The 131,319-nt window shown below is 41.0% G+C and overlaps 2 protein-coding genes, 1 non-coding gene and 3 pseudogenes across 9 annotated transcripts; 3 read left to right on the top strand and 3 right to left on the bottom strand.

Moving 5' to 3' along the window:
• Positions 1–10,137: 10,137 nt before the first annotated feature.
• EIF2S3 (eukaryotic translation initiation factor 2 subunit gamma) lies at positions 10,138–23,521 on the top strand. Of its 2 annotated transcripts, XM_087813665.1 has the most exons (13): positions 10,138–10,221; positions 10,707–10,770; positions 12,178–12,305; positions 12,391–12,512; positions 13,026–13,120; positions 14,338–14,496; positions 15,704–15,838; positions 17,257–17,351; positions 19,147–19,291; positions 20,692–20,861; positions 21,184–21,356; positions 22,805–22,882; positions 23,354–23,521. In XM_087813665.1, the coding sequence occupies exons 1-12, from the start codon at positions 10,153–10,155 to the stop codon at positions 22,866–22,868; spliced, it is 1,419 nt and encodes a 472-aa protein (XP_087669791.1). In that variant the 5' UTR covers positions 10,138–10,152; the 3' UTR covers positions 22,869–22,882; positions 23,354–23,521. The 2 variants fall into 2 exon arrangements, with proteins under 2 accessions (XP_087669791.1, XP_016064775.1); XM_016209289.2 differs by lacking the exon at positions 23,354–23,521 and having other exon boundaries at positions 22,805–23,180.
• A 7,222-nt stretch (positions 23,522–30,743) lies between these two features.
• On the top strand, positions 30,744–105,925 carry ZFX (zinc finger protein X-linked). Of its 6 annotated transcripts, XM_016209294.2 has the most exons (9): positions 30,744–31,330; positions 82,215–82,303; positions 85,506–85,850; positions 85,953–86,072; positions 97,887–98,036; positions 98,247–98,390; positions 98,791–98,943; positions 99,472–99,612; positions 100,405–105,925. In XM_016209294.2, the coding sequence occupies exons 2-9, from the start codon at positions 82,243–82,245 to the stop codon at positions 101,586–101,588; spliced, it is 2,298 nt and encodes a 765-aa protein (XP_016064780.2). In that variant the 5' UTR covers positions 30,744–31,330; positions 82,215–82,242; the 3' UTR covers positions 101,589–105,925. The 6 variants fall into 6 exon arrangements, with proteins under 6 accessions (XP_016064780.2, XP_016064776.2, XP_016064781.2 ...); XM_016209290.2 differs by having other exon boundaries at positions 30,750–31,330; positions 85,506–86,072; XM_087829433.1 differs by lacking the exon at positions 30,744–31,330 and adding an exon at positions 71,735–71,800 and having other exon boundaries at positions 85,506–86,072.
• Positions 30,748–31,279, bottom strand: LOC148090627 (phosphatidylethanolamine-binding protein 1 pseudogene; annotated as a pseudogene).
• LOC107534249 (histone-arginine methyltransferase CARM1 pseudogene) lies at positions 31,525–33,318 on the top strand (annotated as a pseudogene).
• LOC148090626 (U6 spliceosomal RNA) lies at positions 50,763–50,868 on the bottom strand. The gene has a single exon (XR_015713817.1). It is a non-coding gene; the product is annotated as a U6 spliceosomal RNA (small nuclear RNA).
• A 16,384-nt stretch (positions 105,926–122,309) lies between the features above and the next one.
• LOC107534250 (FUN14 domain-containing protein 1 pseudogene) lies at positions 122,310–129,879 on the bottom strand (annotated as a pseudogene).
• Between the last annotated feature and the right edge of the window lie 1,440 nt (positions 129,880–131,319).

Genomic DNA, 131,319 nt, shown 5'->3' with positions numbered 1-131,319 from the left:
TAAATTTTAAAATGGCATACATTCAACCTTGAACATTTGCGTTTTCATACATTATTCCTGAATGTCTAAAAGCGCTGAATTTTTATTTTTGTACGTTAGCTAACAGACATACACTTTGAGCTATACATTACATAGTGTGGCACTAAACTGTCTAGAAAGAGGCCTCTGTGCTTGATTCAGTCAGGAACTGGTATGTGTCTGTTTTGTGCAGCAGGGATATACCTACAGTGATGTCATGAGTCTTATTATGACATTACACCATCTCCTGTGGTATTTCATTATGTCCAAATGTACTTTTTGAATATACTTTACTGTTTCTGAAACCGGGCTGCGTCTTTCCACCAATCTATATATTTACTATGTAGGGCCCACCCCTGAAAAAATAGTGACCTTTAATCGATGATGCCTCTCTCATTTTTTATAAAAAGGAATGTTTTATAGCAGGGTCTGGTGCAATAAGAAGCATTGTGCTTCTCCAACGCCAAGCAAAGTAAAACCAAGTCATGTAAATAAACGAACTCATCCAGGTAATTCAATTACTTTCCCTACCAATTACTGGAACAATGGGAGCACCTAAGTACCTTGAGTACATTTTTTTCACACTGGTAGAGCTCCCCATAGGGCAGATAGAAGCTGTCTCTTCCTAGCCCTCTAACTTAAGTATACAGTCCTGAAATCCGGTATCTAGCAGTCCCAGATGTCCGGAGGCAGGTTAGAGACGTGGTAGTGGAGTTGGAAGGAAGTTCCTACCCAGGAGTTCTGAGGATTTAGGATACTGTGTACCTTCCCCCACTTTTCAAAAAAAGAAGTTGAGGCTTTTCAGAAATCCAGTCTGTGGTAATTATCTTGGTAATCAGGTTTCATGTAACTAGCCCCCACCACAGTCTCTGGGAATCTAACAGTTGTATCTTCAGCAAACTCTAATAAAGCTGCATATGCATTCTTTCCTCTCTTGAAAACTGTTTGCCAAGTGCTCTATAGCTTGAGGGTTTTTATGGCATCTTGTGGAGTCTAGGCTATCTCAGTCCCTCAGGGTCTAACTTCTGTGGATCCACACCAAGATCTGCACACTGACACATTCCAACAGGATGGTGGCTGTTGTCCTAAGCATTATTTTCTCGTCCCTAACCCAGATGGAGCCTTCAAAATGCAATCTGAGCCCTAGCTGGTTTGCTCAGTGGTTAGAGTGTCAGCCTGCAGACTGAAGAGTGCTGGGTTCGATTCCAGTCAAAGGGCAGGTACCTGGGTTGCAGGCTCAATCCCTAGCCCTGGTTGGGGTGTGTGCGGGAGGTGGCAAATCGATGTGTCTCTCACATCGATGTTTCTCTCTCTCCACTCTCTCTGAAGAGCAATGGAAAAAATATTCTTGGGTCAAGATTTAATAAATAAATAAAAACAAAATGCAATCTGAGGGTCCCCAAATTTTCCAGGCTTTCAAGTTTGTTTTAACAGCCAGATAGAATAACTTGATTTTTTAAAATTTTATTTATTGGTTTTAGAGAGAGAGAAACACCGATTCGTTGCCCCCCTTATCCCTGCATTCATTGGTTGATTCTTATATGTGCCCTGACTGGGAATCAAACCCGCAACCTTGGTGTATCCAGATGATGCTCTAACGAACTGAGCTACACAGCCAAGGCAACTTGAACTTTTATGTTGCATGACTAATAGGAAATCGGTGTCTTCATGAATGTTGGGGAATTCCTGGCTAATAATGCACACATCTTGGTCATTGCTGGTCAACTGTCACTTGTAGTGGATCCTCTTAGCTGGCCTCATTACCTCTGGCTGTCTTGTCTGCCACCACCTCTCCACATTTCTCCAGCTCTCTCTCTCTCTCTCTGCACTTCCTGACCAACAACCTTGACTCTCCACTTCCCTAGCAAAGCAAAAACCTAAAGCTATCACAAGGAAACTTCCATCTCTTTAAACAGGTCATGGCTTCTAGAGATCCCTACACAGGGGTGTCCTCTCCCATTATCTCTAAGTCAGATCTGTGGTCATTTGGTGGGAACCCTTACCTGAGCATACCACTTGTTTCTCTCTACCCCAAGGACATGAACTCTCAAACCCAACCCTGGGCCCTGCTAGAAGAATACCAAATCCCTAAATATATAAAAGCGATGTAAGTGCAAAATAAACAAAAACCCTTCAAAGGGCACCCCCCCACCCCCGCCCATGAAACAGCACGTCTGAAGTATTTACATTTGTGTTATTTCACTAATGTGCAAAGTTACCTCAAGGAAAATGAATTGATAACATGACATATCCACAAGGCCAAGAGGACTCAGCTATGTGATTCTTTCTGGCACCAAATGTTTTTTCCCATTTCTTTTCCATCCTTAAAGCCCAAACAATTCTCTGCTGGCCATTGTTAGAATAACTGCTTTGACCTGGGGCCAGTCAACAAGGATTCAGAAACATTCAGGTTCCACTCAGAGTTCCTAATAAATTGTGATAGGATTAGACAGTATGGGGGGGCCATGTGAGCAAGTACAAAGGCGGGATGTAGCCGGAGCTTGGGAGGGTCAAGCACGGCTTCTCAGAGGCATTCTTCTCTATGTTCAGTCCAAAGGGCAGGAGGCAAGGAAGAGAGTAAAAGGTACCCACAGGGCGGTGCTTTCCAGGCCTGGAAGAGGCAGGAAGGCACCTCTGTTTAGAGAACCACTGAGAGTTTAGTAGGGTTACAGTGTAGGACACAAGAAGGGAAGAGGGAAAAGCAGCAGAAAATTAGGAAGGCTGTGGGATATAGACAGTGGCAGTCAAGGCTTCTCCCCTCCTCTGTTGCTCTCACCCCATGCTCTTTCTGCTGTACCATGTTATACTGATTAACAGCAAATGATCTTCACACTGTTGCGTTTCTCACTCCCACTTAATTCCATAAATTTTTCATTTGTAATCTACTATACTAATATACTTTCTCATGCCATAAATATTTACGAGTGCCTACTATGTGCCAAATCCTGTTCTAAGCACTGGGAATCTTATCAGCGACCATACATTAAAAAATTCATGCCTTCTTAAAATTTACATAAATCAGGCAATAATGAAAATAAATAAACAAATTATATGGCCTGTTAGAATGTGACAAATGCTATGGGAAATAATAGAGCAGGATGGTAAAGGGGATTGGGAGTGTCAAGGGGGAGGGTTGTTCCAATGCTGACTGGGAAGACTTGGGTAGGAGGTATCCTCTGAGCCTTGACTTAAAGGAGATGAGGGGCCACACTGTGTAAAGACTTGTAGGCTATTGTAAAGTCTTTGGCCCCTGAGAAATTGGAACCATTGAAGGTTTTGAGAAGAGGAGCAGTTTGATTAACACTCAGGCTGCTGTGTAAATAATAGAATTTAGGCATAATGTAATGTACATGATGACTGTAGTTAACACTGCTGTGTGGTATATTTGAAAGTTGCTAAGGTAGTAGATCCTAGAAGTTCTCATCACAAGAAAAAAAACCTTTTTTTTCTTGTATCTGTATGAGATGACAGATGTTAACTAGACTTACTATGGCAATCATTTCACAATATATGTAAGTCAAATTATGCTGTACACCTTAAATTATACAGTGCTGTATGTCAATTATATCTCAATAAAACTGAAAGAAAAAAACACTGGAAAGATTACACAAAAAATATAGGCTGTTAAGAAAGGAATTTAGGCAGATGTGGGGAAGCAGGGTGCTAGGTAAGGAGACTATTCCACCAGTGGAGTGGAATGGAGGCTACAGTGGAGGCTGGGACAAGTGGCCAGACTCTGAAAATATTTTCAAGGAAGAGCCAACAGGACTTCCTGAATGTAGGGAGAAAGGAAACAGAGGTGTCAAGGATGTCACCCAGGTTTCTGGCCTGAGCGACTGGAAGGCCAGTCACTTCCTGTGATCTGGAAGACTTCAAGAGGAGCAGGTTTGAAGGGGTGGGGGGAAAGGAGAAGATGCAACGACTGGGCCCTGGGCTGTGCCAAGGGTAGGAAGCCATCCAGGAGAACATAGGGGACTAGTATAGGAGACCAGAGTGCCATGTACTGTATCCTGGAGAGGCAGGTACTAAATATCCATCATCAATAAAATATGCATGAATGTCACCATTTTAACTAAATATACTTACATTGAAATACAGTGTAGACAAAGCCCCCTTGAAAGTGAAAACACTAAAAAGAACAAAAATTTTTAATCTTCACCAGAGGATATTTTTTCTACTGCTTTTCAGAGAGAGCGGAAAGGAGAGAGAGAAACGGGGGCCAGGGATCGAGCCTGCAACTGAGGTATGTGCCCTTGGCTGGAATGGAACCCCGGATCTTCAGTCTGCGACTGACTCTCTAACCACTGGGAAAAACTGGCCAAGGCCAAATTTTAAAAGTTTTTTATTGAATTTATTGGGGCGACATGGGTTAATAAAATTATATAAGTTTCAAATGTACAGTTCCATAATATCTCATCTGTATATTGTATTGTGTGTTCACCACCCAAGTCCAGTCTCCTTCCCTCACCATTTATCCCCCTTTACCCTCTTCTACCTGCCCCACCCCCCTTTCCCTCTGGCAGTCACCATACTGCTGTGTCTATGAGTTTATTTTCCTTTGCTTAATCCCTTCACCTGTTTAACCCATCCCCCCAGCCCCCGCCCCTCTAACAGCTGTCAGTCTGTCCTCTGTATCTATGAACACATTTTTTAAAAAGTTAATCCTTTTTGTGCTCCTTATGAACCAATGAAAAATAATACTATGCTTCAGAAACCTCAACATGCAAGCCACATATCCATGAGGTGCTGATGAGAATTCCAAGAGGCTGAGTGTAAGTAGAGGGAGGACTGGGAACTGGGGCACACCAAACTTCGGGAGTCACCCGGGAGAAGGTGGGAACTGTCCGGGAGACAGGAGTGGCCAGTGAGATAAGAGTAAAACAAAGAGTGCGGTATGCTAAGCCAGATAGAACAGTACAGTAAGTTGTTCAGCACCTACTATCAATCAAACATGAAATTAATATCACTATTGTAATGAAATGTATTTACTTTGAAACACGAGGTGGACAATGCCCCCTTGTAAATGAAAATGCTAAAAAGAACACTTTCCCACAGAGTTAATCATTTTTATGTTCTTTCTGAACAAGTAAAAAGCAACATTATACTTTAGAAGCCTCAAGATACAAGCCACATATTCATAAGTACTGCATCTCAGTAGATGTGCGTGCAAACACACACATCCTAAGTGTGAGCGCCAGAGCTGAGGTGAGTGGGAGCAGTGAAGAGCTACTATATGGTGTTTGCACCATGAAGGAAGTGGGCGAGGGGGGAGGCCTCCGGTAATTAGCGTTGCCAGAAGCATAGCTTTAGGGCTTGGGGACTGTGGCTAAGGATAGAGACGGGATTGAATCTAGGCTCTGAAGTTATTTATTAGTTCTAAAACGAAATTCTTTTAAAAAAGTGATCGCATAGCTCTCAGGACAAAATGTCTTTGTCCTGATACAGGGCAGAGAGGGACTTTAGGTAAGTCAGTTCTGGCAGCCTCAGCTTGGGGCTGGTGGCTTTAGTGGAAGCAGGGGAAGTGCACGTGAACAGCGGGGGGCCCAGGCTTGGCTTCAAGGCCGGCTGAACTCCACTCTGTCCAGAGACTTGGGAGAAGAGCTGCACTGTCATGGTGAGGGGCGTTGCAATGCTAAGCACAGGTGAGGCAAAAAGCCTTCTGGGACTAGAAGTGTCAACACTGTCAAGATGGTGATTCTCCTCAAATTGATCTATAGATTCAAAACAATCCCAAGCAAAAACCCAGTAGGCTTTTATGCAGAAATTCATAAGCCGATCCTAAAGTTTATACGGAAATGCAAAGGTTCTAGAAAAGCCAAAACAATTTTGAAAAAGAACATCGTTAAAGGACTTACACTTTCCAATTTCAAAATGTACTATATAAAACTACAGAAATCAAGACAGTGTGGTACTGGCATAAGGATAGACATATAGATCAGTGGAACTGAGAGTCCAGAAATAAACCCTTTTATGGTCAAGTTATTTTCAAGAAAGTACTAAGGCAATTCAATAGGGAAGGGATTGTCTTTTCAACAAATAGTGCTGGGACAATTGGATATCCACATGCAAAAAGATGGAGTTAAACCCTTACCTTATGCTATGTACAAAAATTAACTCAAAATAGATCATAGGCCCAAATACAAGAGGTAAAACTAGAAACCTTTCAGAAGAAAACACGAATAAATCTTTGTGACCTTGGGTTAGGCAAAGTGTTCCTTTTTTTTAAAAATTATATATTTATTAATTTCAGGGAGAGGAAGAGGGAGGGGGAGAGAGAGAGAGATCAGTGATGAGAGAGTCATTGATCTGCCTTCTGCACGCCCCCCACTGGGGATGGAGCCCACAACCCAGGCATGTGCCCTGACCGGGAATCGAACCAAGATCTCCTGGATCCTAAGTCGATGCTGAACCGCTGAGTCACTTGCCAGCTGGGTGGGCAAAGTGTTCTTAAATACAAGGTGTCCCAAACAAATGTATACACCCTGTAACAGCTCATAGCTCAATTTTGAAAATGAAATGTATTTTAATAAACACTGCCTTTATAATTATTCAATGTGTGTGTATACATTTTGGGGGGACACCCTTTGTGATACCAAAAGCACGATTCATAGCCCTGACCCATGTGGCTCAGTTGGTTGAGCATTGTTCCATGCTAGTTCAATTCCCATTCAGGGCACATACCTAGGTTGTAGTTTCGGTCTATAGTCGGGGTACGTACTGGAGGCACCCAATTGATGTTTCTTACTCACATCTATGTTTCCCTCTCCCTTCCTCTGTCTCTAGAGTCCATAAAAATATATTTTTTAAAGAAAGCACAATTCGCCTTGGCTGGTGTGGATCAGTGGTTAGAATGTTGGCCTGTGTACCCAAGGGTTGCTGTTTCGATTCCCGGTCAAGGGCATGTACCTGGGTTGCAGGTTTGATACTGGCCCTGGTCAGGGTGCATGTGGGAGGCAACCAATTGATGTTTCTCTATCCCTCCCTCCTTCCCTGCCACTCTCTCTAAAAATTAATGAAAACAATATCCTCAGGTGAGGATTAACAACAACATAGAAAGCACGATTCATAAAAGAAGAAATCAATTGGACTTCAAAGTTTAAGACTTTTGCCCTTTCTTCAAAGACACCGTTAAGAAAATGAAAAAACAAGCTACAGACTGGGAGAAAACATTTACAAATCATGTATCTGAAAAAGACTTGTGTCCAGAATATTTAAAAACTCTTGCACCTCAATGAGATAACCCAATTTAAAAATGGGTTTGAATAGATATTTTACCAAAGAAGAGAGATGAATGACTGACGAGTGCATGAAAAGATGCTCAACAATATTAGTCACTGGAGAAATGCAAATGAAAACCACATCTACTAGAATATCTGTAGTAAAAAGATGAGGCGATATCGAGCTGTGGTATTGTGATAGTGTGATATCAAGTTGGTGAGGATGTGGAGCAGCTGCAGCCCTCATACATTGCTGGTGGGAATGCAAAAGTTTGGCTGTTCCTTAAAATGTCACAGATTTATCATAGGACTCAGCAGTTGCACAACTAGATACGTACCAAGATAAATGAAAACATGTTTTCATAAAAACTTGTACACAAAGATTCATAGCAGCACCAAAAAGTGGAAACGATCCAACTATTCATCAACTGGTGAATGGGTCAACCACATGTGGTATGTCCATAAAATGGAATTATAGTCAACAGTAAAAAGGAATGAACTACTACTGATAGATGCTACAATGTTGATGAACCTCCAAACCATTACGCTGAGAGAAGCCAGAAGCAAAACACCACATATTGTATGATCCCATTTATATAAAATGTCCAGAAAAGGCAAATGTATAGAAACAAAAAGACCATTAATGGTTGCCTGGGGCCAGAGATAGAAATGGGGATTGACTGCAAGTGGATACTTGGGATCTCTTTGGGAATAATGGAAATGTTCAAAATCTGGATTGTGATGATAGTTGCACAACTCTGTAAATTTACTAAAACTCATTTAATTGTATCCTTAAAATGGGTGAATTTTATGGTATGCAAAATTTACCTCAATAAAGCCCATTTTCTAAAAAAAGCATGCTCGTCATTAATTGCCTATGAATTTCGGCTCTGCTACTTACTAGCTGTGGAATCATGGGGCTGTTATCTAATCTTTTTAGGACTCAAGTTTCCTCACCTGTCAAATGGTAATAATAGTATATATCTCAAAAAAAAAGTATATACCTCATCAGATTGTTGTAAGAATTAAATAAAGGCAATACTTGTTAAGTCAGTGCCAATGTTTGTTAACTACTATTATTCTTATTTTTTAAAAAAAATATAGCTTTATTGATTTGAGAGAGAGGAAGGAAGAGGGAGAGAGAGAAAGATCAATGATGAGAGAGTCATTCATCAGCTGCCTCCTGCATGCCCCCCACTGAAACCCGGGCATGTGCTCTGACCAGGAATTGAACCTCGATCTCCTGGATCATAGGTTGATGCTCAACCGCTGAGCCACACCGGCCTGGCTATTATTCTTATTAATGACATTATTTCCTGTGACATTTCTACTTCCAAAAGTTTCTGACAATGAAGCATATATTTTATTATCAATGCATTATATATATATATGTTTTAAATGTTTTTATTGATTTTTAGAGAGAGGAAGGGAGAGGGAGAGAGAAACATCCATGTGATCAATCAGTTGCCTCCTACATGCACCCCAACCAGGGATGGAACTTGCAGCCTGGCTATGTGCCCTGACCTGGAATCAAACTGACAACCTTTCAGTACACGGTACAATGCTCAACCAACTGAGCCACACCCACCAGGGCATGAATTTTATATGTTTATTGATATAATTCACATACCATAAGATTCACCCTTTAAACTGTATAATTCACCGGTTTTTAGTATATTCACAAAGTAGTGTAACCATCACCACTAATTCCACATTTGTATCACCTCAGTGGGTTTTCTGAATTGGCTGGTACAACTATTTACAGTGTAAGATAAATTCTAAATTTATAAACTTATAAGTCCCTAAATTCAGAACTAAATGCCGCCACCTAAATACAATATGTTGTACAGTTTCTACCATCACTTAACCAAATGAATGCACTTATTGAAATATATCTTCCTATTTCAGGTAAACCGTTGTACCTAAAATTTATGAAAACATATTCATTATAATCTTCCTTAAGTATTCAATGAACACAGGTACCTAAATTCTTATTCATCTCTTCTTACATATTTTCTGACTAGAAATGAATACCTGTTCATGACAGAAAATTTGTAAAGCATAGAAATGCGTGGGGGAGAAACAAAATTTGCATTATTTTTAACACTGGATGAGAAAAGGGTTAAGTCTCAACAATCTTTAACTTTTTAAATATCGGTTTATTGGTAATCTGCCCATTAAAGAAGTGGGTTTTCTTGGAGCAGCTTTTTAAAACAGCTCTTTGGGCGGTCTTACTGACCCCCGGCTTCCATCCCGGCTAGCTCCATTCTAGCGCCACCCCGACCACCTCCCTAAGAACGAGTTCACTTCGCTTTTCCCGTCCCTGAGCCGAACCTCCGCGCGAGGGCGCCCGCCCCGCCGTCTGCCGGGTGACGCGCGGCGCCGCGAACGTGGCCAACTCTGCGCACGGCCTCCTCCGGGCCAACAGCTCCGTCACGGGTGGGCGGGACCTCAAGCCGACCCCGCCTTGTTAAATTACGGAAATGGGCAAAAAAGTCCGTTCCCACAGTCTGTGCTCACACCCTAGCTAAGGTTCCCAGGTCCTGGGAACCCCTTCCGGTCGTCCCCCACGGGAAACCGGAAATGGTTTCTCCCAAGCCAGGGCGCGCATTGTCAGTTTCACCCGCCTAGCAAGGGTCCTTTTCTGGGGCTGCCCTCAGCGTTGCCTGCACAAATAACCAACATGTCTGCCACGACTAGATCCCCAGACTCCGCCTCGTGTTTTCTAGTCATCCTGCTGGCAGGTACTACGTGAACCCAAGCAAAAAGAAGTCCAAACAGTGAGGCCCTGCGGCACTGATCGTCCTCCTTTCCAGGCTCGGGCCCAAGCTTGCCTTCCGGCCAGCGCTCCGCCTCCTCCCCCGCCTTGCGAGCAGTCAGGGGGTTGCTGGGGCGACTTCCTTCCTCTCCCAACAAGATGGCGGGGGGCGAGGGTGGCGTGACTCTCGGGCAGCCGCATCTTTCTCGGCAGGATCTCGCTACCTTGGTAAGGTTTGGATCTGGGGGGATGCGGAGTGAACTCGGGAGCGGGGGAGACAGGGCCTCCCGGGTGGCGTTGAGAAGAGGCAGTGAGTGCTGGGCTGTCAGCGTGGTTAGCTCCGGAGCCGGACGTTCTAAGCTGCGCTGGCGCCGCCGCCGGCATCTGGGCAAGTCCACGAGCTGGACGCGGGGAGTGAGATCGGGGGACCTAAATGTCATTAAGGTTTTCACCTTTGAAAGTTTGTCCTCCGTTCTAATGCTGTCAAGGTTGGGCCGCCTCTGGCTTCTACATCTCCTCTTTTGAATGGAGGTATATAGTCTCGTGTAACGATGGACTTTTAGAGCTTCCCAGTCATCAGGAAAAGGGCTTCAGAAGTAGGAAAGAGCTATTCACGTGGTGGCGAGCTGTAGGTCAGATGGAGAGCCAAGGGAAAAGTTGTGATTTGCCTTATGTATAGTGATTAAAAATAAAAGTAAAATGTTTGTTTCCAGGATGTTACCAAATTGACACCACTTTCTCACGAAGTTATCAGCAGACAAGCCACAATTAATATAGGTAAGATAAGAATAACTTCTTGGAGACCTGAGTTGCTTGATCTCTGGCAGGTGATTTTACCCTCTCTCTTTGTGTGATTACCTGAGTTATATGAGGATGCAGATATTCAAATAGATGTTCAGTGCTTGTGAGCAAAGCACCTCTTAGGTTTCTTTGGGAAACACGTGTTGCCCCTGCCTAGCTTACAGACTAGATGAGAAAAGATACAGCCATATGAGAAGTTAAATAGCATGAGGCCATATGTAGTTATGTAGCACTTTAAGGAAGAAGTAAAAATGCGGCTGTGCTTGCCACACAGGCTTATTGCAAGGGCAGAGTTTTTGAAAGTTTTATTTGATATATAGGCTATTATTAAATAGAGGTGTGTTTTTTTTCTTAATTGACGCCTAGAACTTTAGAGGAGAAGTTATGTCGACTGAGTGTAAATTTGGGGTATTTGAGTCTGTACAAACAGCACAGTAAAACCTAGTTAAAAGTAAGGCTCTACAGTCAGGCTATTAAAGAGTTATAACATGTATGCCACCCTTGACATCATTACTGTAATTAAACCTGGGTGGTTTTCTCATTTTTGTGGATTCCTTTTGGTTAAGCTCATCATACCTATTTATTTCACTCTGGGAATGCTGAAAAGTTTCTGAATATACAAGGTATTATGTATTTTTTATTGAGTGTTTGTTTTATTTTTAAATTTTTATTTACTGATTTGAGAGAGAGAGAAACATCGATTTATTATTTTACTTACTTATGCATTCATTGGTTGCTTCCTGTATGTGCCCTGACCAGGATCAAACCCACAACCTTGGCGTGTTAGGATGATGCTCCAACCAACTGAGCTACCCATTGAGGGCCTTGCCTTGAGTGTTTATTTTAAATGAAGGCAGTCTTTTCTGTGATTAAAAGCATGAGATGAATAGTTTTTAGTATCTTGAGTATAGCTTTTTTTTTTTTTTTTTTTTTTTTAATCATCCTCACTCGATATTTTTTCCATTGATTTTTAAAGAGAGTGGAGTGGGGGGAGAAAGACACACATCGATTGGTTGCCTCCTGCACACACCCTGACAGGAGCTGGAGATCAAACCTGCAACCCAGGTTCGTGCGCTTGACCAGGAATCAAATCCAAGACCCTTTGGCAAGTGGGCTCACGCTCTAGCCACTAAGCTGCATCGGCCAGGCCTGAGTATGGTTTTTTAGTAAGGTTATCAGTTACATGGAAAGCTCTTTTCAGTCCTGTCTCAGAATAAGTTTTTAGTAGAAAAGAATACGTAGGAGAAAAAATTGAAGTCACTGTTGGTTGTATGTTGATATTTTATGAGTTATGCCTTTGGGTTTTCTACTCTAACACTGTGTGAAAAAAATATTTGGTGCAATTGAGTGCACGGGAATTAATTTTTTGAATTTTGTTTGTAGGTACAATTGGTCATGTAGCTCATGGGAAATCCACAGTTGTAAAAGCTATTTCTGGAGTTCACACTGTCAGGTTCAAAAATGAACTGGAAAGAAATATTACAATCAAGCTTGGATATGCTAATGCTAAGGTGAGCTATGTACTGTGTAACTAGAGATTAACTTTAATTGGAATGTGCAGATAACAAATCTAAATCTTTTCATTGAAACTTTTAGATCTATAAACTTGATGATCCCAGTTGTCCTCGGCCAGAATGTTATAGATCCTGTGGAAGTAGTACACCTGATGAGTTTCCTACAGATATTCCGGGGACCAAAGGAAACTTCAAATTAGTCAGGTGACCTCTTTGGTGCTAAAAATACTTATACTTCATATTTTATTGTCTTGTGGTTGGTGCTTTTTGAAATGTGTAACTGGGATATTAAACATTGAACCTAATTGTTAAATAGTTTCATTATTATTATTTTTTTAATCCTTCCCCAAGGATATATTTTCCATTGATGTTTTTAGGGAGGGGAGGGAGGAAGGAAAGGAAGGAGGGAGGGATAGAGGGAAAGAGAAAGAGAACACTGGTGTGAGAGAGACACATTGATTGGTTGCCTGACAGGGCTGGGGTTCGAGTCTACAACCGATGTACGTGCCCTTGGCTGGGAATTGAACCCAAGACCCTTCTGTCTTGGGCTGACACTCTAACCACTGAGCATTGGCCAGGGCAGTAATATTTTTATTACCTATTCATATGTAATATTCATATTCCACATTTAAAGTGACTTAATTTTGGGAATACTATAACTTGCCTCTTGGAAGTATTGATTGATCTTAGGACTGATTGTTACTTCTCCGTTGTTAGACATGTTTCCTTTGTTGATTGTCCTGGCCATGATATTTTGATGGCTACTATGCTGAACGGTGCAGCAGTGATGGATGCAGCTCTTCTGTTGATAGGTAAATATCAGAATTGGTTTGGACAAGTCAATGTGGAACAAATCCAAGATGAAATATTTAAAGGGCAGCTAAGGCCTTTAAGGGCCATATCTATTACCTAAGGGTGACATGAATGGAACCTAACATGAAATCCTGGGTGACATCCCTGCCTACCAGCTATCACAAAATACTAAACAAGTTAGACCTAGGGCTGATGTCTTGTGAGAATTCATATGGTAGTATATATTTTTAAAAGTCAGTAGTTATTTTCCCTACTCACATCACATGAAGTGATTTATTTTAATTTTAAATTTACATGTAAAAGTACATGTATTTTTTAATTTTTTTTTGTCTCTGAGTTGTCCACTGCAACACTGATGTATAATATTTTAAATCTCATTCTTGGTAAGTATTGAAGTCTAGACCTGAATTGAGGTTTTCAAGGCTAGGGTTGTACTATCTTCCGTATGTGAGCTGTTGAGATATTTGAAAGTATGCCAAGCGGATATAGTATAGGACACCTGAACGTCACTGCATAGAGAAGATGATCATTGGAGTGCCCAACAAAACATGCCTATTTCTTTATAATATACTGTTGGTTATTATCACAATTAGCATTCTTCCCTCCCTTTGTGGGGAGTAGCCTCTGATAGTTGAAATTCATAGACTGTATTAAATGTCTTTCCCTCTTAATCACTCTGCCTCTCAGGAGCTTGACTAGGCCGGAACATTTCTAATACTAGATAGAGCCTTATGCCTGAGCAAAAGCTGAGGGCAGACTCGGAGGTGCCAAACTTGCTGATTCCAAACTCATTGCTTAGGATCAGCAATGGGAGCAAAAGGATGTGATATCCAGGACTTTTGCCTTGAATTGGGCTGGGGCATTCAAATGTTTCCTTTATTAGATACCAGCCAATTTTTTTTTGGTAAAATACACATAAAATTTATCATCTTAGCCATTGGAAGTGTACAGTTCAGTGACAGTAAGTACACTGACAGTGTTGTACAAGCATCACCACTATCTAGTTCCAGAACATCTTCATTACCCCAGAAGGAAACCCTAAGCCCATTAGGCAGTCACTCTATTCCCCCTTCGCCCAGCCCAGCCCAGCCCAGCCCAGCCCAGCCCAGCCCAGCCCAGCCCCTGGCAACCACTAATCTCCTTTCTCTTACGGATTTGTCTCTTCTGGCAAGTATTTCTACTTAATTCTCATGCATTTTTTTTCTTCTTCTTTTAGCTGGTAATGAGTCTTGTCCTCAGCCCCAGACTTCTGAACACCTGGCTGCTATAGAAATCATGAAACTGAAGCATATTTTGATTCTACAAAATAAAATTGATTTGGTAAAAGAAAGCCAGGCTAAAGAACAGTACGAACAGATCCTTGCATTTGTACAAGGTAAGAAGCCATAATATCTAGTAACATCCATGGATCACTTTGAGAGCCATTTAATCCAGCTACCAGATGTTAAATTAACTCTTAATATAACAGATTATCTAAAACAGAGTAAACTTAGGGGTCTTAAGCCTACCTACCACTAGTGAAATCTATATTTCTAAGTTTGATAGACTAAAGTATATTTTTGCTGGTTGAAAGTTAGAAGTAAAATTGTATTCTGGAAATAATCAGTTTAAAACAAATCCTCCTCAGGGATAATAAAATGAATGAAAGCATTTTTAAAAATAGGTCTTAAATTATTCTTACTGAGTAGCTACTTTGAGGATTGGAAATGACATTTATTTAATCTTCATGGTCCCTTTCTCAGCGTAGTGGTTTTCATTTCAGGGAAGACGTGATGCATCTTATTATTATTTTAAATATATCTTTATTGATTTCAGAGAGGAAGGGAGAGGGAGAGAGATGGAAACATCAGTGATGAGACAGTCATTGATCGGCTGCCTCCTGCACGCCCCCTACTGGGGATCGAACCCGCAACCCGAGCATGTGCTGTGACTGGGAATCGAACTGCGATCTCCTGGATCCTTAGGCCGATGCTCAACCGCTGAGCCACACTGGCCGGGCAGTACATCTTATTGTTGACATTGGCTTCTCTCTCAGCCTTGTTTTTCTTGTTAGAAAGGTTGGCTTCCCATGAACCCAGTTCTATCATAATGAAAAAGAATAAGTCATATTGATTAAAATCTATTTCTGTTTGTTCCATTTCTTTGACCAGCCTGTTTGACATATAATTAATAAGGAGCAAATATTATATGTGCAGCAGTCTTTGATTAGCAAAGAGTCTGTAATTTTATCTTGACGTTTATTAGAAGGTTAATTACATGTTACTAGAAATCTTTCAACTAGTAAAATGCTCTTTCCCAGGAGTGTTAGTATTTTATTCCTTTAAACAGTTTTAGCATTTTAGTATATTAAATATATTTTAACATATTTTTCCCTTAAAGGGAATAGTATTCATTTTCAGGAGTAAAAGCAAACAGATTATTGCCACCTTTCTAAACAGAATTATCCCTTTCAACTGGTTGCTAGCATTGGTGTGGGGATGTATAAGCATCTGTTTTAGTCATCTTAACAGTTTTCTGTAACATGTATAGAGCAAGTTGTGTAACATTGAAGAATTCTGATTTTTCTGAATTTTGTCATGAAGGTACAGTAGCAGAAGGTGCTCCTATTATTCCAATTTCTGCTCAGCTGAAATACAATATTGAAGTTGTCTGTGAGTACATAGTAAAGAAGATCCCAGTACCCCCAAGAGATTTTACTTCAGAACCCCGACTTATTGGTAAGTAATAGAATTTGTCTTTAACTCTTTTTTAAAATACATTTTTATTAATTTCAGAGAGAGGAAGGGAGAGGGAGAGAGAGATAGAAACATCAATGATGAGAGAGAAATTGCCTCCTGCACGCCCCCTGCTGGGGATCAAGCCTGAAAGTCTGGCATGTGCCCTGACTGGGAATCGAACCGCTATCTCCTGGATCCTAGGTTGATGCTCAACCGATGAGCCACGCCGGCTGGGCTGTCTTTTAACTCTTAATTGGATGTTTTCTACAATGCTGATTCCCCCTTCAGAGTGTTTATTACTGTTTCCTCTTTCTGCAGCGGTAATAAAATTATAATGGCCATAAAATTTTTGGGGGGTTTTTTTTTTTGGAAATTGATCAATTTTGAGACTGTATTGACAATGCTAGATTGCATTACTGAATCAGAGACAGAGTTCTGAATACGGAAGGAACTTTTAACCTTTTTGTGCTCAGTACGTGGTATGTTATGTGATCAAGATGGAATAACACAGTATTCTCTCTGGAATTATGTTGTCAAGAACAGGATGTTAGAACTCATACAAATGATTTCATTGTACCCTTAATGAAGATTTTCATGTCCCTTTCACTTTTACTTAAGTTTATAATATCAATATTGATATAATCTGATCATCTAAGCTTGTGTTTCCACACAGAGATCTAGGAGCCTTTTCAGAACAGACATTTGAGCCCTTTTGGGCCTTCACCCAGGACCCACCTGTGTGTTGTGGGAAGTGTTCTCTTGGGTGATTGTGATGCGTGCCCGTTAAGGGACTGCTTTCAGGACCTAGTTGCAGGTCGTGTAGTTCTAGAGTTGTTTTGTAGTTTTAAAACTTAATTTTTATTTCCGAAGTCATATAGAGGTATGTAAAGAAAAAGAAAGGCCATAATCTCCTTGTCTCCCACTTCTAGCCCCTTAGCCCTGCAGTAACCAAAGTTAACAGTTGGTGAATGATCTCCCATACCTCTCTTTGTTCATATCATCACGTATAAACATACACATGTTTTTTGTTTTAGTTTTTCTTTGTGGAAGTGGGATCATACTGTATGTGTTATTTTAGTAACTAGTTTTTCCCCCCCTAATAGTATATGAGAGTTATCCTTCCAGATCATTACATATGGTTCTACATTCTTTAAGAGTTGCATGACATTCCATAGAATTGATGTACCCTAAAATGCCTCCCATCAATGAACTTTTACGTTATTTCTACTTTTCAGTCCTAAGTAAGGCTACAGTAAATTTAGTTGGAGTAATATGAGATTTTGTCACAAAGTCACCCCTATAGTCTAAATCTTATGTGTCTACTATTTTAGGAAAGTTAACTTAGAAAATAATATTTCATCTAAAGTTAAAATGTACAGAATTGGGGCTTTAATTTGTTTTTTTGTTTTTTTTTTAAGTCATTAGGTCCTTTGATGTCAACAAACCTGGCTGCGAAGTTGATGACCTTAAGGGGGGTGTAGCTGGTGGTAGTATTCTCAAAGGAGTGCTAAAGGTAAATTGGATTTTGGTTATTGTGTTTTGTTTTTTAATTGGGGTAACATTGGTTAGTAACACTAAATTTCAGGTTTTTAGAACTTTATAATACAACGTCTGTATACTCCATATATAATTCATTGGTGTGCTCACCACCCAACATCTACTGGTTGTTGTGTTTTTGTTTTGTTTGTTTTTTCCTGGTCTTTTTTTCTTAGTAGGTTTTTGTTTATTTCAATTACAGTTAACATTCAGGTATTATTCTGTTTTAGTTTCGGGTGTACAGCATAGTGGTTAGGACATCATGTACTTTGCCCAGCTGGTGTGGCTCAGTGGTTGAGCATTGACCCATGAACCAGGAGGTCACTGTTCGAATCTGGTCGGGGCACATGCCTGGGTTGCGGGCTTGATCCTCAGTAGGGGTTGTGGAAAAGGCAGCTGATTGATGATTGTCTCTCATCATTGATGTTTCTATTTCTCTATCCCTCTCCCTTCATCTCTCTGAAATCAATAAAAAAACCAAACCATATTTAAAACAATAAATCTTTGCAGTAAACAAAATTGTTTTTAAATAAAAGAAAATTGCCCTAGCTGGTTTGGCTCAGTGGTTAGAGTGTCGGCCCAGACTGAAGGGTCTCATGTTCTCTTCTGGCCAAGGGCATGTACCTGGGTTGCAGACTTGATCCCGGCCCCGGTTGGGACGTGTGCAGGAGGCTACCAATCAGTGTGAGAGAGACATATCGATTGGTTGCGTCCTGCACTGGCCCGGACCGGGGCCGGGGATCAAGCCTGCAACCCAGGTACGTGCTCTTCGCTGGAATCAAACCCAGGATCCTTCAGTCTGAGGGCCAACACTCGAACCCCTGAGCCAAGCTGTCTAGGGATACTTCCCTGATCTTAATCACGAAAAGAGTACGAATCTTTCAAATTGAAAAATGAAAGTTCTGAAGACATGAAACTTTTTTAAAAATGTACTTATTGATTTTAGAGAGAGAAAGGGAATGAGAGACATCAGTTTGTTGTTCCACTTATCCCTGCATTCATTGGTTGATTCTTATATGTGCCCTGACTGAGATCAAACCCTCAGTCTTGGTGTATGTGGACAATGTTCCAACCAACTGAACTGCATAGCCGGGGCAAAAGTTTTTTTCCTTGGTGTCTAGTACTTGAAATAGATGTCTTTTTATACTATTATGTTTTTTGGATGTGTCTGATCTCTAACTTTATAGGTTGCTGGTGAGTATGGAGCCTATGGGGATAGGCTTATGTGGTAGGTGGTTAGAAACAGTTGGATGGTTCTGGTTTGGAAGATCTCTTTCACATTTTTTTAATAAAGAAGTTTATTGATTTTTAGAGAGAGAAGAAGGTAAAGGGAGAGAAGCGTCGATGTGAGAGTGCAGCATCCATTGGCTGCCTCCTGCACAGCCCCTACTGGGGATCAAGCCCACAACCGGGCATGTGCCCTTGACCCGGAATTGAACCAGCAACCTCTTGGTGCATAGATTGACGCCCAACCAACTCAGCCACACTGGCCAGGGTGATTTTTTTTTATTATGACCTTTGAAATAGAGAAAGGATTGCCTTTTCAGTTTTTTGGTCTTCCTGTTAGGACTTTTTAAGTTTATTTATTTTTAAATTAGTTAACTTATTTTTGTTGTTGTTGAAAGTTAACAAATGTCCCTGTTTTTCCCCCTGTTGATTCCCTCCACCTGGCATCCACCCCTGCCCCCCAGGACTTTTTATGTGTAAATAGGAATTATGTTGTCCCTAACTCTAATTGCAGTAATTCTAATTACTAATTTATATTTTTACAGGTGGGCCAGGAGATAGAAGTCAGACCTGGCATTGTTTCCAAAGACAGTGAAGGAAAACTCATGTGTAAACCAATCTTTTCCAAAATTGTGTCACTGTTTGCGGAACATAATGATCTTCAGTATGCTGCTCCAGGAGGTCTTATTGGTAGGATTTTCCTGTCATCCCTATGCTTTTCATTTGTGGGTGTTCATGGTACTTTTCATGGGAAATGGGTTACCCAAACAGATATGTTACAGATTTTTTTTTTTTTAATCCTCACTGAGGATACGTTCTTCATTAATTCTAGAGAGAGAGAGAGGGGGGAAGGGAGAGGCAGAGAGAGAGAAACATTGATCGGTTGTCTCCTGTACACGCCCCAACTGGATTGAACCTGAAACCTACACGTGGTTAAACTGTTGATTTCAGGTCATAAGATGATTTCATGTGTTTTTCAAAAAATTATTTTTAAGCATAAAAAAGAATACTTTTTGTCTTAGTATATTAAGCAGTTCCTTTTTAGCAGTAATAATAAGTTTTATGACCTAGTATGTAAAAACAACTAACTGTACCTGGGCTGGTAGTGCATCTACATAGTTTGGGGAGTAGACAGTGGTTGGTTTTATGTATGTTTTGCAAATGGGACGTTACCCACAAATGTCAGTTGAATCATGTCAGATCATATTTACACTGAGGTGGAAATGAAAGAAGGTAACTTCCATTGTATACTAACTACTGAGGTAATTTATGGATTTTCTGGTCCCTTACAATTTGGTGTATTACCAGGTATCCATAAAAAAGCAAGGCTAAGTGAGAATTAGTCAGAGGTATTGTCCCTTTGGATTAAAGAAGAAATGGTGAAGGAATTTGACTTTTGGTTCCATGGATTTTGGTTATATAATTCATTTTTCTGCTTTATCCTGTAACTAAGGCTTTACTGTAAATGATTTTTTTTTTTTTAATAAACAAGGAAGCTCCAGAAAAGTTTTAAAAAATTTAACATAAAGATAGAGAGAATGATATAATGATAACTCCCATGTAGCCACCATCCAGCTTCAACAATTACCAATACTTTCCCAATCTTGCTTCCTCTTTATCTCTCTTTCCCTCTCCTTGAAAGACACACTGCTAAAATATTTTGAAGTGGATCCTAGGAATCATGTATGAAATCTTTAAGCTATTTTTTTGATCAGCCTCCCAGGCGAAAAATGACAGGCAGATACTCTGCACGCTGCCCATGAATTTTGAATCAGCCTTCGTTAAGGATAGACTCATTTTTGAGTTAGGCTATTATCTCTTTGCCCTTTGTTTAGAATTTAAATCAAGAGAATCTTTTTGTTTTCAAATGCCCAGATAACCTGTGAGTTTACAATTCTATTTCTTTGGCTAAAACGGGTATTTTGTCACCCCTATGTAGCTATTACATGACTGAAAATATAAGTGTACTAAAATGTATAGGTATGTGCTGCACTTGTTTGGGTACGTTTTGGGGTAAACAGCTTTGTAGGGAAAAAAGTTGGAATATATATACACACACACATACATATTTATATCTCATTTTATATCAGGAGTTGGAACAAAAATCGACCCCACTTTGTGCCGGGCTGACAGAATGGTGGGGCAGGTGCTTGGTGCAGTTGGAGCTTTACCTGAGATCTTCACCGAATTGGAAATCTCCTATTTCCTGCTTCGACGGCTTCTGGGCGTCCGCACTGAAGGAGACAAAAAGGCAGCAAAAGTAAGTGCTTTCCGCAATTCCTGTTTCCAGAACAGTGACAGTGACACGGGGTTCAAAAAAGAAGAAGCGAATAAATTTGACTTCTTGAAAATTGAGAATTTCGGTATCGCAGTCAGTTTAAAGTGAAACCAAGCAAAACAGGGAAAAGTATGTCACATACGACAGTGATATAGTCATCCACTTGATTTTTTTAAAAAGTCTCAGCAAGATTACATTGGCAGAAATGGAAAGTTGTTGGCAAGGATTTAAGAAAATAAGCAGTAATTTTTGGAAAGCATTTTATCTATTTTGGGGCTTATTTCCCCCCAATTTATTTCCCTAGGTGCAAAAGTTGTCTAAGAATGAAGTGCTCATGGTGAACATAGGATCCCTGTCGACTGGAGGAAGAGTGAGTGCAGTCAAGGCCGATTTGGGCAAAATCGTTTTGACTAATCCTGTGTGCACAGAAGTAGGAGAAAAAATTGCCCTTAGCCGAAGAGTTGAGAAACACTGGCGGTAAGTTATTAGCCTTTGTTGCTGACACAATCAATTTCCTTAAGTTCTTGGTACTGTACATGCACACTTTTCCTTGAACACAACAATTACTGTGTCTTTAACTCTCAACTATTTATTTGGATGACTTTCAAATCTGTATTTCTAGCCCTGGTTTGTGATAGACACCTGTGTAAAACCAATGAATTTGGTTCAATATTTTCCTTGTCTTTTTAAAACTTTCATTTGGAAATCAATTCAAACTTAACAGGAAAATTACAAGAGTTGAACACAGAACTCCTATATTCCCCTCTCCCAAATGCACAATTTATTTGCGTGTGTGTGTGTGTGTGTGTGTGTATACACATATATATAAATATTTTTCTGAACCGTTTGAGTAGGTTGTATATAATCATGCCCCTTGATCTCTTAATACTTCAGTGTATATTTCCTGAAAACAAAGATATTCTATTATATAACCAACTTAAAGAAGTTAACATTGATGAGGTACTGAAATCTACAGTCCATATTCCAGTTTTATTGCTTGTCCCAATAATGTCCTCTATGTCCCTCCAGCCTGGGGTCTAAAAATTAGACTGCATTTCATTTAGTTTTCATGTTTCTTTGATCTCTAATCTGAATTTCCTCAGCCTTTCTTTGTCTTGACATTGACAGCTTTGAAGAATACAAGCTAGTTACTTTATAAACTATTCCTTAATTTAGGTTTATCTGATGTTTCCTAAGATTAGATTCAGGTTTTGTACTCTTGGCTGGAATACTTATATAGGTGGTGATGTCTCCTCGGGGAATCGCTAAAATTGTTCAAAGAAATGAGAGCATCTGAATGATTCTTACATTCTTTGGAATTAGCCCATGTGGTTTTAACCCGTGTATAGGTGGGTTTTGTGCTAGAAGTTACAGTTGAGTTAGCAATCCAGCCTGGGTATTGATTAGAGCAGACATTGGAAGAGGGAGCAGAGGTCCCTCTGCTGTTGAGAGTAATCTGCCAATAGACTAGCTAGTCCTTTAGTTGTTCTTGTAATTTCCTTTAGCTAAAGCCATTGTGATGTGCTGAGGTGCTTGAATGGTTAAAAAAAAAAAAAAGGCATAGAGAATGGGATTTTAAGAAAATAATCAGACTGGGGGTTCTGTATCAGCACGGTTCCTTAGGTGGATGGGAAGGTTCTTGGCGGTTCTGAAGGAGCAGGTATATTTTGATAGAGTGAAGATGAGGATATTTTTAGTAGCAACTTTTTTTTCTTTTTCTGTCATTCATTCATTCAGACTAGAGCCCATCTCTGGGCCTAAGAATCTGAGACGATAGTGTGAGCTTTCTTTGTGGAGGAGCAGGTTTTGGAAACATTCAGATTGAGCAGATAGGCAAGTAAAACCAGTTATGTCAAATGATTGTGTGGTGATGATAATGAAATAGACAAAACCTCACAGCTTCTAATTTTGTTTTCATTTTGCAGTTTAATTGGTTGGGGTCAAATAAGAAGAGGAGTGACAATCAAGCCAACAGTAGATGATGACTGAAGAATTTGGATCAAGTGGGATTTTCTATTACTAAATTAGCGCTATATTTTCAAAGCAGTGCCGCAGAGTGAATTTCACCTTGATAGCAGTCATTCGCACTTTTTTGGTGATGCAAATGTAACATCTGGTACTGAAATAGGGTTTACAAAAAATGCAGAAATTATTGGATTGAATCTACCAGAAATGAATCATTCCCAAATAATGTCTCAAGTATATATTACTGATAGTTTGAAATGAAACTACTTGCTGCAGTTAGCTTTTGCTGTAGCATGTGTACAACCGAATGTGTTTGAAATAAAATTTTTCTTCTTATTTTCATGATTCATCTTTGAGTAGCTCCAGACTTGAAAGGATTGTTGCATCACTAAAAACACAGATACAAATTCTTGAAGACCAGCTTCCCCTTGCCTCATATTTTATGTTGCTTTATCTTTGAAATTTTGAGTAAAAAGAAATGAATAGGTTCAAATAAAATTATCCTTCAGAGCATGAGTGCTGTTTCCGTGGACACACCTTTCTCTCCTCTCTCTTCCTGGACTGGAACGCAGGAAACTAGAGCCAGAAGTTCTCAGCCTCTTCCTATGAAACCCCACAATTGTTTCTGTTGGTTGACACCTGAAATCCAACAGCCTTCTTCTGCTGGGAAATACTGTTACACCAGGTGATTCTAGATGAGTAACTAAGATCTTCCCAGGCCTTATTTTATGAGATTCTAATACTAGTAATTGCTTTTTGGTGTTTTTGTTTTTTTTAAAAAATGTTTTTATTGATTTCAGAGGGAGAGGGAGAGGGAGAGACGTAGAAACATCAGTGATGATAGAGTCATTGATTGGCTGCCTCCTGCATGTCCCCTACCAGGGACTGAGCCCACAACCCGGGCATGTGCCCTGCCTGGGAATCGTACTGTGACCTCCTGGTTCATGGGTCGATGCTTAACCACAGAGCCAGGTTGGCTGGGCTTGTGTGTGTTTTATTTAATCTTAGTAATCTTTGGAACTTTAAAGAGATAAAGTATGTTAGAAAGCAAGGAGTGGGCCCTTTGATTTTTAACTTACTCTCCATGTTCCTGCACTTTTCCTGTGCTGTGCTTTTTAATTTTTACTTAATTTTTGTTCATAAGATTCTGTTAGAGCAGTGGTTCTCAACTCTGACGTTAGAATTGCTAGAGAAACTTTAAAAAAGATAGATGCCCCACAGAGATTCTGATTTAATTGGCTTGGGGTGGAGCCCAGGCATTGATGTTTTTAAAAACTCCCCAGTGTTGAGAAACAAGTTTAGAGAGTTGAGAAGTAGATGTATCAGATAACACACAATCTTACTGAGTTTTGGTAGTCTGATAACACTCTTGTTTTTCTTAAATTTGCATTTAATGTGGGATTTGATAGTATGCTTTTCGGGGCACTGAAGTTGCTGCCTCAGAAGTTTAGAAGCAGCGGCTAAGTTATATAAATTATAAGGTTTGTTTTATTTTTTAATCCTTAAGGATATTTTTTCATTGCTTTTCAGTGGAAAAAATATGCTCGGGTGAGAATTAACCAAAATATATATATATATCTTGGGAATGGAAGCAGCAACATTTACAAGGTCTAAGACTGTTACCTAAAAATACAACCCAGAAACTGAAAAACTTGAACTGCTAAGAGAATTCAGTGAGGTGACAGAGTTCAAGATAAACTTGCAGCCCGGCCGGGCGTGGCTCAGCGGTTGAGCACCGACCTAGGATCCAGGACATCGTGGTTCGATTCCCGGTCAGGGCACGTGCCCGGGTTGTGGGCAGATCCCCAGCAGGGGGTGTGCAGGAGGCTGCCGATCAGTGACTCTCTCATCATTGATGTTTCTCTCTCTCTCCCTCTCCCTTCCTCTCTGAAATCAATAAAGATACTGTTTAAAAAAAAAAACATGAAAAATTACATTTATAAATAATTTACTAATTAGTTTACAACACACACAAATACACAAATAAGTATCAATGGGTATAAACTATGCAGGTATAAATTGAACAAGAATATGTAAGGTGTATATGAACACAACATTTGCTGAAGGACAAAAAAGGAGGCATGCATGGTGAGAAAATAGGCACTATTCTAAGATGGGAGTAAATATAGTACAGGTGATTGCCATTTCTCTAAACTCACTGCAATCTGAATAAAAATTTCAATAAGACTTAAAGAACTTGTTCAGCTGATATGAAAGATTTGGAAAGGTAAATTCACAAGAATAGTAAACTTTGAAAAGGGATTATGATGGGAGAGTTGACATACATTTTCGAACATGTAAAGCGGCAATATAAGAAGTATGGTATTAATGCAGAAATAGATCAATTATTTGAATAAACTATAACCAGATATAACATTTTATTTCTTAAAATACATTTTTTGATTATTAGGAAGGGAGAGAGAGAAACATCAATCACTTGCCTCCTGCATGAACCCCAACCTGGGACTGAACCCACAACCTGGGTTTGCACCCTCACCAGGAATTGAACTGGCGACCTTTTGGTGCACAGGACGGTGCTCAACCAACTGAGCCACACCAGCCAGGGCACCAGACATAAAATTTTAAAAATACTATCAGCATTTTTTTTAAGCAAAAGCCAACATTTGTTGAAGGAGAGACCAAAGCTCCTGCCACAGTGAGTGGGGTCCTGAACAGGCAGCCATATCAGTGGCTTTTTATGTGAGTGAGGAAAAAGATTTCTCTAGTCCAAATGGCTAGCCATTTGGGGATAAAGATATTTTATTGAAAATCTTAGTAAGATTTCATTGAGACAAAATTAAGAACGAAGGTGTAGATTATTTTAGTAACTCGGATGGACAAAGCAAAACAAACCAAAAAGTCAAAGGAAAAGTTGGCAGATCCGATACACAAAAGTTCAGAACTTAAGGCCAAAGATGGTACAGATTTAAAAGATGACAGGTTGAGAGAAAATACTGAAAACTTACCTGACGTGAAAACCTAATATTCCTAATACAAATCAGTAGAATAAAAATAGAATAGAGCCCTAGCCAGTTGGGCTCAGTGGTTAGAGCGTTGACCCGAAGACTGAAGGGTCTCGGGTTCGATTCCCGCCAAGGGCATGTACCTCGGTTGGAGGCTCGATCCCCGGGTGCGTGTGGGAGGCAACCAATCGGTGTGTCTCTGTCACATCGATGTTTCTCTCTGCCCCTTCCACTCTCTCGGAAAGGCAATGGAAAAAATATCCTCAGGTGAGGATTTAAAAAATAAAATAAAATAAAAATAGAATAGAAATGGAACAATATATATTGCATCACTTTAGGTGGCTGAAGACTAGCAGCAAGAGGACTCGTGTGGACTCCTGCGACACTGGTTGGATTTGGGCAAACAGAGAAGTTAGTGGCAGTGAAGTGGTCCCACAGGCAGGAGCAGCATCTCACCTCCGTGGAGTTTTCTTAGTGCCTCAGACTCCACAGCAGGTAAGGGCTGTGCTGCTGCCAGTGACTTGCAGGAGGGTTTATTGGATCAAGAAAATGAGTGTCGTGCTGGGCCATTGTACTTTCATCCTCAGAGATCATATCATCGTTCAGGAAGAACTTAGACAAATACTCCTCTCAATGCTTCCATTTAAGGGAACGTTTGCAAGCATTTGGCATCCGGGTGATCACACAAGGCACCGTTATTGAATGATGTGTCTGACTGCAGCTTTTTGGCAGCAGAGAAAATCCATCTCACAAATACGTACACGCTAGTTATAGAAGAAATACAAATGCCCAGTACACATTTGTGAAGTGCTCGGCCTGTCTAGTAATAAGGACCGTGAAAACTAACAATGCGATTCAGTTTCACCCGTTCAAATTGGTGAAGCGTAAAACGATTCATAGCAATCAGTGTTGGTGAGTATATATTGATTGGTGAGAAGTATAAACTGGTACGTTCCTTAAAGAGGACAGTTTGATTATATCAAGACTTAAAATACCTCACCCTTGAACCCAGAATCCCATATCTGGGAATGTATCATAAAGAAATATTTGCTCATAATATGTATTCCAGCATCGCTTATTATAGCAACAATTTAAAGACACTTAATGTTAGTCAAAAGGGAATGATTAAGTATATTTTGTGATCTATTTATTCTATTATGAAATAAGCCACCTTTGATTCCGCCCTGGTTAAAATTGAAGGTGAAAATACTGGTCCCAAAAGTATTTTATGAAAATCACTGGAGAGAAAATGATCTCTTTGACTTCAAGTGCTTTGAGAATTCATACTGCAGTATTTGTTGCTCTGTTAGAGTCACAAGTTTATTTTCTCAAACAAGTTTATAGGAAAAAAGCTAAGACCAGCCAGTGAATTCATGCCTCCTACATAGTAGTGAAGTTACACATTAAAGTTTATCACTATTGGGCTGGTATATCCATTACTATCTATATTCCTACAGTAAATACTTTCTATCCATCCAATATAATTTCCTATTACAAACATACAGTGAGTAATGTATTTCCCACAACAAACATGTAAGAGTTAGCAGGAATCATAACTTTAGGTATTATACTCCCAAGGAGTTAACAGTAAATCCTTTATAATTAATATTTATGTCAAGAATATTATTATAGGAGGTTCAACTAACCAGGAAAACATTCTAGTGATGGAAAGATACAGACTATGTATAGCTCAAACTTAAACAAGACCTTTAGCCTTTGCAAATTCTCTTGACTCTTGGGGACCTTGTGATTTATAAATCATCCTTAACCTTCTCCAAAGGGTTGTAAAAATACAACAAAACCTGTTAGTCCAGTGGTTTGCATCCTCAAAAGCACCAAGTCAGCAAGCTTCAGTTTGCCTCAAAAAGTTTCTCATCAGCTGCTATTATGACTCATGGGCTATTTTTTCAAAAATTTATTACCTTTTCAAAAGACCAATTTTTGGCTTTGTTGAGTCTCTATTGTACTTTGTATTTCATTGATTTCCTATCATTATTTCCTTCTCCTTCCTTTGGGTTTATTGTGCTAATTTTTACTAAGTAATTAATTAATTTTCTTTTAGCTTTTCTCCTTTCTAATATAAACACTGAAGGCCAAGTATTTCCCACTTGGGACTTTTATGCAGAATCCAACAAGGTTTTATTTATTTATTTAGGTGTAATCTATATTCAATAAAATTCACAAATCTCAAGTGCTCAGTTTGTCGAGTTTCGATTATTTCATACACCCATGTCTCCATTAGCTCAACCAAGAGATAGAATATTTCCATCACCCCAGAAAATTTCCTCATGCTCCTACAATATGTAGTGTTTTGGCATCTGAATTCTTCCACATAGGATGTTTTTGAGATTCATCCATGTTGTAGCATGTATTAATACAGTGGTACCTCAGTTTTTGAATGTCTCCGTGGACGAACATTTTGGGTTACAAACGCTGTAAACCGGGCAGGAAATGCTTCAGTTTTCGAACCCGCCTCGGGAGTCAAACATGCCCCGCAGCCTCTGCTGAGGGCAGAACATTTCAGAACTCGAATGGTCTCCGGAACGGATCACGTTAGAAAACCGAGGCACCACTGTAGGTTTTTTTTTTTTTTTATTGCTGAATAGTATTCCACTGTAAAGACATACCACATTTTGTTTATCCGTTCACCAACTGGTGGACACTAGGATTGTTTCCACTTTTTTGGCTATTAAGAATAATGCTGCTATGAGCATTAGCATTCAAGTCTGTGTAGACATGTTTTCATTTCTCTTTGAGTAGATTCCTAGGACTGGAATGTTAGGTTGCATGGCAAGTCTGTGTTCTACTTTTTAAGAAACTGCTAACCTGTTTTCCAAAGTGGCTGTACCATTTTATATCCCCATCAGTAATGTGTAAGAGTTCCAGTTTCTCCACATCCTTTCTGAAACTTGGTATTGTCTGTTTTCTTTTATAATACTAATTTTAGTGGATATGTAGTGGTATCTCATTGCGGTTTTAATTTGCTTTTTCCTAATGACTAATGATGTTGAGCATCTTTTTCGTGGGCTTATTAGCCATTCATATTTCTTTGGCGAAATGTGCATTCAAATCTTTTGCCCATTTCTAACTGGGTTCTTTGTTTTATTGTTGGGTTGTAAGAGTTCTTTATGTATTCTCAAAAGTCCCTTATCCAGATATATGATTTGCAGATATTTTCTCCTGTCTGTGGCTTGGCTTCTCGTTTTCTCAATGGTATCTTTTGAAGTGCAGTTTTTAATTTTGATGAAGTCTAACTTATCTTTTTTCTTTTATGGATAATGCTTTTGGTGCTGTATCTAAGAACTCTCTACCTACCCCAAAGAAGATTTTCCTCCTATGTTTTCTTCTAGATGTTTTATTTTACTTATTTATTTACTTTTTAATTCTCACTTGAGGATATATTTTTTCCCCCATAGCTTTTCAGAGAGAGTAGAAGGGAGAGAGAGGGGAGTGGAGAGAGAGAGAGAGAGAGAAACATCGATGTGAGAGAGACATGATTGGTTGCCTCCCGCACGAGCCCCACAGGGCTGGGGACTGAGCCCGCAACTGCAGTGCATGCCCTTGGCCGGAATTGAACCCCGACTCTTCAATCTCCCAGCCAACGCTCTAACCACTGAGCCAAACCGGCTAGGGCTAGATGTTTTTTAATTTTAACTCTTACATTTAGTCTATGAACTATTTTGAGTTGATTTTTTTATGGTGTGAGGCAAAGGTCTAAGTTGATTTTTTTAATGTATGGATATCCAATTTACCCAAGCTAATCATTGGAAAGACTATCCTTTCTTCAGTGGATTGTTTTGGCACCTTTATCGAAAATCAATTGAAATAGATGTAAAGGTCAATTTCTTGAAATCTTTGCTACTGATCTGTATGCCACATTGTCTTGGCTTTAAAATATGATTTTATTGATTTTGGAGAGGAAGGGGGCGGGAGAGAGAGATATCAGCTGCCTCTTGCACGCCCCTCGCTGGGGACTGAGCCTGAAACCCGTGTATGTGCCCTGACTGGAACAGTGCAGGGGACCTCCTGGTGTATGGGTCCATGCTCAACCGCTGAGCCACACCGGTGGGGCTACTGTGGCTTTAAAGTAAGACTTTATTTATTTATTTATTTGTCCACACAATGTTTTTATTTTTATTTAACTATAAGCAAACAGCAGAATTAACAACATTCAGCAACTCCAGACCAGCTTTTCTTACACCAGTGAACAGTGATCAATCCACAGGCACACACTTGGGGATTTCTGATCACCTCTCACCCAGCCCTGCAGCTCATCTAGACAGCTGCGCCTCACCAGGAAAGTGACTCTCCCTATTGCTTTTTCCGGTACTGATCTTTAAAGGAGCCAGAGCAGGATTCTGACACCAAGTAACCAATCCAAGATGTACCATATATTGGGGGTTAGTGGACATGCCAGCCTCTGGCTGTCTGGTGAGAAACAGGGTGGTGAAAACACATCTCAGAATATGCCACCATGCACAATTCTGGACTCCGTCTCACAAAGGCAGAGGCAATGAATCTATTTTCTTTTTTTTTTTTTTTTTGTCTCTCTTAAAGGGTTTTTTGATGCTCTGCTCTTACTTTAGACCTATTTTTCTTACCTAATTTTTTTATCCTTTAAATTTTGGGTTGCCATTCTTATATTGACAATCTGATGACCCCATCATAGTACCAAAATATCTCCCAAAATGGAGTTCAGATTTGATCAGAATATAAACCAGGGCGTGTGACCCTTTCCAATTATAAAGGATAGGCAGAAGGAAAAGTCACCCTAAACCGCTATCTGCTCAGGTCTCGCCTCTGAGACTGGGAACAGGGAAGCAGAGAAATCTACATGCATCGCTGAACTTGAGAACACTGCTTGGGGCCCCCAGGGCGATTTCCGTTTCCTGGCTCTCCCCTACTTCCCAGACAGCTGCTCCTAGAGCTTGGGCACATAATCATCCCATTCCGCCTGGTAACACGTGCCGGCCACTGGGGACTGGGCTCGTACTTTTTGCGGACAGATGCCCCCTTGAATTTGCCAGGGTGGCCTCCAGATCGGTTGCTCAGAATGGGCTCGTCACACTTCAGCGGACTGTCCTGCTCATAAACCAGCCAGAAGTAGCTGTGAAGCCCTGTGTGCCCTTTTGGAGGCCCAGAGCCCACATAATCAGAGAGGACTGTGCCACTGCTGATGTCCTCGCCCTTCATGCTGACCACCAGAAAGTGCTGCCATTGCCTATATTTGGGGTCCTTTCTGCCGGGAGCATCCGGGTCTGTGAAGACCACGGAGTAGAGTTTGCCTAGATCAAGGCCACCCCTCGCAACACTGGTGGGCCGGTTCTTAACCCGGGTGGGCGTCAGCAGTTTCCCCAGCTAGCTCGTCGACTTCCACTCCGGCGTATTTGACCTGCAGCGGTGCTGCGGCGGCTCATCCACCTCCTGCAGGCTCAAGGGCCGGGACCACTTCCCGAAGGCCACCGGCACACGGGGCGGAGCGGGCGGCCGCCGGCAGAGCCGCGGGAGACCAGGCGCCGGAAAGTAAGATTTTATATCGGGTACTAGAAATCCTCCGACTTTTCTTTTCTCAACATTGTTTTTCCTACTCTAAGTCCTTTGAATTGCCATAGAAATGTGAGGTTCGGCTTGGGAGTTTCGCGCAAAAGAGCCTGCTGGGCTGTGGATGGGGCTCGCGTTAGATCTGTAGATCCAGGCGGCGGCCTGGGCCTGGGCCGGGCGCGGCGGCGGCGGCGGCGGCGGCGGCGGCGGCGGGCCCCGAGCGGATCTAAGATGGCAGCGGCGGCGGGGCGGGCGCGGGCGCGGGCGCGGGCTTGTGGGGGTGGCGGGCCCGGGCGGCGCGGGGCCCTGCGCGGCCGGGTCGGGGTTCCCTGGCGCCGGCCTCCCCGCCATCGAGGCCGCGAACGGCGGGATCCGGGGCCCGGGGAGCTGCAGGCACTGCCCTTGGAGGGGCCCCGGCCGCGGCAGGCATCGCCCTCTGCAGCCATGAAGAGAGGTGTGTGTGTGTGTGTGTGTGTGTGTGTGTGCGTGCGCGCGCGCGCGCGCACGAGTGCTCGGTGTCCCGCGTGACGGGGTGCAGCCGCGTGGGCAAGCGGCCCTTCACCCTGGGCTGCAACGGCGTCCGCGCCCGCTTCGCCACACCCGGCGATCTGTCCCTTCCGTATCCCCCCCGGAGACCTGCCGGGGCCATAGCCCCGAGCGGCCGGTGCGCCGCGAGTCAGGGAGGAGTCGTCCTCCGGGCAGGATTTCCAGGTTCATGGGCCCCTGTGCCAGCAGCAGGGCAGGGTGCAGGACTCCGTGCGGGTGGGCACCTACCGGCGTGCCAGGCTGCGGCACCACACGGACCACAGCGTCCTGCATGTGGGCCGTGGCTCTGCCATCCGGTCGCTCTAAACGGCCCGGGGCTGGAGCAGGGAAGATCTGCGCAGTGGCACCGCGGCCCAGCTCGCTGAGGGCTGGGCGAAGAGCCATAGCCTCGCCGACCGCACGGTGGGCAGCCCGGGAAGGTGGAAGAGGCCTCGCTCCCTGGTCCGATGGACGTCATCATCTCGGAGCCCGTGGGCTATGTGCTCTTCAAGAGCACGTGCTCCAGAGCCACCAACACGCCAACAAGTACCGAGGCCTGGTGGAAGCATGTTCCCTACCCTTGACGATGTCCACGGATGAACAGCTCTGTGGAGCAGTTCCCTAAGGCCAACTTCTGGTACCAGCCATCCTTCCATGGACTGGACCTGAGGGCCCTCCAAGGCGCCTCCAAGATGAATATTTCTGGAAGCCTGTACTGGACACATTTGGCATCCGGATCCTGATGGCCAAGTCTGTCAAGTACACTGTGAACTTCTTAGAAGCCGAAGATGGGGATTTGCACAGGATAGAAATCCCGTGCAGATTCCACATGCTGCATTCTGGGTTGGTTCACCCTCTGGCTTCCTGGTTTGACGTTTTGTTCACTGGCTCCATAATGAGTGTGTGGCTTGTCCATGGCCCTGACGGAGCCCCTGACCCACTGGCACCAGGTCCGCTGCCTGTTCCAGTCACCACTGTTCACCAAGGCTGGGAACACAGTCTCAGGGACATGTCCATTTGTTGCCTCCAGAAGACTAAGCTATGACATCAGCATTGTGGCCCAGGTAGACCAGATGGGTTCCAAATCCAGTAACCTACTGGATCTTAAAAACCCCTTCTTTAGATACACGGACAGGTCACCCTCACCCCCTCCTGGCTCCCACCATACATCCCCCACTCAGAGAATGCTTACAACCTCAGCAGTGGGCTGGCCCGGGGTGGGGTGCTGACTGCCTGCCACCTGAGCAGTGTTATGGCAGGCAGCTCCAGTGTGGGCCACAACAACCTGACTCCTTTAGGTCCTCAGCACCCAGGGCAGCAGTGACCGCGCCGCCGCTCCAGTGCTCACTAGGGCAGTCAACAGCCAGTTCACCATGGGCAGCCCTGCCATCTTGATGGCTTCGCCTATGTCCGTCCCAACCAACACCATGCACTAAGGAAGTTAGGCCCCTCCAAGAAACCAAGTGAAGACTCTGCCCACTCACCCCTCCGCCCAGGCTGCTTTCACCTGTGTATTGGAGAAGCTCAAACACTGGTCAAGGTCTTCTTTGCCTATGGAAACTTGGACACTTTTTTACACAGTGTTGCTGCTGCTTCCTCCCCCCCCCCACCTCCCACCCACATCTCGGCTCTGAGTGTGCTCACTGCCATGTTTTACACAAGATCATGCCGTGGGAGCCCTGTTCCCCCCTCCTGCCCTCTCCACCCTGACCTGGGCCTGACATCTAACAAAACAGACGTGTCCAGGCCTGACAGCTGCAGGCCCTGTGGGTGTGTGGCAGGGAGCAACTGTGGCCCTGCCCATTTCCCGGCGCCGCCCCCCCTTGCCTGTCTCCAGTGGGAAGGCAGTCCTAGCCAGGCAGGGCCTCCCCAGGCGTTGGTCACAATGGGCGTGACATGCTGCTTATTTTATTTTTTTACAAAACGAACCAGTGTCAATCCACAGGCCCTCTGAGAAACCAGGCCAGCTGGGCTGAGCCAGCAGCCCCTCTCCCCCAACTCAGAGGCTTCAGTGGTCAGGGGTGGCCCTGCCAGGACTTCAGGACAGGGTGGGGCCAGGCCTGTGCAGCCCCATAGCCCCCTCCCACAGAAGGCTTCACCTCACACTTAAATGTACAGCCCACCCCAGCTGTTGGGCAGGCCTTGCCTCTTGCTGCTGTCCTCTCCCTGAAGCCCTCTGGACCCTCCTCCCCAACCCCTGCCAAGGAGGCCCTGGGGCCGGGAGGGGAGTAGGGTCAGTGTCAGCCGCTGGGGGCAGACGCAGAGAAACCTCAAGGGTCTGTCGTGAAAGGCATCCCTTTTCCTTACAGCTGACATTAGGCCTGTGTATTTCCCTCAGTATTTATATTCCCAGAATAAACCCCATTCGGTCATGGCGTATGATTCTTTTTATATGTTGCTTAATTCAGTTGGTTTATGTTTTGTTAAAGATTCTTGCATTTATGTTAATGAGGGATGTTGAGTTTTAGTTTTCTTATGATGGTTTTGCTTGGTATTGGTAAGGGGTAACGCTTGCCTCACAGAATTAACTGGGCAGTGTTCTGTTGTCCGCGATTTTCTGAGTTTGTGAAGGACTGGTAATATTTCTTCTTTATTTGATAGACTTCCCCAGTTTTCCAGTGAAGCCACCTGGACTTGAGCTATTTTTTAGGGCAAGATTTCAAATTAGTAATTCGATGTCTTGCTATAGGTGTACTCGGATTTTCTGTTGCTTTTGGGGTTCATTTTGATAACTGTGTCTTTTCAGGAATTTGTCCATTTCATCTAAGTTGTCTAATGTGTGGGCATGAAATTGTTCACACAAACCCTTTTTAATCCCTTTAACTTCTGTAGTGTGGGTTGTGATGTGCCCTCTTTCATTCCTGATTTTGGTAATTTGTGTCTTCTCTCTCTCTTTTTTTTTTTTTTTGTCTTTTCAAAGAACTGACTTTTCCTTTTTTGTATTTTCTTTTTTGTTTTTCCGTTTTCTGTTTCATTGTTTTCAGTTCTAATCTTTATTATGTCTTATCTTGCTTTGGGAGTAGTTTGCTCTCCTTTTGCTAGTTTCCTAAAGCAGAAGCACAGGTTATTGATTGGACATTTTCTTTTTTCATAAAGATATTTAAAGCTATAAATGTCCCTCTAAGCACCATTTTCTCTGTATTCCATCTGATTTTAAAAATTAAACTTTTTATTATGAGATAATTGTGAACTCACATGCTGTTCTAAGAAATCATATGGAGAGGTCCCATGTACCCTTTACACAGTCTCCCCCAATGGTAATATCTTACAAAACTGTGATACTGTGTCACAACCAGCCAAGATACTGACATTGACACAGTCAAGATGCAGGACTTTTCCATCACCAAGGATTCCTTGTGTTGCCCTCATGTAGCCACGCCTGCTTTCCTCCTGCTTCCCTTCCCCCCTCAGTCCTTAACCCCAGACAACCACTAATATGTTTTTCATTTCTATGATTTTGTCATTTCAAGAATGTTATATAAATGGAATCTTACCTTTTGGGACTGGCTCTTTTTTTTTTTCTTTCCCCACTCAGCATAGTACTCTGGAGATTCATCCAAGTTGTTTTATGTATCAATAGTTCAATAGTTTGCCCAGCAGTCGTGGCTCAGCGGTTGAGCATAGACTTAGGATCCAGGAGATCCCTGGTTCAATTCCCAGTCAGGGGGTGTGCAGGAGGCAGCCAATCCATGACTCTCTCATCATTGATGTTTCTCTCTCTCTCTCCCTCTCCCTTCCTCTCTCTGAAATCAATAAAGATATATTTTTAAAAAATAGTTCAATAGTTCATTCCCTTTTATTACTGAATAGTATTCCTTGGCATGGATATATCATACTTTGTTTAACCGTTCACCCATTGAAGGACATCTTGGTTGTTTCCAGTTATTGCCTATTACAGTTAAAGCTGCTGTAACCATTTATGTACAAGCTTTTGAGTGAACTTAAGTTTTCATTTCACCAGAATAAATGCCTAGGAGTGCAAATGCTGAGTCGTGTGGCGATTGCATGTTTAGTTTTTCAAGAAACTGCCAAAGTGTTTTTCAGAATGGCTGTACTATTTTACATTCCACCAGCAATGTATCAGTTTTTCCATATCGTTGCCAGCATTTGATGTTGGCATTGTTTTTTTTTTATTTTAGCCATTGTGATAGGTGTGTGGTGATATCTCATTGTGTGTGTTATTTTAAAAATACATCTTTATTGATTTCAGAGAAAGGGAGAGAGAGAGAAACATCAATGATGAGAGAGTCATTGATCGGCTGCCTCCTGCACGCCCCCGCAGCCCCCACTGGGGATGGAGCCCGCAGCCTGGGCCTGTGCCCGGACTGGGAATTGAACCACCATCTCCTAGATCCTACCTAGGTCGATGCTCAACCGCTGAGCCACGGCGGTCCAGCTGTCATTGTGGTTTTAATTTGCATCTCTAATGACTAATGATATACGTGGGCTTTTTGCCATCTGTATAGCCTCGTTGGTAAAATGTCTTTTCCTCATTTTGTAACTGGATTATTTGCAGTTGAGTGTTGAGATACTAAATCTTTGTCAGATATGTGATTTGCAAGGATTTTCTCCCTGTCTATAGCTTGACTTTTCTTCCTCTAAATAAGGTATCTCACAGAGCAAAATTTCACATTTTGATGGAGTTCAACTTACCGATTTTTCCTTTTATGGTACTTTTCATGTTAAGTCTAAGAACACTTCCTGGCCCTAGGTCCTTCCTAAAGATTTTATCCAATTGTTTTTTCCCCTAAAAGTTTTATAGCTTTATCTTTTACATTTAAGTCCACAATCCATTTTGAGTTCATTTTTGTATCAGGTGTGAGGTTCAGGTTGAGGTTCATTTTTTTTGCCTCATGGATGTTCAATTGATCCTGCACCATTTGGTGAAAAGGCTCTCCTTCCTCCATTGAGTTACTTTTTGCATCTTTGTAAAAAATCAGTTGTGTGTATTTGTGTGGGTCTATTTCTGGTTTCTCTGTTCTGTTCGTTGATCTGTGTCTATACCTCTGCAAAAATTACACAATCTGGAATTACCGTAGCTATGTAATAAATCATGAAATCAGGTAGACTGATTTTTTTTACTTTTTTCAAAATTAATTTTACTATTCTAGTTCCTTTTCCTTTCTATGTAAGTTTTAGGATAAGCTTGTCTACATCTATAAAAATATTGCTGAGATTTTGATAGGAATTGCATTAAACCAGTTTAGGAATTTGGGGAGAACTGACATCTTTTCCATGTTGAGTCTCCCAATCCACAAACACAGAAAGTCCCTCCATTTATTTAGATCTTGTTATATTTCTTTCATCAGTGTTTTATAGTTTTTAAGCATACAAGTCCTATACATGTTTTGTTAAATTTATGCCTAAGTATTTTATTTATTTGACTGCTTTATAAGTGGTATTGTATTTTAAATTTTGGTGTCCATGTGTTCATTGCTAATATATAGAAATAGACCCCAGCTGACGTGGCTCAGCGATTGAGAGTCCACCCATGAACCAGGAGATCACCATTTGATTCCTGGTCAGGGCACATGCCCCGGTTGTGGGCTCGATCCCCAGTGGGGGGCGTGCAGGAGGCAGCCGATCAATGACTCTCTCATCATTGATGTTTCTATCCCTCTCTCCCTCTCCTTTCCTCTCTCTGAAATCAACAAAAACATATTTTAAAAAAAGAAATACAGTGATTTTATCCACTTACCTTGTATTCTGTAACATTGTCAAAATTATTAGTTCTAGGAGTTATTTTATAGATTTTTTTACATAGACATTCATGTCATCTGCAAATAGAGACAGTCTTATTTCTTTTCAGTCAAGATTCATTTTATTTTATTATTTCATTTCATTTCGTTTTGTTTCATTTTGTTTTGTTTCATTTCATTTCATTTCATTTCATTTCATTTCATTTCATTTCATTTCATTTCATTTCATTTCATTTCATATTTCTTTGCCTTGTTGCACGGGCAAGGACTTTCGGTACTATATTGAATAAGGTTGTGAAAGTAGATATCCTTGCCTTTTTCCTGTTCCTTGGGGGAAAACAGTCAGTTTTTCACCAATAAGTATAAGGTAAGCTGTAAGCATTTTTTTGTAGTTTTTATTTATCAAGTTCAAGTTACCATCTATCCCTAGTTTTCTGAGAATTTTTATTGGGAATCAGTGTTGAATTTTGTCAAATGCTTTTTTTGCATCAATTGAAATAATTATGTAATTTTTCTTCTTTAATTTGTTGATAGGATGCTTGAATATTGAACTAGATTTGCATCCAGGGAATAAACCTCACTTGATCATGGTGTATGACTCTTAAAATTTTTTTTTATTGTGATCAAATGCACATAGCATAAAACTTACTATTTTAGCCCTTTAAGAGTGTACAGTTGTCACTAAGCGTATTCACAGTGTTGTGCAATCATCACCACTATCTAATTCCAGAGCATTTCGTCACTCCAGAGGAAACCTCATACTCATTAAGCAACCACTCCTCATTCCCTCTCTCCCCGAGCTCTGGCGACTGCTAATCTGCTTTTCGTTTCTATGGATTTGCCAACTCTGCATATTTCATATAAATGGAATTATACAGTGTGTGGTCTTTTGCGTCTGGTTTCTTTCACTTAGCACAATGTTTCTGAGGTTCATCCATGTCATAGCATGTGTCAGTACTCCATGCCTTTCTATGCCTGAATAATATGCCATATTTTGTTTATCCGTTCATCTGTTGATGAACGTTTGGGTTATTTCCATCTTTTGGCTGTTGTGAGCAGTGGTGCTCTGAACATTCATGTACAAATTTTTGTTTCACCACCTGGTTTCAATTCTTTTGGGTATATACCTGGAAGTGGAATTACTGGGTCATATGGTAATTCAATGTTTTAGCTTTTTGAGGTACAGCCAAACTCTTCTAAAGTGGCTACACCCTTTTACATTCCCACCAGGAATGTGTGAGGGTTCCAGTTTTTCATACCCTCACCAGCGCTTTTTATTTTATGTTTTGTTGGTGGTGTTATGGTCATCCTAGTGGGTATGAAGTGGTATCTTATTGTGACTTTGATTTTCGTTTCCTTAATGATTAATGATGTTGAGCATCTTTTCATGCGCTTGTTAACCATGTGTATATCTTTTTTTAAATTGTTATTCTCACGTGAGGATATTTTTTCCATTGCTTTTCAGAGAGAGTGGAAGGGAGAGACACAGAGAGAGAAACATCGATGTGAGAGAGACACATCGATTGGTTGCCTCCCCCATGCGCCTGGACCAGGGCCGGGGATGGAGCCTGCAACCGAGGTACATGCCCTTAGCCGGAATCGAACCCAGGACCCTTCAGACCAGCCACTGAGCCAAACTGGCCAGGGCCCTAATGTTGTTGTGGTCTTTTTTTTGTGTGTGCACTCTCTCCTCTCTTTTTGATAATCGGAATTCCTGGAGTTTTTCTATTTGTAGTAGTTTTGTCAGAGAACAATATTTGGTTTTATTGTTTACCATTTTATTTTCTATCATTAATTTCTGTTCTTGTAGTTTTATACCGTAGTATCCTGAATATGTAACTCATTTATTTTAAGGCTTTCCTATTTTCGTTTTTGCAACTTTTAAAAAAATTAAGCCCCTTTCCCAGGAGCGGCCCCTGGGCCCATCCTGTTCCTTGAGACTCAGAATGTTGCTTATTTTATTTTTTGTTGAGATATTTTATATATATATATATATATATATATATATATATATATATGTAATTTATTTTTATTGTTGAAAATATTACAGATGTCCCCTTTTTTGCCATATTGGCCCCCTCTACTCCTCTCCTGCCTCCTCCCCAGGCCTTCACCACACTATTGTCTGTGTCCATGGGTTATGCACATATGCATATAAGTCCTTTCATTAATATCTTCCTGCCCCCCTCCCTTCCCTCTGAGATTCGTCAGTCTGTTGCATGCCTTCATGTCTCTGGACCTGTTTTGTTCATCAGTTTATTTCATTCTTTAGATTCCACATATGAGTGAGATCATGTGATACTTGTCTTTCTCTGCCTGGCTTATTTCACTTAGCATAACACTCTCCAGGTCCCTCCATGCTGTCTCAAAGGGTAAGATATCCTTCTTTCTTACAGCCACGTAGTATTCCATGGTGTACACAGCTTTTTTATCCACTCATCTGCTGATGGGCACTTGGGCTGGTTCCAGATCTTGGCTATTGTAAATAACGCTGCTAGGGACATAGGGGTGCATGTTTTCTTTCTGATTGGTGTTTCAGGCTTCTTAGGATATATACATACTGTTAAACTTGCCCATTTAAAGTACATGATTCAGCAGTACTTAGTACATTCACAAAGTTGTGCAACCATCACCACTACCTAATTCCAAAACCTGAAGCCCCATACTCATTTAGGTAGTCATTCCCAATCCCAGACCCTGGCAACCACTCATCTACTTTCTGTCTCTATGGATCTCAATATTCTAGACATTTAATATATATGGAATCATACAATATATAGCCTTTTACACTTGGCTTCTTTCACTTAGCATAATTTTTTCAAGGTTCATCCACGTTGAAGTCTTATCAGTACTTGTATCAATTTTCTAGGGCTGCCATAACAAACTGTCACAAAATGGGTGATTTAAACAACGGAAACTTACTGTCTCACAGTTCTGAAGCCTAGAAGCCTGAGATAAAGGTGTCAGTAAGGACGGTTGCTCCGGAAGGCTGTGAGGGAGGATCTGTTCCAGGCCTCTTGCCTAGCTTCTGGTGGTTTGCTGGCAATCTTTGGTGTTCCCTGGCTTGTAGGGGGAAAGCACTTAGACTTTCTGCATCAAGTATGTTAGTTGTGTGTTTTTCATAGATGCTCTCTTGTCCCAGTTTTAATGGGCGAAAATTGACTATGGGGTTCAGGTGTTCCCAGTGTGATCGCTCCATTATAAAATTCCCCTTTTACGTCTCATTTAGAGGTTTTAACCTGCAGTGACAAATGTAACCTAAATCCATAACTTCATTCGTGGTGGCAAAATGTTGATTTTCTAATTCTCTCTGGGTTTTTTTTGGCAAATTTTTCTTTGGACTAGAATTCTTCCATGAAGAACAAACTTCCTCCATTAACTGTTTTGTAACCTTGGAGTCCTGCAGCAGTCTCTGCTTTATGTCCTTGGTTAGGAGGGTTCTCTCCAGCTAGTCTTCGGTTGATTATTCAGGATGCTTTTTCTATATTTTAGCTGTAATTCCAGTTTGGTCCTGGGAGAGTGTCAGTGTAGCTTCCACTTAATCCGCCACCATCGTGGAATCTCTCTCATTGGCTGCTGCTTGTATGTGCCCTGACCCGGGATCAAACCCTCAACCTTGGTGTATCGAGACCATACTCTAACCAGCTGACTGTATTCTTTCGTTTCTGATTGGCTCTTTTTTACTGTTTCTCTCTCCTTTTTTCATGCTTACTATCTTTGTTGCAGTTCTCACTAAGTTTCTTGTACATCCTTATAACCTTGTTTTGAGCTCTATATCTGGTAGATTGCTTGCCTCTATTTCATTTAGCTCTTTTTCTGGAGATTTCTCCTGTTCTTTCATTTGGGGGATATTTCTTTGTCTCCCAATTTTGGCTGCCTCCCTGTATTTTTTTCTGTGTATTAGGTAGATCTGCTATCTCTCCTTGTCTTGGTATGAGGCCTTATGTAGTAGGTGTGTTGTGGGCTCATGGCACAGTCTCTGTGATCACCTGAGCCGGGTGCTCCAGGAATGTCTCTTGTGTGGGTTATGTGAGCCCTCCTGTTGTAGTTGAGTCTTGATTGCTATTGGTCCATCAGTGGGTGAACTGGCTCTTAGGCTGGCTGAAGATGAGGATTGACCCCAACCATAATGTACCAGCTGCTCTGCAGAGGCTGACCCCACAAAGCGGAATTCACCTCAACAGGGTCTTGTGTCTGCCTAGATCTCCCTTTGGGTATGCTGCTTGTGGAACTAATTGTGTGGTGTGTGCTGATGTGGTCTGAAGCCTACCACTAGGTGTGTTGGTTCTGGGGCCTCTTGGGAAGGACTCCATTGCAGCAGGTCAATGTTAGGTGCTGCCTGTGACTGGCCCTTGGCTACCTGTTTGGAGCTACAAAGGAATCCACAGTTTGTGGCTACCTCTGCTGGGCCTGGGTGTGCATGGGAGGGGCAAGCTGCGTACCAAGGCCTGCTTCCACCAGCACAAAGCCTGGAGGCAGATCAGCAAGCAAAGATCCCAAAGATCCACCTTCACCTGTGGCTTCCTGTTAGTCTCAGTGAAATAGCCTCTGGCGATATGTGAGTTGCATGAGGTAGGTTCTCTGTGAGTCACCAGGTAGGGGCATGTGCAGTTCACCTGACTGATACAGATTCAAATTCTGCGCCAGTGCTGGGGCTGAGGCCACTTAGCAAAAGTCCCAGAGTACACCAAGGTCAGCTGCCAACCTCTGGGTGCCCCCGGATCTTTGTAGTGGGGCGGGGTCTCATGGAATTATCAGGGTGAGACCAGCAGAGTTCATCAGGCCCAAACAGACCAAGATTTGGCCATGTGAATGGAGGTCTGTACACAAGAATGGTGGCGCTGGTCAGGCATGTGAGGAAAAAATGGCACCTGCCCTAGAGCCACACAATTCAGTCTCTCCCTAATTCTGCCTAGACCTCCTCAAGACCTTTTCTAGAAAATCTTCACTGCAAGCCCAGGCTGGCCACAGCCAAGTGACAATTCTGCAGGGCAAGAGGTTGGCAGGGAGGGGCCACTGGGAGTTGGGAAGGTGGGGCTAGTGGATTTTCCTGGGGGGGTAAGCTGCAGTCCAGTGAGTAGTAGGGGGAATAGTCCCCACCCCAGAGCCACACAACTCAGTCTCTGACACCTCCTGAGTTTGCCTTCAAGAGCCCTCCAATAAATTTTACACCACAGGCCCAGCAGCTGACTCCTCTCCAGGGCTTGAGCTCCGCAGGGTGGGGCAACTGGGAGTTGGGTGGGTGGGGCTATTATATTCCCCCAAGCTGTTGCCATATGGAGGGGAGTGCTCAACTCAGGAAAGATTACGTCTGTGGGAGTGTGGGAGAGGGACTCAGCACAGGGCCCCTGTTGGCTGTCCCTTCAGCTCTCTCCCTGGAGCCACACAACCCAGTCTCTCCTAGCACGACTCCAGTCTTCTGTGAGCCACCTTCCCTCCTCTGGAGCCCAGGGTGAGTGACTGAGAATGAGATTTTGTGCTCTGGTCCTTTAAGAGGGCGCCTGGGTTTCTAGCAGACTCCCGTCTCTCCCTGATGGACAGAATCCCCGCTGATTTTTCACAGCCAGATATTATGTGGGCTTCTCTTCCCCGGCTCTGATGTTCTGGGCTGGAGAGCCCTGCTGGGGTTGAGGCTCCATGCTCCTGGCGGTGGGGGGAAGGGAGGGAAATCTTTGCAGCTGAGATATCCCTCTGGATTCTCAGCTACCGCACCTGGGGTGGGTGCGGGGCCAGTCCTTTCCACATCTCCACTCTTCCTACCAGTCTCGATATGGCTTCTTCTGTAAATCCTTGGTTATAAGACTTTTGTTCAGCTAGTCTTCAGTTAGTTATTTAGGTTGATTTTTCTATATTTTAGCTGTACTTCCAGTTTCGTCCTAGGCAGTGAGTGTGACCTCTACCTACTCAGCCGCCATCTTGGATCATCTGTGAAGGTATTTTTTAATTGTGATTAACATTTAAGTTAATGGTAAAACAGATTATCCTCAAAATTATGGGTGGGCCTTATCCAATCAGTTGAAGGCCTTAAGTGAAAAAACTGATGCCCCCCGAGGAAAGAAGAATTCTGCCTTTGGACTTGACACTGCAGTTTTTCCCTGGGTCTCTAGCCTGCTGGCCTGCCCTGAAGATTTTGGACTTCCCAGCCCCACAATTTTGTGTGTGTATGTGTGTGTGTACAGTACTTACAAACTTCCAGAATGCTCCCTAGAGGGCAATATTGTCCCTGTTGAGCGCGTAGCACTTTAGAGACAATTGCTGTGTCTCTTGGGGTTGCTTTTTGACCAGAGACTTGAGTGGGTTGTGAAATCCGGGCTGTAGAGCTCCAGTTTCCCATGGTCTCAAAGGCTAGACTAATCCTCTTTTATAGACAAAATGACATGGATTCCAAAATTTTAAAGTAGGGGTTGTAGCTCTGGCTGGTGTGACTCAGTGGTTAGAGCATTGGCCCGCACACCAAAGGGTCGCAGGTTCAATTCCAAGTCAAGGGCGCACATACCTGGGTTGTGGGTTCGCTCCCCATCCCCTATCAGGGCGTGTGCAGGAGGCAACCAGTTGATGTGTCTTACTTACATCAATGTTCCTTTTTCTTCCCTCCCTCCCTCCTCCCTCCCTCCCTCCCTTCCTCCCTTCCTTCCTTCCTCCCTCCCTCCCTTCCTCCCTCCCTCCCTCCCTTCCTCCCTCCCTCCCTTCCTCCCTCTCTCTGAAAAGCAATGGAAAAATATCCTCAGGTGAGGATTAACAAAAAAAAACCCCACAAATAAATAAAGTAGGGGTTGTACCCACTGTTTACATAATCCTCATTTTTCTATATATAAAAATATATAAATATTATATATCATATATAAATATATCACATATAAATATATTTATAATCATAAATATCATATATGTGATGTTTCATGTTATATATAAAATACAGGTCTTATTTTTTTTATTTATCTATTTATTTTAATACATTTTTATTGATTTCAGAGAGAGATAGAAACATCAATAACAAGAGAGAGTCATTGATCGGCTGCCTCCTGCACCCCCCCTCCCCCCCGCACTCGGGATCAAGCCGGAAACCCAGGCATGTGCGCTGACGGGGAATTGAACCTTGATCTCCTGGATCGTAGATTGATACTCAACCGCTGAGCCGTGCCGGCTGGGCTAAAATAAGGGTTTTATATATATTATATATAACACATATATATTATATATATAACACATATTATATAGCTGTTAATATGTCTACTGTTGGGCTTATCTAGTGAATTTTTTATGTTATATATTGTATTTTTACCCTCTAAAATTTCCATTTGGTTATTTTTATAGTTTATTTTTACTCCGCTGAGAACTATATTTTCATTTATCTAAAGGGCGTGTTTACCTCACAGAGCATAATTCTAACAGTCTTAACGTTTGTTAATTTCAACATCTGAGTTATCTTGGATTTGGTATCTGTTGAATGTCTTTTCCCTTGGGAATTAGTTACATTTTCTTGATTCTTTGTATGTCAAGTAATTTTGGGTTGTATACTGGATATTTTGAATCTTACATTGTAAGAATCTGGTTCCTGTTAAAAGTCCTCTGGTGGATGACATTTTTTTTTAAAAGCAGGCAGTCAGCCTGGTTAGGTTCAGGCTATAAGCTCTAACTTACCTTCTGTGTGCAGTGGTCCCAATGTCAGTTCAAAGCCTTTGCTCTGATACTTTGGGCTTATCCCTCATATGCTCTACTCCGGGGTTAGGTTAAGGGGTGTTTTATATAATAGTTTAGTTCTCAAAGTCTTTGCTGTGTTGCTTTGGGTCTGTCCCATGCATGCTCAGCTCAGAGGTAAGCCTGGGATTTGTGCTAGTTCATACACAGAATTAACCTCTTCTCCAGCAATCTCCTTTTTGTGATTTCTTCCACACTTCCAACTTTCAGGGGCACCTTTTCTTAGTTGCCTGGCCAGAGTATAGGGCTCCTTGGAGGTTTTCTCATTGTACTGCCTAAGCAAGCTCTGCTGGAGATTTCTCCTCTGATCAATGTTGGGAGAGAAAGTAGCTAAAATATATGAGTAACTCACCCCTGTATGACTCACTTCTTGGAGTTTTTACTTCCCTTCTCAATCCACTTGATTTTGCTTACATATCAGACTTCTCAGGTAGTTGCTTTTTATCCCCCCCCCCCCCCCCGAGGTTGTAGTTGTTCTAACAGTTTTAATGTTAAAAAGAGATAGACTGTAGTTGGCTTATTCCATCTTGGCTAGCACCAGAAATCAGCACATCAATATCTCTATTAGTGAGAGTCTGTGAGTGGTAAACTCTTCTTTGTATGTCAGTAAATGTCTCTATTTTGCCTTTATAATGGTAATTTACCTAGATATAAAATGCTAGGTTCATAATAATTCCCTCTTTTCACTTTGAAAATATCATTCCACTGTCTTCTGGCATCAGTTGGTGGCTGAAGCAAAGTCTGTCGGTTATCTAATTTTCATTTCTTAGTGGTAATACCTTTTTTCTCTTGTGGCTTTTAAGATTCCCTTTACCAGTAACGTCTTACAGTTTCACTCCAGTGTGTCAAAAAAAAAAAAAAAAAAAAAAATCCACAAACTTCCATAATGCTCCCTAGAGGGCAGTATTGTCCCTGTTGAGCCCAGTAGCACTTCAGAGACAACTCTCTTGACTGAGGTTGCTGTTTGGCCAAAGACTGGGTGGGTTGTGAGATCTGGGTGTAGAACTCTAGCTTCTCATAATCTTGAAGGTTAGACTAATCCTTTTGTAGACAAAATGACATGGATTCCAAAATTTTAAAGTAGGGGTTGTACCCACAGTCTACATAATCCTCATTTCTGGATTTGTAGCCTATTTCTTTCATTGATTCATGGAAATCAGCCTTCATAAAGGTTTTTGCTAACTTCCTTCATCCTTCATTGCTTTGTATTTTGTATTACTTTTAAGATATTTAAATATATTTCAGAGTAATTTAAAGCCACTTAAGGTCATTCATTAGATCCCTTGCACTCCTTCCTTCCTTCTACTGATTATCTATTTATTTATTTAACATTTAATGGAGTTGATATGCCAGGTTCTACTCTAGACCTGAGGACAGAGAGATAAATAAAACCCAGACCTTTTTCTCAAGGTTCCCTCAACCTCTTCAATGCATTAATAACCTAGAAAAAAACAGTTTCCTGACAGAACAGAGTTTTAAGGAACACGTGAAGTTGTGTCAGAAAATTCTTTGACTTACATAACTTAATCTCTTCCTTAGGGGGTATGATATTTTTGGTCAGGAGAACTTAACGGTTGTTTCTTAAGCTTCTATAAAACCTGTTCTACTTTCTATGAAATATATTACAGTAATGTTTATTGACCCATGTACAAGGTGGTTGTGAGATATTTTACAATATTTATTGTCAAGTCTCAATAGAGAAAAATTGTTACTGAAAATAGTACTTTTGGGAAATGTTATTTGTCAGGTTGAATTATTTGTTCTATAACATCTTGTGTTAAACCTGAAAGTGATAAATGTATTAAAAATGAACTTGAGTATTTTTTCTTTTATCAGTATTAATAACATCATTAAATATTTGAAGACATTTAGTTTTTGAGCAGAAATAATACAATTATCAATGTAGTTGTATAATTTTATTTTTTTATTTTTATTTACTTTTTGTTAATCCTCACCCAAGGACATTTTTTTCCATTAATTTTTTAGAGAGAGTGGAAGGAAGGGAGGGAGGGAGTGGGAGAGAGAGAGAGAGAGAAACATTGATGTGAGAGAGACACATTGATTGATTACCTCCTGCACCAACTCCGACCAGGCTGGGGATGGAACCTGCAACCCAGGTATGAGCCCTTGACTGGGAATCAAACCCGTGACCCTTTGAGTCTTGTGCCAATGTGCTAACCACTGAGCTGTAGTTGTATAATTTTAAAAATTAAATAAGTATTTGTTACTAAATATTAAAAAAAGAAGTGGTTGGTTTAGATTAGGGATATCTTTGTTCATCATAAGTGGTTGTCCAGAGCTTGGACTTTGAATTTCTATTTCATATATTTATTAAAAATACAAAGAATCAAACTATGTATTTAACATAAGTGTGCCTTGTTTGGGGACATAAACATTGTTAGTGAGAAGCAAATAATTTGTATGGTAATTTTGCCTAAATCAAATTTCTATTAATTGAATGTTGTTCCAAAATTTATTAGAGAAACTTATACATGAAAAAATTCACTTTAAACCATGAAGTACTATATTAAGAAAGAAATATTACAATAATAAGTTAAAGAAATCCTAGGGCTAAAATTATTATGAAGTTATTTCATAGACTTAGTTTACTTAAATGAGCAAGGCCATAGGAGAAAAAATATTAATGAATAAATGTCCCCCTTCAAAGAGGGGAAGAATGAAAAAATATAAAGGAGAGGAGAGCCCTTATTTTCAGATTTATTCACAATTTGGTGTGCAGTCCTCCAGGGGAGAGGACCAGTAGTTCCATTATTTGTAAAAATATTGGGATAAAATCCAAGAAATCAAAGAAAACACTATAATATTAAAATTGAATTGCAAATATTCATATAAACCCATGATTAAATAGTACATAGCTCTCTATTGCTACGTAACAATATTAACACAAACTTAGAGGCTTAACACAAGACACACTTATTCTTTCTCTTTCTGTGGGTCGGGGGTCTGGGCATGACTTAGCTAGATACTCTGCTTCAGGGACTAACAAAGCTTCAGTCGAGGTGTCTGCCTAGGCTCCAGTCACATCTGCTTCCAAGCTCACGTGGTTGTTGGCAGCTTTTCATTCCTTGCAGGCTGCTGGACTGAGGGCCTCAGTTTCTTGCTGGCTCTCAGCCAGAGGCTGCCCTCGGTTCCTTGCCAACTGGCCCTCTCGATAGGCAGCTCACAGCATGGCAGGGGGGATCTTTAAAGGCAGCAAGGGACATAGTGTCCTTGCAAGACCCGCAATAGTCATACATACTATAATCCTATACCGTATGTAACCACGTGCATCCTGTCACCTTTGCCATACACTAGTGACTAGAAGCAAGTCATGGTTCCTCCCACTTTCAGGAGGAGGGGGGCACACAGAAGCATAAACACAGGAGGCAGAGATCATGGGGGCCACCCTAGAGTCTGTCTGCCACAGTATGTGTATTTTTCTAGTTCTGTTGAAATGGTCTAAAAGCAATGTCACCATTCACTGTAATGTTCAAATAATGAACACTCCTAGTACTCAGGTTGTGGTATCTGAAAACCATTCCCCAGTAAAGGGAAGCTGGGCCTTTTGGAGAAACAGCTTATTCTTGGGCTGGGATAGAAAAAGTACAAGGAAGGCCAGGGATATTTTGTTGGGCTAGAAATCAGTAAAGTTCTCAAAAATCAGTGGAATCATGTTCCACTGGTCGGAGTCATGACACTTAGAACATTATAAAGACTCATGGTGGCAGTGAATTGAAACAGATGGAATCTATGAAAATATATTATTTAGTAATGATGCTCAGAATAAAGTCTGAAAATGTTTATTTGTCACCATTTGAGGCAGCTATTAAATCAACTACTTACTATGTAATTTGGCAATTAATAGTGAAGAATTAAGCATTTTTTTCTGCCTTTCCAGTAGAATCTGTATTTCTTGTAACCAAATATCCCCAATAGATAAGGGGAGCTCTACTTCACAGATGAATGCCAATTAGTAAATGTAGAGAGATGATAGATTTTAAAACGTCATAAACTTTAATGGAGGCTCTAGGGGAGAACCCGTTGCTTGCCCTTTCCAGCCCCTGGGGAGGTTGCTAGCATTCCTTGGCCCTGCCTGCATTGCTCCAGGATCTGCTTCTATCATCACTTCACCTTCTCTGCCTTCTGACTCTCCTGCTTTCCTTTATAAAGACCCTTGTAATTGCATGGGGTCCACGTGGATAATCAAGGATAATCTCCCGATCTCAAGATCCTAGCCCTGGCTGGGTAGCTCAGTTGGTTAGGACATTGCGCCAATATGCCAAGGTTGTGGGTTCAGTTCCTGGTCAGGGCACATACAAGAATCAACCAATGAATACATAAATAAGTGGAACAACAAATCCATGCTCCTCTCACTCTCTAAAATCAATAAGAACAAAGATCCTTACTTAGTCACATCTGCGGAGTCCCTTTTGCCATGTAAAAGGTTCAAGGGATTAGGTCATGGACATCTTTGAGGGGGGCCATTATTCTGTCTACCACAGTATGTGATGTTTTTACTTTTTATCTTTTTGTGTATATTTTGTAATTTTATATAATGTGTCTGTATTACTTAAAATGTATAAGTTAATGACCTAGCCGGTTTGGCTCAGTGGTTAGAGTGTCGGCCCATGGACTAAAGGGTCCGGGTTCAATTCCGGCCAAGGGCATGTACCTCAGTTGTAGGCTTGATCCCCGGCCCTGGTTGGGGCACGTGTAGGAGGCAACCCATCGATGTGTCTCTCATACCAATGTCTCTCTCTCTCTCTCCTTTCCACACTCTCTGAAAAGCAATGGAAAAAATATCCTCAAGTGAGGATTTAAAAAAAAAGTATAAGTTAAAAGTGGAAAAAATGTTACAGGCTAATACCAAGTGTCATGAAATATGGTTATTTTCAAACTTTTATCTGGCTCCATATGAAGCTTGAGCTTCACATCCAGTTATTTTCTTGGTTTTTATTTATACTAAATCAGAACATTCAAATTCACAACTGTATGTTGCCAGAAATGGCAGCCAGTGTTCAGTAACTGGGTCAGAGACTTTAGTATATTGGATTGAACAAGGACCCGTAAATTGAGGAGCCATTTCTTCTGTTTTGTGTTGCCCCCAGACATTAAGTGGGTGAAATATCAAGTTCAAATTCTGCAAGGAAGAGTGCTTCACCTTAGGAGAGTGGGTCTCACTCAGGGCAGTACCACCCAAGGGTGTGCTTTGAAAACAGGTGGAGCTACTTCAGTTGTTACAGTGATTGACAGGAATCCCCTGGCAGAGATTTCCTGGCAGTTAATGGGCAGGAGCCAAGAATGTCTTATGTTCTTCAATGCATGTGACATTGTTACAAGGACAGATTTTCCTTCCTCTTACATAATTTTCAGTGTCCCCCTAGACATTCATATATATGTAAAACCTATTTGTAATTGTCAGAGCCTAAACCGAACCTCATTTTGCACATAAACTCCAAGTACTTTCTTCTTTTTCTAAAATTGATTTTTAAAAAAATAAGGAATGCTTTCACAAATTTGCATGTCATTTTAGCACAGGGGCCATGCTTATCTTCTCTGTGTAATTCCAATTTTAGTATATTGCTGCTGAAGCGAGCATAACTCACAGTACTTTTTGCACAGTTTTAATATCCTGGAATTTTCCAGGAACGGAACTACTGTGTAAATTGAAAGGAGTGTGTGTTGTTTTGTTTGGAACTTTACCAAGAATGGTTTAATGGTTTAGAAAATCACACCAATGACATCAATGCCATTTATGGGCTGTGCTGGATAGCTTCCATTTGCCCTTCCAGATTCACTCCCCTCCCCTCTGCCTGCTCTGTGCCCTGGGAAGGGACTGTATCAACAGGTTTCTTGGCCCTCCAGCTTCTGAGCGGGTTCACTCAGAAAGCAAAGACAGGAGATCTGGAACGTGAAAGAAGAGGGGTGTGTGCCACTTAAAATGACAGGTAATAGGTGCTTTCTGACCCACTGAAATATAAAATTGGATGTGACAACAGCATTCCATTAGAAAATGATAACGTTATATATATGATTGTGTCCCAGCTAGTCAGAAGGCACAAGTAAACTGTATGAAGTGTTTTAAACTCCCCTGGTATTAATTGTGACAAGCTAAAGAAAAGTTTAGATATCCTTAAAACGTTCATCATTTTTTTGTGCCATTACTGAGATTTATTTTGCTTATGTTAGACTAATATTATTAAAATCCTATGAAAAGATAAACATAATTGAAAGGGAACCACCATCTTAGGAAATAAATAAAAGACAATACCATTAACAATTTTCTATAGAATTTTCATTTGAAAAAACCCTTTCTCATATAATATTTCCATTAATAATGGGAAAAGAAAGATGAATAAATCTTAAAAAAAACCTCCCATGGTACTTGCTTACTTCTTTCTTAACCCACATTTATGGCTTCCAGAGAGTTCTCTGTGATTGGACAACAGAAAAGCATAGGCCTGGTGTATGCACAGTTTGCTGGCACTGGCTGAAATTGGATGGCTGCATTCTAGCCCCTGAAAGACAGCGGTGAAGGAAAATGTCCCTAGAAGCAAAACCTTAAGCAGTACGTCTTATTGTTCACGTCACGTGGAAGGAAAGGTGGCCTATTTTCTCCCCAGGCGTAATAATGTTGGGAGATGCAATCTGTCACAGCCCCGAGTATCCCCGCTGTTCTTGTCTTGTAGGCCAAGAATGCAAGGCCTGAAGCTCTTTACCTGGGCCACCATCTCTCAAGGCTGTATTTGCAGGGCGCTGGCTTGAGAGAAGGGGTGCTATCTCCTTCTGTGACAGAGAGCAGGTTTCCTATAAAAGATGTGAGTTCAGCCCTGGCCAGTGTGTCTTGGTGGGGCATCATCCCATATACCGAATGGTGGTCGGATTGATTCCTGGTCAAAGCCAATCCATGTTTGCTCTCACATCAATGTTTCTCTCTCCCTCTCTCTCTAAAAATCAATAAAAATATGCCCTAGCCAGTTTGGCTCAGCGGTTAGAGTGTCGATCCGTGGACCGAAGAGGCCCAGGTTCAATTCCAGCCAAGGACACGTACCTCAGTTGCAGGCTCGGTCCCAGTTGGGGCATGTTTAGGAGGCAACCAATCGATGTGTCTCTCTCACATCGATGTTTCTCTCTGTCTCTCCCTCTCCCTTCCACTCTCTCTGAAAAAGCAATGGAAAAAATATCTTCAAGTGAGGATTAAAAAACAAAACAAAAACAAAACAATAAAAATCAATAAAAATATATTTTAAAAAAATATGTGAATTCCCCAAGGCCAGTATTGCTCAGCTGTGATGCAAATCCACATTGGACACATAGTGTGTCCATCTGGGCCCCTCGGCATGGCCTGTGTGGGACTTGGGGAACTGGGGAACCCATGCAAATATGCTGATGATGCTCATACTGCTTACTGTGCTGCTAGCTCCCAGGGAATCAAAACAGGCTAACTTGTTAGCTTGTAAGTAAGAGAAAGCCCTGTACCCTGACAAATATTCGTTACACACTTTGCAGTTGATTTTACAGCCGTTTGGATATTTTGTGACTCGTACCTGATTTTGCCTTGAGGGGTGTGACTCAGAATTATTCCTCTGTAGTTTTGATCCCTTAGGGAAAAATTTTTGTCATTTTTATGTCTGAATGACTTATTTTTTTCTTTGTTCAGGCAAAACTCCACTGGCAGAGGTATCATTGCACATCTGTTGGAAAAAACAGATACGCTTTAATGAGTTCATGAAACTATTTGACAAGTTTCATAGCAAATAGTACTAAGGACCAGGGGTGAATGGATTGCCAATATAATAAATCAGAAATTCAAATATTCATTGTCACTTTTTTCTGTTCTCACTATAGGTGGATAACATTACATGGTCATTTTCCATTGTTTATAATTCTGTTTTGCCCCTTTCCTTTCCATAGTAAGTTTTAATCTTCTTAGATCTGTCTCTATTTCCCTCAGTTCTAAATAATGGCATTTCACCATTTGATCTGGAAACCCACAGGCCCTTCTAACTGCTGAAGTAAGAAATCCCAGCAGTAGCCTTGCCAGTATGGCTCAGTTGGAGCATTGTCCCCTGTACCAAAAGGTTGTGTTTTAGATCCTGGGGAACACCAGGATCCTCTCTCTTGGAAGGAAGGGAGGGAGGGAAGAAGGAAGGAAAGAAAGAAATCAGCAACAGAATAAGATGATTTTCTTGTTTCTTAAAATGTCCTTGAAAATGTTATGTTTAGCCCTGGCTGGCATGGCTCAGTGGATAGAGCCTGCGCACCAGAGGGTGTTGGGTTCGATTCCTGGTCAAGGGCAAATACCTGGGCTGCTGGTCTGATCCCCACCCCCAGTCAGGCGAGTGTGGGAGGCAACCGATGTTTCTCTCTCTCTCTGCCTCCCTCCTCCCCCTCCCTTCCACTCTTTCTAAAAATCAATGGGGAAAATATCCTCACTCTTCGAGTGAGAATTTAAAAACAGAAAAGAAAAGAAAAGAAAAGAAAAGAGAAGAGAAGAGAAGAGAAAAGAAAAGAGAAAAGAAAAGAAAAGAAAAGAAAAGAAAAGAAAAGAAAAGAAAAGAAAAGAAAAGAAAAGAAAAGGAAAAGAAAAGGAAAAGAAAAAAGGTTATGTCTGACAAAGGAGTCATGTAAGACATTCAGAAATCAGAACTTATGGCTTGTTCTGTGAACGTAACCTTGGCCTTAAAAAGCTGGTGATTCCTAAAAAGCTATGAATACCTATGAGTTTTAAGAGCTAAGTTAATTGAAAATTTATGTGCACATAAAAACTTGTATGCAAATGTTTATAGCAGCTTTATTAATCAAAAACTGGAAAAGACCAGATGTCCTTCAGCAGGTAAATGATAAACAAACTGGTACCTGCATACAATGGAACACTAGTCCGCGATAAGAAGGGAAGATCTATTGATTCACTCAGCAACGTGAATGAATCTTTTTTTAGTGGTAAAATGTATATAACATAAGCATAGATGAATCATTTTTTGTTGTTGATTTTTTAAATCCTCACCTGAGGATATTTTTTCCATTGCTTTTCAGAAAGAATAGAAGGGGGGGGGGAGAGAGAGAGAGAGAGAGATTGGTTGCCTCCCCGCAGGGGCCCCAGTCGAGCCTGCAACCGAGGTATGTGCCCTTGGCCAAAATCAAACCTGGGACCCTTCAGTCCACGGGCCGACGCTCCAACCACTGAGCAACGGGCTAGGGCCACATGGATGAATCTTAAATGCATTTTGTCAAATGAAAGAAGCCAGACTCCAAAGACCCAAAAGTATTACATGATTCCATTAATGTGACATTTTGGAAATGGCAAAGCTATAGGGATGTGTATTAGTTTCCTGTCACTGCTGTAAAACATTACCACAAACTTGGTGGCTTACAACGACACAAATGCACTTTCTTAGAGTTCTGGAGACCAGGAATCTGAAATCAGTTTCACTAGGCTGGAGTCAAAGTGTTGCAGGGCTGGTTCCTTCTGGAGGCCCGAGGGGAAAATTCGTTTCCTTCATTTTTCTAGCTTCTGGGAGCCACCTGCGTTCATTCCTTAGTTCTTGACTTTCCCCACATCACTCCAACCTCTGGCTTCCATCCTCATGTCTCCTCCTACCTCCTTTGACTTTCTTACAGCTCTCTCTTAAGGACCCTTGTGATTACATTTAAGACCCACCTGGATAATCCAGGATAATCTCCCCATCATGAGATCCTTAACTTAATCACATCTGCAAAGTCCCTTTTGCAGGGATGTAACATACGTCGGTTGTTGGGATTAGGACCTGGATCTTTTGGGGTCATTATTCAGTCTCCCATAGGACACAGGGCAGAAAGTAGATCATTGGTTGCCAGGGATCGGGATGTAGGGGGGAAGGGGAGGAGGAAGAGAAGGATCGATGAGTACATAATGCGTTGCACAAGGGTGGCGATGGACATATGTCTCTACAGTGGTCAAAACCTATAAGATGATACACCACCAAGAATGAACTTTACTCTGTGCCAATTAAAAAAAATCAACCTGGTTGTCAGTGATACCAAGATGGAATGCAGAGTGTGACAAATGAATCTAATCATGTTAAAAAAATGTGTGCTGTAAGGTCAGAAGAGGGTAGGGAAACTTTGAAAGAGTGTTTTCAAGCTCAGAGATACAGAGAACAGATTGATGGTTGCCAGAGGCAGGGATTGGGGGTGGGGGAAATGGGTGAAGGTGGTCAAAGTTACAAACTTTTGCTTATAAAAAGAATAAATCATGGGGATGTAATGTACAGCATGGCAACTATAGTTAATAATACTGTATTGCATATATGAAAGCTGCTAAGAGAATCCTAAAACACCAATCAGAAAGAATATATGCAGCCCTATGTTCATAGCAGCATTATTTACAATAGCTAAGATCTGGAAACAGCCCAAGTGCCCATCAGTAGATGAGTGGATAAAAAAGCTGTGGGACATTTACACCATGGAATACTACGCAGCTGTAAAGAAGGAGCTCTTACACTTTTTTACAGTATGGAGGGACCTGGAGAGTATTATGCTGAGTGAAATAAGCCAGGCAGAGAAAGACAAACATCACATGATCTCACTCATATGTGGAATCTAATGAACAAAAAACCTGATGAACAAAATGGAACCAGAAGCTTGGATACATGGAACAGACTTACAGATGCCAGAGGGGAGGGGTGGGGGTGACTGGATAAAGAGGGTGAAGGGATTAGCTAAAGAACATAAATGCATATCCTATGGACATAGACAAGAGTTTGGTAAAGGGGGGGGGGAGGAGGCAGTGGGTGGAGGTGGGCAAGGGGGGGGAATGGGGGACATCTGCAATAGTGTCAACATTAAACATTTAAAAAAATAATTCTGTAACTATGTACGATAACGGATGTTAGACTTATTGTGGTGATCATTTCACAATATATAAAACCATCAAACCATTATGTTGTATACCTGACACTAATATAATGTTATATGTCACTTATAGCTAAATAAAAAAGACAGTGCTTTGACTGGATAACCTAAGGCTAAGGACAAAAAGAACTGTACATAAATACTGTATTCTAGTTGGTAGATGCAGAAATATAGCTATGTACGTATACGTGGGGTAGTATACTTAGATATATTTCCTGGTTCTGACTATTGAGATGCCCCAGAAGCAGTGACACCTCAGCAGCAAAGAGCACACATCCAGATCTTTGTTTCTAAATACCATTCTCAATAAATGGAACCAGGGCCCCTTGAAGAAATGGCTGATTCTGGGGCCGAGGCAGGGAAGAGACGTGGAGCCTGCACCTGGCCTCTCCAGACCCCTGCTGTGAGTCACATGCTGCGATGTTTATTCTGATTTTCAGGCTCTTGCTATAATGTGTCCTTTCCCTTTAACAAACTACATTTCAAAGCTTTGTCCTTTTGGGTCCCTTCTTCAGCAACTGAACCCTGTTTAAGTGCCACTGTCAGTGCAGCTGTATATTCTAGTCTTATAAATGTTCCATGGGCACTAGGGGAAAAAAAGGGATATTGTCTAGTATGCATGTTTGTTTCCAGAAAGCTATTAAGCAAGATTTATTAGTCATATTATTAAATGATCCTCTATCCTTCATATTTTGGCTTTATAAATGTCAATGTCACTTTTTAATGTCAAATTCTACTAATGTAAATATTTACATTTTTTATTTCTCTTAATATGCATTTGTTTTATGTTTCCCCTTTCTTTACCTTAATTTTTTTTGTTTTGTGATTTATTTAAATAACATGAAATTCACATTTTAAAAAATATTTTTTAAATTTATTTTTAATTATAGTTGACATACAGTATTATATTAACATAGTGATTCAACATTTATATACCTTACAAAGTGATCACCACAATAAGCCTAGTAACCATCTGTCCCTGTACATAGTTACTACAATATTGTTGACTCTATTTCCTATGCTGTATATTACATCCCCATGACTTATTTTATAACTGGAAGTGTGTACTTAATCCCGTCACCTTTTCTGTACAAACCCCCATCTTCCCTCCCCTCTGGCAACCATCAGTTTGTTCTCTGTATCTATGAGTTTGTTTCTTGGTTTGTTTTTTAGATTCCACATATAAGTGAAATTATATGGTATTTGTCTTTCTCTGTCTGACTTATTTCACTTAACATAATACTCTCTAGGTCCATCCATGTTGTCCAATATAAGATTGAATTCTTAATCCAATCTGTGAATCTTCATTTTTAATAGGGGAGTAGATTCCTTTTATATTTATCATGATCACTAATACATTTGTTTCATTATTTATGTCATATTTTTCTATGCTATTTTTAGTGTTTCCTTATCATTTTTATTTGTTTTATGATTTAAAATTTTTTTTCCCCCTTTGACTGTTTGCTTTTATCTAATTCATTTCTTTGGAAGGCATATATACTTTTTGATACTGCTCAGTGTGACTTTAAGCTTTTCAAAAGCATTCTGTGGATCTGGGGGAGGGAATGTACACAGTATTTTTTTTTTTTTAAATCCTCACCTGAGGAGTGAGAATATTTTTTCCATTGATATTTATTTATTTATTTATTTATTTAATCTTCACCCGAGGATATTTTTGTGTTGCTTTTCAGAGAGAGTGGAAGGGAGGGAGAAAGAGAGCTAGAAACATCAATGTGAGAGAGACACATCAATTAGTTACCTCCAATGCACATGCCCGGACTGGGGCCGAGCCTGCAACCCTTTCCCTTGGCTGAAATCAAATCCGGGACCCATCAGTCCACAGGCTTATGCTCTAACCACTGAGCCAAACCTGCTAGGGCTCCATTAACTTTTAGAGAGAGTAGAAGGAAGGGGGGAGGAGGAGAGAGAGTAGAGAGAGAGAGAGAGACGTCAATGTGAGAAAGACACATCGATTGGTTGCCTTCCACACATGCCCTGACTGGGGGGCGGGGATCCAACCTGCACCCCAGGTACATGCCCTTGACTGGGGTTCGAACCTGAGACCCTCCAGTGCACAGGCCAACACACCACTGAGCCATGCTGGCCAGAGCTGTACATAGTCTTTTAATAGCAAGAGAGCAGTGAACGACTGTCAGGGTCATGTCAAAAGGAGTCAGGAGCCAACTTAAAGAAGTTTCCATTAGCCATAGTTGGGATAATTTGAGCACTAATAAAAATAATTGCAGTGGATTGAAACACATGAAAAATGTTTGAATCATGAGTTTAAAATGCTACCAAACATATTTTTCACTTTAAAAAAAAAAAAACCAAACCCATTGAGGTAACTGACTTCCAAAATGTTGGGGTCAGGAGGGTAGTAGAGATACTCTCCCCAGTAAAAGAACCATTTAACTGGTGAAAATTATTTTAAAAACCCAACCATTTAAAGTCTCTGGAATTTGTTCCAAGGACATACAGCGAATAGAAACATTCATTCAAGAAAATCTCCTGCTAGACCTTGTAAGAACAATGGGAGTGTGTACCATTTGAGCCCCAGTCTGTTTCCCACTCCCCAGCTCAGTGTGATGGAAACTCTATTCTTGGAAGATGCAGCCAAGAAGATGGGGCTCCCTCTTCCTGCCAGCTGCGAGTCTTAGACTATGGGTTCACTCCAGGAAGGACAAACCAGCAGCATCTCTCATCTCTCATCAGCTCTGTGTTGCAGAAGCTTCATCCGGGCAGGTGCAGGGCAGAGGATTGGAACTCCCTCCCCTGCCCACTCTCCACAATAGGACAAAAATTCTACTACACGTGCGACAGGCTGTGGTACTGGGTCCCGCCTGATCGCCCCTGTTCCAGCTTGCTCACAGGGCAGAGGTTCCATATTGGAAGAGGCAAGAGAAGACCCAGGCCGATTATCCCTGCCCAGTTCCCCTCTTGTAAAACAGATGTGTCACTCTGGGAGAAGTGGGACACCATCTTCCCCTCCCCCCAGCTCAGGTGTAGTAGTGCAGAGGTTCTCTTAGAACTTACAACAGGGCCTGTCACATGGTATGTGTTTAATATTTGTTAGCTATTATTGTGAAAGAGTTTGGCAGAGTGTACGAATCTTTGATTATAATCTTTTTCTCTAAAAAAGTCTAGCCGCTGCTCCATTTTCTTCTTTTTTATCTTTATTGTTGAAAGTATTACAGCTGTCCCCTTTTTTTTCCCCATTAACTCCCTCCCCTCTGCTCATGCCCCCTCCCCAAGCCTTCATCACATTACTTTCTGTGTCCGTGGGTTACGCATATGATGGTCTGTTGCATGCTTCAGTGTCTTTGGGTCTATTTTGTTCATCAGTTTATTTTGTTCATTAGCTTCTTTTTTTTAAAAAAAAAATTTTTTTTTTAATTGATTTCAGAGAGAGAAAGGGAGAGGGAGAGAGAAATAGAAACATCAATGATGAAACAGAGTCATTGATCTGCTGCCTCCTGCACGCTCCCTGCTGGGGATCAAGCCTGCAACCCAGGTAAGTGCCCTGACCAGGAATTGAACCACGATCTCCTGGATCATAGCTCAACTGCTGAGTCACTGCCGGCCAGGCCATTAGCTTCGTCTTAAAGAAGACCCTTCAGCATTTCCTGTAATACTGGTTTGGTGGTGATGAACTCCTTTAGCTTTTTCTTGTCTGAGAAGCTCTTTATCGGACCTTCAATTCTAAATGATAGCTTTGCTGGGTAGAGCAATCTTGGTTGTAGTTCCATGTTTTTCATCACTTTGAATATTTCTTGCCACTCCCTTCTGGTCTGCAAAGTTTCTGTTGAGAAATCAGATGACAGTCGTATGGGTGCTTCCTTGTAGGGAACTAACTGCTTTTCTCTTGCTGCTTTTAAGATTCTCTCTTTGTCTTTAACCTTTCGCATTTTAATTATGATATGTCTTGCTGAGGGCCTCTTTGGGTTCATCTTGTTTGGGACTCTCTATACTTCCTGGGGTTGTAAGTCTATTTTTTTTACCAGGTAGGGGAAGTTTTCTATCACTTTTTCAAATAGATTTTCAATTTCTTGCTCCCTCTTTTCCTTCCATCATCCCCATTATGAGATTGTTGGTTTGCTTGAAGTTGTCCCAGAGGCTTCATACACTATCTTCATATTTTTGGATTCTTTTCTGTTTTTGCTCTTCTGATGGGGTGTTTTTTGCTTCCTCATAGTCCAAAGCACTGATTTGATTCTTGGCGTCCTCTACTCTACTGTTGATTCCCTGTAAATTATTCTTTGTTTCAGTTAGCATATGCTTCATTTCTGACTGTTGTTTTTTTTATGTTGTTGATGTTTTCACTAATTTCCTTGAAATTCTCATTAAATTCCTTGAAATTCTCACTAAATTCCTTGAACTTCTTATTAAGTTCCTTGAGCATCCTCATGACCATTGTTTTGAACTCCGTATCTATTAGTTTGCTTGCTCTCATTTCATTTAATTCTTTTTCTGGAGATTTCTTCTGTTCTTTCATTTGTAACATGTTTCTTTGTCTCTGCATTTTGCCTGCTTCCCTGTGTTTGTTTCTATGTATTAGGTAGAGCTGCTATGTCTCCTGGAATTGGTAGAGTGGCCTTGTGTAGTAGGTGTCCTGTAGGGCCCAGTGGCTCAGCCTCCCTAGTCACCTGAACTGGGCACCCTAGGTACTCTCCTGTGTGGGCTGTGTTCACTGTCCTGTTGTAGTTGAACCTTGATTGCTGTTGGTGTAACTTGGAGGAATTGACCCCCAGGCCAATCATCTGTGAGGACCAGCTATGACTACAACAGAAGAGCTGCTATGCAGGAAATGCCCCTATGGAGCAGGATTTGCTTCAGTGGGGCTTTGGTGCTCAGCGAGGCCACCTCTTGAGTGTGTCACTCGTGGATGTGGTAGGGTTGTAATCTGGCATGGTCTGAACTTTACCACTGGTGCATTGTCTCTGGGGTCTCCTGGGAGGTACAAAGTGCGCTACTGCCTGTGCCTGGCCCAGGGCCACCCAGCATGAGCTATACAGCAAACCATAATTGGCTGCTACTTGTGTTGCGCTTGGAGGTGCCCAGGAGAGACCAAGCTATGAAGCAAAGTGGGATACTGCTAGTGCCGGGCCTGAGGCCACTTATCAAGAAGTATGGGACACACTGAGGCCAGCTTCTACTTAAGAGATTTTAAGAAAATCCCAGGCATGAGGCAAGAGAGGCCAGTTACATGGAAAAGCCACTGGAAGTGGTTTGGATGAGCCTGCAAGTAGGGAGGGGCGGGGTCTCAGGGAATTACCAGGGCGGGGTGAAAAGTGTGAGCCAGGTTGATGGAGATTCAGATATGGTGCTAGCTCTGTCTGGGAAGGCTCATCAAAGGAGCAATGGCCTCTGCCAGCACTTCTGACTTGGAGAAAGCTGCCCCTTCAGCTATGGCTCTGATTCCAGGCAAGTTAATTCCTCCCCAAATGTCCCAGGTGCCTTTCAAGGTGCTGCCCAGCACTAGAGCCCAGAGGGAGTGAGTCTGAGTGAGTCCGTGCTGGGCCCTTTAAGAGGAACTGCCTGGGACTCCCACAGCCTCCCCGTCCCTCAGCCACAGTCCTCTCTGGTTTTTATAGCCTGAAATTGTGGGGCTTCTCTTCCCAGCCCTGGAGCCCTGGGCTGGGGGGCCTGTTGTGGGGCTGGGACCCCTCACTCCTCCGGGAAACCCCCACTGCCCAGATGTCCTCCCGGGTTTAAACTGCCCTATGTGGGTGTCAGACCAGCTGGTTCTGCAATTCTGCCTCGAGTCTCCACCCCTCTTGATGTGCTTTTTTAATGCCCTAGTTATAGGACTTTCAGTCAGCTAGATTTCAGGTAGTTCTGAATGATGGTTGTTCTGTATTTTAGTTGTAATTTTGGTGTGGCGGTGGGAGGAAGTGAGTACCATGTTTACCTATGCCGCCATCTTGACCGAAACTCGCTCCATTTTCTTCTGAAAGCTGATGTTGCAGAGACGTCTGAAACCAAACGGTCTTTGTTGCCTTATAGCATAGTGGTTAAGAGCGCTCATCGAACTGCCTTGGTTTGAATCCTCGCCTCCTCAATGTATACTGGATGTATGACCTTGGGCAAGTCAGTAGGCCTCTCCAATCCTTGCTCTCATCATCTGTACAGTGGGGCAACTCATAGACCTCCCTGTCGCGGACCCTTTGCATTTGTTGGCCAAACCTCTCTTTTATTTGTTTATTTTCTCTCTCCACCCTTTTAATTCTGCCCTGGCCAGTTATCTTGCTCCATTCTCTTGGCCACCGTGATGGACCCAAGGGCGAGCACATAGCATAAAGACAACTGGAGACCTTCTATAGTGAAACCAGGAGAGACTCCATCTCTTTCTTCTGGGGTTACTGAGCCAGGATAATGTGAGCCGGAGCTGCCTGTGCCACGTCTGGAGGGAGCCTGTCCGCCCCCAGAAGGATGGAAAGAGCGCAGGCAGCTGGAGAGCAAAGGGATCCTGGCCACATGGTTCGAGCCCCTGAATCTGGTCACCTTATTGTTATCATTATAGTTAGCTAGTTATTAATATTAATAATAAGAAGAGAGCAAAGGGAAGACCAGACATTATAAGCATGGCCATCTGGGCAGCTTCACCAGGAAGCTACAACTGCACACTCCCCAGGAAACCACTGGTCTGTTCCCTGCAGATCACTGGGGGAAGGGATGGAACAAAGGGGGAGATGGGCGGATGTGCAGTGAAGACAGGGTGACGTAGGGAAGGTGCTTGCCTGTCAGTGTAGCTTGAAAAAAGGATCATTTGCTAGAAGGGTGGACCCCAATGCAAGCCTGAGATAATGTGGGAATATAGTTTTCTCTCTTTTGTGCTCTTGCACACTTGCTCCTCTCTCGGTCCGTGACCTGCACTTACCCATCCTCTCATCATAGCCATGTGGCCTTAGCAGCCGCATGGCTCAGGGCCCTGCAGACTCTACATGCAGGATGCAGGATGCTGGACTGGACTGTGCTTTAACATGGAGTGGGAACTCTGGACACTGGCCTTTATTCTGGCCCTGCTGAAGACAAGATTGGACTTTTTCCATGGTGGAATGAAGGGAAATGCGCCATTGGGGACCCAGGGGTTTAATTCTGTGAAAATAAAGATCACTCATCCTCCTGTGCAAGTGCAAATCTCAGGAAATTCATTTCCGTGCAACATCGCAAGAACACCTCCACTGGTAACAGGCGGGGACGCAGAGGACACCCCACCAATAACATGATGAGATCTAAAGGAGAGAATGCATGTAAAGCACCGAGTAGTGTGCAGAACAAGTGATTTGTTTTCTCTTGTCTTGGTGATTGCAGCTTGTCTTTTTTTTGTAGCTAAAAATTGTTGCCAAGTGTGTATAGATAGTGAATTTTCCCTGAAATGGGGTAAGTTCTTTCAGTCTACACAGAGATTTCCCTTAAATTTAGAAACCTTTTTCTAAAACATCTTTCATCATGTAGCTCTTGGCCGGGAACATCACGCACCTGTAATTTGTTGTTCTTTGTCCTCGTATGTGTCATCTCTCTCATCACTTTCTCTCTCCTCCACATCTGAACATTGAGTTCCTGGGGGCATGGACGTGGGCGATCCAGTGTCAATGCCAGGAGCTGCCGACTCGTTGTCTTCTCAGCCCTCCTGGGCCATGTCATGCCCACAGGAGGACTCTAAGCCACTGGCTGCCACAGGCCAGCCCCCAAAGGGTTTCTGCTTGTCCGTGTCCCACTGCCTTTCTAGCAGCAGTGCCAACAGGTATTTGCGCTACAGAATTTCTCAGCAACAGACTTCATGCAGAGTCAGGGTGGGGGGCAACAGCTCTGCAGGGGTGCAGAGATCCCCGCTTCCTCAGCATGGCCCTGGAGCTCCTTGGAAGTGCAGGCCCTGGGGCCCCATCCTGCATCAGAAGGAGCATTTTCACAGCATCCCCAGGGGGCCTGTGTGCCCATTAAAGTTCGAGAAGCTCTGCTCCAGAGCCCAGGCTCAGTTTGAACCTTTTACTGATAATTCTTTTCTTTGGTTCTCTCACAAAAATCATTCTTTTCAGCAAAAACGTTCCCCAAGTGACTCCTCACCAGACCAGACCATGTAATGCTGTCACTTGACCACTTCCTTAATTTTCATGTGAATTTTCCCTCAATACAGTGCTATGACCATAGAGGGGGGCTCCACTGCCGGGGCACCTAGGAGTCCTGTGCACAGTTCACACTTTATAGAAACCTTGATTTCAGTCAGTCAGATTCCTGCTGTGTCCTTGGCTTGCCTCACCTTTTTGAGAATTACGAAACTTTCCACATTTCTGCCAGCTGCTTCTTCCTGTTTTGCTCTCAATTTGGGTTGTTTCTATTTGCTTGATGTCTGTATGCAAAAACAAATAAAAAACATTTGTGGTTCATGTAAACACAGAGCACAATTCAAATTTATTCCATATGAGATTCTCTGACGGATTGTTGTGTCCTTAACTGGTGAGAACATTTCTGCCTTAAACTGTAATGTTTAATTATCGCTCCTTTGAGCATATTTATTTAACCATTTTGGGGTGAAAAGTCATTGTAATACTGAAAATAATTGCAATAATGAAAAATCATTAAAAAGGAGTCTGTTTAAAATATGGTAGAATTTTCAAGAGCTGCTTTAACAAATATTACTAACTGAGAGGTCACTCTGTAAGATAGTTATGCTCTTGGCAAAAATTAAAAAGTATGAGCACATCAAGAATTGGCGAAGGAATGGGAAGTTGGGAATTCTCTTTTGCTGGAGGGAATGTATATTAGTATAGTCATTTTGGAGAGTTATATTGAAAATGTGCCATATCCAGCAATTTTACTCCTTTATACTCCAAGAGAAACTCTTGTAAATGTGAGCAAAGAGGCACTTACCAGGATGTCCTAATATTTCTTATAGTATCATTGGTATGTGCCAGGCATGTGTATCACCTGGGCTCCTGGTTAAATTGCAGATTCCTGAGCTTTATCCCAGACCTACAAAAAACCCCAGCATTTGTAGGATTCGAGGCCCAGGAATCCGCATCTTTAGCAAGGCAAATTTGAAAACCATTGCAGTTTTCTTAATTTCTAGTTTTATTGATTTTATTGCTTATTTATATTAATTGTTTTGAAAATAAGTGGTTATAAGGTCCAAAGAAAAGTGAGAAAGGAAGCAACTAATATCTGTAGCACTTGCCCCGCTCCAAAGATGCTTTGAAATTTGAAGGTATTTTTTAATCTTTGTATATTTATTGTTTTTTTCTTAGCCTTGCTATGGAAAATTTCAAATATACTGTTATTGGAGCAATGCATGGATGGTCTTTTTCCGTTGCTAGTGGGCTTGGGGTTCTTGGAATAAGCATTTCTGAAGGCCCCCATGGGAGGGTGAGATGTGGTAGAAAGTTTTGTTTGCGTGGAATTAAATCCCTCGGTTTGCAAAGTCCTATTTCCTTAATCCAGTCCTGGAAGAGGTGCAGCTGGGGATTCAGTAGAGCGAGAAGCAGAGCCAGCATCCAGAGTTTCCGTTCCATGGTGGAGCTGGGTCCTGGTTAGCATCAGGCTAGTTGCAGTCCGTTAGTCCACAGTGTAGGGTCCACAGGGCTGTGGGCCATGTGGGTGAGTGCAGGGGAGCCAAGAGAGTGCGCCCCCTGCAACAAGAGTCCCAAGAGTCCCAAAACACAACAGAGCAAAAGCAAGAGCACAAGAGTGAGAACTCCTTTGTTTAGGAGATTAAATATTTTAAATCTTTCCACTCTTGCAGTGGCCACGCCTACTCTGGCCTATGACCTGTTCCCAGGTGAGACTGACAGGCAAGAACCTTCCCTATGTCACCCAGACTTTACTGGGCATGCTGTTCTTCCCCTATCCAGTCCCTGCCCCCAGTGATCTGCGGGGAGTGTTAAACTGCAGCTTCCTGGCAAACCTGTACAAATGGCATGCCCATTAATATTTGGCCTTCCCTTTGCTCCTTCCCAGTTATTCATAACTAGGGTTAACTACAATGGTATCAATATAACCAGAGGGAAAGGGGGGCGGGGGGACTTAGAAGAGGGTAAGGGGGATAAATGGTAATGGAAAGTGATGGGATGGTCAACACACAATACAATGTACAGATGTTGAGTTATAGAGTTGTGAACCTGAAGCCTATATAATTTTATTCACCAGTGTCACCCCAATAAATTCAATAAAAAAGTAAAAAAACAACAAAAAAAGAAAATTTCAAATATACACAAAACTAGAATAATACATGAACCCCTCATGTGCCCATCATCCAGCTTCAACAATTGTCTGCTCATGGCCAGTCTTGTTTCAGTTACATCCCCCACCCACTGTACCCTCAACCCCTGTTCTGCCGGGACTCTCCCATATTATTTTGAAGGCCATCTCTGATAGCATACCATTTTATCTGTAAATAGTTTGATAATGTATCTCTAAACCATAGGGACTTTTTTAAAGATATAATCACACTATCATTATACCTGAACCAAATTAACAATAATTTGTTTATATCAGCCTATATCTTGTCATTGTTGACAACAATCCAGTTAGTGTTCCCATTTCAGTTGTCTCATCATTTATTTACACTTGCTTGAATCAAGATGGAAATAAAGTTAATATACAGCAATTGATTGATATGCCTTTTAAGTCTTTTCTCATCTATTGGTTTCCCCTCCAATTCTTTTCTCTTAATTTATTTGTTGAAGAAAGCAGGTCCCAGAATTTCCCACCATCTTGATTTAGTTGATTGCATCCCTGTGGTTTCATTGATATGCTTCTCTGTCCCCTGTATTTCCTGTAAATTGGCAGTTAGAGCTAGAGGGTTGATCAGGTTCAGGTTTGATTTTTCTCGGCTAGTGGTGTTAATGGGTTGGAGAGGGCCTCATCTCCCCTGCTTGCTAGCGGGGGTGGAATTCTTGTGATATCCAGAGAAAAGGAACTTTCTAAGACTGGCATGGGAGGCTGAGATGTAGTAGAAAGCTTTATTTCTGTGGAATTACATCCCTGGGTTTCCAGAGCCCCATTTCCTTTAGTCCAGTTATAAAAGAAGTATAGCTGGGGCTTCACTAGAGCTAAAATCAGAGCCAGTGTCCAGAGTTTCCTTTCCATGTTGGAGCAGGGTCCAGTCCAGCACTGGGCTAGTTTAGCTTGTGTTTCCTGCTGCAGCCCATCAGTCCATTGTGTGTGGGGCCAATGCAAGGAAGCGGAGCAAAAAAAGAGCCCCACAAGCCAGGAGTGAAGCACAAGAGAGCAACAAGAGAGGAAGCTCTCTTGTTTAGGGGATTATGTATACTGGCCAACCGTCTCTGTTCCCAGGTTCACGTGACTGACAGGCAAGTACCTTCCCTGTGTCCCCCCAACTTTACTGGGCATGCATCTGTTTTCCCTTTGTTGGATCCCTTCCCCCAGTGTTTTGCAGGGAATAGGTTGGTGGTTCCCTGGGGAGTGCAAAGTTGCAGCTTCTTAGTGAAGCTGCCCAAATGACGTTTATACTGTCTGGCCTTCCCCCTTTGCTCCTTTCCTATTATTAAAACTAGCTAATTAAAATGGTATCAGTCGTATTGTGTACTTCCATCATGAGGCATATGCCTGGTGGTCACTCTGCTTAGCAGTCATTGATGGTTGTTGCCTAGATCCATTGAGTCATTAGGGGTTGCAAAATGGTGATATTCTAACTCTATCAAGCCTTCATGTATTAGTTGAAATACTTCTATTAAAAGAAAACTCCCTACATCAACTATGTGTTTAGCCTGAGGAGCAGTTTATACGGGATACGTGCCTGATCTTTCCCTTTACTAGTTTTCAAAATAATGAATTGATTCTCTAGCATTCTCCAAAGGTGATCATTAAAAAAAAATCAAGACATAATTCACATGCCATAAAATCCACCCTTCCGAAGTATACAATTCACTAATTTCTAGTGTATTCACAAAGCTGTGCAACCATCACCAGTAGTCAATCATTTAAAAAATACTTTTATTGATATTTGAGAGAGAAGAAGGAAGAGGGAGAGAAAGAGAAACATCGATGTGAGAGTGAAACATCAATCAGCTGTCTCCTGCATACCCCTTACTGGCAATTGAGCCTGCAACCCGAGCACATGCCCTGACTGAGAATCAAACCAGCAACCTTTAGGTGCAAGGGACGACGCCCAACCAACTGAGCCACACCAGCCAGGGCTAGTTAATCATTTTTTAAAATCCCATTATAAACTCACCAACCTACTTGATGCGTTTCAATCCATAGCAATTATTCTTTTGACATTCAAAATTTTCAATCTTAGCCAACTGGCACCTCTTTAAACTGGCTCCTGAGACCTTTTGACACACCCCTAGTAAGCTTTTTGTTATGAGAAGATATCCCTGGTTCATCGTGTTCTTTTCGGCTCTAGCCCAGGATTCAGTCATTTCTCTCAGAACTGTGGTTCCTCTAGTAGAAAATTGTATATAGAGGCAACAATCTGGACACCCAGCATGCTCATTATTACTGGTCATTGTTTCTAGGCCTCACATATTGATTTTCACCTCTTCAGTGGAGCTAGTTTGTTTGCTGTGTCCTGTGATTTATAATCCATGAAGAACTTGGCTGTTGGTGATTTTCAGGAATTAAACAATGTCTTATTCAACTAATGACTCGTGTGAAAAATACTGTTTGAAAATCACCTAATTGTCAGTCATTGTTTATTTTAAAATTATTTCCCTTGGGGAGAGTGTGTGGCTTAAAGACTCAGATTAAAAATTCTTACTTCGCCTTAATTATAGCCAGCTGAATTCCAACATGATGCAACTTGCTCATGTTAAGATAGGTGCATATAAGATGACTTAAGTGTCAAGTATCAGATAAACGGTTAATTTTTATGGGGTGTTCAATAAAATTAGAGCCTTCTTAGGGGAAATTATTTTTTAACCTTTGGGATATAAATTAATTACCACAACATTATTCAAGGTCTATATTTTCTCATAAACCAATAACTTACTGCCTCCTATTTGGATTTCCAGCAGTCAGTGATGTGGAGTGAAAATCAACAGTGTTTTTTCTTCTTTTTTCTAACAGCTTCTTTTCTGACTAATCTTTCTCAGGAAAAATGATTGAAAGGCCTTGTATTATTTCTGGCTCAAGGACCTATAAACATGTCAGGGATTTTTTGTTAAGTTATTAAAACACTGTCAACCCCTTGAGTAGATGCTTTTAACTATCCGATATACATTAACAGCTCTGAAGGAACAAATAAATATTAGCATCTAACCAAAATCCCTTGACTGCTTTGTAACCAACTATTTTGTATTCGCAGCACATGCCTTTGAAGTGTTCTGCTCTCAATCTCCCTAAATCAAATTTCCCTTTATTGTGTTTATTTAAGTGAGAAAATGGAAGCACTTAAGAATGTTTTTATTCTGCCATAGGTAACCTACTTATTCAGAGTTCCCCAAGGGCAAGAACATCTTTTTTTCCCCTGTGCCCAGAATTCTATAGGTCATTAATACTAAAACAATGAACAAGTGTATCAGTGCAAGTAGGCTGTAGTAGGTCCTCTAAGTGCAAGGTGTCAGGTTAATCACCCTGTGCTTCATTACCAAACTCTTTCAGTGATCTTAGGCGTCCTCAAGGTCCTACTGTGAATATTTTCATCAACTTTATTTTGTACTTTATTATAACACTGGATGATTTCTAAATTTTTTAAATTGATTTGAGAAAGGGAGAGAGAGAGAGACAGACAGACATAGATTTGTTGTTCCACTTATTTATGCATTCATTGGTTGATGTTTGTATGTATCCTGACCAGGCATCGAACCCACAACCTTGGCATATTGGGAGGGCGCCCTAACCGAGTTATACAGCCAGGACAACATAGAATGATTTCTGATCTCTACTGTTCACACTTCCTTTGTGCCTTCACTTTATCATAAGTATTTTATATTAAGGGTATTTCTAGTGAAATGATTTTTATCATACACTGTTCTTTACAGCTTTCCATAAATGGATTTGAAATAGAAGTTACGTTCCCTTTTTTGAAAATGAAAAAAAAGTATAGTTGACCTCATCTGCATAATCATCTATGGAATAATTTTTGTTGGACTTCAGTAAAAGTTTATGTAATGTAACTAATAGAAATAGGCTTTCCTTTCCTTGTTTCCCATCAAAGTTAACAGTCTGTATGCACGAAAAGTAATGGCAAAGGGCTCTTTAAAAGTATTGATACCTAAACTACTTCTGGTCTTTTAAGTTGAGGAAACCTTTTTTTCATTTGTGCTCCTTGACAGTCTTTTCTTAAGTGCTTTATACTGGTGGACTTAGAAGTATTTGATGATAATTATGGAAGAACTAACAAGGATGCTGACATTAGGTTTTTGTGTTCATGCTGCTTACAGTTGCATGGCTGATGAGACCCCATTCTTGACATACCATAGCATTAAATGGAGGTACTTGGAAGGTACCGAAACGCTGGTAGTCAGTTTTTTGAAGTTACATTAGTGTGAGTATACAAGCTATTTCTCATTCTTTCTCACTTAGTTTTATTTACCTTTCTGTGAGTAGAGTCTATATCCTAGCCTGATGGGGTTTTCAAAAATGAAGACATGCTGTTTATCATTTTTGAAAGGAAATTTAATCACTTGAAAAAAATCAGAGCTGAAGCCTTGAGGGGGAAAATCGCCATCCAGTACATTCTCAGAGATTTCTTCTTATTGTATCTTTGGTTTGTAAGATGTCCGAAGGAAAGGACAACTTGCATTCTGGGAGTTTAAAAAAGTTATGACAGGAAACAAATATATGGCTTCTGTATTTAAAGAGATTTTACACTAGGATGCTATTTGTTTTGAAAATTTTGTGTTCTGTACTGTTTAAAATGTTTTTATCTAACATTTAGTGAATTGAAGAAATGAAGCACGTCAGATTCCTGATTAAAGACCACACTATTTACCATTTAATTAGTAACTTTTCAACATAGTTTGGGTCCCAAGTTCAGTGTGGAAAAGCCTAACAATTTAAACTAATGAAAACGCAAAATACACGTTTTGGGGTTGATAAATGCTTTGTTTCATCAAATACATATTACCCCTTCTCTCCAGTCTTTTTTTTTTTTTTTTAAGAGGTTTAAGGAAGTTTGTAAAAAAAGGAAAAAAATCCGTACCCAATTGTTACCTCTCTCCGTATTTATTAGAGAATGTGAAAAACTGTTAACTTATGAAACAATTACACAAAGGTTCCATTTCCTAGGCTCCCAAAATCTGAAACACAGATATATAGAAAATATACATTAAAAATTCCTGTTCATTGCAATGTGCGAAACCAGTTTCAAAATGTAACTAACCCTTTTCCTCATTTTTTTTTTCGACCCGCGTAAACTAATAAAATCAGTTGGGCTTTCTTGCTGAATGCTTTTTTAAAAAAATTAAAATAAATGGTTCAGTAGTTGCTCTAGGATCACCCTTCTACCCCTCCTCTTGCCCACATACCCACTAGGACTGCCAAGCCTATTTTCATTTTATTTCAAAGAATTTTTTTTTTTTTTTTTTAAAGCGAAAGCAGGGGACGGCGGGGTTTGCTAAATTTATCTTCTTCTCCAGCCACGGGGATGAAGAAAACACATTTACTGCGGGCGGGGGTCTGAGGGCCTGCAAACAACTCGAGCAGGCGCCTCGGCCAGGACGGGCGCGGACAGGCAGTAGGTCTCCGGGGAGGGCCCGGGGGGCGGCCGCGGCCCACGGGAGACGGTGGGGGGCGGCCTGGCCGGGCCGGGCCCCGCGCGGGCTTTACGGCCAAGGCGGCGGCGGCGGCGCGTGTGTGGCGGCGGCGGGAGGGAGCGGGGAGGAGGTGGAAAGAAGGGGGGCGCTGTCACGGAGGCTCCGGCCCCCGAGACCCCGCCGCAGTGAGGCCACTGGGCGCCCCGGCCGCGGGGCGCTTGCTTCACCGACCCGGGGCTCCAGGGGGACCCACCGGGCGGAGGAGGGGGCCTCTCTACCCTTCCGCATTTTCCTGGGTCTCTCTCCCGGGCGGTGACGTGACGTGCTGACGGCGGGCCCGTGCCGGGGAGCTGGGCCGCTTTTTGTCAGCTCCGAGCTCGGCCCCTCCTCCCTCCCTCCGCCCGCCCCACCAGCCGGAGCCCGGCCCAGTGCTCCAGAGAAAGGCCGGCCTGCAGCACCCGCCACCGTCGCCGCCCGCCCGCCCGCCCGTCCGGTGAGTTCCGGGCGCTGCCGCGGCCGCGGGGCCTAGGGCGCGCGCAGCGGCCTGGTCCCGGCCTGGTCGGCGGCCCGCAAGGCGCCCTTCCGCGCTAGGCCGGGCGGCGTGGCGCGCGGCGCCGAGCAGGCCCCGAGGAGGCCGCAGTTAGGCCCGGGGAGGAGCCCGGCTGCCCCGAGCGGCGGCGGAGGCGCGCTCAGTGAGCGGGCGGGGGTTGGGGGAGGGTCGCCCGGTGGCCTGGGAGGCGGTTGAGGGGCCGCGGGTCGACGCCGCGGCCGGCCTGGGGCACCGCGGAGGGGCGAGGCCTGGCCGGGAGGCGAAGGCTGCAGGCGTGAGGTGAAGGCCGCAGGCCGACCGGGCCGATTTTCGCTATGTAAATATCGGCGGGGGGGAGGGACGGGGGACAAGATGGCGGCGGCTCGGCGCCTGCTGCAGGGGACGATTGAAGGGGTTGCCGGGAGGGGGAGCCGCCATCTTGAAGGCGGTGTCGGAAGAGAAAATTCCGCTACAGCCCGTGAGGGGGGGTTGGAGGGCGGGCTGCGGCGGCGGCGGCCCCGGTGACGGGCCCCGGAGGCCTGGCACGGCTGCGTGTACTCGCGGAGGGGGCGTGCTCTCTCCCCACGGCGGCCATTGCCCTCGCCGCCATGATAGGCTCCAGGCGCTCGGAGGCAGCGCCACCTTCCTGCCCTGCCTCGCGCAGGCCCGTGACGGACTGTTGCTTCCGCTGCATTTTAACTGAACTGCGCAGGCGGCCATCGCCGCCTCCCGGGCGCTTGGCCATCTGGTCCCTTAGCGTCCCCAGCCCCGCGCCTTTCCCTGGCTCTTTTAACCACCCAAGGGCGGCCGGGGCGGATGGCAGCTCAAGACATTTTATTATCGGCCAAGCTGTTGGGGCGCCCTCGATGTGGTTGTTTTCCAGCAATCATTGACGTCTCCAGTGTCTAAATAAAGCAAGAGAAATACAATTGGTTAGGAAGGAAGTTCTCACCACTCTTTATCCAATAGGGGAAAAAGTGAAAATGCACATCACGAAAACGGAGGAATAACATTTTAAAGGAGCCTTTTGAGCTCATTTACTTGGAAATAATTTTTTTGAAAAAGGTGCATTTAAGCTATTAGTGATCTGTTGGAAATATTTCCTTTTTTTTTTTTTTTTTTTGGTCCCAGGAGTAAGGGCAGAAAGTTTTATTTTCTTACTGAAGGACAACATAATGTGATGCGGTATTTTTTGTTCATGTACCTATCATGGTATGTAGGAGTCTTTATTTGATTTGAAAAATTCGAAGGTGTAATTCCATCCTTTAAAGTACTTTCGCTTGCATACTGTACAACTCTCCAGTAAACTCGGAGCCCAGTCACAGCGATACCTTGTGCTGGGTGCTTAGAACGATTAAAACGGTTCTTGTAATGTAGTGTGGCTGCAAGAAGTTAGTTGTTTAATGGTAGATGAGACGACGTGAAGTGCACTGAAGTGCTGCGAGAAAAGTACAAGCAATTACTGAGGTTTCAGAGGAAGGCAAGGTTTCCTTTTGGAGCATCTGGGGAGCGTTCCTGACATTTTGAGGTTACTGAATGATGGATAGGACTTTATTAGGCACTGGTGGAGGTGGGGAAAGGACATTTCAAGGGTGAATATTCTACGGAAAACAGCAGGTATTTACAGTTTGGCTGGGGTAGGTAGGGGAGTGGTGGGAATTCTGGCCAGAAAAGGTAGATGGTAGAAGAGCTTGCTTGCCAGGTGTTAAGGCTTATACCCAATGGGGGAGCACAGGGAGCCCTCAAGTAGCCAGGCTTTATATTCGATTAGTACCATTAGACTAGGAAAAGTTTCAAAGTTGAGAAATAATGAGAATAGTAAGTTGATCAGTGTTTTCACTACTGGGGTGATTAAGAAGAATATTCAGAAGTTAAGCCAATTTTGCTACTTTTTCAGTGATCTATTAGATAGCTGCTCCTTTTTTTTATCCTAACTTCTCATTTCAGATAACCTTTTGCTCAGTTATTATTTCTCTAGTAAACAAATAGGGAGGTGTTTCTGACTTTCCATTTACCAGATGAAAAATACAGGACTAGTGTCGTGGATTACTTTACTAAAATGAGGAATGAACCTGTAAGCATTCCCATGGTAATTTTGTAAGAAATCAGTTTTGAGAAGTAGATTAGAGAGAGGAGCCAGTTACTAAAAAGGCAGTAGCCTTCAGATGGCTGTTTGCAATCCCTGTTCTTCCCCCCTGGTGAGAGTAACAGAGTTTTTGTTTGAGAGAATAATGAAGGCTGTTTGCTAAGTGAAGCCTCGTCATGTTGTGCTTACATCTTTGCCTATTATAGATGCACATGTGGGGAATGTGTGTCCTAGAATTTTATGATATAAAATACAAGTATTCACTAGAAATTTGTTTCAGTTTTCCCATTCCTAGACTGCTGCAGGTCAGAGTATTGATGCTCCGTGAGAGGACGAGAGGGAACTGGAGATTCTCGTGATTGTTGTAGAGGGCCATGATTTAGAGAAACAGTGCATTGTAAATGGAGGCCCACTGGAAGCAAGTTGCTAAGGGGGGCTGGGTTGTCGAGGTGGTAAGAGTAAACGTACACTTAGAAGAACCAGTTGCTTTCTATCTGGACAGCTGGGAAAGACATAGAAAATTGCTGCACACACAGTACAGCAAGAGTGGACGTTCAAGATAGAGATTGTTACACTCAAGTTGAATAATGAAGAAGACAGGTAAGTGCATAGTTTAGAAGGATTTCTATTCCAAACAGTTACATATAAAATGCTTTTTGCGTGAAAGAGTAGACCTTGATCTGGAAAACTGACTGGTGGGAAACCTTATTATCCTATCATCTTGGATAAATGAAGTGTTAGTTTTTAAGTTATGTGGATGTTTCAGATAGGTGCAAGTTTCCTTTTTTAAAAACATGCTCACAATACATTAAAACAATTTTTTTCCACATTGCTTTTTGTAAGTGCTTTCTCTCTAACACCATCTGTGCTTGTATTGTCACTGATGACCTTTTTTTTTATTATCTATGTGTGTGCACTCACGATTCCAGACTTTTTTACTCTTAAGCTCTTCAACCCACCCTTGAAACCCCTTAGCATTGTCAGAGATTACCTAATCTTTTACTTAAGTCAGGGTAGATGATCATCTGATCATTTGCGGTTCCTTCCTTCCACGTCATGCTCTTCCTCTGTCTCTACCTAGGCTTTCCCTCCCTCTTGTTCTTTCCCTGCAGGAAGAATTGGCCTCCTTCAGGCCCAGCTGCTCTGCCTGTGCACCCCACCCATCCCAAGGGACTGAGCTGTCCGTGAATCTTGCTATTGCATCATTGCCTTCTAAACTCCACTGGTGCCTTTCCCTCTCCTTGTAAACGTTCCTAGGTTTGCTCATTGTGCAGAAAACCTCACCTGCCTTTTTTCTTTCACCAGTACTTTTATTTCTTTTCATCCCACTTATTCCTAAATTGGGTAACTGTTCCACAGCATGTCACCGGGTGTGTCATATAAAAGTGTTCCCTGTCTTCTATCATGAGATTTCCCTCAAGGTCACTCCTCTATCCTTTTTTCTCAAATCTTTTCCCCTGGTTTCAGTGTTTCATACCATGCCCTTTCTTTTAGTTTCTTATCTAGCATTTTCAGTTGCCTACTGACCATCTCCACCCAGGTGCCCGGCTCTCTCAACATGGCTGAAACCAGATTTATCTGGCACATAGTAAATAGATATCCAATACTATTTATTGAAAAAAAATGTTTTTTTAACCCAGAGCCTTTGAAATAACATCTGCTTTTGGCTTTCTTTTTCTTAATGGCATCATTATTTTCCTAGGCTTATTTCTTCTCTGTCTCAATAAAGCAATATGGACATCTTTAATTTATTAGCATTTAATCTATTATGTTTTAATCCTCATCTGAGGATATGTGTTTTTTAAAAAAAAAATTTATTTTAGAGAGGGAGGGAGAAGGGGAGAGAGAAACATTGATGTGAGAGAGAAGCATTAATCTATTGCCTCCTGTACTCACCCTGAATGGGGATAGAACCTGCAACCTAGGAATGTGCCCTGAATAGGAATCGAACCCATGACACTTCGGTGCATAGGATGATGCTCCAACCAACTGAACCACACCGGTGGGCCAGGGATAATCTATTATATTTTAACTGTGTTTATATTTTTGTCATCTTTTCTAAACTCATTGTAGAAACAGTTTTATTCTTGTCCCCAAGCAGTACCTGGCATATGGTCATTATCTCCAGAAACAATTATTTCAATTATTGGGTACAGAGAGTTTTATGTAGTTGAATAGTTTTCAACTATTTAAGCCGTCTAGTCAGTGTGTCCTTTGACCAAGGGGTCTACATATTAAGGTACACCACATAAGTTGAGTAACCCCCACCCCATTGTTTAACTATTTGGGGTTAATGTAGCCAGTGTAATTCTTATTCATGTGAAATTGTTTTTTCAAACAATGTTTTATAAAATCCAGGTATCTTATAACTATGTTTACTCAAAGGGAGGTCCACTTTAAATTATAAAATATTTCAGAATTACAAGTATCAAATTACAAATATTTCAGAGAAGCAGGTATCACCCAGATTTAACAGATCTTACTGTTTTATTATATATTAGCTTCATAACATTTTTTGTTTGTGTAAAGAATGAAAATCTCATAGATTCAGTTAGAGTACCCCTCATTTTATTCCTGTCTTTTCTTTGCAAGAAGAAATCATTGTCCCAATATGTGTGTATCAGAAACAAGTGCATATTGCTTTGCATGTTTTCACTTTACATAAACAGTATCATACTGTTTGTCATTTTTTTCACTTAGCACTGTGTTTTTTGAGATTTATCCATGTTGTATGTGGGTCTAGTTTAGTGGTTCTCAAAGTGTGCTTCAGGAGTTCCCAGGGATCTCTTAAGATTCTTCCAGCCGCATTCTTCTGTACATTGCATGGGTACTGTACAGAGGCTATATGACACATGATGTTATAAATTGAACACAAGCAGCTAAGGAAATCCAGCTGACCTCTATTAAGCTTGTTTTTAAAGAGGTTTGCAAAAATGGAAAACAATGTTACTCTTTTCACTATTATTTTTTCCTGAAAATAGTTATTTTAAAATAGGTGTTATTTATGTTTACATACAGTGGGTTTATTATCTTTACAAACTTATAAATATTTTTAAAATGTGTCATTTAATTCCTAATGTGAATATAGATAGAACCCATGTAAACAAAAACTCTTTGAGGGTCTCAATTTTTAAGACTGTGAAGGGATCTTGAGACCAAGAAGTTTGAAAAATATTGATCTAGTTCATTCATTTTACTTGTATTTCAGCGTATAAGTATATTGTGGTTCATTTATTATGGTGGGGCCATTTGTTTTGCAATTTTCTGTAATTCCAAACAGTGCTGCTGTGAACATCCTTGTTAATGTACAGGGTTCTTCTCTCTTGGGATTGTAGTCGAATTGCTACATTCAAGAGTCTGCATTTGTCACGTTTACTGGGAATTGCCAAATTCTCAAATTTGACACTCCCACCAGCTGTGTATGATGAGCCTCTGTTTCTCCAGACCAGTGCCAAAAGATTACACTTCATAATGTTTTCCAATCTCTTGGGTATAAAGGGTACCTCATTGCAGATTTCATTTTGCATTTCTTAAATTACTAGTGAGGTTGAGCTTTGTCCCCACATATTTATTGGCCATTTGAGTTTTCTATGACTTGCTTATGCCTATCCCTTGTCCATTTTTCATTGGGCTTTTGCCTTTTTCTCACTGGCTTATGGATAGTTTTATATGCTGAATATTAGTAATTTGTAATTATACACACTGAAAATACCACTTGCTAGTCTGTGGCTTATCTTTTAACTTTGTTTATGGAATATTTTTTTATGTAGGACTTCTTGATTAGAAGGTAGTCAGTTTTCTCAGGTTTTTTCATTTATGGCTTATGTTTTTTTTCCTTATCCTCCAAGGTTGTAACAGTACTGTGCTTTTTCACATTTAGGTCATTAATTCACCTGGAACTTTTTTTCTCTTGTGTGACATAGGGATCTTATTTTAATTTTTAAAATTTTTATTTTTATTGACTTTAGAGAGAGGAAGGGGGAGAGAGAGAAACATCAAAGTGAGAGAGAAGCATCCATCAGTTGCCTCCTGCATGTGCCCTGACCAGGTATTAAACCTGTACCTTGGGTATATGCCCTGGCTGGGAATTGAACCTGCCACCTTTTGGTGTACAGGACAATGCTCCAACCAACTCTACTTGGTAGTACAAAACATGTTTATTTCTGATTTCATTTTTATAGTGACAAAATAGAAAGAAAAATATCCAGTTAAAACTGTCTGTTGAGCAGTTACTAATCACCTAAGTCAAAATAAGGTGAGGACCCTGGCCGGTGTGGCTCAGCTGGTTGAGGATTGTCCCATGCACCAAAAGGTCACCGGTTTGATTCCTAGTCAGGGCACATGCCCAGGTTTCGGGTTTGATCCCCAGTAGGGGGCTTGCAGGAAGCAGCTGATTGATGTTTCTCTCTCACTGATGTTTCTCTCTCCCTCTCCCTCCCTTCTTCTCTCTAAAATCAATTAAAAATTTAAAAAAAAATAAAGTGAAGAGACCTCCATTTGGGCCATAATATATTAGGAAATGGATATGATGTACAATGATGGGAATATAGCAGATAAGTTTGTTATGGTGCTTGGGTGAATTTTTTAGAGCACACTAAATATTGGGGAACTGCTGAAGCTTTCTGAGCAGGAAAGTGCTGTGATCAGAGCAGTGCTTTGGAGGATTAGTCTCCCTCATTACTTGGCACCGGCCCTTACTTGTAGTAAGGTTCCTAGTCATTTGTTGTGGGAGTGGCAGAAAGGAGTGAAAGACCAGTTGAGAGGTTATTTTTGTCCCCCTGGGGATCAGGACATATGAAGCTCAGAGTGAGCGGTGACAGTGGGAATAAAAAGGGACAGATTCCTGAGAAGTTGCGGACAGGGAATGGACAAGGTCTGACAACCTGACTGAATATAAGCAGAGAAGAAGGAAAAGTCCATAGTGATCATGTCAGGAGAAGCAGGGCTTTATCCTGATGAAAGTGCTCAGCAGACAGTTGGTGGGGGTGCTAGGTGCTGAGTGTGTGTATTTGGGGAATCATCTTTGTATTGGTGGTAGTTGAAACCATGGAATAAAGAGAAAGCAGAAAAGGAAAGGGCTGAGGGCACCACCCTGGGCAAAGCTGCAATAATGGGTGAGGGGAGGCAGAGTAAACAGCAGTTGGGGAGGTGGGAGGAAAGCTAGAATTCAGTTTAAAGCAACAGAGGAAGGACAACATTTCAGAATTGAGGGGGTTAATGATCAGTCCCAGCCCCAAGAGAAAAGCTGAGGGGGACGAATGCCAACAAAAGAAGCTGTTGTGCAGGTTCAGAATTCTTAGAGCTGATGGGCTTGGGTTTATGTGGGGAAATTTGGGGAGGGGCATTTAATACCTTAATGAATCGCATTTATTGCCTTCTTAATGGGCTTACTTTCATGTTAGTAGTGTGTCGTTATGCTTAGAAGCTTAATGCACGTTTATCATTTTGCAATTACATTTTTTTAAAGGTGAAAAAGAATTCTGGCTAGAGGTGATTTTGATGGGGAGAGAGCAGCAACTTACTCAGCATGTACCCTTTCCATTTTTCATAGTTGAATATGTTTTTCTTTATTGGTCCTTTAAATTTGAAGCAGTTTGAATAAATAACATGAAACATGCTCTTTCTTGAAAATGAATAGAGTATGGCTCAGAGTTGACATGTTGAAAATCCATTTACTGATCCTGAGTTTCTCATGGATATTTCTTTAAGGAATATACACATACACACAAATATATATGTTTAGCATCTGAAAATAAGCATATATAGATAACCATGTTTTGTAGCAAACAAGTATAATCAGAAAAAAAGAAAAAAGGATAAATTGCTGTGGAAATTCACAGGAGAGAGAGAGAGTTTAAGCTTTTTCTTTTTTGGAGGGGAAGGGGATTTTGGGGAAAGGTGTTCCATCCAGGTAGAAGAAACCTTGAGTCAGATACAGAGTTTGGGGTCTTATGGGGACATTGGGCATTTTTGTTTGGTTGAACTGTGTGTGTGTGTGTGTGGGGGGGGGTGCTTGAAAAAAAGTTAGGGAAGATGATGGAAAGATAGTTAGGGGCCCGAACTTAGAAAACGGCAGGAGTTTGAACTTTATTTGGAGGTATCAGGGAGCCATTAAACTTAATTTTTGAACAGAGGAATGACATCACCTAGCTGATGCATTATAAAAATGACTCATTTGAAATTTTAATAACCTGCAGTGCTTAGTTATCAACAAAATGATAAAGGTGAAAGAAAGATGTGTCTAATAGTACCATTTAGGTTGGATTAGAAAGTGAAAAAGTAAAGATAAAGACACCAATGAGGGAGGAGGTTTATGTAATACTTACAGTATGAGTAAACCACGATCCTTGATGTCTGTTCTTCTGAAACAGTCATTAGTATTAAGTAGTATATTATTTTATTGTCTAAGTTCTTTGTGTTGTAAGTTTTGGATTAAGTAGAAAACGGAGCCCTAGCTGGTTTGGCTCAGTGGTTAGAGCATCAGCCTGTGTGGCCAAGGGCATGTATCTTGGTTGCAGGCTTGATTCCCCAGCCTGGTTGGAGTGCATTTGGGAAGCAACCAGTTGATGTGTCTCTCTCACATTGATGTTTCTCTATCGCGGGCTCCCTCCCTCCCTCTCTCACAAAAGCAATGGAAAAAATATTCTTGGGTGAGGATTAAAAAAAAGGAAAAAGAAAACAGAGCATTAAGGTCATTGTGATGTCTTGTAAAAACTCAAGGCAGACAAGGTTTTATAGCTGGACCTCAGAAAGGTGTAGAACCAGGAGCTCAAAAGCTATTGGTAAGCCTACCTTCCCTGCTCCCCCTACTCTGTTTCTCAGGAATTCACTGGATTCTTTTTTATTTGTAAACTTTATCTCACTAGTCTAAGCCATAGTTGGAAAATGGCCTTTCTCGGCTCTTATTCCTGCCACCAGGAAAGAGAGACTGAGTGGCCCTTGCTCATGGTTTCAGTTCTGAGGGACATGACTTTGATTTTGTTGTGCTCAAAGATGAACTTATTTTTACCATTTTTTAGCTAGTGCCAATCAACTACATGGCCAGGAGAGTATAAATACACTGTGGGAATTTACTTCTCTAGATCGGAGGGTTAGTTAAGAGATGTCATTATAAGTTAGGCAGAAATCCCAAAGGGTGTTTACTATAATTATGCACTTCGCGTTTTTACTGATGTTTAATGTATTGGTTGAAAGCAGACTACATTAAATTTAGAGAAGTAATATGAAAATCGTGCAGAAATTTCCCCCCAGTAAGGTACTGAGTGTGTTTAAGTTGAACCTTAATAAAACCAGTTACCTTTGTGGAAAGTATGGGGTGTATGGACTGAGAGGAAATGAGTGCTGAGGTGCTGGAAATATTCTATATCTTGATCTGGATAGTGTAGTGATTACTCAGGTTTAAGCATGTGTCAAAATTCATCAAAAAGCATGCACTTGATGTATGCAAGCAGTATCTCGATTAAATAAAGTCTAGGCAAAATTGACTTGTTTGATTTATCTGCCTTACCTTGTCTTATAGAGGTCTATATATCATTGGAAATCAAGTTCCCTTTTATTTTAGATACATATATATATATATTTGAATATATCTTTATTGATTTCAGAGAGGAAGGGAGTGGGAGAGAGAAACGTCAATGACGAGAGAGTAGATAGATATGTTTTTGATAGATGTTCATCTGTCACATGATTTTGAGCGTTTCAGAAATGTAAATATCATGGTGCATTTTAAATACATGATATAAAAAAAGTAATACTTGGTTTACTTTTTTTCCTAATTTAGGAGCTGTGACTGATGAAAATTAAAGGCCATGGATGAAGATGGACTTGAATTACAACCACAAGAGCCAAACTCATTTTTTGATGCAACAGGTATAACTACTTGGGTTGTTCCACTTTCCAACTACAGATTTGGATTTGGTTATCAAGTGGACAAATTCCCAGACTCTCACATTGATATTCACACTTAGGTATCTTGTGTCAAGTCTACAAATGTTAAAGTGAGCACATTATTCCCCTCCTTAAAAATTTGGTTTCCTCACAACCAACTCTTACATTCTTGTCAGTAAGAGCAGCAGTATCCAGACCTCAGTGTTATCTTCAGCTACTCTCATCTTCCCCAGTTATAGCGCTAGGTCCTGTTAGTTCTCTCTTTGAAAATGTTGCTTACATCTACTTTCTACCACATAGACAAGCTGTATCATTTCATTCCTAGTCTGCAATAACTTTTAAATTATTTTTCTTATCTTAGTGTCTCTCTTTTGTAAAAAAAAAATAAATATTTTTACTGATTTTAGAGAGAGAAGAAGGGAGAGGAGAGAGACATATTGATGTAAGAGGGAAACATTAATCGGTTGCTTCCCACACACACCCAGACTGGGGATTGAACATGCAGCCTGGGCATGTGCCCTACTGGGAATCAAACTTGCAACGATTTGGTACATGAGACGATGCTCAACCGACTGAGCCACACACTAGCCAGGGCCTTAGTCTGTTTTATTTAGCCCACCAACCAGAGCACTCATCGTAAAATAACATATGGATCATTTCCTTATCTAACAGGTAAAGTATAAACCTAAGGGCCTCTGCATTCTGACCCCATCCTACTTTTACAGCCCTGTCTTTCACAAATTGACAAGAGGTGCCTTTTGCTTCAGGAAGACAGTCTTACCTCCCTAAACTGTACAAGGAAAATTAAATTCATGAAGTTCTAAAAATAGAAAAAAATTATTCACAGTTTTAGGTTATCCATGGTTCCAATTATATAACATCGTAAAGTGATTACGCTAGGTTTTATGATGCGAGATGGTTTTATATGACACTAGCTAGCTACCCTTATAAATAAAATATTAATGAGTTTTCCATTGGACTTAAAATGATCATATTGCAGTATATTAAAGTAGCAATTAACTACATCAGGAAATTAAGTATTAGTGGTTTTTTATTTTAACTTTAATCTCTAAATCCAGTGTGTGTGTGTGTTGGGGGGGTATGTGTATGTGTATTTTTCTTAGCAGTTTGGAATAAATAGTCTTTGACTCAAGTTTGGTAATTTCAGTTTGATAATAAATGCAAAGTTATAATTCTTCTTTCATTAGAATATGTATAATTAATGTGTTTGAAAGAGAGATGAAGCTCTTTGAGGAAAAATGTATAGTATATGCCAGCTTACTCTTGTCACGAGCAAGCCTGGGTCATGAGCTAAGTGGTAGATTGAAGGGCTATTTCATTTTAGCCCTGGTTGTTAACACTTATGGTGTTTGTTTATCTTTGAGCAAGTCACTTAATCTGCCAGGGCCTCCATTTTCATTTGTCTTAATAATAATGAAACCTCTCATTACAGTTTTTCAGAACACTTCCCATACATTTCCCATTTGATCATCACAACAGTCCTGTGAGGTATGCATGGCAGATACTACTGTCCTCATTTTACTGATGAGGAAACCGAAACTCAGAGGTTAAATGACTTGCCCAAGGTCACAAAACTAATAAGTGTCCAAACCCTTTTCTCTGGTTTAGATTTTTTAACTATTGCTCTTGCCACTAAATGCTTTCATCTTTATATCTGCAAAATGGAGATTACAGTGATCTATTGTTTGATGTTAATATTGAGAATATTGAAAACAAATGAGTATAAAAGCATTTAGTAGAAGTTCTATAGAAAATAAAGCAAACATACTTTTTATAGATGTAATTAAAATAGATATTAATTGGCTTTAACATTTTCTACATTTTTAAAGGTTTTTTGGCCCTTGATCATTTGCGTTTGTTAAACAAAGCCATGTGTCTCTGTGAGGGCCTGGCCAGTGATACACAGTCATTGAGTTAGGCAGCTGCTTGGATTCAACCTGATTTGAGTCATATCCAGAAACACTAATTGAATGAATTACTTTTTAGCTAAGATTTTTATAAAACCTCATTTGCTTTTCTCTGGACTAGGAGCCAAGATACTGGATTTGATTTGTTTTATCTTATGTTGTGTGTTTTGGCAAGGATATCTGATTTGGAGTCCCATTTGTGGCATTTATTCAGAGTAATATTTACTGAGCACCATAATCTGTACAAACTGTGTGATCTTGGTGAAGTCATTTAATCTCACTGGGCTTTAATTGATTCAACCCTCTACCTTTATTCTTAACTGCAGAGTGGACTAGAGTAGTGTTTCTTATACTCTGAGGAACTACTTGGGGCATTGGGGTATGGGGCAATGCAAGGAGGCTGGATGGAGGCAGAGTACCCAGATGAACTTGGGGCAGGCCCTGCTCCAACTAACCTTACCCTCCACTGCTCCAGAGCAGCTTCACTTTATTCATCTTATCCATTCACAGAGGCTCCTTAACCAGTTGCCTTTCCTCTTTAGCTGTGGCTTTCTAGCCCTCTTCCCCATTGTTGACACTATTACAGATGTTCCCCATTTTATCCCCTTCACCCCCCTCCACCCAGCCCTTGCCCTAGCCCTCTTTTATTTATGCCCCAGTCCTTTTATATTCTAGATTTAGGATAATTTCTAAATTTCCATAGTAATAATGTAGGATATTGATGGGGTATTGTATCACAACAAAGGGGGAGAGAGGAGAAAAACAGAAGGGAAATAAAAGGAATACGTGGGAGAGATGGAAAGAAGATAAAGTACGAGTTTAGGAGGGAGAGATGGAGCAAGATGGAAGAGAAATGAAAAACATAATGAAGGAAAATGGTATATTTGCCACCTGAAGTTGCTTTACTTAATAATTTTTGTAATCCTTCTTTAAGTACCTACACGTATGGGTTTAATCTTAGTGAGCCTAGAATTTTACTTTCATGAATATTTTTCTTTTGTGACTGCTTCAATTTCTTGGTGTTTCTATTTTCTTATCTATTAATTGATTTGGGATGCGTATAAAAGTTCTTGCATTAAAGTTTTTCATTTCTGATATTCAAAAATAGATTCCTTTTTATTTTTTAATCTATCTGAATGTTTGAGAAAACCAAGAAGCTAGTCTGTTTTCCTGGTAGAAATTAAATAACATTTACATTAGTTGAGGTAGTCGTGCATGCCTACCTGAAATTGTGATTTTAATTTTTTTTTTTCAAGGAACTGATGCTGCACACATGGATGGTGATCAAATTGTTGTGGAAGTACAAGAAACCGTTTTTGTTTCAGATGTTGTGGATTCAGACATAACTGTGCATAACTTTGTTCCCGATGACCCAGACTCAGTTGTAATCCAAGATGTTATCGAGGACGTTGTTATAGAAGATGTTCAGTGCCCAGATATCATGGAAGAAGCAGATGTATCTGAAACAGTCATCATTCCTGAGCAAGTGCTGGACTCAGATGTAACCGAAGAAGTTTCTTTAGAACATTGCACAGTCCCAGATGATGTTTTAGCTTCTGATATTACTTCGTCAATGTCTATACCAGAACACGTCTTGACAGGTGAATCTATACATGTGTCTGACGTTGGACACGTTGAACATGTGGTTCATGATAGTGTAGTTGAGGCAGAAATTGTCACTGATCCTCTGACAACTGATGTAGTTTCAGAAGAAGTATTGGTAGCAGATTGTGCCTCTGAAGCAGTCATAGATGCCAATGGGATCCCTGTGGACCAGCAAGATGATGACAAGAACAACTGTGAGGACTACCTTATGATTTCCTGTAAGTCTTGGGGTATAGTGGTTCTCGAAGGTATTTTTGAAGGCTATCTTTCTTAACTTACATCAGAGGTGAAATTTTCTTGACTTCTATAAAAGTAAATTTCATAGATCTTCCTGCATTGTTTTTTTCAGTTTGGAGCCTGTAAGATAACTCAAAATTAAGAAAAGTAAAATTGTACAGAGTAAAGAGTCATTTCTCTCTAAAGATGCAATAGAAAGATGAGATTTCTTCAGTCTAGAAAGACAAAGACGGAAAGGAATAGAACTGAATTTTGTGAAGTCATGAAGTATGTGATTAGACTGTTAGCAGCCTTTATTAGAATTAGGAATTCTATTGAAACATAAAAGGTTCAAATTGGAAAAAATGTATAACCATACTACTTACATTCTTGTATATGCATATATGTTACTACTTATGTAATACTTAAGTGCTTATGTAAAATGCTATTTATATAACAGCATGGAAAAGAGCTCTGGCATAGCACTGAAACAAATGACTCTAAAACATGATTTTCAAGTATGATGGACTCGTTAGGTTATTGAACAAAAGTAAGGTGTTTTGGAACACACCTCTAATTGTTTAACTTAATGTGTGGGAGGATAGCTGGGTCTTGCATATATTTCTTGGTACCACTTTCAGAGATAAAGCCCTCAGTTGGATAGACCACAGTTCTGACCCAGTATGGAAATTATTATGCCTTAGGAACTAAACGTCAAACAAATAAAGACCCACAGACTATTCGCTTACATGAATTTACAAGACTCTTTCTCTGCTTGAATACCTATTATAATACAGGACTTTAATATAACATAAATTGGAGTCCATTTTAGGAAATACCTTTTAAAACTTTTTAAGATTTTGGAAATCAGAGAATTCTTTGTGTAAACAGGAAGAAAACGCCTTCATTCAACATGTTTATTGGGCCCTCTACTACCACGTGTCAGACATTGTAGGTAGTGCAGGTATGGATATGTGCTACATAAAAAAATACATAAAACCATTGTCCTTGGAGAGGTTATGGTCTGCTGCGGGAGAGAATGATAGGTTGCACTGTGATGGAGAGATATGACTAAATTGCTGTGGCGACAGGATAGGGCTGCTGACCTTTGAACTCAAGGATGAGTTCTTGTTTTACAAGATGAAGAAGAGCATGGGTGGAAGGGAGACATTCTAGGCAAATTGTATAGTATGTAAAAAAAGGTCCTGGCCTTTGTTAGGAATGATGGGAACTTGACAATGTACTTGTATATCTTTGTGCACTTTCTGTTTAATTCCTTAGAATAAATTTCTAGAAATAGAATTGCTGGACCAAAGGGTATGCACGTTTACAAATCTGGTTAAATTGTTTCAGTATTTTGCCTAATGTAACTTCCCCTACCAAGTTTATGAGAATGTCCATTTTCCTACACCCTGGCCAACATGATATGATTTTCCTTTTTAGTTTTTGCCACTTTGACGGGAAAATATGGTATCCTGTTTCAAGTTTGAATTTATTTAAGGAAGATAATCCTGGTGGTAACATGGAATAAGAATAGGTGAGGGAGAGATTAATGGCAGAGAATAGTTGAAATGGTTCATGTGTGAGATAAAGAAGATCGTAAGTACCTTTACAGTAATGGAGACAGAGAAGGGGAGCTGGATTCAAAAGAGATTAGGAAGAAAAATGGATGAGATTTGGTAATAGAATAGGGGTGAGTATTTGAGAGAAGGACCCCAAGTTTCTACCTTGGGAGATGGGGTGCCTGGTCTCATGGCATTACCTGAGAGGAGGAAATTGGAGAGCTAGGGACAGAAACTAAAAGGTGTGTTTGAATGTTGGGAGCTGTTTTCTCTGTGCAACTAGTTCACCTAATATAGATCTTCAGAGGCTGGGTGGAAGGCTGAAGGATAATGGCAAAGGGTGGAAAAGCCTTCGTTTTATGGGAATGGGCGAGAAGCTAAGAACTTAGAAAGTAGATTGCTGAATTGCATTGAGGGGCCAACTGAAATGGGAATTTTTTAGGTTTGTATGTAAGATGCACTATTAAAAGCTATTTTTAAATACACTGCCAGTGGTTCTGTTGCAAGACCAGGCAACCCAGGGGCAAGGCTGGAGAAAGTAGGGTGTTGGGTTCATTGTGCTCTACGAAGGGAAGAGGATGTGGTAAAATACTCGAGAAACCACTCTTCTCCCTGGCTTCTCTTTCCATTTTCTGCCCTTCCTGTCTTCTTAAACTTGGTTGCTAAGGCGTAAAATGCATGGCTTTGTTTTGGCCTTTAGTTGCACACTATCTCTTGCCTTTATTACTCTTTTAGGAAGTTCAACCTTCCGACAAAGTCATCAAAAAACCCAGAAGTCAACCTAGTGACAGTTGACATAGTGTATCAGATTCTTGTATTAGAGCCCAGACTTGTGAAATTTTCATTAAAAATCTTATTTATAGTCATCTTTCTTTTAGGCCCTGGATTTCTGCTAATTTATATAGATTTTTATTTTTATTTTTACAATGGAAGGGAAGTGGGGGAAGAGACCAAGAGAGAGAAACATCGATGTGAGAGACACATCAATTGGTTGCCTCCTGCACACGCCCCAATGGGGCCGGGGATCAAGCCTGCAACCTGCAACCAGGGCACATGCCCTTGACTGGGGATGAAACCCATGACCCTTCAGTCTGCAGGCCAACGCTCTAACCACTGAGAGCCAAACCAGCCAGGGCTGATTTATATAGATTTTAACACTCCGGAAAAAATAAATGCAAATGGACACAAGCTGCTATTGTAGTGTATACAAATTTTAAATGTTGATGAGGTTCAATTTATCTCTATTTTTTTTGTTGCTTGTGCTTTTAGTGTCATATTAAGAAATTGTTGCTTGCCCTGGCCAGGTATCTCAGTTGCTTAGAGTGTCGTCCCAATATGCCAAGGTTGCGGGTTCTATCCCTGGTCAGGACATATACAAGAATCGACCAATGAGTGCATAAATAAGTGGAACTACAAATCGATGTCTCTGTTTCTGTTTCTCTGTCTCTAATCAATAAATAAAAGAGTTTTTTTAAAAAGTTGTTGCTTAATCTAAGGTCATGTGGATTTACACCTGTTTTTCCTTCTAAAAGTTTTATAGCTTTAGCTCTTACATTTAGGCCTTTGATTCATTTTGAGTTTATTTTTTTTATATGCTGTGAAGTTAGGAGCTAACTTTACTCTGTGGCATATGGATATTCAGTTGTCCCAATACCATTTGTTGAAATAACTGTTCTTTACCCATTGAATATTCTTGGCACCCTTATTGAAAAAAATTTTTTTTTTTTATTTATTGATTTTTTTTTTTTTTTTTAGAGGGGGAAGAAGAGAGAGACAGAGACATCACTTTTTTGTTACACTTATTTATGCATTCATTGGTTGATTCTTGTATGTGCCCTGACCAGGGCTGGAACCTGCAACCTTGGCATATCAGGATGACGCTCTCACCAGCTAAGCTACCCGGCCAGGGCCTTATTGAAAATAATCGATGGTAAATGTGAGGGGTTAATTTCTGGACTCTTAATTATATTCTGCAGATCTGTATGTCCATTCTTATACTAGTTTCATGCTGTCAGAATTTTGCAAATTTACTACCCTAAGTATTAAAGTCTAAAACAAAGTCCAGGCAAAAATGCATAGTTCAGTTTTAAAAGGATTAGCAGAATTAATAAGTGGTGGCAATATAATGCATTCTTGTGGAAGACCAAGGGTACTTGGATATATGTGCCTACCTTTTATAGTAACATCAGAGGAAACAATTAATATGCCTCTGGGAGCATGGGGTTACCTTCTGCCAAAAACCTTGGCCAGACAGCCTCTATTCTAACATAAACCAGTATGATGCTTCATTTCTAACACACATTTTAATAAAATACTGCTTTCAGTTATTTTAAACAGTTATAAAAAAGACAAATTAACAAAAATTATAGCAAGTAATTTAAGCTTAGGACTCTTTAAACTAGTTTGGTTAAGTGAAAGTATGACACCATTTTTAACATGTTGATTATAAAATTGGAAATTTTACTTAGTACAGACCATAACTCTAATAAAACTTTTGATGACAGTACTATAGCTGTGTTCTCTCCACTTAGTTGTTTTTATATTCTAAGGCCAGTGACTTTTTCATTAGGATAAAATTGTGTTCAAAACACCATTTTCTACATTCTGCTTTTATAAAAGCTGAATGTTAATAAATCATTAGGTTGGTAAGTCCTTAACTAGTGCTTATTAAACTTCTAGTCTGGTGGCATATATATAATTTAAGTCCATTTGAATTAATATTTCAAAGGAAGAGCTCAGGTGGTAATTTGTGCTGAATGCTTTTAGACTCATCAGATCCATCTTCTAATGAGCCTTGAGTCAATTGGCATTTCTATCAGAAGACGTAATTAAGTTTGTTTGGTGAAGTTTGTTAATAAAACTCTCTTTTCAGGGGAAAAATGTTTAGGATTGTTATCCAGTCAATTTGATCATTATCAAGACAATGTGGACAATTTTTCAAATTTTTAAAACTTAAGATTTTTTATCCGAAGAAAGATTTTTTAGTCGGTGACTTATAACAAGTTGGTAATAATAAAAATAGGTAATAATAAACCTTTAATAAATAGTATCTGTTTATTAAGCCAGAACTTAATATATATATTCCTTACAACAACTCTATAATGTTGGTGTTATCGCCATTTTACAGATTGGGCAACTGAGGCTCAGTTTATGTAACTTGTCCAAGGTTACACATCCAGCTAGCATTAGGGTGAAGATTTGAAATCAAATGTTTTATTTCAAAGTGTTTACTCCAAAAAGAAAAAGAAAAGAAGAAAACAAAAAACAAAAGCAAGAAAAGAAAACAAAAAAAAAAAAGGAAAAAAACAAAGTGTTTCCTCCACTCTCATATTGCCCTTTGTGTTTGTGTGTGCGCTTATATGTATATGTGTGTAAAGTTAATACTACAAAGCAGCAGAGTTTGGGATAAATAGTGATTTCTGGTAGATGGAGGAGGCAAACAGAATTTCAGTGATTACTAAAATTTACAATATTATTGAATACCCAGTTTCAGCAATGTTAGGAAGTAATTTGGGGAGGAGGTTTAAACATTTTCTTAGTTGCTCCTTATTGTAGAAGCCACCCAGACAGCCTCCACACCCTAATCCATTGTTTTCTACCTAAAAAATTATTTCTTTTCAAATTTATGTTTGTGTGAGAAAAGGAATCCTATCTAAACCATTATTTTTACCCTTGCTCATGTTTACTTATGTCTTCATTCAAAAACATTTATTAAACAGCCATGATAAGCTAGGAACCTTGCTAGCTATTAGAGATAAACAGTGAAAATTTCTGGCTTTTTAAGAGTTCACAGTTTTGGAGAGAATACAAACAGAAACAGGTAATTACAGTTGAGTGTGAAAAGATGTATAACTGGATATACAAAGTATTTTGGAAGCACTAAGGGAGAAAATGTTGAGAAGTTTTTGGTACACTTGAGTGAGCTAAATGCTATGAAAGCATAAACCAAATTCTGTGGGAGCTTGGTTGAAGATATAACTAAATTTATTTCATATCTCCTGTTCATTTTCTTCCCTCTATTTTGAGGCAAATCTCACATATTCATAAGTATTTCTCAAAGGGATTTTTAAAAAACCCAAGCCATTATTATATCTTTAAAAAATAATTTGGGCTGAACTCAATTTGAAGGATAAATAAAATGTTCAGTGGGTGGCTGAGGAGGGAGGAACGGCAGAGAACATACTTAGAGGCCGAAGATGTGAAAGGTCTTTGAGTGTTCAGAGACTTTTTCTTTGGGGTGTAAATGTCTTTGGTGAGGAGAAGAGGAAATGGTGAGAAGTAAGAGTGGCAGGATAGGGCACAAATCAAAGGCCCTGGAATACAGTAAGACTGCTTTACCTTTCCAGTGGGAGCTGTTAGTGTTGTAGACAGATTAACAGTAACATGTTGAGATTGATAGTTTGCAGAGGTAATCTCTGGCAGTACTGAGAGCAGACAAGGGAAGAGTAAAATCAGAAACAAGTATGCTGTGGGAGGTGGTTGTAGTAGTCCAGGTAAGAAACAGATGATGATAGTTTGAAATAAGGTTCTATCTCAGTAGATTTTGGCAGAAAGTGCTTCATGACATATTTAGGAAGTGGAATTTGGATTAATTTTAGGGTGGAGGGTTTGAAGCTCCCTTTCTCGTTTCTGGCTTGTGCATCTGGGCAGATGGCAAACACATTACTAGAGGAGGAGCACATTTAGACACACAGGAGATCTGTCTACAGGGTTGCTGCATGCAGCTGTCAGCTGTCCAGCTACAGTGTGAATAGCACCCTTGCAGATATGGAGCATTATGGCCCTGACCGCCTGGTTGAGGTGTTTTGACCAGTTGGTCTGATGTAGCTCCTACTTAAGCACAATTTTGGTCATAGCAGACATCCAATAAAAAGTGGTTCAGGGAATGAATGAATAAATAAATCCAAACCCCTGTGTTTAGTGCATGAACTCTGAGGATCAGTCTAATGGTTTAGAATTGAATGATTCTAGGGGCTATTAGCATAGGAGACATGGTAAAATATCTGTTTATTTATCTGTTTATTTCTTTGTTCTACAGGCTGACTGTTGTATATATGTCACCATTATTTTTATATATGCACTCTATCAATTTCATTTTGTATCTTGAAACCATTTGGTAAGCCACAGAGTGAAATTTTAGAATTTAAAAAATACATATCTACATGGGGATATTTCTGAAATGCAAGAAAAGTCTAATTTAATGAACTAAGAATATTTTAGAGAAGATGTGTTAAACAAGCTTTAAGCTTGTTCTGATAAAATTCAGATGGTTTCTCTTAATCCGATTAAAGTTATTGTGTCTTTACTGTAGGTACTCAGATTTATTTAGAAATCAATACTAAAGTTAATGAATTGAGAGTTTTCAGTTTAATGTTCAATCTGATGTCAGTTAGATTTATACCAAGAATAAAGTGCTCAAATAAGGCAAAGATGTGTAGTCCTCCCCTCTCCTCACCATAATAAAGGTTGGATAAAAGGTCTAGCTACGTCTTGAAGGCCTTAGAAGCAGTTGGCACTTCAGATTGGCCTTGTGACTCATTTACTGGCAATTTACTTGAGACCTAGACAAAATCCAACAGCTTGGCCTTTGAACAGATCTGTGATTACTTTGTGGGATAATGGGGGTTGGGGAGGGGAGAGAGAACATGCCCCTCCTTTCAGTACCTTAAGGAAGCAACATGGGGTATGGAAGCACCGCCTGCAGCTTAGAGTCAGCCAGCCTTCCATTTGGATACCAGCCCTGCTGCTCACTATTGTGAGCTCTAGGAATCTGGTCAAGTTACAGACTTCTCTTGGGCCTTAGTTTCCTTATTTGTGAAATGGCAGCAATACTACCTGATCTGTAGGGCGGTTATGAGAATTAGAGATCACGTATACCAGGCATCCAGCACAGAGTATGGCTTTCAGTATGTGCTAGCCATTGTTACCGTGTACACAGAGTTCATTGACGGCATCCATTGGGCTAGCAAAACTAATTGCACTAGCTTCACTTAAGACCTTCCTGTTGTCCTGTTTGGGAATTCTTGGGTAGAGAGGCACAGGGTGGGACTGTAATAGTCATTCCTTTCTTTTCCCCTTGAATTTGTAGTATTAAGAAATCAGCTTTTGGTTAACTAGGTTTATTTAGTTAACTATGTTTTAGACCAATTCAGTGCAACTGGGCAAATATTTTTTCATTAATTGTATCTAGACACCAATGCTGGAGATCACTAACCTAGGACAGGCACTTGAATGGCTCTGATCCTTTAATTTCTTCATCCACAGAGTGATGCTAACTTCATTTACCTTTGAACCTTTCCAGGAAAGTTTCAAGAATGAAAGGAAATCAGATTGTAACCAAATCTTTCAAATCTTTTATAGACTATATAGTAAAAATAGATGGACCTTTAACCCCAGAAAGAGGGTTCCTGAAGAGCAACATAAAAAAGGGAAGTCTAAAAGTAATCTTTTCTTTAAAAAAAAAATCTTTATTGATTTTAGAGAGAGGAAAGGAGAGGGAGAGAGAGATGGAAACATCAATGATGAGAGTCATTGATCGAGCTTATAACCGGTGTATGTGCCCTGACCAGGAATCGAACCTCGATCTCCTGGATCCTAGGTGGATGCTCAACCACTGAGCCACGCCTGGCCGGGCAGTAATCTTTTAAGTGTATTTATGTACTAGAACATTTGCTGGCTTGGCAAATGCTTCCTTCAAGTTACTTAGTCTTTTACCTGCTCCAGTATCACATTTGTGAAGTGGAAATAAAACACCTAAGTTATGGGGTTGTTATTAAAATATAGGGAAGCCACTTACCACAGTGTCTGGGACATAACAGTTGCTGTGAGCTCAGGTATCTTTTAGGAGGAACTACTTATCCATGGTATTGTCAGTATTAAGCAGCCACCCACCCACATAGAACCCTTAGGATGTTGAATAATATCAAGTTTTTATTTTGTAGTTTTTCTTTTGATTGGATTTTGGGTTTAAAGGTTTAAAAAAAGTTGAAGTGATTAGGTAGTAAGACTATTGGTCTTATCAGAGTAAGATAGACAGGCTCTTGGTTCAGAGAACCTAAGTGTTTCTCTGACAGCAATGCTGAGGTACAGTGTTATGAAAAGGCCTGGTTTCCCTCCTTGAAATCAATCCTAACGTTTATACCTGGGAATCTTGTTAAACCTTTAGAAAAGATTTGCGTATTTAGACTGTCCTTTGAAGTAACTTACTTAGGAAGTAAAATTGTCTTTTATTTTTGTTTATTTTGTTAATCCTCACTCGAGCAAATTTTTTCATTGATCTTTAGAGAAAGTGGAAGGGAGGTGTGTGTGGGGGTGTGTGTGTGGCGAGAGAGAGAGAAAGAGAAACATTGGTGTGAGAGAGAGACATTGATTGGTTGCCTCCTGCAAAAATTAAAATGAAATCTGTTTTGAAGCTTAGATAGGTAAGAATAACAAAACAGTATCACCTGTTATGTTATAAGGTTGTTGTGAGGAGTAAATGGTGTATTTTAAGGGCTTAGTGTCATGCTTGGCATGTGGTATGTGGTGGGTAAATATTTGGTGGTATTATTTATCACAACCACTGTCATTTCTTATTATATAGATTTTCTATCAAATGTACTCCATATCAGCTTCGTTTTGCTGATTTTTAAGTTAGATCAGTGTTCCTTTAACAAGCAATTTGCTTGAAGTGGTGTACCCCCCCCCCCCCCGGCACCCCAAGTAATTTTTCTTTTCCAGGAACTACTGGGTTTTCAGAAGTCTTAATGAACTATATTTTTAGACTCCGTAGCACCTATTAGCATTGCAAATAATCATCCCTTAATTTTTGGTCTTCAGGGGATTTTACTGAAGCTCCCTTGAAGCAGTATAAAGTATGCCTATATTTTACCATAGTTTTACTGTTACTAATGAGATCGTTGCTAAGTCTTTTTTTTTTTTTTTTTTTTTTCAGTTTTAAAGTTTAAAATGCTGGATGAGATACAAAGATTATTAATCCATAAGACTTGAGAAAACTGATGCAAATTTTATTTTTTAAAAGATAGAAAAAACTAGGAAGGAAATTTACTAACAATGATGGAATCTCTGGTTGGTGGGACTATTGGTGATATTTTAAAATACTAAATTATATACAGTGAACATACATTTCTTAAAAAATCAGAAGATGAAAATAAAGGTCTGGGTTCTAAAGACAGGTGCCTCCTTACTCTGTCTCCCACTTCTCACTGGTTCACCTATTTGGGCAAGGCATGTACCATCTCAGAGCCTTTATTTCTTTATCTGGAGAAGATGAGAATCAGGTATGTTAAAATACATAGAAATGCTAAGGAAATTGTAAAATGCCATGCAAATGATAGTTATTAGAAGTAGTCTTAATTTTCAGAAATTAATGCTCTTCTATTTTAGAAAGGCCTTATTCTAAAGCTCTAGTTCTTCTTCCATTAGAAGGCAGTTATGCAGAAATCATACATACAATGACTCAATTTTATCTAAGCCTTTTTCTGTTTTTAGAAATTCATTTTTAATGGTAACGTTAATATCAGGGTGAAATTTTGAGTTAACAGGACCATCAAAGTATTTTTTTAAACAAATAACTTCTGTAATAATTCATATTTGGAATAATTTCATAGGTTGAGTTAGTGGGGCAAATTCTCAAGGTGAAAATCTGAAGGTGAATTCTGCTTTTGTCAAATGATAGAATAGCACTGCTTGGCTCAGGTAAGCCTGTATATTTGAAATGTGTTTCCCACACATTTATGAAAACAAACAGAAAAGTCTCTTAGTTGAAGTTATAGGTAAATACATGACATTTTGCAAGCTAGAAAAAAAAAAGATTAGCTTTTCTAGTCATCAAAGGTTTATGAGTACCGACAAACTAGTGTATGCAAAAACAGGTAGCCTGACCTTGTTCTTTGTAAACACAAGGGCATTTGATCTTTTAGTACTTGTTAGAATCAGTTTGGACAAACCTTGCCAAAAGAGGCCAAGCTTCATCAACAACATCACCTATCAGAGATGAATTCTCTGAGGACGTAATTTACTCAGCACTTTCCTGCTAGTTTGGTGAGATCGCCGTCCTTCTAATGTTATCTCAGCTGAAAATTCCAAGGCCACCTTTAAGAAAATAATATTGGTTCAGTCACCTCGGGTATGTTATAAAAATAGTTTGCTTTGAAAAAGGGCAGGTACACATCAGGCTAGAAATAAGGACATAATGCTGATTCTTTACCCCTACAAACCATTTTTATAAAACAGTCAAGACACTTGAATTTAGATAGTTACATTCAGAGTTCAGAGAACCTCTCTTTGTTTTTTTAAACCTCAGAGTTGAACCAACTGGTGGTCTCTTTGACCCTTCATATCATTAAGCTTGTCCTGGATCAGCTCATTTTCTCTAGCTTCTTAAGCTCTTAACCCAATCTGCCATTCTCTCCCTGGTAACCAAGTCCTTTCCTCCTATTTCCTATCCACAGTTGAAGCCACCAGCCATGAATTCCTCCAGCTTTGTGCATTACAACCTTTCCCCTTTCCTTAAACACAGCATAGCTATGTTCTCATCCATGTTTACCTTCTTATGTCTTAGAAGGATAGCATATTTCTCCTATTTAAGGAAAATTATTATTTCTTTTTAAAAAAAACATACTTTGATATGTTTTTATTGATTTCAGAGAGAGGAAGGGAGAGAGAGATAGGAACATCAGTGATGAGAGAGAATCATCACGCTCCCCATGGGGGATTGAGCCTGAAACCCGGGCGTGTTTCCTGACTGGGAATCAAACCGTGGTTTATGGGTCGATGCTCAACTGCTGAGCCACAGTGGCCAGGCTTTTAAAATATATTTTTATTGATTTTTTTTTTTTTTAGAGAGAGAGGAAGGGAAAGAGAGAGAGAGAGAAACATAGATTGGCTGCCTCCTGCATGCCCCTTACTAGGGATCGAGCCTGCAACCTGGGCATGTGCCCTGACTGGGAATCGAACCGGAGACCTTTTGGTGCACAGGATAATGCTCAACCAACTGAGCAACAACAGCTAGGGTTCCTTTATCTTTGCACCTAATTTCATCTCCCTTTTTCTCTGAGATCTTGATCTAGAAATCTCATACTATGTCTGGCTTCAGCCTCTAACTTTCTCTATTGTATTTTCTGTATTTGTCTAGGTAAAATCATTTAATTTTATGTGGCTCAAGTTAGAGATTATATTTGTAAAAAAGACTTTGGAAAATTAACATTTAAATACCTACTAATATTATTTATAATATGTTTCCTGCCTTTTTAGTGGATGATGCTAGCAAAATAGAACACGGCGGTTCCTCTGGAATGACCTTGGATGCAGAGTCGGAAATCGATCCTTGTAAAGTGGATGGCAGTTGCCCTGAAGTCATCAAGGTGTACATTTTTAAAGCTGACCCTGGAGAGGATGACTTAGGTAAGAGGTCACCTTCAGGATATTACTCATCCTGATCCAAACACTTCAACCTGATTACTTTTGGGTGAGAACATGTGAAACCTTTTCTGAAGATAACTTTTAAGCAAGGTTTCCAGTGTAGCAGTAGAAAAGTATGTAAAATGTGATAAGTGAAATAGGTAGAAATGAAGCTTTCTCATAAATGCTTGGAGCTGTCATCTTCCCTGATAGGTGGCACCGTAGACATTGTGGAGAGTGAGCCTGAGAATGACCATGGAGTTGAACTACTTGATCAGAATAGCAGTATTCGTGTGCCAAGGGAAAAGATGGTTTATATGACTGTCAATGACTCTCAGCAAGAAGATGAAGATTTAAGTAAGTAGGTGGCCTTTTTGTGGGAGAAAAATGTTATGCTCTTGTAGCTCTCTTGATTTTTATTTTAAATATGGCCAGTGTTTAAAGGAAACAAGTAGCATTATTGTAGAGATTATTATACTGCTATATTCCAAGGGAAACATCGATGATTCATTAGTATTCTAAGAACTTGGCTTTAAAAGTGAATAGTGTCAACACTGAAAAAAAATGAATTATGGTGAAAACCAAGAAATGAATGACTCATTCAGATATTTGAGTGCTTACTATGTGAAAGCTGTGTTCTAGGTATATAACATTTGAACCTTCTTTCTACTTGTCTATTAATTGAATTCAAATGGCAGTATCTTTCCTGTGGTCTCTGTAAACCTGCTCACAAAAGTTTATATTATTTTCTACTTAGATGTTGCTGAAATCGCTGATGAAGTGTATATGGAAGTGATTGTAGGAGAAGAGGATGCTGCTGCAGCAGCAGCGGCAGCTGCCGCACATGAACAGCAAATCGATGACAATGAAATCAAAACCTTCATGCCAATAGCATGGGCAGCAGCTTACGGTAAGTTGCATAGCAGCTCTTAGGATTGAATTGGTTCTTGAATGTGAATTCATGATTAAAAAAGGTTTCTGTGGTCTTAGGTTTCAAAAATCTGGAATGCCAGTACCCTGTAATAGTTATTTAATTTGAACAGGAGTAGAGGAAGATTATAAAGTCTTTTTGTCTTTATTTTTAACAGAATTTTCTTTCATGTGTATAGCATGTAGAAGGAAGTATTGCAAGAAGCACACAGGCTTTCAAGCTGAAACTTTCATCTTGATTATATCTGCCCCATGCCTTTAAAGTTTTGGGAGACAAGGGAGTCCATGGGGCAAAATGCTGACATGTGTTTTTCAGATTTGGAAGCGAGGCCATTTCTTTTGGTCTCGCTATAATAAATGTGGTCATGAAACCCATTACCTAGAATGGGGAATTTCTGTCATTCATGAGTATCATGGCTTACTTTTCGTTGTTGTAGTTAATAAAGGATCCCTAATTCTTTATAATTTATAATACAGTATAATTTTGTTTTTTAATACGCATCGTTAGGTAATAATTCTGATGGAATTGAAAACCGGAATGGCACTGCAAGTGCCCTCTTGCACATAGATGAGTCTGCTGGGCTCGGCAGACTGGCTAAACAAAAACCAAAGAAAAGGAGAAGACCTGATTCCAGGCAGTACCAAACAGGTGAGGGCACATGAGTTCCACAGCGCAGCGTGCTTTGCGAGCTCTCAAGATGCAACTAGTATGTATCTCCAGAGGTGTTGTGATGGCATTTTAGCTGCTAGACCACATGTAGCTTTCGTGTATCAAAGTTGAAAATATAATTTTAAGAATTCAGTGATATTCATGAATGATTTTCTTGTATAAAAAGAAGTAGGGAATGGATTGAATGTGGATGAAAATAATTCAGAACTCGGGTGATTTTTATGTGGAAATTAAAAGAAATCCCTCAAATATGTTACAAGCATTAACTTTTAAAAAATTAATATACTTAAAGAATCTGATTATGTCAGCGTAAAGGAGGCATAATTTACAGAGCAGCAGGACAGGTGCTTCAGTTTATGTGACATACTCCTGTCTATTCTCAGATGCCTATTTAAGCTTTAGTGTAAATAGACATAAATCATGTTTTTTGGAATAGCCAAAGCAGAAGTTGTGATGATGCTGCTTTATTTTTATGAATAATTTCCCACTGATTTCTAAATTGATAATAGCTTTAATCACTAGTTGATAGAAGTTACATACTTACTCATTTATTTTTTTAAACCGGAGGGAGTGTGGTTGGTGCACTCGTACTGATTGAAAGTGGTTGATGTATCTCCAATGCTGAAAAGCCGTAAAAGGGATGTTAAGTAGCAAATAGCTTAACTTAGGAGTACTTGCCCAGTAGTGTTCAGAACACACCCTTTAAATTCTCAAAGAAACCAAAACAGAACTTGGTTTGAGCTCTCATGCACCTTTCTTTTCCTTTCTTAGCAATAATAATTGGCCCCGATGGACATCCCTTGACTGTCTATCCTTGCATGATTTGTGGGAAAAAGTTTAAGTCCAGAGGCTTTTTGAAAAGGCACATGAAAAACCATCCTGAACACCTTGCCAAGAAGAAGTACCGCTGTACTGACTGTGATTACACTACCAATAAGAAGATAAGTTTACACAACCACCTGGAGAGCCACAAGCTGACCAGCAAGACAGAGAAGGCCATCGAATGTGATGAATGTGGGAAGCACTTCTCTCACGCAGGGGCTCTGTTTACTCACAAAATGGTGCATAAAGAGAAAGGAGCCAACAAGATGTATAAGTGTAAATTCTGTGACTACGAAACAGCCGAACAAGGGCTATTGAATCGCCACCTTTTGGCGGTGCACAGCAAGAACTTCCCTCATATTTGTGTGGAGTGCGGTAAAGGCTTCCGTCACCCGTCAGAGCTCAAAAAGCACATGCGCATCCACACCGGGGAGAAGCCGTACCAGTGCCAGTACTGCGAATACAGGTCTGCAGACTCCTCTAACTTGAAAACGCACGTAAAAACTAAGCATAGCAAAGAGATGCCATTCAAGTGTGACATTTGTCTCATGACTTTCTCAGATACCAAAGAGGTGCAGCAACATGCCCTTATTCACCAAGAAAGCAAAACGCACCAGTGTCTGCACTGCGACCACAAGAGTTCCAACTCGAGTGATTTGAAGCGACACGTAATTTCAGTTCACACGAAGGACTACCCCCATAAGTGTGACATGTGCGACAAAGGCTTCCACAGGCCTTCAGAACTCAAGAAACACGTGGCCGCCCACAAGGGTAAAAAAATGCACCAGTGCAGACATTGTGACTTTAAGATCTCAGATCCATTTGTGCTAAGTCGCCATATTCTCTCGGTTCACACAAAAGATATTCCGTTCAGGTGTAAGAGGTGCAGAAAGGGATTTAAACAACAGAATGAGCTTAAAAAGCATATGAAGACACACAGTGGCAGGAAAGTGTATCAGTGCGAGTACTGTGAGTATAGCACTACAGATGCCTCGGGCTTTAAACGGCATGTTATCTCCATCCACACGAAAGACTACCCTCACCGTTGCGAGTACTGCAAGAAGGGGTTCCGGAGACCTTCGGAGAAGAACCAGCACATAATGCGGCATCATAAAGAAGTGGGCCTGCCCTAAACTGCTTCTGTAGACGTTTGCAGAGATGCTGGCCTTGAAGCAGAAAAGTCATTTTAAAGCCAACCAGTCTCGTTCACATACAATACTGTATATTGATTTATTCTGTGTACAAATAGAATATTGCTTCTAGTTGACTTTGTATTTTTTTAAAATTTTGTTCAATAGCGTGTTCTGAATTCTATTCAGTTTGTTTAATCAGTGGGGAAAAGCAGCAACAAGCAAGTTGCTTTTAATGAAGTAATCCTTGCTCTGTACTGAAATTTTCTCTTTTTAGTTTTATATTTATTTAAGTATTAACCTTGCTTACCTTGATGGTACTCTTCTAAGACCATTTAACTTAAAGTTAGGGTAAGTTTAGATTGAGTCAACATTACTTTCAGAGTAACTATTTTCCTCCCCATAAACTTCTCACAATAAAATTGTCAGAGACATCTACTAACGTCAGTGGGAGATTGAACAGTCCCGTCCAGTTAGGCTAACGTGGGAGTCATGTACTTGTCTTGCTTCATCTTTTCAGACCACGTGACAACGGAAGTTTCCATTTGAGCTTTTGCATCCCTGGCATTGCTGAGCAAAGAACAGTGGGTGGGTTTGTGTTTACTTTTCATTTTGTTTAGCGGACAAAATATATCTTCGGGGGGCTTTCTTTGGAGTATTTACATCTTTTGTCAGCATAGCAAAGTTTTAGAAGACTTTATTGAAAAATTTTGCTTGATCCTGTTGTATTTTGATTATTCTGTCTGTGCTGCTTTGTCTTGGAATGGTTGTGTGCTACAAATGAGACTTGCTGAGGACTGCATTTTGGAATCTCCTAGAGGTAATTTGTGGCTCATAGGATCTTTTGCAACTTTATATATGTAAATGTACCCTGAATTATGTATATGCACATATATATATAAAACATGTATCTGTGTGTATTGCTTATTTTACATATTTATACACACAACCCCAAGTAGTAGTTGTTTAAAATCTATAATGAAAAGTATTACATTTACGATAACATGAAAGATGCAGGGATGTGGGAGAGCATTTTGTGAAGCATGCTCTTCAGAGAGACTACTCAGGTGAAGAATGGGAAGGACGATAAGGACACTAGTATTTTTAAAGAATAAAGGTATTTTCTTTTAAATATCTTTGGTAACTGCAAAATAAAAGTTAAGATGTTTCTAGATAGAATGTTTTCCTACAACTTCAGCTTCATGCCTTTATATTTTTCTGAAAAGCTAATAAACACCCAGACAGACCTTCCTCGGTTCTCTCCGAGAAGCCCCTGGGGGAGCTCGGTGTCACCAAGGGAAGGAGACTAACGGAGCTACGACTCCACGTACCAGAGATCGGGTACTAACTATGATACACACTTGGCAAATTCAGCCTACTCTTATTAGTTATAGTTCGGAAACTTTCAGAAACTTACCACTCAAGTTGGCTTTGATTGGAACATATGATAAAGGTATGATTTAAGTGCATGAGGAAAATCTGAGGCCTTATTTGGAACATCACCACGTCTTTCACTGTTTGGTTTTTCTTTGTGAGTTGACTTTTTTTAAACAAGTAGTTCTGACTCAGATTTATAAATTCATAAAAGGAACGCAGTTAATTAGAATTTGGTTATGTTAAGATAAATTTTGGAGGACAGAAGACAGTTTTGGGGGTCCTTAAGTTGGCTGTCAGCACATACGAGTACCTGGCACATCGTGGGAGATTTAGGACTTTCTTCCCACTTGATAGCTGCCTTGCCGCTTCCTTATGGTGCTCCATCGTCTTTGTGCTTTTAGATTTTTTACCTTTCATCTTTCTCTTTGCCGTTGATATCTGTATTCAAGAGTTTATAGCGTTAGAAATCTAAATATTGTGTGTTTGGCAAGCCTCTGAAGTGCTGGATTGATTTAGTCCAGTTCTAAGTTGAGTACTTTAAACTGGTATGAACTCCAACCTGAATGCCAGTCAAAACCAAGGCACGGGCCTGTCCCAGTGGGAGCTCCTGTGCCCTCTTGGCCTCTGTAACGTGCTTTTTAAAAAAAAGTAACTTAAAATTGTGTGATTCATTGCCCTGCAGTACTATTCTTGAAAGCTCTGTCTGTTTTTTTGTGAGAACCTTTAAAATCTCCCTTGTTTTTTATTTTTCCCAGAGGTAATGTAAAACACTTAAGTGAAAGTGGAAATTTATTAATTTTAAAACATCCTATAAAATTAATACAGAAAATATAAATAATTGGTCATCTAACTATATTTTTTTAAATAAACTGAAAGATAAAGAACACAGCATTTTACACACTTTATATTTCTCTTACATAGTCTGGAATCATACACAGTTCTTTTCTTTTTAAAGCACAATATTGAAACCTTTAAAAGGTATTTAAGGGTTTGGTCAAGTGAATATGATAAAATGTATTTGTCTGTATAAAGAAAAAATGAAATTGTAGTCACTGTTATGTACTGACATTAGTTACAACTTAGTTTTACTTCTTAAAACAATTTTGATTAGCAAAGCTAAAAAAAAATGGATGTTTCAGTTAAATGTTTTAAAGAGGTACAGATTTTTACAAGGACATAATATAAGTTATTGTTCTGTAGAAATATCCTATTAAATATTGTATGTCCCTCCCTCTGTACACTTTGTAAAAAAAGTAAAATACATAAAAAGAAAATCATATAGGGATGTGTGACATGATTGTAATTGTGTACTTGAGAACAACGTGCAAAAATAAAAAGCAGAATATTTTCCTGTTACTGAATGTTTAGTCTATTTGATACCAGTACTAAGTTAATGCTTTTTCTTAAAAAAAAAAAAAAAAATGTACAGTTTTTGTAAACCTTAATAAACATCAAAAACAGTGGATTATTTTCTTTTTTTAATTTTTATTATTTTCATATCTCCATTTCTTAATTCCTTTTATGCAGCAGTGGACTTCAAAATGCTTGATTGCTTTGAATTTTGTGACTTGAATGCAAATACTGATAATATTTCGGCCGTTTGAGTTTGCAAGTAATATTTCAGAGAAGTTAAGAGGTGAGCCCTTTGGTGAGCATGTCCTTGAAGCTTATTTTTTTCTTTTGTCTTCGTAAAGGATTTGTTTTATTGGCATCTCCAATTCCCTTGAGATAAATTTCCCTTGCATAAAGTGGCTTTTGAGAGCTCTTAAAGTTCATTTTAGTGTCAACCCATAGCACATTGGATCAGTAGGAGTTGTCCCCCTCTCCACAGCAGAAGCCCTGCCCTGGAGTTACCCCTCTGTGCCTAGTTTGGAGGGTTCTAGTGACACATATTAGAGAATGGTCATTGTCATAATAAAAGTCAAGAGTTAGGTAAAGGTTATCAGGAGTCAAAAAATAAGATCGATTTGAGCCATTGATTTTTAAAGACGAGATCCTGCTCATCTTCAACTATGTAGGAATAAGTATATGCGTAACAGTTGAAACAGTAAATAATCAAAACTTGAGGTAAATGACCAAGAGGACATGGTGAATGTCACTGTCCAGAGCCATAAGTCGGACAAAAATCAGCACACTGAGAAACTTAGTTGTAATAGAAGGCTTGACGGATGTCATACCAGTCTGTGATCCCAGGCAGTGTATTGCTCTGTTCTCTGGGAATCTTAGTATTAACAGTTTCCTTTATTTCCCACAAATTCTAGGGTTCATGTAAAGAAAAGCATGACGAGTCAAGATCTTAAAGGGGTACTGTTCCAGAGCAGTGGTTTTCAAGTGCTGCCAGATTTTCAGCCCCGCCCCAGACCCACTGAATCAGAAAACTGGGCGTGGGACCCAGTGATCTTGTGTCTTAACATGTCCACCAAGTGATTCTGATGCATGCTCAAGTTCGGGAAACACTGTTTTAGAGCACTTGAAGAACTTCAAAGACTAGAAGCACACATGCGTACACACCCCCAAAGCCAGAAATAAGCAGTTGAAGGTGAAATGGGACTCAAAATTTGTACCTGGGGTTTACCCCTTTTAAAGTGCGAGCCTGCCAGTCAGTAAGTAAATCCTTTAGTACACATGTAAGTAGCCTGCACTTCATAAACCTTGTAGGGCTTCCCCTAAATTACACCTCAAAGGTGAATACGAATTCAGAGGAAGGTTCAGCAAGTAAAAGAGAAGGGCTGGGAAGTGTGTGTTTAATTAATTGGCCCAATGTTAAGTAATTCACATCTGAAAACCCATTTTGTCACATTCTATTGCTGTTGAGATAAAGTCAAAATTAAGTTTGCCCTTTTGGGTTTTGTCTTGTCTTTTGTGTATATATTGTTTGCCTTTTTCATAAAATCTTGGATTTGTTATATATTGTTCCTGTTATTTTTGACATCTATTGTAAATAAATTCCTATTTTGTTTTAAGCTACCCTAGTGGAGTGTTGGCTATAGACAGGGCACACACACACACACACACACACACACACACACACGGAAATGAGGAAACATAAATCACACGGTTAATAAATCCCCGACACAGTGTAAGCTGGAAGTGATGTGACCCCTTCCGTAGTTCAGCACTTCTAGCACCAATGGAAGGATCACTTGCATATAGGTGTAGCATCTGCACCCGCTCGGACTTCAAAAGTCACTTTCGTGACCTCTGAGATGGCGATTCTTAGTCTATTGTAAAGTTTGAAGTTAAACTCAGATTCTCCTTTACTTGGTTTTTCCTATTCCCTTGGCCCGTGTTACTTGCATTGGTGGCTTAAGCAAACACAAGGGGTTTGGCATTGTAGTGACCTGACCTTGTAAAGCCATTTGGATACTTCGCTACAGAAAGCCTGCCTAGGAATTGTAGCTGGCATTTATTCATTCACGATGCAAAAGACCGCAGAAATACCTAAATGCATTGATGAAAATAGAACAGCCAGAACTACAGCATTTGGCTTTCCAAGAGAGGCCAGTTTCTGCTTTCCTTCATGCTTGTGTTTGGCTTTAGAAGCAGAACCCATTTCCTTTTGCCTGGGCTTCTTTGAAGTAAGGGGAGGTCTTGCAAAGCCATCTGTTGGGGTTTTGGAAGCTCTAATTATACCCGTCGTCCTCTTTGGGTTCTAACCACATTGAAAATAGACACAAGAAACCACCAGTTGGGTGTGTGACTTCATTTAGCAAAGCTGGGTTGGGAGATCCGGAGGCCGAATCTATTTCCCCCCAGTGTAGGCCTTGACTGATGCAGCCAGTCACTCGAAGGTGTGGGGCCCACGCCCCCCCTTTGTGAGCTAGAGGGAGGCTGCTTAGTTTCCCACCAGAGAAATGGAGCAAGTGGGCGAGAATGGCTGCAGCTTTCTCCCCAGCACTCCCAGGCTGGGACTCAGGGAAGGCCGAGAAGAGTTCCCTTATGCCATCCTCATGAAATAATAAGGGTTAGTCCAATTCTGGGTGGTCCTCTGGCATAAACCCCCTAGCAAAGTGTGAGGCTGTTTACCTTTAGCCTTACATACACGTGTTCCTTTTCCCCTGTTGACTTTTACTGTCCCCTCTTGGGGTAGTAGTTGTGACAGAATTTCAAAGATTTAGTTCCTGTTTCTCCCAGGCCAATATGCTTTAATTTTTCTTCAGAAAAATTACTTCTAAAGGACAAACTTATACAAAGGTGGAAATCTTGCAGATTATGTGTCGAGCCATTTTCAAACATCAAGTATTTCGATATCTATTGGTTGCCTTAGAATTTTTTAATGCACATTTTCTTTTGAGACTATGGAAAATTCAGAATGGTACAAAGGTGGGAGCAGGGTGGAGGGGGCCAACTTGGGGGGGAGGGAAGGGGGGCATCTGTAATACTTTCAACAGTAAAGATTAAACCTATTAATAAAAAAAGAAGGTAAAATACCTTCCCCCATCAATCCCATTACCTGAACATTATTACCCTTTTAAATATGTCTTTAGTGAGTTTTAACTGTTTTAGATTTTTAAATTGCAAAATACATGTAACCAGTGTTGTACAATACAAAATAAGTTTAAGGACAAACGATGATCTCACCCCCGCAATTCTCCAAGCCGATTTCCTTGACCTAATCATAGTTAACTGTGCCTTCCCTCCATGCTCATACAAACTGTACAGAGATAGATGCGGAAAGAGAGCAAGAGTAGGCTTGGCGGGGATTTCAAAATGTTTTGACTGAAATGAGATTATGCATCTTTGCAAATCACTTAATATACCCATCCGCCTGGAACAGTAGGCCCAGCTTCATCTCATTCTCTTATAGTTGAGTAACTTTTCCAGAAATTGGACCCACCACAATTCAGTCAACATTCCCCTTTTGATGGACATTCAGCTTGTTTACAGTTTTCTGCTGCTGCACGAATGCTGGAATAACTATTCATGTGCATATAATCCTTACATACCTGGGCTTTGATTTCTGTAGCATAGATTCCCCCAAGATGTGATTGCCAGGAAAAAGGACATGTGCTATTTAAGAAATGTTACTAGCCCGTTCTGCGTGTCTCAGCAGTTGAGCATCGACCTAGGATCCAGAAGATCAAGGTTGGATTCCCAGTCAGGGCACAGGCCCGGGTTGCGGGCTCGATCCGCAGCAGGGGCCGTGCAGGAGGCAGCGGATAAATGACTCTCATCATTGATGTTTCTATCTCTCTCCCCCTCTCCCTTTCTCTCTCTAAATTCAATAAAGACATATTTTTTTAAAAAATAAAAAGCAAGAAAAAAAATGTTACTAGACATTAGCAGATTTTTTTTTGTTAGAATGTAAATTCCAGGAGTGCAGTGACTTTTATATGTTCATTGCTGTTCACCTAGAACAACATGGTGTGTAGCAGGTGCTAAGGACTTGTTGGGTGCTGAGGTGGTAGCAATTCACACTCCCCAGCAGTTTATGGGAGGGCCCTTCCCCTCAGTCTTACAAACACTGGTGTCAGAGCCAGTATCACAGGTAAGAAAACTGTCCCTCCCCACTCCGTCATTGTTTCAGGCCGCTTTGACCTGGCTCCTAGTGGAGTCGAGTAATTCATAGTCTAACAGCCCTTTGACTTTTCTCTTTGATGAATCACCTGTTCAAATCCTGTGCCTCATTTTCTCTTTAGAGTCTTTCGTACATTTGGCCTATTAGCTTTCTAATATATTTGCTGTACATTTTTCTAGCCTATGATTTATCCTGTTATTTGTTCATGTTGCCTTTTGATACACAAAAATCTTTAATATTTGTATAATCAAATATGTGTCTTTTTTCCCCTTTACGATTCCTGGGGCTTCTTGTCCTACTTAAAAAGGTCTTTTCTACCCCAAGGTTCTACAAATATATGGGTAGATTTTCTTCTGGTATTTTTATTAGTTTAATTTGTTGGAGCTTTTATACAATTAATGTTATTTTGGTATATGTTGTTTGGTAGAAGGTCTAGTTTCTTTGTTCTCTTGGCACTGTTTATTAAGTAAGTCATCCTGTACTCCCTTAACTAAAATGACACTTTGTTGTGTGTTAAGTTCATATATCACCTTGGATTTATTGCCCAAGCCTGTTCTGTTTTACTGATCTGTTACTCTGGTGCCAATAGATTTACTCACAGTGCTCTGTGGTGAACTCCAATTTCTGGATGGCAAGTTCTTTTCTTTTTCATCATTTTCTTGACATTTATTTTTCCATAGGGACATTAAGACAATTTTACCCCATTTCCCTTAGAAGACCCACTGGGATTTTTGATTCAAATTGCATGAATTTTTACTATTAAATTGAACCCGACATTTTTAGCATATTGTTTTCATACCCATGTTCCTCCATTTATTCTGGTCTTGTTTTACATCCTTCAATAAAATGTTCACAGCTTTCTTCATATATATAGGTCTTGGACTTTCCATAGGTCCATTGTAATTTTTAGCTACCTAGATACTGCTAACATATAGAGAAAAGCTATTATATTTATATATTTTTTTCATGTACCCAGCTACTTGTCCATATTACCGTCCCAGTTCTAATTGTGCTTTAGTAGTGTTTTGAATTTCTACGTGTGCAGTCATGGCAAAAAGATGTCAGTTGATTCCTTTTTGTGTCTTATGTTAGCTAGAACTTCTAAAACAATGCTGAATAGTATACACTATAGCAGGCATTTCTGTGTTGTGCCTGCTCTAAAGGGCAATACTCTAGTTATGAACCACTTAGTATAATGTTGGTTTTGGAAAATAGCATTTTCCAAGGTTAGATAGTTTTCTCCTATTAGTATTTTACTTAGAGATTTTATTAACAATGACTAATATTATCAAATGTTTTTTAGCCACTTATTAATATAATTACTTGATTTTTCTCTTTTTGTTGATGCGTTGAAGAGTATCGAATTACAGTGCTGGATATTCTAAAGTTAAACCATATTTTTGTCCTTATGATAAAAGCACCCTACTTAGGCAATTTTTGTTGTTCTTTCAAAATACTGAAGCTTAAATTGGCTAGTATTTTATTGAGAATTTTGTTCATAATTCTGGTGTTTTCTTGTTTTGTACTATTATGATGAGGTTTTAATATTAATGTAATTCTAGCTCCATAAAATAAGCTTGGAAACTTTTCTGGAATTTTCCATAGTCTGGAATGGTTTAAAAACCAGAGGCATTGCCTGGCTGGGTGTGGCTCAGCGGTTGAGCATCGACCTAGGATCCAGGAGATCAGGGTTCGATTCCTGGTCAGGGCGCAGGCCCGGGTTGCGGGCTCGATTCCCAGTGGGGGGCGTGCAGGAGGCAGCCGATCAACGACTCATCATTGATGTTTCTATCTCTCTCTCTTCCTCACTCTGAAATCAATAAAAGTTATATTTAAAACAACAACAAAACACCAGAGACATTGTCTGATTTTTGAGGACTGGGCAGAATTCAGTTGTGAAAGCATTCAGGTCTGATGTCTCTTTATAAATGGTAGGTCTTTACTTTTCTGATCTCTTCTACATTAATCGGTCCATCAGCCGTTCTTCCTAAATAAATTTTGGAATCTCTATTTCCATTTTCTCTAGATCACTACATCTCACACATTAATGTGTACACAGATCACCTGGGGGATGTTGTGAAAGTGCTCATTCAGATTTAGTGGATCTGGGGTGTGGCCCGAGATTCTGCATTTCTTGCAAGCGCCCTTGAGATGCTGATGCTGCTGGTCCACGGACCATACATCCCCAGCCCTCTAAGAATTCAGTGGTTCTTTTTTTAAATTTTTTTTTTTTAAATCTTCACCCGAGGATATTTTTTCCATTACTTTTCAGAGAGAATGGAAGGGGGAGAGAGAGAGAGAAACATTGATGCCAGAGAGACACATCGATTAGTTGCCTCCTGCGTGTGCCCTGACAGAGGCTGGAGATTGAGCCTGCAACCGAGGTACGTGCCCCTGGCTGAAATTGAACCCGGGACCTTTCAGTCCGCAGGCCGGCGCTCTAACCACTGAGCCACACCAGCTAAGGCAGAAGTCAGTGGCTCTTAAATGTTAGAATCACATGGGGCAGCTTTGAACATCCAAGTGCCCAAGCTATACCCCAGACCAGTTAAATTAGAATCTCTGGGAGTGAGATTCAGGCATCAGTAATTTTCCAAGCTCCCCACATGATTATAATGTGTAGCCAAGGTTGAGAACCACTCTTCTAGATTTTCAATTTATTGTCATAAAGATGCACACAATATTCTCTTATAATTATTTTAATGTCTTGTATTTCTGGTTATATCTCCTTTCTTATCCTGAAAGTTTTAATTTTCTCTCTCATTTTTCTTTAAACAGGCTTTTGGAGATTTAGCTGTTTCATAGATATTATCAAAGAAGCAGCTCTCAATTTTGTTTATTTATATTTTTTGGTTTCTATTTAATTAGTTTTCCTCATGCATTGTTATTAATTTTCTTTTCCAATTTTCTTCTGGCTTATTTTGTTAATCTAGTTAAAATGTCTTATGTTTCATACATCATTTACTTTAATTTCTTTTAAAATGAACTAGAAAGCTGTGTATTTCCTTTAGTATATAAATAACTTTAGCTGTGTCCCATTGCATATTACTTGTTCTTTGCTCATAACTTTCTAGATAGTTCTACATACCAGTTAAAAATTATTTTTTAATTTTTCAATTACAGTTGACATACAATATTCTATTAGTTTCTGGTGTACAAACTTAGTGTGATTAGACCTTACAAAATGACCATCCTGTCTACATATCAGTTTCGATTTCCTCTTTAAAATAGTGTTTAACTTCCAAGTAGTAAAAGTTTTATTACTCTCTTTAGTGCTGATCTCTAGTTTTATATAAGCTTGTTGATTATATTTTCTTTTTTGAAAATTTTGTGTTCTTTATTTTTACTTTTTAAAAATCCTCACCTGAGGATATGTTTTTACTGATTTTAGAGAGAGAGGAAGGAAGAGAGAGGGAGACAGAAGGGGGGAGAGACAGGGAGAGAGAGAGAGAGAAACTGATCAGTTGCTTCCCCTACGTGCCCCTACCTGGGATCGATCCCGCAACCTTTTGGTGTATGCTCCAACCACCTGAGCCAGCCGGCCAGGGCTGATTATGTTTTGAATTCCTCCATATCCTTGCTAATTTTTGACTACTTAATTGTTTTAATTATTGAAAAACTATTAACATCTTCCACCATAAGGGTGTTTTATGCAGTTTCCTTATATTTTGAGTCTTACTTTATGTCATTTGATTTCTATAGATATTCAACATATCGTCTTCATAAGTGTGCCTTTAACAGACCATCTGTTTATGTTCTCTTTACCATTTGATCTTTTTTTTTTCAATTTATCTTTATTGTTGAAAGTATTACAGGTGTCCCATTCCACACCCCCCCCCAATTGACCCTCTCCACCTCGTTCCCACCCCCTCCTCAGGCCTTCACCCCATCATTGTCTGTGTCCATGGGTTATGCAGATCTGCATATAACTTCTTTGGTTAATCTCTTTCCACCCTCCACCCCCCTTCCCTCTTACATGCGTCAGTATCTCTGGATCTATTTAGTTCATCAGATTCTTTTGTTCATTAGCTTCTTCTTAAAGAAGACCCTTCAACTTTTCCTGTAGTGCTGGTCTGGTGGTGATGAACTCCTTTAGCTTTTCCTTGTCTGAGAAGCTCTTTATCTGACCTTCAGTTCTAAATGATAGCTTTGCTGGGTAGAGCAATCTTGGTTGTAGTTCCATGTTTTTCATCACTTTGAATATTTCTTACCACCCCCTTCTGGCCTGCAAGGTTTCTGTTGAGAAATCAGCTGACAGTCGTATGGGTGCTCCCTTGTAGGTAACTAACTGATTTTCGCTTGCTGCTTTTAAGATTCTCTCTTTGTCTTTAACCTTTTGCATTTTTAATTATGCTGTGTCTTGCTGTGGGCCTCTTTGGGTTCCTCTTGATTGGGACCCTCTGTGCTTCCTGGACTTGTAAGTCTATTTCTTTCCCCAGGTAGGGGAAGTTTTCTGTCATTATTTTTTCAAATAGGTTTTCAATTTCTTGCTCTCTTTTCTCTCTTGGCACCCCAATAATATGAATGTTGGGCCTCTTGAAGTTGTCCCAGAGGCTCCTTATGCTATCTTCATATTTCTGGATTCTTTTTTCTTTTTGCTCTTCTGGTTGGGTGTTTTTTGTTTCTTCATGTTCCAAATTGCTGATTTGATTCTCAGCGTCCTCTACTCTACTGTTGATTCCCTGTAAATTGTTTTTCATTTCAGTTTGTGTAGCATTCATTTCAAATTGGTTCTTTATTATGTCATCGATTTTCTCAATTATTTTCGTCATACTCTTACTAATATCCTTGAGCATCCTTATAAGCATTATTCTGAACTCTGTATCTGTTAACTTGCTTGGATCTATTTCATTTAGTTCCTCTTCTAGAGATTTCTTCTGTTCTTTCCTTTGTGACATGTTTCTTTGCCTCCACATTTTGGCTGCTTCCTTGTGTTTGTTTCTATGTATTAGGTAGAGCTGCTATGTCTCCTGGAATTTGCAGAGTGGCTTTGTGTAGTAGGTGTCCTATAGGGTCCAGTGGCTGGGCCTCCCCAGTCACCTGAGCTGGGCCTGCTAGGTGCTCCCCTGTGTGGGCTGTGTGCACTGCCCTGTTGTAGTTGAGCCTTGGTTGCTATTGGCGTCACTGGGAGGAACTGAGCCACAGACCAATTGGCTGTGAGGACCAGCTGCAAGTACAGCCAAAGAGCTGCTGTGCTGGAGACACCCCTATGGAGCAGGATTTACTTCAGTGGAGCTTTGGTGTTCACCAAGTGCGCCCCTTGAGTGTGTCACTCGTGGCTGTGGTAGGGTTGTAACCCAGCGTGGGCGAGTCTGACCCCCAGGTGCACTGTCTCTGGGGACTCCCAGGGGGTGCAAAGTCAGCCTGTGCCAGTGCCTTGCCCAGGGCCACCCAGCATGAGCTACACAGCAAACCGCAGTTGGCTGCTCCTTGTGCTGGGCTTGGAGGTGCCCAGGAGAGGCCAAGCTATGAGCCAGTGCAGCTGCCGCTAGTGCCAGGCCTGGGGCCGCTGATCAAGCCGTATGGGGCCCGCTGCTGCTTGTTTGAGAGATTTTAGGAAAGTCCTAAGCATGAGGCTCAAGGGGCCACTTGCACAGAAAAGCCCCTGGAAAGGGCCTGGATGAGCTGCAGGCGGGGAGGGGCGGGGCCTCCGGGAGTCACGGGGCGGGGTCAAGGGTGAGGGTCAGGTGCTGGCGATTCAGATATGGCGCCTGCCTGCCGGCTGTGCGGGGAGGACTCGCCACAGGAGCCATGGCCTCCGCCAGCCCTTCTGCCCGGGAGGAAGCCACCCTCCAGCTCTTGCCCGACTTCAGACAGGTTAGTTCCTCCCCGAGTGTCCCGGGTCCCTTCAGGCTGCTGCCCGGCGCTGGGCTCAGAGGGAGCGTCCGAGTGAGTCCGTGCGCGGCCCTTTAGAGGAGCTGCCAGGGCTCCCGCAGCCTCCGCGACCCTCAGGGACAGTCCCCGCTAGGTTCACAGCCTGAAGTTGTGGTGACGCCTCTATCTGACCCTGGAGCCCTGGGCTGGGGCCTGCTGTGGGGCTGGGACCCCTCGCTCCTCTGGGAACCCTCCGCCGCCGAGATTCCCTCCCGGGTTTCCCCGGGGCACCGGGTGTGGGCCGGCGGCCGCGTCTCCGGGATTCAGCCCCGACCCGCCCGCATCTCCCCCTCCTCCCGGTCTCGGTGCTGCCTCAGCTCCCTGGTTGCGGGGCTTCTGTGCAGCCGGGTCTCAGGAGGCTCTGAGCGATGGTGGTTCTGTGTTTTAGTTGTGATTGTGATGCGGCTGCGGGAGGCGGCGGGTGCAGCTGTTACCTCGCCGCCATCTTGTTTCTCCTCACCATTTGATCTTGAATTCTGCGTTGTCTGGTGTGTTTTCTATTTCGACGATTCTTTCTTATCTCCTACATTACTAATATTGGTCACGTTATAACCTGTTTAGACATAAGCGCGCATTCCAGGATTTCACTGCTGCTGCTGTTTCTCATGCGTTTCCCCTTTCCCCGCTTGACATCTCTGTGCTGCATAAATTGTCCTTTGGTCGATGTCCCTTCATGTTTGTGCCCTCACCTCTGGTATGTGGGCGTATATTCTTTCTGAGGCCTCGACTCCCTCAAAATACCTACTTTTGCCTTGACAAATGACATCTTATTTGGGAGGGAGAAACTTTTGGTCACAGTCCCTTTTCTTTCCCAGTTTATAGATGTTTCACTTTTTTCAGACTTCGTCGTTGTGAGAAGTCTGAGGCTAGCCTTGCTTTCTCTTGCCTATGTTGCCTCTTCCTCTTTTTCCTGAAGTTTATATGATTTTTTTCCTTTATCTTTGGAATTCAGAAAGTTCACTAGGATCTTCCTAGGTGTGTGCGCACACGTGTGTTATTTTAATCGTATCTGGATTTGTTATTTGTTGAGCCCCTTCTTTCTGAGGCGTCAAGTCTCTCTTTAGCTGAAGGAAATTTTCTTATATTATGTGTGTAATTAATTATTATTTCGCCAACTGGTATTTTGCTTCTTTGGGCATCCCTATCATTCACATACAAGGTCTGGATTTGTCTTGTCGTCATAAAATAGCCCGGAGGAGAAAGAATCCCTTTAATCCCACACCCCAGTGTGTGACCATTATTGTGCTGAAAAATTTAAATGTTTGAAATCGATGTGTCTTGAAGAAAACAGCAAGAGAGTGGTAATGTTTATAAATGTGTAGCTTGTCCTGTTGGAGAAACAGTGCTCCTCAGTGATTTCTCTCTGGTAGAAGGAACTTCAGCCAGAAGTTTCCTGTCATAGAATAACAGCATTCTGGGTGCTCCCTTCTTTTTGAGATATTATAGACTTTATTCACGTTCTACCAATTGTCCTAATAATGTCCTTTATAGATACATTTATTTTTCCAGCCCAGTATCCAATTCTGGATTACACATTGCATTAGTCCCCCTCACCTTTATTTTTAAAGAATTTTTATTGATTTTTAGAGGGAGAGGAAGGGAGGGGGAGAGAAAGAGAATCATCGATGTGAGAGTGAAACATGGATCCACTGCCTCCTGCACGCCCCCTACTGGGGATGGAGCCCGCAACCCGGGCATGTGCCCTGACTGGGAATCGCACCACGATCTCCTGGATCCTAGGTCGATGCTCAACTGCTGAGCCACGCCGGCCTGGCCCTAACTGACTTTTATTCTATAAGAATTCTTCACTCACCCCCCCCCCTTTTTTTTCTGAAATTGATTTTTCAGAGAATCCAGGTCATTTGTAAAGTGAAGTGCCTCGCAGGTTGTATTGCCTGGCAGCTTCTGTGTGATGTCATTGAACTTGTTCTATCACTCTTATTTCTTGTACAGGGGCAGTTAGAGATCAAGCCCTGATTACATACATATTTGATTCCTTCCGCGAGACTTCATAGGTGGCACTGGGTGCTTCATGTTGTGTCACGTCGTTAGGCACAGAAGATCGGGTTTTCCCACTTTTGCTGATGCCAAGATTATTGGGTAAATCTAGGTGCATATTCCGTCTACTTACTCACTTTATTTTGTGTCAATTGTTTTTTCCTACCCCATTGCCCCCCTTCTGTTAGTCTGCACATTAAAGGAGATTCTTTTACTATTTTAATAATAGTTACCCTGCCCAGCCGGACGTGGCTCAGTGGTTGAGCGTCGACCTAGGATCCAGGCAATCGGGGTTCGATTCCCGGTCAGGGCACATGCCCGGGTTGCAGGCTGCAGCCGATCAATGACTCTCTCATCATTGATGTTTCTCTCTCTCCCTCTCCCTCTCCTTTCCTCTCTATGAAATCAATAAAGATATATTTAAAAAAATAATAGTTACCCTGGACCTCGTGGTTTCATAAATTACCAAAGTCAAATGTTAATTGGTACTTCTACATGTCTCTGAGAAAATGTAAGGCCTATAGGACACCTAGAGCACATTAGTTCCTCCAACTTAAATGCTACTGTCGTCATATATTCTAATTCTCTGTGCTGAAACGCCCCTAAGACATTATTGTTTTTAATATATAAGTCAGTGTTCATTTTTACCCACATCCTTACTGTTTTTGTTGTTCTTTTCTGCATCTCTGATCTTTTCTGTTACCATTTTTGTTCTGCCGGAACAATACTGTTTTAAAAAATATCTTCCATGTCTGAACTTTTTGAGCATATATGAAATATTCTTATTACTCTTTTAATGTTCTTGTCTACTAATTCTACCACCTGTGTCATTTGGGGGTTGGTTTGATTGATCCCTTCCTCCCCATTTTCGTTTATGCATTCCAGCTTCTTTGCATGCCTAGTAATTTTTCTTTTAAATCCTCACCTGAGGATATGTTGTTGGTTTTTTTTTTTTAATTTTAGAGAGAGAAGAAGGGAGAGAGAGAACGAGAGAAATATCGATCAGTTAGTGCCTCCTGTGTGCGCCCCAACCAGGGATTGAACCCCCAACCTAGATATGTGTCCTGACCGGGAACTGAACCCGCAAAATTTGGTGCACAGGACAACACACCAACCAACTGAGCCACCCAGCCAGGGCAGCATGCCTAGTGATTTTTAATTGGACACCACACACTAAATTTTACGTTGTCAGATGATGGATAATTTTGTATTTCTTTTTACCCTTAATTTAATTTTTTCCATCACCATTTATCTAATTTTGTTTTTCTATAAACGCTCTTGAGCTTTATGCCGTGACACAGTTAGGTTACTTGGAAAACAATCTGATCCTTTCAGGTCTTGCTTTTAAGATTTGTTAGACAGAACCAGAACAATGTTTAGTCTAGGGTTAATTGTCTCCACAGTTGACCCAAGATTCTTCTGAGTACTCTGCCAAATTCCCTGTGAATTCTGAGTTTGTCCAGTCTGTTTAGTGGGAACAGGCAGTATTCTTGGCCCTGTGGAAACTGGGTACCATTCCCTCTAATCTCTTCATTTGGTTCTTTCTCTTGCCTTGGGCATTTCGTAACATGCTTGTGCTGATCAGCACTCTGCCAAATACTCAAGGGGGACCCTCTGCAGATAGCTGGAGTTCTCTCCCTCTTTGCAGTTCTCTCCTCTCTGGAACTCATTCCTGCAGATTCTAGCTATTTTGATCTCCCCAGATTTTCAGCTATCTCCTTAATTTGGGGAGGTTGCCAGTCTATGCCTGGGTTCCCCTTCCCTGCACTGTGACCTCGAAACCGAAGGCAGTAACTTGGGGTGATCCTCAGGTTCACCTTGTTTGTCTCCCAGTTTCCCCCAATCACTGGCGTTTGTTGCCTAATGCCCAGTGTCTTGTAACCCAGTGTTTCACATATTTTTTTTTCATCTTTAGGTTGTTTCAATGGGAGGGTAAATTCGATTCTCTTACTCCATTTTGGCCATAATCCTCTTAATAATTTCTGATGGAGTGTTTGACATTGGGTATGAAAAATTACAGAGATAATTTGATTCTCTATAGAGTGTTTTTTCCTTATAGAATAGCTTTACTTTAGCTTCAGGCTGGCAGCTGAAAGCGAGGCAGTTCTTAATACGATCTGGGATGAAAGTGCCCTGAAGCTGGGAGGGAGTCTTTTTGAGGGCTTATCCATGTGCGATTCATCTTTATTCCTACTCTATGGCCCTTCTGAGACTCCAGTTGAAAATATGGAATGTTTATCAGGGCCTCTTTTCCTTGGTGGACCCTAAACTTTTCATTTCCCCCCTATCCCTTTGAGACTATTGGAAGCACTGCTCGGCTCAGTCTGTGAGTCATCGCTTCTGCTAAGCTTCTCAGCCTTTCAGCTGCTTTTTTAGAATCAGTAAACGCCTTGAAGAGAAAAGCAGCCAGAAGTGAATGTTGTTCTCATCTTTGTGTGTTTCTCATCTCTCTCTCTCTCTTTTTAAAAAAATCTTGGCTTTCCAAACCCTCATTGAATTGGCTCTGATACTTTCAAAGAGATTTTAAAAATACCATACCTAGTTTTTCTGGTTGTACTTGCTGAGAGTTGGTATGCAACAAGTCAGTCCACTATTGCCAGAAACAGAAAATCTAGGTTTCTTTTTTGTTGTTGTTATTTACCTCACTTTACTTCATCAAGGCGTTTAAAATTTTCATTCTATTCTATAATCACGATTTTCAGTCATTTAGTGTCAGTTCTAAATTTATATAGATCCGATGCTCCTGACCAGTCATTTCACTATTGCAGCACCATTTTTGAGATTTTTATTTTGATTCAGCATTTGCTTGGTTGGATTTTATTCTCAAAAATTTTTGTCTGGGAGCCTCCCTCCCCTGCTCCAACTGGCTTGGTATCCCTCCAGGTCTATTTGTGCAGCTGCTATCCTCAAATTATTTCCACTTGTTATTTTCCTGGTTACTTTTACTGTTTCTTTAATATTAGGTCTTTCTCTTTCTAGGCTTCCTCAGTCACAGGCTGGAACACATTCTCCAAATTCCTGAAAAGGGTTTGGGAAGGTAAACTTTGAGTCTTTGCTTGTCTGAATGTGCCTGCGTGCTGTTCTCACTCTCGATAGTTGAAGCTATAGTCTTTCCTTTCTTACAGGGTTTAGAGGCAGTGATGAGAATTCTGAGAATAATATTATTCTAGTTCTTTTGAAGGCAGTATGTTTTTCCTCTTTAGAAATTCTAAGGATTTTTTTCTTTATTCTTGGTACCCTGATATTTCACCATAATAGGTTCAGATAAAAAATTTAAATTGATCCGACTTAGCATTTGATTCACTCTTTAAATATGAAAGCTGTGTCTTTTTTTTTTTTTTACCTCTGGGGAATTTTCATTTCATTTCTTTTATTATTTTCTCCCCCCTATTGTCTTTAGCTACTCTGGAACTTTCATTAGACCAAGGCTGATACTTCTGGATGTGTCCTTGTTCTCTCTCTTTTTTTTTTCTTTTTCTTTTTTTGTTCAAAATATTAGAGATGTCCCTTTTTCTCCCCAATGACCCATTCCACCCCTTCCCACCCCTGTGTCCTTGTTCTCTTAACTTTCACATGTTTAGCTCCTTTGTTCCCCTTTTACACTGTGTTCCAAGAAAATCACTCAGGAAAGCTCGTTCTACAGTTAGAGTTCTTGGATATTAAAATTTTTATATTAAAATTAGTTTGTTTCTTAACAGCTAATTCTTGTTTTATAAATGTGATAGCCTCTCTAATCTTTCTCCCAGGTATTAATAATTAATTTTAAGTCACTTTCTCTGTGCTGTATCTACTCTTAATAATTTTAATTTAAGTCAGGGCCTTATGTGATCCAGTTACTGCAAGGCATCCATCCAAAGAAATCTAGGTCAGCAGCCAACATCCATGATGAGTAATTTACAGCTCTACTTGGTCTCTTGAGAAAAACCAAAGAGGAAATGCATTTTTAATGCCTACCTAACATCTTAACTCTTCCTTCTCCTCGCTGCTGCTTGCCCAGTACTCTTTACACTGCTGGTAATAGATCTCTGAAAATCTCTCCCACTATCACTTTTCAACCCTCTCAAATCCCCGCTACTATGTAGTCCATACAGCTTCTTACCCCCCACCATCTTTGTTCTTTTTCTAATGTGGAATCTCTATGTTCTTTATTTATTTATTTTCTTTCTTTCTTTCTTTCTTTCTTTAAATATGTCTTTATTGATTTCAGAGAGAGGAAGGGAGAGGAGGAGAGAGAGAGAAACATCAGTGATGAGTCATTGATTGGCTGCCTCCTGCACGTCCCCTACTGGGCATTGAGGCCACAACCTGGGCATGTGCCCTGACCAGGAATTGAACCCCGATCTCCTGGATCCTAGGTTGACGCTCAACCGCTGAGCCATGCCGGCCAGGCAAGAGTCCCGGGGTTTAACAGTGGCACCTCCAGTTCAGTTTATGTCCTCCTGCTGGCATGAGCTCAGTCACTTTTTTGGCATCTTGGAGGCCAAGCCAGGCTGAGCCTGACTACATCGTGATTACTTCCCCCAAGTCCTTGACCCATGGAGCGGCACGCCCCACGGTTCCTGCCCTATGTAATGTGAAAATGAGACCAGACATGGTGACCTTGGTCTCCTCAGATTAGCTTCAGTGGTGGAAATTCTGAAGATTGCCATGAAGTCTAAACTGGCTTAATAAATCTTGACTATAAATTAGGATCACAAATCCTTAATCTGGGTCAGAGGTTGTCAACTCTAGCTGCACATTAGACTCACCTGGGATTATTTTAAAAATTCCTCTGCTCAGGACTCAGCCCAAGCCAGCTGAACTTGGATGGCTAAGGGAAGGGTTGCAGGTATTAGTATTTTTGAAAAGTTCCCTAGACAACCCGATGTGCAGCCAAGGTTGAGAACCTCTGCTCCTGGTGCTTCCAGCCCTTCTAGCTTCTTCTGCAGGAGGTGCCTGCTGTCATAGTTGTTCCAGTCTGAAGAAGTCGGTAGTGGCCTTTGCCCCTTCTCCCCAACATGTGCTAATAAATTGGGAGTATGAGCCCTGGCCAGGTGGCTCAGGTGGTTAGAGCATTGTCCCAATACACCAGGGTTGCAGGCTTGATCCCCAGTCAGGGCACATACAAAAATCAACCAATAAATGCAGAAATACATGGAACAACAAATCGATGCTTCTCTCTCACACACAAAAAACTCAATAAAAAATTTAAATAAAAAATTTTTTAAATAAAATAAATTGGGTGTATGAATTGCAGCCATTGTTCATTCTGCTATTCTCTCTAGGATTATGAAACAGCTCTCAAAATCAAACAAACAAACTATTTGGTGACTTAATTCCATGAACAACCCAAATATAGGAGTCACTTAATTAATGCTCCATTCTTTTATATATATATCAAGATATATTTTTACAACTACAGACATAAAAAAAAAAAAAGGAAAACAGCTTTAAACATGTAATATTTCTTTAGAAGAGCCTTCCTTGAAACTGTTTACTACAGTTATGCTATAAACAAAGTAAGAATTGCAGGGGAAAACAACCTAAAATTGGTATTAAATCTGTTTAATATCTTTAATAATTCTATTTCTAAATCCTTCCACAAATGGGCATTACAGTTCTTCAGTTTATTGCAAACACATCTTTTAAAAAAAAGTCAGCCCCAATGTTGCAGCTATAGTACAAATATTTAATTATTGGCACTATACTATAAAGCACAGAGAACATCTGCTTTAAATAAATGACAGCCAGGTTTTGCTCAGGATACTACTGCACACATACCATATAGGTGGTTTTACAGCAGATACTAGTTGCTCAAACTTCAGATGGCAAAATGCTGAATTGGGAGTTTGATATTGTCCAGTTAGTTGTTTCTCATTGCCCTGGAGAGTCTTGTGGCAGGTAATGCCGAGAAACCGCCTTGTCACCACCACTTCTTTCCTCCCAGGTGGCTCTGCTGTGGTGGAACACTTGTATCCTTAAGATGCAAGGCCTAGCAAAAAGCCTCCCACAAATCCGCAGGATATCACAGTGTTCTGTTGACAGACTCTGTTGCCTTTTCAAGTATGTTGTTGATTTCAGGTGCTGCCTTATTTGCTCGTTTCTTAATATGTCCTTTTGCGTTGTTTACACCTTTTTCAACTTTCTTCCAGCCGATCTGCATATGGCCACGGCGACTAGCAATCTGAAGAAGAAAGCCACCACCTCCTGTGGTTGCTGCAAGTTTTCCAACTTTCTGGAACAAAAATTCTGCACACCAGCCAGTCGCTCCATCCATTACAATCTGGGTGGCTACTGAGTATTTTTCTACCATAGGTCCAGACTGTGGCCAAAAATGCGATTCCACCAGTGGTGTCTTCTTGTATACTCAGTTAAATCCAATGCTTCGTGAGAGTCATCATTGCTTTCATATTCTCGGGGAGGGGGTTCTGTGTCTGCATGATACTGCCAGTGAAGGTCGATACTCTATTCTTTTTTTTTAATCCTCACTTGAGGATATTTTTTCCATTGCTTTTCAGAGAGAGTAGAAGGGAGGGAGAGAGAGAAAAACATCGATGTGAGAGAGACACATCGGTTGGTTGCCTCCCGCCCGCCGCGCATGGGAGAGAGCCTGCAATGGAGGTCCGTGCCCTTGGCTGGAATCAAACCCGGGACCCTTCAGTCTGCAGGCCCATGCTCTAACCACTGAGCCAAACCGGCCAGGGCCAATGCTCCATTCTTATAGTTTCCACTCCTGTCCCATTTCATTGGCTTCTCTAACCACAGATCAAACTCTTTTGATCTGGTGCCTTAAGAAGTACTTCTCAGTACTTGATCATGTTTCTGGTAGCAAGTATTCCATATCAGTGATTTCAAAGCCTATATTATTGCCAGCCTCACAGAGGCTGCTCATTCCCAGGGGGCTGATGGCACTGGGAGCCTAGGGTCTTGAGTAAATGCAGGAATGTCCGTAACAAGACCCCTGTCCCCATCCAGGAACAACTTTAATATCTTAAGAAACTGGACATCTGTGGAGGTTATGTTTTAAATGACATCTGATTTACAACTTCAGACTTTCTCAATTTGGAAGACTTACATAATGCCGCATATATTTGGCTTTCTTTCCAATATAGACAGTTCTAACAGCAGATTCTCCCCCAGACTTGCCACCCTGACTTCAGACCTCCCAAGGTCCCTCTCTTGGGCTATCTGGATGAATGGCAGATCTATCGTGGCTTGGGTCTGGGCAACTTCTGTTCTTTAACATCATTGTTCTAATAGTCTGACATTCATGGTGAAAATGTTTCCTTGTTCAGGTTTAACACATAAGTTTTACTCTAAAATCCAGCTGAAAAGCATACTTTAAAACCCAAAGATGGCTTATAGTGCCCCAAAATGTTGGCCAGGCCCCATGCTCCCTGCTTTATTGCGGAAGGGACAGGATGGTCAATAACCACCCATGCATGACCTTTTCCTCTGTCTTCTGCTGGGGAGAAAGCCAAGTTTTGTGTGACTGGAGAGGTAAAAGATGTAGCATACCCAAACCTTCAGCCAAGCAAGTACACAACATTGGTTCTTCACTTTATAATCTAAGCCATATGTAGTCTAAAGAACTTGGCAGGTTGTCCTGGTCCATTCAGCTCATCTTGTGCCCCTGTGTCCAGTCCTTCTGCCAGTAGAGAGCAACCTCCCTATTTTTATTTTCTGAAATTTATCTTTATTGTTGAAAGTATTACAGATGTCCCCTTTTTCCCCCCAATGATTCCTTCTACCCTGCATCCGCACCCCCCCCCAGGTCTTCCCCACACTACTGTCTGTCTGTGTCCGTGGGTTATGCATATGTGCATCTAAGTTCTTTGGTTAATCTCTCCCCACCCCCACCCCCCTTCCCTCTGAGATCCCTCAGTCTGTTCTATGCTCCTATGTCTCTGGAGAGAACCAATCCAACATCTTTGCTCCTTCCCCATAGTTCTGGGTCTTTTTGTTAGCTCTGTCATGGGCTGTCAGTTTTACTGTATTCCATCCAGTTCCTCTCTTGGATTGGGGGAGGAGAAGCTGTAGGTGCTGAAGGTGGAAGTGGACATCATGGTGCTGTGACCATGGGAGAAAGTAACAGAGCAATCAGACATTTCTGTGGAAGATAACTTCTTGTTGGTGTATATTTTGAGCGGAATTATGCTGAAAGTTCATGTTTTTAAGAACATATTTTTTAAAAGCCTCCTGTTTAAAAACATCACAAGACTGAGGTAATCAGCCTTGTGATGTTTCAGCTCCTCAGGTGGGGTCGAAACACACACACACACACACACACACACACACACACACACACACCCCCATACCCATACCCATCTCACACACACACCTCCACCACCACTACCACAATCACCACCACCACCAGCCCCCATCCCTCCATAAATGCCAGAGGCAACTCTGGTGCCTTTCTGTGTTGGTTGAGCTTGGTGCCTGTCTTTCATGGCTGTGAATTTCCTCAGATATTCTGTGATCATTGCATGCTCATGTTTGTGCTGGAAACTTCCTGCTTGTCTGGCTGTGATGCTGGCTCTGATTACGGAGCTTGTTTTGAGGACTGTGGGGCTGGAGTGGAGCAGGGGATGTTTGGCTGCCTCTCTCTCTGTGGGGGATTGCTGGCTTCCTGGGGCAGTTTTAGGCACAGAATGCATGTTGCTGCTGCCCACTGCTTAACCCAAGCCCCTGGAGAACAAGGGGTGAAGGGTGGTCGAGGGGGAGAGCTCCACATGTAATCTTCAAATTAACCATCCAGAAGATTGCTCAGCCTCATGGGAATGTCCCTTCTGATCCACTAATAAGTCACATACTGTAGGTTGAAAAAAACTACTAGATGACCCTTCATATTTATAACAAACCAGAGATTTTAACTATATGAAGAAAAGTTTAAAAATTCATTGATAGTATGGCCATTTTTGTTAGGCACAAATGGCCACATGTTGAATTTGTCAGTTGTGATGCTGACTCGAAGTGCTCTTAGTTGAAAATGACTGTTCTCTTAGTAATACTCAGATCCTGGCTCACGTGCAAAACCTTGACTCATTGCTATGATATAATTTGCCACCATACATGTCAAAATCTGCAACAAACTTTTACAAAGAAAATCACAGAAATCACTTAAAATTGTATTATTTTTCTTTGGAAATTAATCATTAATATAGCATATGTGAGAATTCCCTCTTAACAAGGATATTTCATTGGCTGCTTAAGTCTCTTTATTCCCAGGGTAGGCTGTGTCAGAAGGTGCTGTTCTCAAGGGAATGGGTACCAGTTCACAGTGAAGGGTGCCACCTACTGGATTTACTAATACTCGCTCTACCAACCTAAACGCTGGGACAGGAGTCTTTTGGATACTATTTCCTCCATTCCTGGAGCACTCCCTCCCCCTCTCCCCCTGGCTCAATTTAAAAGGATAATATATATATATATATATATATTTGATTTTAGAGAGAGAAGAAGGGGGAGAGAGAGAAACATGCATTTGTTGTTCCACTTATTTATGCACTCATTGGTTGTTTCTTGTGTGTGCGCTGACCAAGGATTGAACTCACAACCTTGGTGTATGGGGACAATGCTCTGACCAGCTGAGCTACCCAGCCAAGGCCCACTGGGCCCATTTTAATGCAGCATAAGCAGAGCCCAGAATCCCCACGGGACTGTGGTGGCAGCTTCTGAACTGATTCCAGCAATGCTTGTCTCTCCTCGGGTGTGTGTGGCACTAATTACTTGCTTCTAGTAAAGAGAATATAACGAAAGAGATGGGCTGTCCCTTTTGAGACTGGGTTACAAAAGCCTGGGACTTGTATCTTCATCACAAACTGCCTCTCTCTCGGGCTTCTTGCTCACTTGGTGTGATGAAGCCAGCTGCCGGGCTGTGAGTTATACCCTGGACAGGTCCACGTGGTAAGGGCCCGAGGACAGCCTCCTGCTGACAACCACTGAGATCCTCAGCCCAACAGCTTGTGAGTGACACAGTTCTGCCAACAACCTCTGAGTGAGTTTGAAAGCAGGTCCTTCCCCTGTGGAGCCTTCAGATGAAACTGCAGCCCCAGTTGACATCTTAATTACAGCACCATGAGAGTTCCTGACCCACAGAAACTGAGAGAATAAGTGTTTTGAACTATCAAGTTTTGGGATAACTTGTTAGGCAGCAGTAGGTAACTAATTCAGGGGTCAATGCTGGCTCACTATTCTGATGGATATCAAAAGCTTCAGAAGTTTCCTGTTTGAATTTGGCTTAAGAAACCTCATAAAGACTTTCTACTACACTTGTCTGGTTAGCCTGTTAGACCTTGCATCACCAGGTGTGTACTTCTGGAAGCTTCTGGGGCCACTCAGACTATAGTCCTACAAAGAGGATGTCACAAAAGGCAGGTCTTTACCATACACCAGGCGAGTGAGCATTTTAAGGTACATCTACTTTCCAAAGTAACATGCATTATTTTTTATTATGAATTTTCAATTGTAAGAATAAAACATGAACACATTCTCCTGATGAAAATAGGGACATTGTAGACAAAGATAAAGTCCTCTTCAGCAGTAACCTGATCTAGGCCCCCCTCCTCCCCACCTCTCCACTCTTTATTATGAGTTTGGAGTAAATCTTTCCAGAATTTAAAAAAATTATATAAACATGCATGTGCTTGTTTTTACAAAAATATCATTCACTTTTTTCACTCCTCCTTGCTTTTTCCCCCCCTTCACCCAGCCATCTCATCCAGTTTTGAAATCCCTGTTGATACATGTGGATCTAGTTCATTCTTGGCTATGAAATGAAAACCCCACATTTTACTTCTCTATCTCATATGATGGCCTTTAGGTTGTTTCCAGATCGTCACTGTTATACACTGTCCTGCAGTGAACATCACCTGCCCATCTGTGCTGGAGTGTGTTTTCTAGGGCAGACGCCTCACAGGGGAGACGCTGGGTCATATAATATGCACACTTTAGTCTTAGCAACACTGCCAAAGTGCTTGACAAAATGGCCGTACCACTTGAAGTATGGAAAGTGCCCGTTTGCCCTAAGCCTTGCCAAAATATCATATTTTCCACTCTGGTGGATGGAAACGATTTCTAGTTGTTTAAGTTTGTATTCCCCTGGTTATTAGTGAGGTTGAAAACCTTTTCATGTATTTATTGGCAGGTTTTGTCTTTTTTTGGTAGGGCTCCTGTGAGAGCAGTTGTGTGTGTGTGTGTGTGTGTGGTGGGGGAGGGTGTGATCTGATCTTGGATGCCCGCTACCCAGGGAAGTTGCACACTAGCTGTGAGAACATCAGCTGCCCATTGCTGCGAACACTAGAACAGCCTGTGAGAAGCTAAGGTCAAGTGCAGCCCCTCTCTTTAGGTTGAGGAAGAGCCGCTGGTTGCAGCAAGGACAATAATCTAGAGAGCCCGTGGGGTTGTCTGGTGCATAAGTTGCTGGCCTCTCCCCCATACTACTACTGTGTGAAGTCAAACCCAAGGGGGTTATGTTATTGGCTTGGTTACTTGCTTCTGATAAATGCAAAACAGGTTGCTGCCACCCTATGGGGACAGGGCAGAGGATGGGTGGAAGACTACGGGATGCCTAACCAGGCAGGACACTGACAAGGGCATAGCCTCTCAGGGATTGAAGTTTGGGACACCTCCCGCAGCAAGGCAAGAGGCGTTAGGACTGTGTGATGGAGGAGGCAAACCTCACAACTAGTTGCAAAAACAAAGACTATAGATGCTCCTCAAATTCCCTTCCTTGCTAAATATGTATACATATTTTAAAGAATTTCTCATGTCTTGACTGACTCCTTTGTCAATATACATGAAGAGGGAGAAACTTGTTATTTAAACTGTAGGTTACAGAATCGTGATGGAATTTGAAGAGGAACAGATCTGATCCAAAGATCTCTATCTTGCAGCTGGACACGGAAACTTAGGAGACTTTGAGACTTTGGTGTGTCTCTTTTTGGGAAGTGTGAGTACATTTTATGTTGTAAGGGGGAAAAAATCACATTATTTTAGATAACGGAATTTTGGAAAGTATATATGGGAAGCTGGGCTATGTGAATAATGAGTGACCAAAGGAATGGACTGTTTTGTGACGGAAAGGGGCCACCACCCAACGGCCATTCGTCCTTCCTAACAGCAAGCTTGATTACCTCTGGGCAATTCCCTAGGTGCGTACAATCTTGGTGGAATGATAAATTGAGGATCTGGCAGAACTCCTGCTACAGAAACTAAAGAGGCCCCTGAAGGCCCCATCTGCCAGATTCTTCCTCTAATCTTTGCAACAGAGCCAAAGTGTCAGCATGTTGCCTAAAGTATGTGAGGGTGACTCAGTCTCCTGGAACTTTTAATCTTTTAATCCTAAGCGAAGTGAAGCAAATGAATTCATTCATTCCAGGGGCTGTGCTGGGAAAGAGGTCAAGCTGCTCCAGTTATAGAGATTCTGGTACTCCTCGGTTCTGTTTTGTTCCATTGGATGACTATATTTCAATTAATTTATTGGTTCTCTGTCAACATCTGGGGCTATCTGAAATACTGCTGCTGGGAACATTTTTGCACTTCTCTTTTGGTGCACATGTTCACGGCATGCATTTCTCTTGGGCACATACCCAGGAGTAAAATTGCTGGGTCGTCACTGTAATAGAGATTAAACACGCATCTTTGCTAACTGGTATTTTTGTCTGCTTCCAGGACCATGCAGGGACCTTGGATGATCCATTTACACCCCCCTCCTGACCTATATGCCACTGTAGTTGTGTATATTAAGCCTCTCAAAACATTATTATTATCATTCTGTGCAGTCAATATTAATTTAGAACTGCCCACAGATCTACTTTTCTTACCCTTTATTCCTTCCTGAAAATCCAAACTTCCATCTGGGATCATTTTCCTTCTGCCTGAAGGACACGCTTTAGTGTTTCCTTTAAGGAAATTCTGCTGGTGATGAATTCCATCAGTCTGGTGTCTGAAAATATTCTTTTTTCACCTTCATTTCAAAGGATATTTTCATTAAATATATAATTCGAGATAGGCAGTTATTTACTCTCAACACTATAAAAATATTTTATTTTCTTCTAACTTGTTCTGTTGAAAAATTCTTTTTCCCCTCAATTTTTATAGTAGTATGGACTCATGGATATTTATTTTATAAATATAACTTTAGCTTTGGCCAGTGTGACTCAGTTGGTTGGGCAGCATCCTGCGTACCGAAAGGTTCCCGGTTTGATTCCGGTCAGGGTACATTCCTGGGTTGCACGCTCAGTCCTCCAGTGGGGGTGTGTGCAGGAGGCAGTTGATCTCATATCACTCTCATATCTATGTTTCTCTCTTCCTCTCCTTCCTTCCTCTCTCTCTAAAAATCAATAGAAAAACCTGTTAAAAAATATAACTTTAGATTATAGTTCAACACTACATTACTTATTTTGTTTTTCTTGCACAAATTGTGTCAGCTTTGGCCATCAGTAGCTCCTTCCGGTTGTCTCCTGAGTTCTTCTGTGATACTCCCATGGTTTTGGTTTCAAGCATTTTCTTCCTTTCTGGCACTTCAGGATGCTCCAGGTTCATCTTGTATTTCCCTGCCCTAGACCTAGAAACCACCTTTTCTCCAACAGGCCTGATTCCTTTCATTGGAGAATGGTATTGGAAGCTAGGAAGGGCCACTTTTTATACTTTTTCCTTCTTGTGGATATTTTTAATCATGCATTTTATTTCTTTAAATAAAGTAAGCACACCCCCCCCCCCAAGCAATCTCTATCTGAAGTTTTGGTAAGTCTGATTCTGCGGTCTGTTGTTTCAGCTGGTTCAACTCATGGTGACTTACTCTCCTATATGTTTGGTTGTTTTTTACTTTATACTGATGTCTGTACTTGAAAAATTATTTTGCAGATTCACTGAAGCCTAGGACAAAGCTGCTTTTCTCCAAAAAATGTTGCCTTTGCTTTTTCTCCTTGGGATAGCCTCAATCTGGAACCACTTTAGACCAGGTACACAGCTCTAATTTCCCAGAACTACTCAGGCAATGGGAACCTGAGCTGCAAGTTCACAGTCACAATTTCACAGGGAAGGATTTCTCCTTCCTCCATCTTTTCTTTCTTTTTTTTCTTCCCTGCTCTAAATATCGCCACGCCAGTGAGGTCCCGGCTTAACATGGGAAAGGGCTCCGATTACAGGCATCCCTAGTTTTACTGCGTTTGGCTTTATTGCGCTTCACAGATGTTGTGTTTTTTTACGAGTCGAAGGCAAGACCCTCCGCCAGCAAACTGATTATGACTTGCTTTATTGTGATGATTTATTGAGGGGGCTCTGGAACGGAACCCGCAATATCTCCGAGGTCTGCCTGTGCTTTCCCTACCTTGGGCAGGCCCTGGCGTTGTTCTATGTTCAAATTTCCCCATTAAGTCACTAAAATCGAAGCACAAGTGTTCCTTATTAGCAAATCCCTTGGGATAAAAGGGATTCTGGGCTTTGAAACTGTTGTGTTCTGTAGGCTCCTGCTCTCTCTTGGCCTGGTATTTCCCCACTCTTTCATTAGCTTTTTTAATGCCCTTACAATTAAAAAAAAAAAAAAGAAGCCATATTTTTAGTTGTTTTCATTGGGATGCTTTGTACAAATAATACAGCTTATTCCCTGGAAAGAGCTTTTTTTAATCTAAGGACTCTGTCTTTCTTCGGTTCTGGAAATTCTTAGATATTATCTACTTAAATATTGCTACTTCCTGATTCTTTCTAGTTTCACTCTCTGGGACTTTCATTAAATGTGTTTTGGCACCTTCAATCTATCCGCCTAGCCCTTAATTACTTCTTCATATTTTAAATCTTTGTGTGTCTGTGCTGCCTCTGAGTGATTGCAGAAGCTCTGTTTCCTAAATCACTGATTCACTTTTTGTGTCCGTTCTCTTGTTTATCTCATTCTTTTGGCCATTTGTCATTCCCTACCCCACTCTGTTCCATATTGCAAGGAACTGTGTATCCCACATTCTCTTCCCTTCCGGGGAGTTTGGCCAA

The sequence above is a fragment of the Miniopterus natalensis genome, chromosome X, assembly GCF_054644295.1.
Source record: "Miniopterus natalensis isolate mMinNat1 chromosome X, mMinNat1.hap1, whole genome shotgun sequence".
Lineage (NCBI taxonomy): Eukaryota > Metazoa > Chordata > Mammalia > Chiroptera > Miniopteridae > Miniopterus > Miniopterus natalensis.
The sequence above is the reverse complement of the archived record's forward strand: the minus strand, read 5'-3'. Positions and strand labels throughout refer to the sequence as shown.

What these genes read in the sequence shown, in the direction of transcription:
- EIF2S3 (XM_087813665.1), top strand. Translation starts at nt 10,153, where the DNA reads ATGGCGGGGGGCGAGGGTGGCGTGACTCTCGGGCAGCCGCATCTTTCT. An exon ending in GGAAACTTCAAATTAGTCAG is followed by an intron (nt 12,513 to 13,025) that starts GTGACCTCTTTG and finishes CTCCGTTGTTAG; the next exon opens with ACATGTTTCCTTTGTTGATT. An exon ending in TTCTCAAAGGAGTGCTAAAG is followed by an intron (nt 17,352 to 19,146) that starts GTAAATTGGATT and finishes ATATTTTTACAG; the next exon opens with GTGGGCCAGGAGATAGAAGT.
- ZFX (XM_016209290.2), top strand. Translation starts at nt 82,243, where the DNA reads ATGGATGAAGATGGACTTGAATTACAACCACAAGAGCCAAACTCATTT. An exon ending in AGCATGGGCAGCAGCTTACG is followed by an intron (nt 98,944 to 99,471) that starts GTAAGTTGCATA and finishes ACGCATCGTTAG; the next exon opens with GTAATAATTCTGATGGAATT. An exon ending in TTCCAGGCAGTACCAAACAG is followed by an intron (nt 99,613 to 100,404) that starts GTGAGGGCACAT and finishes TTCCTTTCTTAG; the next exon opens with CAATAATAATTGGCCCCGAT.